Below are 144179 nucleotides of genomic sequence, written 5' to 3'. Positions count from 1 at the left end.
CAAGGAATTTGACCATCCAAGATGTTGAAGTTATCAGCCTAAAGTTTTTCCCAATAATAACCTTTTAATGTCTGTAGGATCTGTAATGATATTCTCTTTTAATTCTAATATTAATAAATGGGTAGCTCAGTCAGTTAAGTGTCTGCCTTCAGCTCAGGTCATGATCTCAGGGTCCTGGGATTGAATCCCGTGTCAGGCTCCCTGCTCAGCAGGGAGTCTGCCTCTTCCTCGGCCCCTTCCCCTGGGGGTTGATTTTAAACCTTTTCTACTAATATAGGCATTCAATGTTACACGTTTTTGTCTAATATATTATTTTCATTATCTCTCAACTGAAGTATTTTTAATTTTCCTTCTAATCTTTGATCTTTAGGTTATTAGATGTGATATTTAATTTCAAAACATTTAGAACAAAAAAAAAACATTTAGAAATTTTCTAGATAGTCTATTAACATCTAACTGAATCCATTGTTATCAGATAATATACTTTGTAAGATTTCAAACATTTTAATTTAATGAGCTATATTTCATCACTTAGAATATAATCTCTTGATGAAAATTCTATGAAGTTGTTTTCGGATGTTACTGAGTGTAGTATCCTGTAAATATCATTTAGGTCCTATTCTTTGATAGTGTTGTTCATATTTTTTTGTGTTTTTAGTAGTTTCTTTTCAACTTCAGTTACTGAGAAAGGTGTACAAAATCTCTAAACATTATTGTAGATTTCTCAATTTGTCTTTTCAGTTCTGTTTTTATTTCATGTATTTTGTGGGGTTCTTTTTAAGATTTATTTATTTTTTTTTTTTATTTTTATTATGTTAGTCACCGTACAGTACATCATTAGTTTTTGATGTAGTGTTCAATGATTCATTGTTTGTGTATAACACCCAGTGCTCCATGCAATATGTGCCCTCCTTAATACCCATCACTGGGTTAACCTGTTCCTACACCCCCCTCCCCTCTAAAACCCTCAGTTTGTTTCGCAGAGTCCATAGTCTCTCATGGCTCGTCTCCCCCTCTGATTCCCCCCCCTTCATTTTTCCCTTCCTTCTCCTAATGTTCTCCATGCTATTCCTTATGTTCCATGTATGAGTGAAACCATAGGATAATTGACTTTTTCTGCTTGACTTATTTCACTTAGCATAATCTCCAGCTCCATCCATGTTGATGCAAAACTGGGGTATTCATCCTTTCTGATGGCTGAGTAATATTCCATTGTATATATGGACCACATCTTCTTTATCCATTCGTGTGTTGAAGGGCATCTCAGCTCTTTCCACAGTTTGGCTATTGTGGACATTGCTGCTATGAACATTGGGGTGCATATGGCCCTTCTTTTCACTACATCTGTATCTTATTTTATAAAGAACATGCACACAAGTGGGGGGAGGGGCAGAGGGAGAGAATCTTCAAGCAGACTCCTCACTGAGTGCAGAGCCCAACATAGGCTCAATCTCAAGAGCCATGAGATCCTGAGCTGAAACCAATAGTCGGGTGCTTAACCAGCTAAGCCATCCAGCCATCCCTACTTCGTGTATTTTGTAAATCTGTTATCAGTATACATGTTCAGGATTATTTTTTTTTTTTTAAGATTTTTTTTATTTATTTGTGTGAGAGAGAATGAGAGACAAAGAGCATGAGAGGGAGGAGGGTCAGAGGGAGAAGCAGACTCCCCGCTGAGCAGGGACCCCGATGTGGGACTCGATCCCGGGACTCCAGGATCATGACCTGAGCCGAAGGCAGTCGCTTAACCAACTGAGCCACCCAGGCGCCCCCATGTTCAGGATTATTATGTATTTATCTTGAAGTGTTCTTTTTATCACTCGCAACATTCCTATTTATCTCTGGTGCTAATCTTTGTTTTATAATCTTCTTTGTCTGAATATGTAGGCACTTTTTTTTTTTTGCATTGTTTTATTTCAATCTATTTGTGGTCTTTATATTTAAATTGCAACACCTGCAGACAGTGTATATTTCAATCTCCTTTTTATCCAGTTTGAGAATAAACGACTCTTCTATGTATATTTAATGTATTTAATAATATGGCTCCTTTTGATTCTGTCATTTGCTGGTTGTGTTTTAGTTTCATGTGTTTTTATTCACCCATTCCTCTTTTCCTGCTTTCTTTGGGTTAATCAAATATTTCATGGAATTTAATGTTCTTTATTGTCTTTGTAATGGTCTGCGTGGACTATACCTCTATGTGTTAAGGTTGGAATTGTATGCTAATAGAGAGCCTAGAGTGAACATGGTGCTCATCTTCTCTGTTGCTGTTCTTTAAGTGTCGTGTGTTGCCTTCTGTCCAGTGCCTGAAAACAATAGCTTCATATAGTTCGTTCAGTTTTATAAGGGTTTACACTGGGAGGGCAAGTCTGGTACCACTTACGTCAACGTAGCTGGAAATGGAATTCTGATGTTTGCTTTTTAGATTCTCTTTCTTGGTTTTTTTTTTTTTTTTTAAGACTTTATCTATTTGAAAGACAACAACTAGAGGGGAGAGGCAGAGAAGCAGGGAGCCTGATGCAGGACTGGATACCAGGACCCTGAGATCATGAGCCGAAGCAGACACTTAACCAACTGAGCCACCTATGTGCCCCTCTTGGTTCTTTTTCTACCTACTGGCCCGTCCCCACCTTTCCCTACCCCTGCCCTCTCAGATATCCTGATTCTAGCATCTTACTCTCAAAAACTGTGAATTAATAACTTTGTTAAGGTTTTATCTGATAAAAGCTGAGGGTGCGATATTTTCCTGAGTCATTTTCACGATTGTTAGGATTTTAGGAGATTCCATAGTCTCTAGGATGCATAGGACTTCATCTCTGGTAGTGGAATGCACACAAGTAAGCAATACTTATTGGATATTATTGGATATCTACTGTATAGTAGCTATTTTCATAGTATCCATCACAATGCTAACCCATACGTTTCTGTCCACTTCCCCTACTTTTATAACCAAGACTGTAGGAAGGAGAAGGGGTTTTGATGGTCAAATGAACTGTCAGCACAAATCCTTTTGTGGTGTCGGCCAAAAGAGGAGTCCGGGGAAAATATAAAGTGAGAGTTGTAGGAGTTGGGGATTTCAGCATAAGAACTGCACTCAAGAAGAGACAAAGCAGATGGAGGCAAGGCATTTGGAAACATATCTCTCACATTCAGAGCTGACATTTTCCAGTCTTCTTGAGCTATTACTGGACTGATCAAAATTTTCCTGTTTTTATTTCTGACTGCCTCTTCTCTGTTCTGTTTTCTTAGAAGCTTTTCTGTTTTTAATGCATGTTGATGGGTACAGTATTCTTTTTTCTTAAATTGGCATTCCATAGATTTACCAGTCAGTGAATTTTGTCTACCAGAAAATGATTTGGGTATTATCTTAGGCTATTCCACCATACCAGGAATTTCACTTTACAAATAACTGATTTAATAAGTACACTATAAAACCTTTTTTTTTTTTTATAAACTCTTACTGAGGACTTGTGGTAGACCAGTAAGAACACTACATTGTGAATCAAAAAACTGGAATTGTTGTCCTGGGTCTATAATTAACTGTGTGGCCTTCAGGAAGTCACTTTATGTGGGAACTAAGCTAGATGGTCTTTAAGGCCTGTTTCAGCTGTAAGATTCCATTTGCAAGTAAGACTTCCTTTATTTCTTCTTCCTCCTCTCATTTTGGGGGATGAAGAATGTGTTGTTCTTGTATGACTCTTCGGTATTACTTGTACATAAGAACAGAATATGTCCCAGTGAACAAACTTGTAAGCCCAACACAAACTTGCTGCCTACACTCTGCCTTAATCATTTTGTTTCCCTTACCCCCAGTGGCTTGTAGCATCTTTCCAGATGATTCGGCTACAGTTGACCACATAAAAAAAGAAAGAAAAGTTTTATGTTAAACTGGAATGTTTGTTTTTTTCTGTTGTCTTTCTAAGTCAGAATTCAGCCTAATTTTTCTAAGAAAAACATTTTGTAGCTTTAAGAGTATCTTGCAAAGTCAGAACTTGAATTTTTGTATATCAATGATTCCAAGTAGCTTGGCTACCAAGAAAACAACTGCATCGATTTCCAGTCTTAAGAAAGCAACCCTCAGAGAGAGCAATTCTCTCAACTAAGATTGAATTGCCAGTGCAGTATGAAGAAAAAATTCATTACCCTCTCCCTAGAGCCAAAAGGACTCTGCTTCAGTCCTAAAACGGCAGACTTTGTCCCTAACTAAGCAGGAGGGAATAACAGAAGTCCGGCCTATAGGCAAGTGGGGTGTGCGTGCATGTTTCCCAAATAAAAGAAAGAAACTTTTGAAACCATGTTGATGTTGTCCCTTATATTGATGAGTGTGCCTTAAAAGATTTTGATAGAAGTACGTGGAATTAAGTCTGTCCAATGTCCTAGGTAAAATTATTATAATTACCTGATATTTAGGTAGTGTTAACCTCTCAGTAAACCCAATTCTACTTTAAGTTCTTAAAAAAAATATGGTAAGCTGGACAAATTAAAGCTCTATTCAGGACATGCCAAAAGATCCAGTCTGTTCTATCAAAAATTCAGCTCCTAATCTGGTTGGTTTGATTGCATGACTATAAATGTCCCTATTGGAATGAGTATTGGACTGATTATTCTGGCAAAGCCTCCATTGCAGCAGTGTAGAGAGAGGGAGAGGGAGATTTTTAGGTCAACTTGATAACACAGAAGCTTTAAACTGGCAGGGATTTTAGGCATCTGTTTGTACACCTTTACTAATAAAAAAATTTAGGCCCTCAAAAATGTTTAATATTCTAAATAATTAGGGTGAAGGAGGAGCTCTTTGGGTACAATTTAATTTTAATGTTAATAATTTTGAGCATTTAATCTGATACTTAATATTTGAGATTTAATCTGATATACTCTGTAATCAGTACTTTGTATATATTATTTAATCCTAAAATCCACCATTTGAGTTAGGTGCTACGATTGCCCCTGTTTAAGGGCACAGAAACTGAGGCATAGACAGGCTAACTGACTTGCTCAATGTTAAAGAGTTAATAAATGGTAGAGTTGGGATTCAAATCTGGATAGTCTGATTAGATTTAACTACTCTTTTCTATTGCCTCCCAATTAGCAAAGGCGATATTCTTGAATTTGTAGACAATAATCAAAATGTAAACTATTGTGGGTCTGTTCCCCAGAAAGGTATGCCTTCACTGTAAATGTTATCAACCATTGTCAGCAATGAACTATCACTTTAGAGCTCTTGTTTCTAGGGTAGAAAAACAGTACTTTAATTACCAGGATTTATCTTAGCATAAACTCTCAGTACTATCTAGTACTCTAATACAGAATCTAGCTTTATTCATGAGGTGTTTTCCATTGTGACTTGTAGTGTGGTAGTATAGCTCATTGACTACAAATGGGTTTTCGAGTCAGATAGACATAGGCTCAGATCCTAGCTCTGTTCTTTATTCTAGAACCTTGAATGAGTTACTTGGGTTTGCTTTGCCTAGTCCTCTCCTCTCAACTTAGTTTTCCCATCCTGGATATGGGGATGATGATAGTAATACCCACTGGGGGTAATGATGATCTTAGGTCCTTCCTAGGGTTGTTATGAGGATTAAATTAAAATTATAAAGTCCTTAGCACAGTGCCTGGCATATTGTAAGTGCTCAGAACTGTTACCTATTAGTAGAATATGTATATTATTATTAATTAATTTGCTATGCCCATTCATTATTGATTGAGGGCTTTCTTTACCAGGGCCTTAGCTAAACATGTCTTCACTTTCATCCATTTCTTTGGTGAATAGCATTTAGTTGAGGGGAGTGGATGGTTGGTTGGTTGGGTTGTAGTGCTTAAGATTCTCCAAGAATTTGCATTTCTTGCCAAGCTTTACTGTTTCTGACTCTAGGTCTAAACTGGATTTTGTCCTCATGAATCATAGGAAGCTGATGATTACTATGGTTAAGAGCACTGAACGCTAACATTGTAATAAATATTTGGCATATGTAATATTATTTAAAATCCTTTCTGGGTAGCTCAGTAAGGCTAGACCTGATCGGATACACGTTTTTGGAATTCGTACTAGCCTACCTGATTCTATTCTTATCCTGCTACAACCCATCTTTTCTCTGCAGAGTAAGTTTTCCAAAGTGAAACTCTGATCTTATCTAGCTCTGTTCTTTAAACGCTTCAGGGTTTTCTCATTGTCTTCAGACCATGGTTCTCAAATTAAAGTCAAGAAGACCCCTAGAGGTCTGTGAGATCTTTTGCTTTGCAAAGTCTAAACAATGTTCATAATCATATTGAGAGATTATTTGCCATTTTCACTTTCATTTGCTCATTAAGTCTACAGTAGAGTTTTCCATAGGTTAAGGGACATGTGACTTTGCAGTAAATAGACACAAGTCAGATGTGAGAATCAGCTTGTTTTCTATATAAGCCAGACATTGAAGAGATTTGCAAAAAACTCTTTAACATGTAATGGGTTTTTAATTATTTTAAATCTTTTAAAATTTCCCAGTTTTTCTAATATGGTAAGTATTGATACATGTAACACTGACACTAAAGCTCTTTGGGGCCCTACAGAATTTTAAAGAATAGAACAGTGTCTTGGGGCATCTGGGTGGCTCAGTGGGTGGCTCAGTCAGTTAAGTGTCCAGCTCTTGGTTTCAGCTCAGGTCATGATCTCAGGCAATTGGTATCATCTATCTATCTATCTATCTATCTATCTATCTATCCATCTATCTATCTATACATATGTAACAGGTTTTTGAGACCCAAAAGTTCGCAAACTGTTACCCGAAGTTAATGTCCAAACTCTGTTATATGCTTCACCAGCCATCATGTTTTGGGCCCTGCATGCTTTCCCGGCTTTCTCTCTCTGCCTCTTACCTATGTTCTAACCACCTTGAATTTTCTAATTCTTGCTCTTCACCCATAGAACACATTGTTCCTTCTGCCAGGGATCTTCTCTTCCCTCTACTTGACTAAATCATACCCATACTTTAAATTCAAAATTAGATATTACTTACATTGCAGTTGTCCCTCTCTTAGTAGTTATCATGCTATATTATAAATGCATGTCTATTTGTTTTACTTTCCCACCAGATCATAAACTGCATAAAAGCAGGCACTATGTGTTATTCATACTGCTTTTCCAGGTCCTAGGACAGTAATGCACTAAGTAAAAAGTTTTGAAATAAATTAGAACAAACTGAAAGTTTAGTGAGATCCATTTGACAGATGTAGAAAAAGAATCTGGAGAAAATGACTTCCTCGTTTCATATAACAGGTCCAAAAAGAGATCTGCAATAGTTGAGTTATTGGGTTCTACATTTACTACATTTACTAATCTCCAGGGTAGGCTCTTCATCAACACAAGATAAATTGCTGTGACAAATAGCAGTCAGCTAATAGAATTCCGAAACCTGTAGTTTCATGTAGATAAATCCTTTAGCCCTAAGACTCCTGTTAGACCAAGTAAATCAGCTAGACTATGTAGAGCAGATGTTCCTTTATACCTAGTAGTATCCAGCCATACAGTCTAAACAGGAAGCCAATAAAAATGGTTTAATAAGGCAGTAAGCTGAAAAACTTATTTTGTGAATAATTCCTATTTAGCAGAGCCAAGAAACAATTCATTTTTGCTCCATCTTATTTTCATATCCTCAAGTGTAATCATTAAGATCTTGTTATTTATAATACTGAGTGTGGTTAAAGAGGATTGGACTGAATTGATAAAATGATAATTACCTCTCTGTGTTGTGCCATTTGCATTTGATTAGGAATATATTTAATTTTCTTGCAAGAGTAGGAAATTATAAAGGAGTGAAATTTTAATTGGAAATAGATGTCTAGAAGTTTAAGTGGGAATTCCCCACAAAAGTCACAGGAGAGTCCATTTTAGAAAATTGAGGTTACAAATGAAGAATTTATAAAATAGAGGTTATAATGAAGAATTATGAGTCATTAAACTTTAAGGTTGAAAAAATCATCATAAAAGCACACCTAGTTGTTCATCCCTAATATCCATGATCACTCTAAGTTTTGGAATGATTGTATGATATATTCTTGTTACTCAGAGTGTGGACATGCTGGTGCATAATCAATAGTCACCTGGGATCCTATTAGAAATGCCTCACTCAGACCTACTATATTAGTTCTGTATTGCTGTGTACCAAATTGCCACAGATTTAGCAGCTCAAAATAACACATTATCATTTCAAAGTTTTCCTGGGTCAGGAATCTGGGGACAGCTTACCTGAATCCTCTGCTCAAGATCGCACAAGACTGCAATCGAGATTATCAGCTAGGGCTAGGGTCTGATCCAAGGCACTGAGTCCTCTTCCAGGCTCACATGGTTGTTGGCAGAATTTATTTCCTTGTAGCTGTAGAGCTGCTAGAAACTCACAACCTCAAGGACAGCAAGAGAGTCTCTGACCTCTAGGCCCTCTTTTAATGGGCTTGCTTGATTAGGTCAGGCTCACCCAGGGTAATCTCCCTTTCATTAACTTCAAATCAACTGGTTTAGGACCCTAATTACAAAATCCTTTCATCTTTGTCATATAACCTAATCCTGAGAGTGACCTACCCTATGCACAGGTACTATTCACACTCAAGGTGAGGGGATTTTATAGAGCATGTACACAAGGCGGGCAGGAACCTTAGAATCTATCTAAAAATTTGTTTACTATAGCTACTGAATCAGAGTCTGCAATTAAAAAATATATATATATATCCAGGCAATTCATATGCATATGTTGAAGCTTTGTGATCACCTTCTGAGCTATGAGAAAACCAAAGTAGCTACAAGTTAAGTAATAATATCGTAGTTGATTAGTAATGGAACCACTTAAACCTATGTCTTCAGTTACTGATGAACACAAAGCATGTCCTATGTTGGGTAGGTCCCAGACAGTTAGAAAAATAGTCTGATGATCTGGAGTTTATGGGAAGAGTATAAAAGATCATTATAAAGAGTATAAAATTGATCATTACAAGGTACAATATGGTATGCTTTGGCACTTCCACATATGGCATTACATGTAATTCTCATGATAACTCTACCATTATTATTGGGTGGTGGTAGTATTTTACTGATGAAGAAACTGATGAAGGTCATACATCTAGTATATGGACCTAGGATTCAAAGCAGTCATGCCAGACCTGATCCTTCCACCACATTGTCATGTCTCCAAAGTGGGAAGGAGGACACAGCTGAAGACACAGCTTATATCAGGGTCTTGAAGATCCCGTTCTTCTGCCTACCTTAAAGTGAGAACTCCTGAGTTCCCCAGAGGTCTCAAGAAACCAATAAGTGGAGATGTAACCAGTAGAGAACACAGCTCTCCCCCAGCAGCCCCTGCTCCATTCACTGGGATTTCCTGGAAGAAGATCATTACCTGAGTATGCTATCCATGTTCTGAGAACCTAGACTTAAGGGACCCTGCCTGATGATGAAGAGAGAAACTGTTTGGTGAGGACATTTAAATTTGTGAAAGCCAAACTGAAGACAGCATAGTTGCCAACTAATGATCGTAGTCTTCATATTAGAAAACATGCTCTTTTTCCTTTTCCTTGTTTCTTTCCCCCCTGGCAAAAGTTGACTACTTCAGGTATTTTTTTTTTTTCCAGGTAGCATTCAGGATGGGACTGATCTCTTCAAAACCAGAAAACATTTAAGATTTTATCCAATAGAAAGTTGCTTTATATAGAGAGAAAGTAGATTAAAAGTTGCCTAAGGCAGGGGTTACAGGGGCTTAGAGGGTGATGGTTAAGGGGTATGATGTTTCTTTCTTTTTAGGGTAATGTAAATGTTCTAAAATTGATTTTGGTGATGGATGCACAAGTTTATGAATATACTAAAAGCTATTGATTGCATGCTTTAAATGAGTCCGTTTGGGGAACATGGGCAAAACCGTGGAGTAAAAGGAGCCTGAGCTCCCCTCTTCCCATGGATATACTAAGGCAACAAATACATGTATGGCAACTAACTAAAAACAACCTAAAGAACGGCAGAACAGAACTTCCCCGGCTCTTCCTAGAGAGAAGGCCACAGAGAAAAGGGAGGGGCAGAGACGCAGTTGGGTACCAAATACCCTGTGCAAATAACCACAGATGGAAGGGACTTTACAACCATGGAAGAGCAAGGGGATCAGACCCCACATGGGTATCCCTGGCCCCCACTGGGAAGAAGACTCTCCATAATGTCTGGCTTTATAAATCAGCAGAGCTTAACTCTAGGAGCTTAAGTAATTAGCAGGGCTTAACTCCAGAAGAGCTGGAGGGCTATAGGAAACCGAGACTCTGCCCTTAAAGAGCCAGCACACTAGATCACTCAGTCCAACACCCAGCACAGAGACAGCGGTTTGAAAAGCAACTGGGGTATACATGAAGGAGATGTATTGACTAATTTTAGAATGTGTGCTGGAGGGGCAGGAATCTGCCGGAGATTTCTCGGGGAACAAAAGTGCTGGCAGGCCCCATTTTTCTCACCATTCCCCAGACTATATAGCTGGACATTGGCAGTAGCCAGTTTTAACACACTCCGTCTACCTTGCTAGCAGAGCATGGCTCACTCTGGCCTTCCCCTGCTTTCCTGCTCCACCCAACCCAGCCACCTCAGTAGGCACCCTTCCAAAGTGGCTCCTGCCCCAACACACCCAGCTGGGACAGGACCAGCGCCACTCCGAAGTGATTCCTGCCCTGGGTGGGGGTAGGGGGCAGGGAGTGAGAAATAACCCCACATACCCACAGTTCCTGTAGCTGAGCCTCCTAGCTGGCTGTGCAGGGAGTAGGCCATGTTCTTCAGAGAGACAGCAGGTGTTGCAGTGGCTAATTGTAGACAGCTGGGCTGAGTGCCAGCCCAGCCCATCAGCTTGCCCATGGTGCTCCTCAACAGCCTGGGGGAGCAAATTCTGTCCAGTATGCATATAGGAGGTGAAGCCGGTTATTGCAGCCAGCTGGGATGAGGGTCAGCCCCACCTACCAGCATGTTCAAAGGAATCACAGCTGAGCTACAACAGGGGTGTGCATACAGAGCACACAGGACAGCCTAATTCTGGTGACCAGAGGGGATCGTACTAAAGGGCATCACAGGACCTCTTTGACATAAGACCACCACTTTTAAGACCAGTAGACATAGCAGACCGACCTAATACATAGAAACAAACATAGAGTATTACACAAAATGAGGATACAGCAGAATATCTACCAAATGAAGGAACAAGACAAAATGAGAGCTAAATTAAATGGAGCTAAGCAATATGCTTGATAAAGTGTTAAAACTAATGGCCCCAAAGATTCTCACTGGACTTGAGAGAAGAGTAGATGAACTCTGTGAGAACTTCAACAAAGAAATAGAAAATGCGAAAAGAACCAGAGTTGAAGAATGCACTAACTGAAATGAAAAATACACTAGAAGGAATCAACAGATTAGTGGATGCAGGAGAATGGATCAGCCCCATCTCAAAGACCGGGTAACAGAAAGCAACCAAGCTGAACAGCCAAAAGGAGAAGAATAAAAAATAGGCTAAGGGAACTCTGCAACATGATTAAGGATGAGAACATTAGCATTATAGGGATCTCAGAAGGAGAAGAGAGGAGGCAGAAAATTTATTTGAAGAAATAATAACTGAAACTTCCCTAACCAGGGAAGGAAAAAAGACATCCAGGTCCAGGAATCAAAGAGAGCCCCAAGCAAGAAGGTCCACACCAAGACACATAATAACTACAATGGAAAAAACTAAAGGTAAAAAGAGAATTTTAAAAGCAGCAAGAGAAAAGCAAACAATTAAGGACCCACCCCCTCCACTGAAAGATACCACCTAATTTTTTAGCAGAAACATTTCAGGCCTAAACAGACTGGCAGGATACATTCAAAGTGCTGAAAGTAAAAAATTTACAACTCTGAATACTCTACCCGGAAATTTATCAGTCGCAAGTGAAGTAGAGGTAAAGAGTTTATCAGACAAACAAAAGTTAAAGTTGAGTTCATCACCACTACACCAGCCTTACAAGAAATGTTAAAGGCAAGTCTTTGAGTGGAAGGAAAAGAACGTAACTAGAATTAAGAATATTATGAAAGGAAAATATTTTACTGGCAAAACAAGCATATAGTCAGGGTAGTAGATTAATCACTTATAAAGCCAGTATGAAGGCTAAAACACAACAGTACTAAACTCAATTATATCTACAAAAATTAAAGATGGGATACACAAAATAAAAAGATGCAAGATATGTAGAGGTGTAAACTGTTTGATTTCACACATAAAACTTGGAGGGGGGAGGAACAATTTAGTGCTTTTAGAATGTGTTCCAACTTAAGCCACCATCAACTTTCTGTAGACTGTTAAACACATGTTATATATGAACTCCATGGTAATAAATCAAAAACCTGTAATAGATAGACAAACCCACAAAGGGATCTAAGCATAACACTAAAGAAAGCCGTCAAACCACAGGGGAAGAGAGCAAGAGAACAACAAAGAACTACAAAAACAACCAGAAAGCAATTAACAGCATGGTAGCAAAATCTTTGAGACCCAGCAAAAGCAGTTCTAAGAGGGAAGTTTACTTTTAATACAAGTGGACTAAATGCTCCAATGACATAGGATGGCTGGATAAAAAAGCAAAACCCATCTATCTGTATGCTGCCTACAAGAAACTCATTTCAGACCTAAAGACACATACAGACTGAAAGTGAAGGGATGGGAAAAAATTCCATGCAAATGGAAGGAAAAAAAAAAAAAAAACCGGGATAGAACTACTTCTATCAGACAAAATAGACGTTAAAATGAAGACTATAGCAAGAGACAAAGAAGGGCATCACATAATAAAGGGATTATTTCAACAAGAGGATATAGCAATTGTAAATATCTATGCACCCAACATAGGAGCACCTGAATATATTAAAAAAATTAACAGATATAAAGGGAGAAATTGACAGTAATACAAGAATAAAAGAGGCTATTCATCCTACTTATATCAATGGATAGTTCAGACAATCAATAAGGAAACAGTGGCTATGAATGGCACATTAGACCAGATGAACTTGACAGATATATGCAGAACTTTCCATCCAAAACCAGCATAATACACATTCTTTTCAAGTATACATAGAGCATTCTGCAGGATAGATCACATATTAGGCCATAAAACAAGTCTCCGTGGATTTAAGAATATTAAAATCCTATCAAGCATCTCTTCTCACCACAATGGTGTGAAACTAGAAATCAATTACAAGAAAAAAAACTGGGAAAAGCACAAACAAGTGGAGGCTAAACAACATGCTATTGAATAACCAATAGGTCAACAAAGAAAGAGGAAATAGAAATACATAGGGGGGCACCTGGGTGGCTCAGTCAGTTAAGTGACTGACTCTTGATTTCAGCTCAGGTCATGATCTCAGGGTCGTGGAATCAAGCCCCATGTTGGGCTCTGCACTCAATGGAGAGTCTGCTTGAGATTTTCTCTCTCCCTCTCCCTCTGCCCCTCCCCTTCACTCGCTCTCTGTCTCAAATAATAAATGAATCTTTAAAAAAATACATGGGAGACAAATGAAGTTATAAACACAATGATCCAAAATCATTGAGACCTAACAAAAGCAGTTCTAGGAGGGAAGTGTATAGCAATACAGGCCTATCTCAAGAAAGAAGAAAAATCTAAAACAAAATAACCTTATGCATAAAAGAACTAGAAAAAGAGCAAAACCCAAAGTTAGAAGAAAGGAAACAAAGATTAGAGCAAAAATAATTGAAATAGAGACTAAAAACAGTACAAAAGATCAATGGAATCAAGAGCTGGTTCTTTGAAAAGATAAACAGAATTGATAAACCTTTAGCCAGACACAGGGAAAAAAGAAGACTCAAAGTCAGAAATGAAAGGGAAGAAATAACCAACAGCACAAAAGTACAAATGATTATAAGAGAATACTAGGAAATATTGCACAAAATTGGACGACCTAGAAGAAATGGTTAAATTCCTGAAAATACACAGTCTTCCAAAATTGAATCAGGAAGAAGTAGAAAATTTGAATAGACTCAGTAGTGATAAAATCGAATTGGTAATCAAAAAAACTCCCAACAAAGAAAATTATAGGACCAGATGGCTTCACAAGTAAATTCCACCAAACATTTAAAAAAGAGATAATACCTATTTTTCTCAAACTGTTCCAAAAAATAGAACAGGAGGGAAAACTTCCAAGTTCATTCTATGTGGCCAGCATTACCTTCATGCTAGGAGGACAAAGATCCTACAACAATTTACAGGCCAATATCTCTGATAAACATGGATACAAAAATCCTCAACAGAATATTAGCAAGCCAAATACAATAATACATTGAAGAAATCATTCATCATGATCAAGTGAGATTTATTCCAGGGATGCAAGGATGGTTCAATATTTGTAAATCAGTGTGATACAACATGTTAACAGGAGGAAAAGTAGGGGCGCCTGGGTGGCTCAGTCGGTTAAGCAGCTGCCTTAGGCTCAGGTCATGATCCCGGGGTCCTGGGATTGAGCCCCACGTCTGGCTCCCTGCTCAGCGGAGAGCCTGCTTCTCCCTCTCCCTCTGCCTGCCACTCTGCCTACTTGTGCTCTCTCTCTATCTCTCTGTCAAATAAATAAAATCTTCAAAAAAAAAAAAAAGGAAAAATAAAAAAATATATGATCTTCTCAATAATTGCAGAAAAAGCATTTGACAAAATACAACATCTATTCATTATAAAAACTCTCAACAAGTGGGTTTTGAGGGAACATACCTCAAAATAATAAAGGGTGCATATGAAGAACCCATAGCTAACACCATACTCAATGGTGAAAGACTGGAAGCTTTTTCTTTAAGATATAGAACAAGACAAGGATGTCCACACTCACCACTTTGATTCAACATAGTACTGGAAGTACTATCCTGGGGCAAGAAAATAAGTAAAAGACATTCAAATTGATAAGAAGTAAAACAAAGTATTTGTAGATGGCATGATACTCTTTACAGAAAACCCTGAAGACTCCACCAAGAAACTATTAAAACTAGTCAGCGAATTCAGTAAAGTTGCAGAATACAAAATTAATACAAAGAAATCCGTTGCATTTCTATACACTAATAATGAAGTAGCAGAAACAGAAATTAAGAAAACAATTCCATTTCCAATTGCACCAAAAAGAATAAACTGCCTAGGAATAAATTTACCAAGGAGGTGAAAGATCTGTACTCTGAAAACTATCAAACATTGGTGAAAGAAATTGAAAATGGCACAAATGGATAGGTATTTCGTGCTTGTAGATTGGAAGAATTAATATTGTTACAAAAATACTGATTTGAAGGGATACATGCATCACGATGTTTATAGCAGCATTATCAACAATGACCAAATTATGGAAAGAGCCCAAATGTCCATCAACTGACAAGTGGATAAAGAAGGTAACAGTGGAATGTTATTCAGCCATAAAGAAGAATGAAATCTTGCCATTTGTGATGGCATGGATGGAACTAGAAAGTATTATGCTAAGCAAAATAAGTCAGAGAAGGACAAATACCATATGATTTCATGCATATGTAGAATTTAAGAAACAAAACAAATGAACGTGGTAGAGGGGAAGAGAAGCAAACCAAGAAACAGACTCTTAACTATAGAGAATGGACTGAGGGTTACTGGAGGGGAAGTGTTGGGGGGGGCAATGGGTTAAACAGATGATGGGTATTAAGGAGGGCACTTGTGATGAGAACTGGGCGTTGTATGTAAGTGATCAACCACTAAATTCTACACCTGAAACTAATATTACACTGTATGTTAATGAGCTGGAATTTAAATAAAAATTTGGAGAAAGAAAAATAAAATATCCATACTACCCAAAGCACTTTACTGCAATCCCTATCAAAATACTAATAGTATTTTTTTTCAAAACTAAAACAAGTAATCCTAAAATTGGTATGGAACCACAGAAGACCCTGATGAATACCCAAAGGGATCTTGAGAAAGCAGAACGAAGCTGGAGGTATCACAATCCCAGATTTCAAGATATAATACAAAGCTGTAGTAATCAAAACAGTATGGTACCGACACACAAAAAAAGACACATAGATCAATAGAACATCGTAAAGAGCCTGGAAATTAACCCACATTTATATGGTCAATTAGCTATGACAAAGACAAGAATATACAATGGGGAAAAGACCATCTGTTCAATAAATGGTGCTAGGACAGCTGGGCAGCTACATGCAAAAGAATGGAACTGGGCCACTTTCTTAAACCCGAAAATAAACTCAAAATGGATTAAAGACCTAAATGTGAGATCTGAGACCTTAAAACTACTAAAAGGAAACATAGGCAGCAATCTCTTGGACATCAGCCTTAGCAACATATATCTGTCTGTATGTCTCCACAAGCAAGGGAAACAAAACCAAAAATAATGTATTCAGATTACATTAAAATAAAAATCTTTTGCACAGTGAAGGAAACCAACAAAACAAAAGGCAAGCTACCGAATGGGAGATGATCTTTGCAAATGATTTATCTGATAAGGAATTAATATCTAAAAAATATGAAGAGCTGCTACAACTCAACAATGGTTCCAAATAAAGCAATAATCTGATTAAAAACTGGGCAGAGGACCTATTCAACATTTTTCCAAAGAAGACATGCAGATGGCCAACAGACACATGAAAAGATGCTCAACATCGCTAATCATCAGAGAAATGCAAATCAAAACCACAGTGAGATACCGCCTCACACCAGTCAGGATGGTTAGTATCAAAAAGACAAGTGTTGGCAAAGATGTAGAGAAAAGGGAATCCTCATGCACTGTCGGTGAGAATGTCAATTGGTGCAACCAATGTGGGAAACAGTATGGAGGGTTTTTTAAAAAAAATTTAAAGATACCGTATGTTCCAGTAGTTCCACCTAGAGGGTATTATGTTAAGTAAATCAAAGAAGGACAAATATCCTCTGTTTTCACCTACATGCATAATCTTAAAACAAATGAAAAACAAAAAGAAGCAGATTAGTTGAATACAGAGAACAAACTGGTAGTTACCAGAGCAGAGGGGGTTGTGAGGATGGTTTAAATAGGTGAAGGGTAGGGCGCCTGGGTGGCTCAGATGGTTGGGCGTCTGCCTTCGGCTCAGGTCGTGATCTCAGGGTCCTGGGATCGAGTCCCACATCGGGCTCCCTGCTCCTTGGGAGCCTGCTTCTCCCTCTGCCTCTCTCTCTCTCTCTCTCATGAATAAATAAATAAAATCTTTAAAAAAAATAATAAATAAATAAATAAATAAATAGGTGAAGGGTATTAAGAGGTACAATTGCCAGTTATAAAATAAGTCATGGGGATGCAAAGTACAGCATAGGGGATATAGTCAATAATAGTGTAATAATGTATGGTGACAAATTACCGTCAGTGTGGTGAGCATTGAGTAACGTATAGAATTGTCAAGTCACTGTTTTACACATGAAACTACTATAACATTGCATGTCAATAATAAAATTTTTAAAAATGCGTGAATTTGTTCGTATGTGAATTAAGATTTTTTCTGTTAAAGTTGCTTTTGTATCAAATTTTAGTAGATTATAACAGGTCTCAAATTGAGATCAAAACACCATACCAAATAACCAGATTTTCAGCCTACATTTTAAATTAATTTTCTAGCAAATGGCCAAGAACCTTATGTGTAGATTTTGTCTTTACTCATCTCCCTCTATGAGGAAGAAAAAAAGATAATTTGTTCCCCAAGAAATACCACTTTGACCCAACCCCTGAATGAGTGGAATTACTTTTGGCAGAGTTGCAAAAGCAATTGCCATAGAGTTTCATGTAAACTATCGTCGGATAGTCTCTTTGCCCTCGTGAGCCCTTCAGAAAAGTTTTATAAAGTGGAAGAGCCAGTTCTGTTTTGATCCACAGAATCAGAATTGAGTGTATTTAGTCACAATTAGTTGATAGATGAGTGGGTTTACTTGGCTCCTCCTTCCATGCTCTCCTCTCTATTTCTTCTAATCTCTAACTTCTGTTTCTTCATTGCTTCTGGAAAACAGGGCTCCCTTCTCTAAAACCTTGCTGATATGTCCATTGTTTTTATGAAGCAGCTAAGCATAGTGGAAAGAGCGTACTGGCTTGGGAATAAGAGCTGTGACTGCTGGCTCTCTCAGTTACGGTGACACTTGGGGAAAACTTGTTTAACTTCTCTAAACTTCACCTGTTTCATTCCAAAGCTGGGGACAAGGCACTCATAGAGTAGGCATGAGGTTTACCTGATGTTCAGTAATAAATGGTGGCCATTGCTATAGTTATGGCTTACTGAGGTTTGGGTTTTTGTTTTTTTTTTTTTATATTACATTAGTTTTCACTCACTGAATATTAATCTGGAATATTTAGAGTTTCACGTTTTGTTTTGTTTTTTAAATTTGTTAGAGCACGAGCAGGAGGGGCAGAGGGAGAGGGAGAGAGAATCTCAAGCAGACACCGCACTGAGCGAGGAGCCTGACTCGGGGCTCGATCTCACGACTCTGAGATCATGACCTAACCCGAAACCAAGAGTTGGGAGCTCAACCCAGGCGCTCCTAGAGTTTCATGGTTTTAAGCTCAGCTAAAAGTCACCTCTTTGTGACTTTTAGCCTCCTAAGTTCTGTGCCTGTACGTCAAGATGCTCTCACATTTTACACCTTGCAGCCAAATAATATATAAATTAGGTCCTCTAGTAGAAGATTATAAGGCATTTTCTAGAAATGCTGAATGCTCCTATCTGCTAGGAAGTTATAATTACAAATGTGATTATCTCTGGTTCTCTATCCTTTATCAGGGAAGGGAGGGGTGGGTGCAGTCCATGTGAAAATAGTCAGCAAAACAAGAAAATGTTTGGAATACTGAAGAATGTTTTGAATATTTAATTAAATGGCAGGTTTCATATATCCTGAATTTCACAGAGTCTATATGGTGGTGGCAGTTCATGTACGGTTTTTTCATTCCATTCAATTTTTCCCCAGGCTTTAATGATGTGGGGTTCTAACTCAGAAGTCGTGGGGGCACCACATTGCCAGCATTTCAATTATGTTCTTCAATCCTTCATAGTTTCTTGATTATTTAGAACCAAACAAAGCCCTGTCCTTTTGTGTCTGGCCATATGGTAGAAATTGTCAGTAAGTATGGGTGTCTTGTTCAGTTCACTTACTGGATGAGGAACTGGGGGCATTGGATCTTTGATGGGGGAGGATGGGACAAAAATAAGGCCTCATTGAGGTATGTGCTTCAGTTGTATTCTTGAAAAAACAAAACCAGGCCTTTACACTAGGAAGAATAGACTCCTTTTAGCATTATCTCCTACACTTTATTATGTTAAAAAAAAAAAACAAACCATCTTCAGCCTCAATTTATGTTACCTAGCTTTCATAATCTCCAGGAAGATAATCGTGAAGAGAAAATCTAGACTGCCATGAGAAAAATGTAGTAAATTTAGGAAGTGTGTTTCATATATACATTTAGTTGTATTTCTTTTAAATGTAATGTTCTGAACATTTTCATTGTAGATATATGTAATTTTTAATGTCTGCCTAGCATTTTATACATATTAAAATTTATATATCCGTTTTCTTCAGTTGTTTGGCGTTTGGGGCTTTGCCCTTAATATATGGTCCTAGATTCCTTCACCAAGTCCCTCTTCACAGGTGCAATAAAATAAAGACAAATGGAAAAAATTGAGTGTGGGACTCCCAGGGCCACATTTTACCTTCTAACACTCTTTATTTTATTGCAAATCCTTAGTCTGGCTATTTTTGTTTTCATCACAGCGATTCCTGGATTTTGATTATAAGAGGGTAAAATGGATCTAAAACCTTGATTGCTGACAAAAGCAATCATTAGCGGTGTACTTTCATCATCCAGCATGAGACCGAGGAACATGAAGCAAAATACATTGAGCAGTTTTTACCAGAAGTCAGCACATCTGTCCGTGCAGACCTAGCACTTTAAATGGATCTGTGTAGAGTGACTTAGCAAAGCAGTTTATGACTACATATTAGGTTGAAAGCCCAAATGAAAAGTTGTCACCTTGGTGACTTTTTGATGTGGATTTAATATAAAACACTGTGATCCAAGATCATGGGGGAGAAGGCAGAGGAAAACTGTAGCATAATCAAATTCTAGCTGTGATTCCTTATCTTAAAGTTGACATCTTTGTAAGATGAATTTGTTCTCAGAATATCTTTATGAAATTGCAAAAAGTAATACATCACTTTATCAAAATGCAGATACAATAGAAAAAGTCAAAAGAATCAGCTGGGCCTGGCTTGTGAAAATTGTCATGAACATTCATGTTAGTAGTGAACTATATAAGAGAGTTAAGAATCTCATCACTCATCACACGGATGCTCAGCCTATTTGGGCCCAAACAATTAACCCGTTTCCATCCAAATACACTCTGTGCGTAATGTCTGATAAACTTGTACTTCCCATGATTAACCCAAGCTAAAGCTTTCATTAGAGGTTTTTATAGTCCTGGTATTGAGTATTTAATTCAAATTAACCCAGATGTTTAGCTCTTAGTCCCTAAAAGTCCCAGTCCAACACTCTTCTCAGGGTGGACACAGAGGAGAATGTATCACTCAAGCATCTATCTTGCTTACTACTCAAGCATCTTCTAACCTACTTGGCAGTAGTGTGGAGAGAAAGAGGTGGTCGGGGCAGATATGACAAGACAAGGGCACAGTGAGGAAGATTATGATTAGCACCATAGAAAAGTCCATAGAGCCATTAAGTAATTTCAGAAGAGGAAAGAAGGAAGGGAAGATTTGGGAAGAGGATGGGAAATGCAGCAAATAGCAGTTCAACATCAGCCAAGTTTGAGACACCGTGAAAAGTAGTAGCCACAGTAGAAGGATGAGAGAAAACACAATATGTGGTTTGCAGAGTTCATAAACTAGTGGGAGAAGTAGACCCATGTGTGGCATATACTTGTGTGTGAGCACATCCGTGCCGTGATGGAAGTCACAATGTGGTAAGCAGAAACTCACATCTGCTCAAGGCCATCCTGTAGGCCAGGCACTGTACTTGACACCTGAAATATTTTCGCAACTACCCTGGGCCTTAGTTATTATTAGAGCTATTGTACATAGAAGGAAACTGAGTTTGGGGAAGATTAAGACACTTGATATGCGTTATGTTTGTTTTATAACAATTCTGCAAGGTATATGTTCTAACCACCTTTTTGTAGATCAAACTGAGTCTGAGAGAAATTTAACTTTCCAAGGTCTCGGTTGTTATTGGAACAATTAGGATTCAAATCTGTATCTAACTGATTCTAAGGAGTATGTCTTTTACAGTTTAACTGCTCATTGGAGGGACAGGAGAGGTTTATTATGGAGATCTTGTGGGGGTGCCTTTTGGACAGGGTACATTTGAGACAGGCTTTTAAAATGGCTAGAACTTCAACAGCTAGAATTGGAGTAGAAAGATATTTAAGGAGGCAGGAAACAGCGACATAGCAATGTAATGCAGGGCGTGGCTAAATTGTGGGGAACATCCAATGGAAAGAAGATAGAGCAAATGGTCAGGACACCAGATTAGCTACAGTATTATAAAGAAAAGTGGGTGTTTTCTTCTGCTTTTAAGGAGGAAATATGAGGGGGGCCTGGGTGGCTCAGTCGGTTAGGGGTCTGCCTTCAGCTCAGGTCATGGTCCCGGGGTCCTGGGATCGAGCCCCGCTTCAGGCTCCCTGCTCAGCGAGGAGCCTGCTTCTCCCTCTGCCTCTCTCCCTGCTTGTGTTCCCTCTCTCGCTGTGTCTCTCTCTGTCAAATAAATGAAATATTTAAAAAAAGGAGGAAATATGAAACAAGAATTGACATGATCAGATCTGTGCTTTTTGTTTATTTGTGCCTCTCATCACTAGACTGAGAACTCCAAGAGAGCAGGGATTTTTTTTTTTCTGTTTAGTTCACTACTATGCCCCTAGTGACCAAAGTAGTGCCTAGAACGTTATTAGGGCTTCTGTCTACAGCCACAAGGTTTATAACCTGCATGATTTTGCAGGTGGCATTCACATATACTTACAATACAAGTGGAGTGGTGCAGTTTTATGCACAGCAGTCGTAATATACAGTTGAGAAATAGTTTGAATAAATGAATGATTCACTAATTTGCTTTAGGACAATGTGTCAGAATGGAGTTTCTGGGATGTATTGCAAGGGGGAGAGAAGCAGGGAACAGGAAATGTTAGGACAAAGCATTAAGGAGTCTAAGCCAGAGATAATGATCTGAACTACCTAATTGGACCGGACAGGATAGAGGAAAGACATGCTTCTGTGGTAGGATTAATATTGTTTTTACTGATTGGATATAGAAACGGGAGGGTTATAGGCAGGGGAACGTTGAAGATAACCCAAGGATTTTTAGCATCAGTGCCTGGGAGCATGATCATGGCACTAACTTAGAAAAGGAAAATAAGGAAGATAAGCAACTTTGATGTATGGGGTAGGTGGATAGATAATGAATTCAAAGGTGTAGAGGTTGAATTTGAGGAACCTGTGCGATACATATATAGACCTGTCTATTTGCTGGCCTTTGAATAAACTGATCTGAACCTCAGCAGAGAGACCAGGGCTAAGAAGAGAGATTATGAAGATTTTGAAGCCACGGGAGGAGCCGAGATGTAGAATGAGAAGAGAAGACAGCCAAAGGGAGCACCTTAAGAAATGCTCAAAATACAAGAGCGACATTGAAGGTGAAAATACAAGGACGCTGAGCAGATATGGTCGGGATGCAGAAGAATAGGAGCATAGAGTGTCACTTAAGCAGGAGAGACAGAGGGGGCCATTTGTGCTGACTGCTGTCATGAGGTCAAGGAAAAGGAGAACAGAGAAGCCACTGGATTTATTAATTGATGATCATTTCTGTTGAGAGTAAACCCAACAAGGTGGGGAGATCAGAAGCTAGATTACAAGTTATTAAAGAGCGAGCGGGAGGGGAGAAGACAGAGCCAGCAGACGCAGATTATGAATGACCAGTCAAAGGAACTAGAAAGATGGGACTGGAACTTGAGAAAGATGGGACTGGAACTTGAGAAAGAAGCAGGGATAAGGAACAGTTTTCTAGGGTAGAGGAATGTTCACGGGTTTGTGTATTAAAGGGAAGGAATCAAACGGAGAGATCGAAGATAGAGATGACTGATGAGACAAGGTGCCCCAAAGACAAGAAGGGAACAACAGCCTAGCAAAATGGTCAGTCTTGCAATGTGTGAAGTACGTGTCTTTCAAGATAGGGCGGAAGAGGGGAAAGAGAGGTACAGATATAAAATCTAAAATGGAAGCAAGGCAATTTTCAGGAGTTCATGCTAGATGGCCTCAATCTCCTCTGTGAGGTGGGGGGCAATTCCATCTGCTAAACTATGGACTCTTCCTTAGATTAAGAGGCTTAAGGCATTAAAATACAAATACCCTTAGGGTCATTCGCATTTTGACAGCATGTGGTGAACTGTTTCTGTACTTATTCACAACCTTACTAAATTCTATTTCAATGTGTTTTGAAAAGTTTTGTTCTAGAAAGCTTAGCTTGGTAACTCTAAGCCCTTTATCAGAAAGCAGTCATATCAGAGAGCAGTTTTATATCTAATCCTGTGTGTGATGGTTGCTATGGAAACAATCGAATGCAAACTTTATTTTATATAACACCCAGCTAAGCTATTGATCAGGTGGGAGGGAGAGAGCTTCAAACCATTTCACTCAAGAAGAAGAAAAAAAGAAACATTACAGAGGTTGTTTGGTGGAGACCTTTTGGTTGGGAAAAACGCAATTATGGTTTCACATATACAAATGTAGGGCACAGATGGTTGGGGCTTCATCTTTCTGCTTTTAACAAACAAAGGTATCGGAATCGGGTGCCCAGGGAGTCAAGCAGGGAAGGTGACAGGAGTCCTTAGCAGACAGAGCGATAATATATAAAATCCAGTTCACACAACTGAAGGAAGGACGAGGACTGGGTCATTAAGTCCAAGTTGAATTAGAGCAGAACCAATGCCTGGGCTTCAAAATCAAATAGAGCAAGTAAGTAGAAAAGAGCCAGAGAAAATGGCAAAGCTGGAAAAAAAAAATCTTGTTTAACGGGAACACATCACACATCATTGAGCTTTTTTTACACTCTCATGTTACAAGAAGATATCAAGGAAAAATAAAGTTATTACTATTGGCTTTTATACCAGACCACAGTTCGGGTCTACACAGAGGCAGCAGAATCCCCTGTACTTTTCTATCTCTGGTCCCAGACAATGTTAGGGTGTTTATAGAACATATCGGTCATAGTTAGGGAATGGTACTTTCAGCTGTCCATAGCCTGAACATAGAATTTCGCCGAGACCAGAAAGAAGTGAATGTAAATACAATGCATTGGTAAAGCCCAAGAAAATAAAAATGTCCGTCGTATAGGGGGGTGATCAGCCATGTCAGCATAGAAACAAAACCGTCACAGAGAGAAATGGAAGGAAGTCACTAATACGAATTTCATGTGGGGGCGCCGGCTGGCTCAGTCAGTAAAGCATGTGACTCTTGATCTCAGGGTTGTAAGTTTGAGCCCCATGTTGGGTGTGGAGATTACTTAGAAAAATAAAATCAAATCTGAATCCCATGAATAACTCCCCTTGTTCACTTACCATGCAAACTTATTTGGTTAACATTCTATCCTTCACTTGTTTGCACATTATAAAGATCATATACAAAAAGTTTAAAAATTAAAATCAACTATGACCTACAAATGAATATTGGTAATATTTTGGCATATTCCCTTCTCATATTAGGCTTTTAGAGTTATATAACTTGATATGGAGATAGATTTGCCAAGATATAAAGAAATATCTGTTTAATACATGCAAACATTACAAAATTAGAACAATAATATGTAAATCTACACTGTGGCACTTCACATTCTATAAAGACCTTTTCCCAAAAATCCTTAAATATCTTTTGAGAACATAATTTTTAAAGGTTCCTTAGGAGCACTAATTTTGGGAATGTAATTTATTATGTAATGTAATCAATTCCTTATTGTTAGAAAACTGACTTCAAGTTTTAGACGTTCATAAATTTTTAACACCTTTGTCCATAAATCTCAGTGTATATTTATAGATGGAGAATTTTTAGGTCGACGTTTACATATATTGTTAAGGCTTTTGATAAATATTGCCAGACTGCCTTAAAAGATAACTTTTCAGAAGTAGAGGTTTTAGATTAGAGATTATGAAAATTTTAAGGCTTTTGATTAATAGTGGCAAATTTCCTTCCAGAAAGATTTTAACAGCTTATACTACTCCCAACCAGTATATGAAGTCTGTTTTGTTCTCACATCTACACAGGATACCAATATTTTTATACATGTTCGCAAGTTTCATAGGTTAAAAAATTGGTGTCTTGAATTAATCTGCGTTTTAGGTAAGGTTGGACATTGTTACATGCTTCTTTACCTTTTGTATTTTTGTGAATGTTCTATTCATGTCTTTTGTCTAAATTTCTTTTTCTTTTTAAAGATTTTATTTATTTATTTGAGAGAGCAAGCAAGCACGAGTGGGGGAGGGCAGAGGGAGAGGAAGAAGCAGGCTCCCCGCTGAGCAGGGAGCCCCAATGCAGCACTCAATCCCAGGTCCCCAAGATCATGACCCAAGCCGAAGGCAGACGCTTAACCCACTGAGCCACACAGGTGCCCCTCTAAATTTCTTTTGATGTCTTCATATTTGACATTGTTTGCCAGAAATCCTTTTATATATAAAGAAAGTTAACCCTGGGGTGCCTGGGTGGCTCAGTGGGTTAAATTATCTGCCTTCGGCTCAGGTCATGATCCCGGGGTCCTGGGATGGAGCCCGCATCAGGCTCCCTGCTCAGTGGGGATCTACTTCTCCCTCTCCCTCTGCCTCTCTCCCCAGCTTGTGTTCTCTCTCTCTCTCTCTCTCAAATAAATAAAATCTTTTAAAAAATAAAAAGAAAATTAACCCTTTATGTGTAATGTATGTAACAAGTATATTTCTCCTGGTTCTCATTTGCCTTTTAATTTATGGGGTTTTAATGTACAAGGGTTTATCATTTTAAATATAGACAGGTATATGAATCATTCTCTTTATGGCTTCTTTCAGTGCTTTTTCATTAAAAAAACATTTTAGGGCGCCTGGGTGGCTCAGTTGGTTAAGCGACTGCCTTCGGCTCAGGTCATGATCCTGGAGTCCCTGAATCGAGTCCCGCATCAGGCTCCCTGCTCGGCAGGGAGTCTGCTTCTCCCTCTGACCCTCCCCACTCTCATGTGCTCTCTCTCATTCTCTCTCTCTCAAATAAATAAATAAAATCTTAAAAAAAAAAAAAAAACATTTTACGCTGCATCAGATACATTTTTACCTATTCTACATTTTATGATTTATTTATAAAATTTTGATATATCTGGTGTACACAAGTGTATGTGTTTGTATACACACACACATATATTTGCAAGGACCTTTTAACTATACAAAAAAAATGAGTTTTAATTTTTATTCCCAAGCCTCATCCCCTAATCCCCTGCTGGTGTTAAATGTTAACTCAAAGACACTTCAGGTTCCATCTTACTAAAGAAAATGCAAGGGTTTGTTATTAATCCTATACAGTTTTTTGGTGATTGGGAAGCACTGTTTAAACCTTTTATTTCATAATAAGATAGTTTTATTATGTTGTAGTTTTATTTAGTGAATTGGTGGAGGGTTTTCAGTAAGGAATACTGCACTATAATTTTGTTCCCATTTAAATAGTAAGAAATAGTTCTTGGTTAGTGTTTTTACACAAAATATCTGTTTTTCAGGGATGGATTACTGATGTTAACTGGAAGGTACCTGGATCTCCTCAAGATTACATTCATATACACATCCAAATGTATCCAAATGTGGGAAACTCAGTTACTTTATATTCATTGTATGAATTGTGTGTCAGTACATTTTAATAATTGTTTCTTTTACAATACAGTTAAGTATACTTTTCTTCCAAACTTTTAAGTTTTGTAATTTATCCTTATAAATGAGCCACTGCTTCTTCAAAAAAACAACTTAGCCATAATTTTTATTGTAGTGGAATGAACTTATATGGTAAATTTCAGAAAATTTACTATCCTTACAACATTTATTCTTCCCATCAAGGAACATTTATTAAACATGTATTTGCTTTAGGAAAATTGTAAAGAAATTCTCATGTAGCCTTTGTGCTTTTCTTCTTTTCTTGTTAACTTTATGCATTGATTTTTAAAAAATATACATATGTGTGTATATATATGTATATATATAATACATTATCTACGTGTAGTGGGATTTCATATAGATGAACCATTAATATTCATATTACAAGAAATGGAATTTTCCTCACTCTGTCTTCTATTTCTAGCATCTAGGGTAGCTCTGGCTACATCACATATTTATTCAGTTGATTCTCTAGTTTCCTAACTAATCATTATCTATAAATAATGATAATTTATTTCTATTCCAAAAATTTTGTGTTTGCTTTTTTGCATATTATTATATTACTCAAAACTTTCAGAACATTTTTTGGATTATTTACCATTTTATTCACATCACACTGGTACAAAGTAAAATAAAAATTATGCATATGCAGTTTCAGAACTTCTTTTAAAGTTTGAGACGGATGTTGAATTTTATCACATGCCTTTTGAGCAGCTATAGAATGTTGCTTTTTCTGCTATGTCTTAGTGATGTTATGATTCATATTAATATATGCCTAATAATAAACCACACCTACGTTCATTGAAAAAATACAAGTCAGATATTATTCGCTTAGCCCTATAGAACATTTTTCGTATATTCATAAGTGTGATTATTTTGTAATTTATATTTTCTCTGGTATTTGTTAAGTTTTGGTATCAAGGTATCTAAATTTCATTAAATCTATTGAGAAACTTCCTTTTTTATCTGTGGTCTAAAATAATTTCCATTTTTAAATTTGATTTAATTTTTTTTTTTTTTTTTTAGCGAGAGAGAGGGATGGGGAAGGGCAGGGGGAGAGGGAGAGAGAGATTATTGAGCAGGCTCCACACCCAGCATGGAGCCCAATGTGGGGCTCGATCTCACAACCCTGAGATCATAACCTGAGCTGAAATCAAGAGTCAGACTTTTATAAGTCAATCAGAGAAAGACAATTATCATATAGTTTCACTCAGATGTGGAATATAAGAAATAGCACAGAGGATTATAGGGGAGGGGAGGGAAAACTGAATGGGAAGAAATCAGAGAGGAAGCCAAACCATGAGACACTCTAGACTCCAGGAAACAAACTGAGGGTTGTGGAAGGGGTGGGGGGGGGTGGGAGGATGGGGTAACTGGGTGATGGGCATTAAGGAGGGCACGTGATGTGATGAGCACTGGGTGTTATATGCAACTGATGAATCATTGAACACTACATCTGAAACTAATGATGTACTCTATGTTGGTTAACTGAATTTAAATTTAAAAAAATTGGGGTGCAAGATGAAAAAGAAAAAGAATCAGACCCTTAACCAACTGAGCCACCCAGGTGCCCCTAAAATAATTTCTATGCCATGGAAATTATATGCTGCTTAAAAGTTACAGAACTATCTGGGCACGGAAACATCTCTGACGATAGTTGTTTCACATTTCCATTTTTTGCCCTCATGGTTATTGACTCGTGAGCTATTTTGGTCTTCTAATTAACTATGGTGCTCCATTTTTTAAGAAAATTATTCACTTAATTGAATTTCTCACATTTATGTTTTTTAAATTTTTCTCAAAGACTATTATTTTAAGAAGTTTCAAGTTCACAGCAAAATGGAGGGGAAGGCACAGAGATTTCTCATCACATGCCCTGTCCCCATACACGTATAGCTCCCCCATTATCAACAACCCCTAACGCAGTGGTGTATTTGTTACAATTGATGAATCTACGTTGGCACATCTTAATCATCCAAAGTCTGTAGTTTATGTTAGGACTCACTCTTGGTGTTGGACATACGAGTTTGGATAAAGGTATAATGACATGTACCCACTATTGTAATATCATACACAGTATGTTCATTGCCCTAAAAATTTTCCGTGCTCTATCTATCCATTACTCCCTGCCCCCTAGCAAGCACTGATCATTTTAGTTTGCATAGTTTTGCCTATTCCAGAATGTCATATAATTGGAATCCTCCAGTATGTAGCCTTTTCAGTTTATCTTCTCTCTCCTAGTAATATGCATTTAAGTTTCCTATATAAGGTTTTTTTAAATGCCTTGGTGGCTCATTTCTTTTTAGCACTAAAAAATATCCCATTGTCTAGATGTGCCTCAGTTTATCCATTCAGCTACTGAGAGACATTGCTTCAAGTTTTGGCAGTTATGAGTAAAACTGTTATAAACATCCATTTGCAGATTTTTGAGTGGACGCAAGTTTTCAATTCCCTTGGTAGATATGAAGGAGTATATTGCTGGGTTGTATGGTAAGAGTATGTTTAGTGTTATAGGAAATTGCCAACAGTCTTCCAAAATGGTCATACCATTTTTTATTCCCAGCAGCAATGAATGAGAGTTCCCATTGTTCCACATTCTCTACACTCTAGCATTTGTTGTTCTCAGAGTTTGGGATTTTGGCCATTTTAGTAGGTGTATAGTGGTGCCTCAATTTTTATTTCCCTGACAACATATGATTTGCAGCATCTTTTCATATATTTGCCACCTGTGTGTTTTCTCTGGTGAGGTGGCTGTTAAGGTTTTTTCTCTCAGCTTTACTGAGCTATAATTAACATATGACAGTGTAAGTTTACGGTACATGACGTCATGTATAGATACACGTATGTATTGTGAAGTGATTTTCGCAATAAGGTTACATCAGTCACCTCCTATTCTCACCGTTTTTTTTAGGGGGGGAGAACATTTAAGACCTACTCTCTCAGAAATGTTCAAGTATATAACACAGTACTGTTACCTATAGTCACCATGCTGTACATTAGATCCCAAGAACTTATTCATCTTTTAAGTGAATGTTTGTATCCTTTGACCAACATCTCCCCATTTTTTCCCAGCCCTGCACAATTGCCACTCTGTCTCTACAAGTTCTGCTTATTGTGATTCCACATATAAGTGAGATCACCTAGTATTCCTTTCTCTGTCTGACTTATTTTACCTTAGCATAATACCCAAAGGGTCCATCTGTGTTGTTTCCAATGGCAAGATTTCACTCTCTTTATCATTGAATAATATTCCTTTGTAGAAATATACCACATCTTCCTTATCCATTCATCCACTGATGGACATTTAGGTTGGTTTTATGTCCTGGCTATTGTGAGTAAAGGTGCAGTGAGTATGGGAGGGCCTATATTCCTTTTAAAAAATTGATTACATTTTCTTTGGACATATATGCAGAAGTAAGATTGCTGGACTGTATGGTTGTTCTATTTTTAATTTTGGGGGCGTACCTCCATACTATCTTCAATATGGTTGTAATGATTTACATTTCCACAAGCAGTGCACAAGGGTTAAGGTTACTTTGAGTATTTGGGGTCTTTTGTGGCTTCATACAAATTTTGGGATTGTTTTTCTTTCACTGTGAAAAATGTCATTGGAATTTTGAAAGGACTGCATTGAATCTATAGATGACTTTGAGTAGTATGGACATTTTCACATTATGAAGTATTCCAGTCTATAAATATGAGGTAGGTTTCCATTTATTTTGTGTCCTCAATTTTTAAAATCAATGCTTTATAGGTTTCTGTGTACAGATCTTTCAGCTCCTTGGCTAAATTTATTCCTAAGAATTTTATTGTTTTTGATGTTATTGTAAATGGGATTATTTTCTTTCTTTTTATTGAGATATAATTTACATATGACATTGTATTAGTTTTAAGTGTACAGCATAATGATTTGGTATATTTATATATTGCAAAACAATTACCATAAGTTTAGTTAACATTCATCACTACACAGTTACAAATTTTTTTTCTTGTGATGAGAATTTTTAAGATCTACTTTCATAGCAACTTTCAAATATACAATATGGTATTAACTATTGTCACCATGCTGTACATTACATCCCAGGACTTATTTATCTTATAACTAGAAGTTATGATTAGTTTCAGTTGCATACATTTGTTTTTTCCTAGGTCAAGATCTTAAAGAAATATGTCTATTTCATCTTTTTCCTTTCATTTCTGCTTCATAAAAAATGTTTTGATACCCTAATGAAAATAAATAAAATAGTTTTCTCTATTAATTTTTAGAAGTGTGTTTCCTTTTTAAACTAACAATAAGGAAAAAAATACTAACCATAAGGTTCACTTTTTCTGGTACTATATGGTATTTTTTTTTTATAGTCCATATATTAGATTGGGGTATTTTTTTACTGGGGTTAGCTCTGCTGAAATTACTTATAATTAAATAGAACTCTCTTTAGAATCTTTTTGAGGGGGGCAATAAACACACACATGGCTTATCGTTTCCCCTTCCTGATTTCCATTTGGGTAACGCTGCCAAATCATTTCAAAAGAAATACTACATAGTAAGGGTCACACACCTGCTAACCACTTAGCAAATTGGCAAAATATCACATGGTAAAACCCTATAGGTGTGGAAAACAGTTGTGCACAGATCCCTTTGGCATACTTCCCTATTTGTAGAAAAGGAAAACTGAAATTCTAGACTCTCTTTGGTAAAAAACAAAAAACAAAAACAAAAAAACCCAGCCAGAATTAGGCAGCGGTACTTTGGGTGTCCATAGATCCTCTTCTCAGATTTGTCCTTGAGAACAGGTTATGCATAACATCTGTTCCAATTTGTCATTCTTGTTTTGTTTTCGTATGGTTCCACTCAACTGAGATTTAACTGTCTGCCTTCCGTAAGGGAATGGCTACCGCATGGTGCCCTGGCAGTCTTGCACGCGTCTACATGGGCCACATAGACAAAGGCTTATCCTAAAACTGAACGTCAGTGAACATCTTGTGTTCCTCCCGGAGTGTGAGAGGAATGGGAGGTTTGTGAGCCATCTCCCACTCCTCTACCTACCTTCCTGTGAAAGTCTGAAATCAGTTCCTCATCACCTCCCATATTCTGAGGAATTATGGGAATTTCAGACCTGTACCTTTCAAAATAGAGCTACAGACTATAAAAGTTCTTAACTGCAATCTAGAACTGTCTCCTCAACAACATTGTAGTCACCCACACCTTTTCCTTTTTGATGTGCAAACCAAAGATTATGGGGAGCTGGCCCCTTTGGGTACTCTTCCTTTGGCTCTCTATGCAGGTAATACGATGTCTGAATCTACAGGTGGATTTTTATATCTTTACTGGCTAAATCAGTCCTGCTTTGTCCTTAGCCATGGCCTGCTATCTTGGGTGGTTGATATCTCTAGTACCCCTTTCTTTGACACGCTGAGTTAAAGTATGCAACAAAACAGCTACTATTTCTGCAGTAGGAGAATGGTTCACAATTTTCTGTTGGTATAAACCTTGGGTCTCTAGTTAGGGTAGAGGCAGCAGAAAAAGGGCCATGTGTCTCCTTATTATCCACCAGGACATTGACTTTGCTGTCTTTCAAGTGACCGTGCTTAAGTCAGCATCTAGTGATGGTTAGGGTTTACATTTTTTAAAAATAGGTTTTATAATTAGTGAAAATATCTCCAAGGATGGATATAACAGTAGGTGGGATGTTGATTTAGGTTTCCAAAGCATTTACCAGCTTCCACTTTTGCCAAATCTTCACGGAGACCTGAGCCAGGGTCAGAGCATCAGATTTTACCTCAAATGAGAATCTTTTGCAACCAATGATTTTATTATAGTAATAACGACAGATAGGACTTAGTGGGTGCCAGGCATTGTGTTGAGAGCCTTGCATGCTTTCTTTCCTAGTACTCTTAACCTTGTGAGAGGGAGTACCATTATTGCCCCACTTCAAATATAAGGACACTGAGGTTTAAGTGAGGCTATGTGACTTGCTTGAAAGCACACATCTAGTTAGCCACGCTTTGCAGCAGTGGCCGTCAGGGCACAAATTCTGGTCTTTGCGACAGTTTGATTTTTTTTAATCCCATGTAGCGGAGGAAAATTTTTCCTTTGCCTTTCTGAGTTTTTGGCTGAAACCCGGGTAATAAAGGACACATTAACAAGAGAGAAACAAGCAGAAGTTTATTAACATGTACACCTCATAGATACATGAGGAATACCTAGAGAAAAATGAATAATGTAAAGGCATGCTTTATTTTTTTTTCTACTTACGATTGCCATTTTATTATAAAGAATACAACTCAGTGAATAAGTGGCTTATAATGCTGGCTTAAATACCATTGGCAGCTAATGACAAAAAAAGAAAGGGGCGTGTGTGTGTGCACGTGCACGTGTGTGTGCATGTGTGTGCGTCTGTGTGTGTGTGTGTAGGTAAGGAGGCCAGGTAGGCAAAGATAACCAGGAGAAGCATGATAAACAAGGGTAAGATTTGTCATGCAGATTTAAGTCAGCACCTTATCTCTTGATGTTTTTTTATGATTTAGTCATCCTTTTGAACTTCCTGAACAGAGTAAGAGATACCCTTACAAATGCAGATTTTCTTTAGAAATGTAACTTGCTCTTATAAAAGGGTAATTTCTACTCTGTGTTGAGAAGTTCTCCTGTGTCTACTGTTCCTCAAAATAATCAGTTCAAAATAATCCTTATAATAAAGGCATATTTTGAGGTGGCATATTCTGCCACCATTCAATAACAATTAATACTTTGATATTTTGATTATATAAATCAATTATCAGGCGCCTGGGTGGCTCAGTCGGTTGGGTGATTTCCGCTGAAGTCGTGATCTCAGGGTCATGAGATGGAGCCTCGCGTTGGGCTCTGCACTCAGCGGGAGTCTGCTTGAGATTCTCTTTCTCTGCCTCTACTCCGCCCTCAAATAAACAAATCTTTAAAAAAATAAATCAGTTATCTATGCTATAGGCTTCATATTCCAATCTTGAGAATTGTACTATTTAAAATTTAATAAAATCAATTTTCAAGCCAGGCATTGTGAAAATAAACCTTGGATGGTGATGAACTTAGAATGAGTAATGCTTCTTCACGATGACCCGTGTGGTAAACTAGATGGTGTTCTCTGGCACCATCCCAGTCTCTTTATTGAGTGGGCACCTTTTCAGGGGAACTTCAACAAACAGTGATCATCGATGTTTATAATAATTACATGGGTACCCTCTAATATCCTTTTTTCAGAACAGAAAGTTATATTTACAGTATCATTCTTAGCAAGTAAGTGCATGCATATTGTAGAATCAGTTCTATAATGAAGACTGAAGCCAAACAAGTTTTTTTCCCAAAGATTTATCTACCGATTTGAGATAGAGAACACACGTGCGCGAGAAAGAAAGAGTGCGCACGCATGCAGTGGTGGGGGGGGGGTTGCAGAGGGAGAGGGAGAGAAAATCCCAGACTCCCCACCGAGCACGAAGCCCAACATGGGGCTTTGTCTCACAACCCTGAGGTCATGACCTGAGCTGAAACCAAGTCAGACACTTAACTGACTGTACCACCCAGGCGCCCCCAAACGAGTTTTCTGATAAGCCTTCAATTAATGAAAAAAAAAATAAAACTCCATTGATGAGAACAACCTCATTCGATTTAAATGAAATTTTATTTTATGATACCTCTTGAAAATAGTGTAGCTGGAGGGACATCTGTGACACAGAGCTGGGAAGCCTGGAAACCTCTGTCCTTCAGTGGTCGACCCAAAGATTTCTGTTGGTAGTCCCCTGCCATGCAAGGTAGTGCAGGGGGCATCTCCAGGCCCATATCTGCTCTCTAGACAGGGCCCAGAAAGGACTTCTGTCCAAACTGGCCTTTTACTCTTCTCACTGCTGTTCAAGACACTAGAGTGTGTCTGATAGTCCGTCAGGCACCCACAACACATCCATTGCTTTGAAGTTGCAACTTTAATTTTGATGTAAACTTCAGACAAGTTGAATTAGCACATTTATTTCCTCCCTATCAAGTTTTGCCCTTCACTTGTTCACCCTGCCCAGACAAGCAGAAAAGACTCACTATTTACAAAAGATAATAACCCGGCAGGGCCAACTCGCTTGCTTATCCCGGGTCCCTGAGGAGGCAGTGATGCATTGTACTAATCTTCTCAGGGTTCATTGCCCTTTATATGAGGCTCTGGGAGAGGAATTGCTTATCCCACTGGAATGGATCTCCAAAGCTCTCTTGCAGCGTGGCTAAGAAGAAAGAATTTGATATCACAAAGATGTGTGTTCTAATCCTGCTATATCACTAACAAGTGTGTTCCTTGTCCAAGTCCTTAATTCCTCAGTTTCCTTATCTGTCAAATGGGGATAATGATACGTTCTGTCTCATGTAATACTAAGTAATTATCATAGTGTCTGGAAAGCAGTAAGTACTAAAAATTATTAGCTATTAGTACTGGAAATACCATTTGTCCTCTCCACCACAAGGAGAACTACATATGCTCATAAAGTAGTAGTGGCAATGATTCTCGATGAAGGGAAATGAGCCAGAGTCTTATTGCCTCTTTGGCAATTTGAAAAAGCCCCTAGAAAATCCAAAATGTTCCCCCAAAGGAAGTTTGCTGCCACAGAGGAAAAAAATCGTTCTGATGGTAAAAATTCAGACCTGAGATTGTTTAAATATTTTGAGACTGGGGATCTTAATGCAGCCCGGAGACTGTGGCTATGTCATTGTTTCTCAAAATTTGTCTGTGGACCACTTTCATCAGATTTGCCTAAGGAATTGGTTAAAAAAAAAAAATGCAGATTCCTAAGACCCTCCCACTCCAAACCTGCTGTAACAGAATCTGTGTAGGCAAAACCCAGGGTTATATATTTTCCAAAAGCTTTCCAGGTAGGTAGGCTGAGAACCATTGAATAGTTCAGCTGTAGAGTCAGCCTATAGGAAATGTCAGTCTAGAACCTTGTGGGGAGGTGATTGCCTTCAATTGTAATCAATATAGATTGGGGCAGGGGCTGTGGGGGGTGGTGAGAAAAATCCCAGGGGAAACTGCAATAGAATATTCTGTTCATTTTGTATCCAAGGGAGTCACAACCTTCTGTGAATAATTCCTTCTCAGCCGTGAGCTCAGTCTGACCCTTCGTTCCTTGTACTTGGCTTGTCTCCCTCCAAAAATTCCTCAGAGAATGTCCAGTCAATACCACCCTCTGCTTATTCTATTACCGTTTGGTCTATTTAGCTACATAATGCCTCTTTTTAAAAGTATTTTGACCTTCCCTTGTTGGGCCACAGCTTAGGCAAAATACAGACCCACCTGAGGCTTTATTTCTTCTTTCTCCTCCTCTGCTTTTCTTCATTACTGCCACCATAGACAACGTTCCTGGCTGCCACCACTCTTGATCTCTCTCCAAGAGGTGAGATTCAAAGCAACCACAAGAACAATAACCCACAACAGAAACAACCAAGTAGAGGCCTAAAATTCCTTTGTGGCATGCACCTGGGTCATCTCAATTCTCTCCCCACTTAGAAAGGTGAGAAAAAAAAAAGTTACTGCTTTTCCATCTTCAACGTGGGTTTGGAAGATCATCTTCTTAGGAAGGTGTTTGGGCTAAGACAACATTCTAATTAATGACATAGAATTACTAGATCGTACTCCTCACTTTTGGGATTCCTGATTGAAGCCAGTTTAAGACAATAATTCTGAAGATACTATACTACACCGCCTAGGATTCTTGCTACTACTACCTCTGTTACTAACAGCATCACGAGTACTACTACCGGTTTTGACATTCATTGAGCACTTACATTGTACCAGGCACCGTTCTAGGTGCTGTACCTATAGTACAACATTTAATCCTAAGAACAATGTAAGTTAGCTGTTACGATTATCACTCTTGTTTTTTAAAATGAGGACACTGAATTAGAGGAATTAAATTACGGGTCAAAATCACACAGCTGGTAAGTGGTTGAGTTGGCTTTAGAACCCAAGCAGCGTGCCTGGCTTTCTACTCTCAATTTAATCCAATCTTTCATCAAGAAAGAAATCTTTTTATCCCCCCTCTAAGTAAGCTGGGTCCATGTATATAGTCTTTCAGGGAATAGTCAAAGTGCCTGATACCTTTTGTCTATAGCCCTCAGGAGGTCAACACTTTTAGATCATTGATTTCATTGTTGATTTATGACATTGTTGGCTACTTTTTCATGGGAAGGGAAACAGTGCAGGTTTTTTGTTTTGTTTTTACTAACATTTTTGTATTTTGAAAACTGAGGCTTGGAGAGATTAACCTAAGGATAGTCTTGGCAGGGGCGCCTGGGTGGCTCAGTGGGTTAAGCGTCTGCCTTTGGCTCAGGTCATGATCTCAGGGTCCTGGGATCAAGCCTCGCATTGGGCTCCCTGCTCAGTGGGGAGGCTGCTTGTCCCTCTGCCCCTCCCCCTGCTCATGTTCCCTCTCCCCCACTCCTTCAAATAAATAAATAAAACCTTAAAAAAAAAGATAGTCTTGGCATAGCCATGACTGAAACCAGACTTTAAGCCTTCAATATTTTATTGTCAGACTGGAGTTTGGCAAAGAATGGAAGAAGTAAAAGGGTCTTGCTGTAGGAACTATGAGTTCCCAGCTATAGGAATATTTTCTATCTAGTCACTCAGAAGACAAAAATACTTCACAATCCAAATTTACGTTGCAATAGCAATTAACTTCCTGTCATCTATCTTGAACCATTAATTCTATTTATCAGTTCAAAAGAGTTAAAAAGTTATAAAACTTTTGAAGACGCAATTGTTAAGACATTGTGCCTTAACAGCTCAAACACATTGCTCTGTATTGAGCGTTGTTTTGTGCAGCCACATTGTGACTTATATTGTGTCTGAGTCAGCTAATCAAGATAAAAATTAATGGAAAGGAAGGATAAAAGGGTGAAGACCATAGCTGAAAATTCAAATCCATATACAGTTTTGAAACAAAATGAAAATAAAGGAAACAGCCATTTGGGGAACCTCAAAATAAGTTTTGAAAACTGTATTTTGTAGGAGTCAAAATTGAATTTAACCAGTAGAAGTAACTTCCTGATATGAAGATGCATAGTTCAAATCAATGTTTTAACTTGGACTATTATTTTGTCTGAGTGGTACTGGTATAAAGACATAAAATACATGAATTGAGAAGTCAAGAAAAGCACAGATTGTCTTATATTCTGAATTTGAGAACATGACTAGGAAGACCACAGAAATGCTCCTTGACTTTGGACTTGGGAAAGAAGGCATTCTGATGTTTTCATAACACACTGATACATATAGAAATGGAATGTAATTTCAAAAGTGGACTGGCAGAGGATAGAGCTGAAGAACCAAGAAGGTGTTGTATTTTTTGTTTGTTTTTGCCATTTGCGCTATGTATAATGAAGATATTTATATTTCAGTGTCCAGTGGAATTGGTCAACAGCCGAAGCCTCCAGGTAACTCAAGCTACATATGTTAAGAATATCAGGTACTAAATCGCAGTGGTTGAATTTATATAATAAAATCTTCAGAAACACTTAATCGGCCAAGAGAAGACACTGCTCTACTGATAATCACAGAAACCAAACGCTGGATCTGCCATGGTAATGGAAAGATAGCTGAGAAATGTAATCATGACCATGATTAAGTGGTATAATTAAGGATGAATATAGAACTATTGAATGGAAGGCATGGAGAAAGAATTTGACATCCTATTGATAATGTTAGAGTTCTTTTATGAATTACTGTAGGTTATTGAGTTGAATAGCATCCCCCTGAACCCCAAATTCATTTTCATTTGAACCTGTGAACATGACCTTATTTGGAGGTAGAGTCTTTGCAGATGTAATCAAGTGAAGATGAGGACATACTGGACTAGGGTGGTCCCTAATCTCATGACTGGGACCCTTATAAGAAATTTGGATACAGACACATACAGAGGAAAATGGTCATGTGATGATGGAGGCAGAGATTGGAACTATGCTGCCATAAGCCAAGGAATGCCAAGAATTTCTAGCAACCACTGTAAGCTAGAAGAAACAAGGGAGTATTCTTCCCTAGACATTTTGGAGGGAGCATGGCCATGTTCACACCATTATTTCAGGTTTCTAGCTTCCAGAAATGAAGGAATCAATTTCTGTCTCAGTTTGTGGTACTTCATTACGGTAGCCCTAGGGAATGAATAGAGTTATGTTCCTTGAATTCTGGATGCAGTCTGATGATGTCTGTTAAAGTTCTGGAAGAGGGGCAGCTGGCTGGCTCAATCAGAAGAGCATGTGACTCTTGATCTCAGGGTTGTAAGTTCGAGTCCCACGTTGGGTGGAGAGATTACTAAAAAAAATAAATAAATAAACTTTTAAAAAAAGTTCTAGAAGATTAATTTAGCTTTGCAAAATGGAGTTCCTGCAAGGCAAAATTGGTCAAAGTTTTGATCCCAATAATGATGAATGGAAGACCTAGATAAAGAAATGAGTGTCTTCCCTGAGATGCTGCATGAAGGGGATGATAAGGCCACACAGGAGAGAGAAGTACAAACCAATAAGAAGGTTCTGGGAGGTTAATGTGCCAACTTATCCGAGGCCTGCCACAAGTGGTAGGAACATAAATAAAGATTTTTAAAGCTAGGATGACCACCCATTCCAGTTTTCCTGGGACTGAGGGGTTTTTCAGGACATGAGACTTTCAGTGCTAAAACTGGAACCGTCTCAAGCAAACCAGGATGAGTTGGTCACCCTGTTAAAGCTACATACAGAACAATAAAATAGTCAAGAAAGAGGTTTTCTGCTGCTTGAGCTGTATTAGGTAATGCTAATAGACAACAAGAGAAATCACAATTCTTCAACTCTTACTTGATGCCTAAGTTCTCAGTCAGTGAGAATTATCTTCACATGGAAAAGGAGGAAACAAAAATAGTTGTGAGTAATTTGAACTTGGTGGAAAGATTGAGAACACATAACTGCATCACATTGGCTCACCTTCTATTCGTTCAGCATTTAATGCACCAGACATGATTTTTAAGTCCTGGGGATACACAGTGAACAATGTTTCTGTCTACTTGGCAGCCTATAACCAGTACAGTGGAAGGCTGGCCTTGCCTCTGCCTCTCCCCACCCAAACCAGCCTGCAGAACCTCGCAGCCCTGCTTCTCTGCAGTGCTTCTATCCTCCTGGGATTCAGGACTGTCAGGATTCACAGCTCTAGAAGTGCCCAATTCTTTCCTGTCTCCACCTTTCCAAATACAACCAGCTTCTTCCTCCTCTAGGTTTCACTCCCCTTCAGAGCCCCAACCTGCACTGTGATCTTTGAATCTGAGTCACTCGCTTCCTTGAACACCTGCTGAAAACTCGCCTGCTTTTGTATATGAGAAATTTGCTAAGAATAGATTTCAGGTGCTCTTACCACATACACAAAGCTGTAACTGTGTGAAGGGATGGCAATGTGAATTAGCTTGCCTGTAGTAATAACATGTCACTATGTATATCAAAACATCATGTTGTATAACTTAAATACAGTTTTTATTTAAAAAAAAAGACAAACTCACTTCCTCCAGAAAGTTTTTCTTGATCAAGTTCACTCTAATCACTCATATTATTTCATAGCTCTGTGTTCTTATATACTTTATTAGGTATATTAATTGTAACTGCTATGATTAAAATTGTAATTGTGGGCTTGGTCTACAATCCATGTGATGTTCACCAATTCGAGGATTATGTATTAGATAGGAATCAAGATGTGGGTTGCCAAAAGGTAGGGTGATTGTCTCTGCTCACTTGTGTTTTATCTTGTACGTGCTCCTAATTACTTCCTCCCGAGAGGAGAGATAGGATGCGTGATGTCTATCAGAGTGCAATAAGGATGGGAGCCCAGGATCCTGTCCCGTGTGCTAAATTGTTGATAACTGGCTAATTCTTGGGGCTGATCCTTTGAACTGATTAGAAGTTGCTTACTTGAGACTGCTCTGCCACACAGGAAGGATCCTAGAAACCCCTCACATGACTTACATTCCAGTCTCCAGGCTCAAATGAATGAACTCTTCAGGGCTGTGGCATCACTTAACACCTGTGATGGCTACCAAAACTGTGTACTTTTTATTAGCATTGCTATATTGAAGCCTGAAGCTCATATGTATGTAGTCAGAAGGTTTTGATGAACATGTAAATTTGGGGGATGGAAAATTAGAAATAAACCCAAAACATCTCAAATTTTAAGAGAAAAGGGTGAGACTGACATGATCTTTTGCCAAATTCTAGAATAATCCTTTTAAAGCAAAGTTAGTAACTAGATGTAACTAGATGCAGTGATCACTCGTGTGCACTCTGGGCTTACTAAAAATAAGTCATATGAGTATAACCTAATACCCTTTGATATCACAGAAATCCACTAAACAAATGAATCGGAACTTCAGTGAGATTTGATTTGATATTTGACTAAGTACGGAATGACATCTATGTGAAAAATATGGAGAACTGGGTCTAGTTGTCAGTATAATCCAGGGGAATTATTAGCTTCTTTAATGGCCAGACCTGAAGGGACTGATTAATAAACTGCCGTGCTAAAAAGAGATTTCCAGTGAAGAATCTGTCCTCGGCCTAATCTTTCTAACAATTTATTAAAGGCCCGCATGTTGTATAGAAGGCATACTTATAAGATCTGTGCATGTGAAATAATTGTGAAGGTTAGTAAATGCATTAAGTAATGGAATCAGGGTACATGATTTAAATATACTAGAGCAATGGCCAATTGTAACAAGATACCATTTAACCCTGATAAATCGCAGGTTATATACTTACATCCAGAAAACCAACTGAATGTGAATTCATTTGGGGAAATACTGCAGCCTCTAAGAATAAGAGACTTGAATGTTCTCACCGATCAGTATCACTCAGTACTGCTAGGAGAGCTAATGCAACCCTAAGGTATATCAATAGAAATGCAGTATCTGGATGGAGTGAGGTAATTGGTCCATATCTCCTAGTCTTTTGTGCTTAACAGACCATATCCGAAGTACTGTGTTAAATTCTGAGCCCTACCCTTTAAGTGAATCTTTCCTTCTCATTCTACACCTCAAGGCAGCATTTCCAATTCTACCTGGAAATCAATAATTTCCAAATCTATGTCTCCAGCTAGAAACTTCCTTTGGTTCCCACCACGGCATTTCTCTAACTGCTTACCAGGTACCTCTAGTTGGTCATGTTTTTGGCATCTCAAATTTAAGACATCAAAAATCAAAGTCGTCATCCCCACCTCATATGTCTATGTACTACCACACCAGTGCTCACACAATAAAACCTGTTTTTCCATGAGTATTTTTTAAAGATTTTATTTATTTTAGAGAGAGCGAGACAGAGAGAGAACATGCGTGAGCAGGGGGAGGGGCAGAACAAGAGGGAGAAAGAGTCTCAAGCAGATTCTTCCCTGAGCACGGAGCCCGAGATAGGGGCTCCATCCGAGGACCCTGGAATCATGACCTGAGCCAAAACCGAGTCAGCCGCTCAACCAACTGCGCCACCCAGGTGCCCCCACGAGTATTTTTAATCTCTGATAATGGTACCTACATGCTTTAACCTGAAACCTGGGAATCATCCTTGATTTCTTTTAACTCACTCCATATACCCGATGTTACCACTTGCTGCCATTTGTACTATTGCATTATCTCTTGACTCCCTGAATTTCAGAATTTAGTTCATTATTTCTCAGATTAGCTGCAGTTCCTTGAACCCCAAATTTCCCTAATATCTCTGCTTTTGCAATTTACTAATATTTATACCTATAGGAAATATGCGTGTCAGACACTGGGCTGTGTGATAGAGATGAAAACATGTATTTGCACTCAGTTTGCTCATGGTGTACTGGAAGAAAAAGCCATGTAAGTTACTGTAATATAACCAGTAAAGTGTAAAGATTGAGGTCTTATGGAGGTGCAGAGGAGAAACCCTGCATAAGTCAAGGCTGGGTGGGGAATTTTCTTGGAGGAGATGAGACCTGAATTCAGAGGGAAGAGGAATTCGCAAATTCTGGAATTCCTGGTGGAGGATATAGAACATGAGCAGTATGAAGGTAAGGAACGGATAGGTATATGTGGGAAAACTCATAATGTCTGGTAGCGCTATACGGTAGAGCTCACGAGAGAAAGCTGATAGTATTTGAGTCTGAAGAAGTAGAGAGGGTCCAGCTTATAATGACATGATAAGGAACTTGGGGCATTATTTTACAAGTAGCAGTGAGCCATAAAGTGATTTAATTAGGGAAAATAGTCAAATTATCTCATTAGTATCTGTAATTTTAGTGGTCTTTAATAACGCTGTTTCATGCTTTAGCATTAGCTATTTTTAACAGCCTATTGAGATATAATTCACCCATTTAAAATACGCAATGCAATGTTTTTCTGTATATTTACAGATATGTGCAACAAGATCACAGTCAATTTTAGAATATTGTCATCATTGCACAAATAAACCCCTTACCTCTAGCTATTACACATCCTCCCATCCTCCTCTCCCTGCCCTGAGGAAACACTTAATATAATTTCTATCTCTATAGTCGTTCCTGTTCTGGATATTTCATGTGAATGGGCTCATACATTTTGTGGTCTTCTGTGACAGGTTTCTTTCACTTAGTGTAATGTTTCCAAGGTTCACCTGTGTTGTAGCACGGATCAGTACTTCACTTCTCTATATAACAAAATAATATTTCATCATTGATATAGATTTTGTTCGTCCATTCATCAGTTGATGAGCATTTGGGTTATTTCAATCATTTGGCTAATTAGAATGTTATTTCTGTAAACATCTATGTACACATTTCTGTGGAAATATCTTTTCATTTCTCTTAGGTATGTCCCAGGAGTAGAATCTTGGGATCATATTGTACCTCTATGTTTAATGTTTTGGAGAAACTGCCAGAATGTTTCCAAAGTGGCTGCAGCATTTTACATTCCCTTCAGAGCATATGGAGGGGGGGGGTGGCGATGTTCCAATTTCTCCACAGGTTTGCTAACACTTATTAATGTCTATATTTTTTCATCCCAGCTATCCTAGTGAGTGTGAAATGCTACCTCATTATGGTTTTGATTTGCATTTCCCTAATGACTAATAATGTTGAGCATTTTATTTGTGTGCTTATTGGCTATGTGTAGAAATGCTTGTTCAGACCCTTTGCCTGTTTTAATCGGGTTTTTTTTTTTTTTTGGTTTTTATTACTGTCATTATGAGTTCTTTATATATTCTAGATACAGTCTTTTATCAGGTATATGATTGAAAATATTTTCTCCTATTATGTGGGTTGTCTTTTGACTTTCTCGATGATGTCCTCTGAAGCACAAAAATGTTTAATGTTTACAAAGTCCAATTTTTTCTTTAGTTGTTCATGCTTTTGGATTTATATCTAAAAATCCTTAACCATGTCTAAGGTCATCAGGTTTCTCCCCTATGTTTTCTTCTAAGAGGTTTATGGTTTTAGTTCTTATATTTATGCCACTGATCCACATTGTGTTAATTTTTATATATGGTGTGAGGTAATGGTCCAATTTCATTATTTTTCACATAGCTATCCAGTTATCCCAGCATCATTTGTTATAAAGATCTGTTGGATGGTCTTGCCGCTCTTCTTGAAAATAAGTTAATCAGAGATGTATGGGTTTCTTTCTGAATTCTCAGTTCTATAGGTCAATCCTTGTTCCAGTATCACACTTTCTTGATTACATTTAATTTATATAATAGTCCCCCCTTATCCACATTTTCAGTTACCCATTGCAGTCTAGAAGCAGATGATCCTCCTTTGAACGTATCATCTGAAGGTCAGTAGTAGCCTAATGCAACATCACAATGCCTACATCATTCATCTCACTTAATCTCATCACATAGGCATTTTATCATCTCACATTATCATAAGAAGCGTGACTACAGTACAATAAAGTATTTTGAGAGACAGACACCATATTCACATAAGTTTTATTATGGTAAATCATTATAATTATTCAATTTTATTATGTTTTTGTTGTTAACCTCTTCCTGAGCCTAATTTATAAATTAAACTTTATCATAAGTATGTATGTATAGGAAGGACATCATATATATATGGGGTTTGGCATGATCTGTGGTTTCAGTATCCACTGGGGGTTTTGCATCATGACCCTGATGGATAAGAAGGGGACTACTTTACTAAGTTTTGAAATTGAGAAGTGTGAGCCCGCCCACTTTGGTTTTCTTTTTCAAGATTGTTGGGCTATTTTGGATCCCTTGAAATTCTGTATGAACTTCAGAATCAGCTTGCAATTTCTACCAGGGCATAAGCTGGGATTCTGGTGGCTATTACCTTGACTTGGTAGGTAAGTTTGGGGAGAGTATTGCCATCTTAACAGTGTCAATCTTCCAATCTATGAACATGAGACATTTTCTCAATTATTTTGATGTTCCCTAATTTCTTTCAACAATTTCTTACTCTTGTTAAATTTATTCCTAAGGATTTTATTCTTTTTGATGCTATTACAAATGGAAGTGTTTTTCTTAATTTGATTTTTGGACTGTTCAATGCAAGTGTATAGAAATACAATTGATTTTTGTATATTGATCTTGTATCCCGCAAACTTACATAACTTGTTTACTGGTTCTAATGGTTTCTTAATTAGATTTCTTAGACTGTGTCATCTGTAAATAAAGATAGATTTACTTCTTCCTTTCTGGTCTGGATCCTTTCATTTATTTTTCCAGCCTTAATTGCTCTGAATAGGATCTCCAGTATAATATTGAATAGAAGTGGTAAGAGCATACATCCTTGTCTTATTTCTGATCTTAGGAGGAAAAGACCTAGTCTTTCACAATTAAGTATGAAGTTAGCCGTGTGGTTTTTGCTGATGCCCTTTATCAGGTCGAGGAAGTTCTGCTCTGTCATTTGCTTGAGTATTTTTATCATGCATGGGAGTTGGATTTTGTCAAATGCTTTTTCTGCATCTATTAAGATAATCAGGTGATTTTTGTTTTTAATTTTATTGATGGGATATATGAATTGATTTCCAGATGTCAAACCAGTTTTGCATTGCTATGATACATCACACTTGATTGTGGTATAGAATTCCTTTTTATATATTGCTGGATTTGCTTTTGTAACATTTTGTTAAGGACTTTTGCATCCACATACATAGAAAATATTGGTAGTTTTTTGTGATGAGTTGGGAAGTTCTTTTTCTTATGTTTTTTTGGAGAGTTTGTGAAGAATTGGTATCCTTTAAATGCTTGGTAGAATTCAGTGATGAAGGCATCTGAGTCTGGGTTTTTCTTTGTAGTTAGCTTTTGATTACTAATTTAATCTCTTCACACATTTTAAACTTAGATTTCCTATTCCTTTTATCGCTTTTAGAAGTTTTTGTCTGTCTAGGACTTATTTCCATTTCAACTGAGTTATATAATTTGTTGGTATACAGTTGTTCATAGTAATCAATTATGGTCCTTCTTATTTAATAGAGTTAGTAGTAATTTCCTCTCTTTCATTTCTGATTCTATTAATTTGAGTTCTCTCTTTTTCTCTTGGTCAGTCTAGCTAAAGGGTTGTCAATTTTGTTGATCTTTGCAAAAACTAGATTTTGATTTCATTTATTTTCTCTATTATTTTCTATCCTGTATTTCATTAGTTACTGCTCAATCCTTACTATTTCCTTCCTCCTACTTGCTTTAGCTTTAGTTTGGTCTTCCTTTTCCAGTGTCTTAAGGTGGAAAGTTAGTTTATTGATTTGAGATTTTCCTTATAGGCATTTGCAGATACAAATTTCTCTTTCAGCACTGTTTTAGCTGCATCCCATAAGTTTGGGTATGTTGAGTTTTTATTTTCACTTATCTCAAAGCATTTTCTGATATATCTTGAGGTCTTCTTTGACTCATTGACTACTTAGGAGGTTTTATTTAATTTTTACATATTTGTAATTTTTCCAATGTTATTCCTGCTATTTCTTTCTAATTTAACTCCATTGTATTTGGAGAACATAATTTGTATTATTTCTATGCTTTTAAATTTATTGAGGATTGTGTTATGGCCTAGAATGTGGTCTATCCTGGAGACTGTTTTATGTGAACTTGAAAAAAATATATACTCTATTGTTTCATGGAGTGTTCTACAGAGTTCTGTTAAGTCTAGTTGGTTTATAGTGTTATTCACATGTTCTAATTCCTTGTTATCTTCTTTCTAATTTTTCTATTTATTATTGAAAGTAGGGTATTGAAGTCTCAACTATTATTGTTGAATTGTTTATTTCTCCTTTCATTTCTGTCAGGTTTACTTCATGTATTTTGATGCTCTGTTATTAGGTCCATATATGTTTATAACATATTTTCCTGATAGATTGACCCTCTTATCATTATAAAACAAACTTTTTGGAGCACCTCAGTGGCACAGTTGGTTAAACATCCGACTCTTGGTTTCCGTTCAGGTCGTCGTTACCTCAGGGTGGTGAGATAGAATCCCAAGTCAGGCTCTGGCTCAGCGTAGAATCTGCTTGGGACTCTCTTTCCGTCTCCCTCTGCTACCAACCCCCTCCCCCCACACACACACCTGCCCTGCACAGGCACAAGCTCTCTCTCTCTCCCTCTCCCTAAAATAAAATAAATAAATATTTAAAAACACCCTTTTTTATCTCTAGTAATATTTTTTTGTTTTAAAGTGATTCATCTGGTATCATTATAGCCACTTTGGCTTTTTTTGTGCTTGCTGTTCATATAAAATATCTTTTTTGCATCCTTTTACTTTTAATCTATTTGTATCTTAGAATCCACAGTGTCTTCTAGACAGCATATAGTAGGATCACTTTTTTTATTCCAGTCTGATGATTTCTGTCTTTCGCTTTGATTATTGATTCCATTCACATTTAATATTATTATTCATATTGTTGGATTTATGTCTGTCATTTTATTTTGTTGTGTTCTATATGTTCTATATGTTCTTATGCTTTTATTTTCCTAGTATTGCTTTCTTTGGCATTAAGGAAATAATTTATGATATAGTATTTTAATTTTTAAAAGAAATTTTCACTGGTTTTTTTGAGTTGTTTTCTTAGTAATTACTCTAGGATTTACCATATACATCATAACTTGTCCAAATCAACTTCCAATTTGTTATATTAGCTTAATTCCAGTAATATGTAGAAATGTTATTCCTATATAGGTCTATTCCTATTTCCCTCTTTTTTGTGGTACCATCATTATACATATTCTATCTAATAATATTGCAAATAGCAATGCATTGTTATAATTCTACTTGCAGTCATTTCTTTAATCCAATAAAGCTTTGTTCCTATTCACTGCCTTTGTGCTGTTGGCAATTATATTACATATGTTACTTTTCTGTATGTTGTAAGTCCAACAGTATATCATATACATATTATTATATACAATTGTCTTTTAAAAACAAGAGGAGAAAATATGCATTTCTATTGTCTTCTATAATTACATAATTATCTTTACCATAATTTGCATTTACCCTTTGTTTTTATTTTTGTTTTTTAATGTAGATTCAAATTACCTCCTGGGCTCACTTGCTTTTGGCCTAAAGAATTTTCTTTTTCTTTAAGGTAGTTATTGCCGCAACAAATTCTCCCAGTTTCTGTTTATCTGGGAATGTCTTTATTTTGTTTTCATATTTTATTTTATTTTCTTTAAGCTTTATGGCCAACATGATGCTTGAACTCATGACCGTGAGAACAAGAGTTGTATCCTCTACCAAGTGAGCCAGCCAGGTACCCCTGCTTTCATATTTGAAAGGTTGCTTTGCTGGATATAGGATTCTTAGTTGATAATGTTTTTCCTTGGAGCAATTTGAATAAGTTATCCCACTCTCTTCTAAACTTTATTGTGTCTGCTTGATAATTCAGCTGTTAAATTTACTCGGACTCCCTTATAAGTAATGAGTCACTTTCTCTTGCTGCTTTAAAGACTTTCTTTTTGTCTTTGACTTTGAATATTTTTAGTAAGCTGCTTTCTGAGTGGCACCTCTAGTCAGTGGAGGGGTGGGCAGCAGCCTTATGTACCCTCAACTTGCCTTTCCTGGCATGAAACTACCACATCCCAAGCCAGGACAAGAGTGGTCAGGGCCCCAATATCTCTGTGTGCTGTACCCTAAGTCAAGTCTCTGTTTCATGAGTGCCTGTTAAGCAGAAGCTCCAACCTCCCCACCACACTATCCTGGGACTTAGCATCAGGTAATAGGGGGCAGGATGAAAAACACTCATATCTGCTCCTCCTTGGCGGGGGGGAAGACCCTCTGAGTATTGAGAGGAGAAAGGGAGTCTTGTGTTCTTGGTTGAAGCAATCTGTAGTGGAATCTCTGCCTTGCTGAGCTGGGATGAGGTGAGAAGGGGTATTCTTGGTTCAAATACCACAGTCTCCTACGTTTCTTACTGAAGTTTTAGAAATATGTTCTCCCATTAGACTCATTGTGTCCCAAGTGGTGGGAATTTTATACTGTTCATTACAGTGTCAGTTCACCTAGCACAGTGCCTGACACATGGAAGGTACAAAATCATTAGTTGCTAGTGTGTGAGAGACTAGGAACATTGTTCTACAAAGGACAGCTGAAGGAACTGAAAATATTTATGAAAGAGAAAAACTAATCTCAAGAGTGTTCACCTGTCTTCAGATATTTGAAGGATTGACTTATGGAAGAGGGATTTAACTTGTTTTCAGTGGCCTCTGATATCAGAATGAATAGAAGAAAGTGTGAAGAAAAGAGAATTTGCTGAATTTGAGAAATGGTTTACTGAATGATTTACTGCAAACATTAAATGAGTGGTTTTCTAGGTAGTGACAATTTCCTGCTACTGTAGTGTCCAGTTGCAAGATGAATGACTGCTTGTGGAGGACATTGTAGATAGCATTTACACATCAACTGTGTGACAGAATTTGATGATCTTTAAAAATTATTATTCAGGAGATTTTTATCACTATGCTTCAAAATTCCATATATTATCAATTGGGCACAAGCTTCAAACTCAACAAACCATAGATGTGGAGTCTTGGTTTCAGAAAAATATAAATATACAATCTGGGCTGCCAGATTTAGCAAAGAAAAATATAGGAGGCTTAGTTAAATTTGAATTTCAGATGAAATGAATAATGGTTTACTATGTTTATCCCCATGTAATATTTGAGATATGCTTATACTTTTAAAAAATCATGGTTTATTTGAAATTCAGATTGAACTGGTTACCCCGAATTTTATCTGGCAACACTCTCTGTAACGTCATGTACCAGGTACTCCACTACTATCACTGATGATGATATAAGGGGTGGGTTTTTAACATTGTGTCACAAGAAATATAATTTTCATGTCTCTGTGTAAATAAGGGATTCCATTCTCAGCTTAGTCTAAGGGAGAGTGACTTTCCTCACTAAAAGTGGTTTATAATGCATCACCATCAACATATTGACAGAAGACTATTCAGTCTGCAGAGACCAAAGACATGATGCATGTGGGTTAGAGATAGAACTGCAGCATCAAGCAGCGATTGGCAGCACCTCGTTGAGCCATATGTAGAGGCAAAGCTGCCCTTAAAGTAGATAAAAAACTCAATACTAAACATTTGTAGTTTGAACAAGTGTATACACGAAGGCAAACATTGGTAATAGAAAACTTGAAGTAAGAAATGGATAGGCCACGCACTCCAGACTAGACTGCATGAGATGATTCATGTACAAAGGGTTAATCACCCCAATATATAAAGAGCATCCCCAAATGAATAAGAAAAAGTAAGCTAATAGAAAAGTAGACAAAAGATATGAACAGAGAGTTTGCATAAAAACAAGTACATATGGCTTTGGTTTGTGTTTAATCTTATTGACTCATAAAAGATTTTCTCATTAAAGTTCTATCAACATGCCACTTATTGCCTTACATATTGAAATAAATCAAAGGCCAATGAGGCTGTGGCGTAGGGAAGTAGGCACTCTCACATGCTGACGATGGGAGTGTGAAATGGCACAATCTGTATGTGTTCCAACCTGCTGATATCTCCTAATATTCAAATGCATTTACTTCTAGGAATACATCTACAAATACATCTGAGATGTATTCTCACAATGAGCAAAAGAAAATATGTATGGATATATGTACCTATTGACCAATTGAGGCATTCTTTGTAATACCAAAAGCAGTGTAAATGCCTACCATCCGGGGGCTAGCTAAATAAACTGTGGTACATCCACACAATGGGCTATGATATAGCTGCAAAAAAATAAACGAGGAAGCTCCATATTTACTGATAAGGCAAGATCCCCAAGAATAAAGAGTTAAATGAGAAAAAAAAAAAGATGCAGAAAAGTATGTTTAGCATGCCACCATTTTTATAAAAAGAGAGCAAGAAGAACAATTATTGATATTTGTATTTGCCTAAAAAATCACCAGAGAGCTACGCAGGAAACTAAAAAGAGCGCTCACCTCTTTGAAAGTCAGTCTGAAAATTGAGAAAAGACAAAAAAGATATGAGAGGGAGGCTTTTCAATGAAGACACACATTTATACTTAACTTTTACATTATGTGAGTGAGCATTTTAAAAGATGTTGCAGAAAGAGTTCTGTGATCATTGTAATTATTTTTTTATAAGAAATGCTCTTTACGGGGCTCCTGGGTGGCTCAGTCGGTTAAGCGGCTGCCTTCGGCTCAGGTCATGATCCCCAGGGTCCTGGGATCGAGCCCTGCATCAGGCTCCCTGCTCGGCGGGGAGTCTGCTTCTCCCTCTCCCTCTGCTTGCCGCTCCCCCTCTGCTTGTGCTGTCTCTCTCTCTGTCAAGTAAATAAATAAAATTAAAAAAAAAAAGAAATGCTCTTTCCTATAACCCCATGGACCTATCTGTCTAGAAATAGGGACACTCTATCGGGCTAGATTGTTGCACTGCTGGTGGTATTTGTCAGCATTGGTTAGAATGCACCCTTTTAATCTAACTGTCTCAATATCCAAAACATCAGTGTAGTTGTGTGAAGTTGTATGTTGTGTGTGTGAAATTGTGAACTTGTTCTAATTCTTTTGCTCTATGACATTATCATTTCCCCTTAATGGGTCCCTGTTCACCTGATTTCATCACCTTTCTTTTTCAATAACCATCATTTAAAAAAAATTTCTCTTGTTAGTTCTACTTCATCTCACCTCTACCTGTCCCATCTCCCTGCTTTTTCTTTAAGATTTTATTTTTAAGTAATCTCTCCATCCAACTTGGGACTTGAAACCTGAGATCAAGGGTCAAGTGCTCCATGGACTGGACTGAGCCAGCCAGGCAGCCCCTCCCTGCCTTTTCATTTACACATACCATCTCTACTAATCTCTCACTTTCAGTGTGAGTATGTGCATACACTTGAGAGCATGCACATCTGCATGGAATTGTGTGTGCTTATTTCCTTGTTCTCTGAATCCTGGTTGGAGGTATCAGCCTACTTAAACTTCCATTTGTTCTTTTATTTTCTTATGCTCGGTGGGATCGGTGTAGTAGCAAGTAGATACTGATAATATGGTTGCCAGAGGGAAGAGGGTTGGGAGGGGTGAGCAAAATGGGTGAAGGCGGTGGGAGATACAGTCTTCCAGTTATAGAATGAAGAAGTCACAGGACTGAAAGGCACAGCATGGAGAATATCATCACCGCTATTGTAATAGCGTTGTGTGGTGACAGATGGGAGCTACACTCATGGTGAGCACAGCATAATGTATAAACTCATCAAATCACTATGTTGCACACCTGAAACCAATGTAACATTGTGTGTCAACTAGACTTCAATTAAAAAATATCAGTCTTGGCTATTGGGATTGCCTCAGGAAGTGGGGCAGATTTGAGTTTATAAGTGGCTCCATCAGATAGAGAACGAGAGTGTTGAGAGAGATCAAACAGGCTAACAGTATATGATGGACGGGAGATTGATGTTAGCTGTTCTGTGGGGTTTTTTGCTTGAGCCAAGGACAGTATTCTTAAATTAGGGACGCTTTTAGCTGTGGAATTTCTGGCATCAGTGTGTAGGTAGGGTATATAATTTTTGAGTTTAGGGGAAGAGCAGCGTCTATTTTTTTTTAATACCTATCATGTTCACCTAGGATGATTCCTCTCCGAAAGGTCAAGCCTTATTGACCTCATCTTTCTTTCATCTGTTGACTCAAGATAACAAAAAAAAGAAAATGAAATCCCCAGTGGTGGAGTGGGAGAGGGGGCTATTAATCTATCATTTATTGTCATTACTCAGGATTCCTAGAGGTAATATTAAATAGGTAATTAGAGGAAGGGTTTGGGATCTTGTTCTGGGGCACGTGCAAGTGTCCAATCAGGGTTGATGGAGCTAAGGGTGTAACTATATGCATAAAGGCATGCTATACCATATCACAGTGCAGACTAAAGATGGTTTCAAGGCCTTCATCAGGTGGATAGGATCAAAAACTGAACAGGATATATAGAAGATAGAAGGTAGGTGGGTGGAAGTCATCATCTGGGAGATCCATCATAAGGAGAGACTAGCATTACTTTCTTCCTCACAACTCTTTATGCAGCCACTGTGCTAGGTGTGCAGCTCAGAGAACGCTCCTGACCAGGGCATTAAGCAGGTCAGTTGAGTGATTAAGAGTAATAACAACAATAGGTAACATCTAGCATGTCCTTGCTATATGAAGACATCCCATTAAGTGCATTAAATGCGCCATCTTATTTAATCTTCCTAATGACCCTATGAGTCACGTTTGATTACTATTTTAATTTTCCAGTTTTGAAAATTGAAGTTCAAAGTAATTGAGTTATTTGTACAAAGTCTCAAAGCAAGTCAGTGATAATTAGGATATGAACCATGAAATAGGATTCTAGACCCCAAGCTCTTTCACTAAAAAAAAAAAAAAAGATTTATTTATTCATTTGAGAGAGAGAGAGAGAGCACACACAAGTGGGAGGGGTAGGGAGAGGGAGAAAGAATCCCAAGCAGACTCCTGCCAAGCACGGAGCCTGAAGCAGGGCTCAATCCCGTGACCCCAAGACCATGACTGGAGCGGAAACCAAGAGCCGGACACTTCACCAACTGCACCACCCAGGTGCGCCTAGACCCCAAGCTCGTAAACTTTAAGGACCAAAGCCAAAACTGGGGACTCAGTCCTAGGATGGCAGTGACAAGGGAAAGCTGCAATCCAGAGGCAAACTAGCACCTAGGTGTCTTTAGGCACAAAATCACGGGCATATCTGAAAGCCACGTAGAACCGGGAACAATTTTGAGGTCCCTTACTTGTGGCTGGAATTCAGTGTGAGGTATGTGGTGTACTTCTAAGTCCCACTGACTGTTGTGGTTGATATTACAGATAAATTGTCTCAGGCTGGAAGTGGGGCATACCTGGGCCTAATAAAAATAGCAATAAAACTCAGCTTTGAGGAACAGAGGGAAGCTGAAGCGGTATCACGGAGTAAAAAGCACTGCTCTCCCAGTCAATTGCAAGTTTGGTTTTTTTGGGTTGTTTTTTGTTGCTGTTGTTGTTGTTTTTTCTCATACAGGAAGGAGGCCTGAAGTAGTGTGAAGCATGGGAGAAGGGAAGGGTTTGCTGCATTTTGTTTTGTCTATTCTGTTATTTTGTATCTGTCATTCAGATTACATAATCTTCCTTTGGATCTCGACATGCCTGCTGGAGAGTGACTAGATCTTTCAGGCCATCATGACACCTTTAATAAGTGACTTAGAATTTGTTCAACTGGACCCTTAAAGACTTGACAGGTTCAACATTCGTTCTGAAAGTGAATACCACTCAGGGGCGCCTGGCTGGCTCAGTCGGTAGAGCACATGACTCTTAATCTCAGTGTCGTGTGTTCAAGCCCCGTGTTAAGCATAGAGCTTACTGGAAAAAAAGAAAAAGAAAGTATCGCTCAGAAGTTCACAGGGAAGCACAGAAGCCTCTATCTCGTGAAAGCACTCTTCCAAGGTAGATTTGTGGTCATCTAGCTCTCCCTAATCAGAAAGTGACTGAAAGGGGACTGGGGCTTTCTCTAACTGTGAATCACTAAAGGTCGCAGACATTTCAGGAAGAAATTGTGAATTATGTACTAGAACACTGATTGGTGTCCATCTAACTTTGAACCCTCTGTGCTTCCTCCTTAAGCATTAGCACCTCTTTGTAGATACTGATTGGCCTTTCCCACATTGGTAAACAAGCAGGAGGCATGAGTCTGCACAGTTGCTTTTTCTATGTTTGGATAAGCAGTGCATATAAAAATAAAAATTAATATATGACTCGAGTCATCATGTGCCTTTTTTAGGTTGAGTACAATAGCACATAGGCAGGCTGAAATCAGCACCGTTCCAAAACCCACAGGAGTTCTGTGTTGTCACTTGTTCAGCAATCAGCTAGTGGGCAGACCTTGCACAATAACTTGCTCACTAAGGACATTTGCATGTCTCACAGAACACCAGGTTCTGCAAGATGAGAGGCAAAAATGAGACAACCACTACAGCTAGGGACTTCAAGGATCTTTCTTCCTTGGGACCTTTTCTGAGTCCTCACACTTCATCTTATTTGATAGTTGCCAGGAGAAGTGACACTATTGATGGGTAATTTGGTCAGTTATCAAGGAAGAAACTGAGCCACTGTCTCACGCTTTTTGCGGAGCTCTCTTGATAGATTCAGAAATCCTGGGCATTGTGGAGGTTATCAGTCAGCTGGATGTTCTTAGGGAACAGGAAAAAAGAAGTCACATTGATGGATGAGTCAGGAAAGACCTCCACAAAGATCACTCACTGCCTGTGGGCAGCCAAGAAAAACCCCTGCATACAATGACCTAAAAATCTCTGTAATAGAAATTTGAAGGACCTTGTCAATTGTTTTTCCAAAAAAAAAAAAACAAAACACCCACTGCTTTATTAAAACACAAAAACTCCCGATGAAATTTTTTCCTGAAATAACCTGTTCCTTAAAGATAATATCCTGATCAGATCCCAGTGTCCACTTTCTAGAGTAGAGTGGTAGAGTCTCTGTTTGGAATGCAGGCTCGTGTGAGAGATAGTGGTGCTATATTTCTCAGTTTAGACTCAGACAGTCTATATTCAAATCCCAGCAAACAATTGACTAGTTTAGCATTGCAGTGCCCTTATCACTGCTTTCGCCTGCCCATAATTCCCATGAACCATTAATTGAAGCCAACCCAATAATCTAAGATAATGGTTTATCTTGCCAACAAAACTTCAAGACAAGTCCCTTTGCTCTTCCCATTGGGTACCCCTACTAAACCCCTCTTTTACAGACATTCTGGAGTTATTATTTGACCTTAGTCAAGGTACTTAAATTTTCATTTAGAGAAAGGTAATGACTAACCTATTCAATGTGAAGAGATTAAATCAAATGATATTATGTAAAGAACCTACCATAATTTTTGAACTTTATTCACCATTCAATGGCAGCTTGTTTATCAACTTTTAAAATGAACAGCACCAATATTTTTAATAATAAAAATAAGAATACTATTTGCTTTTATTACTGGTTCTGCTTAGCTTGACTCCAAGGATTCCCTTCTTCCTGACCCTATCTGACTTCTTGAATTTTTTTCTTTTATGGTTCCAGTGGTATTTTATACCACATAGGAGACATCCATTACTGAAACTGAGCAAGTAAGACTTACTGCATGTACATTTTGTAAGGCTTCATGTTAAGAATCACTATTTAGGGGCACCTGGGTGGCTCAGTCAGTTAAGCATCCGACACTTGGTTTTGGCTCAGGTCATGATCTCATGGGTTCTGGGATCGAGCCCCATGGAGGGCTCCAAGCTCAGTGGGGAATCTGCTTAGAAGAGTCTCTCCCTCTGCCCCTCCCCCACTCACATGCTCTCATGCTCATTTTCTCTCTCTCTAAAATAAGTAAATAGATCTTTTAAAAAAGAGTGCCTGTCTAAAAAATCACTATCTACTTAACCACTGCAAATATGTATTTGTCCCTACTGTGTGCCTGTCTCTGTGCCAAGCAGTGTCATATTTAGACCAGGCTTGATTTGTTTAATGGTATTAAGATGGAAGGGATCGAAAGGGTCAGGGCCAGGAAACCAGATGCCTCCCTTGGATTGGAGTAGATGTTGGTGAGACAAACAGAAATAAGGAAGTCCAGTCCAACAAACAAAACATGATAATCAGGAGACTATAGGCAAGTAGTTAACTACCACAGTCAACATCAGAGAATCCACCAAACAGCAATAAAGTAGGTGGGCCTACGACAGCAATAAGCAATCTCGGCTCAATAGAAAGTCAACAGTTGAGTCAGAAAATTGGAATAAGGGATGTCTGCTACATGACCACGTAACAGACCATGTTTAGTTACATCATCCCAGTCACCAACTTAGAATACACTATCAAAAGCTAGTCCCTGATGTTGAGCACACAGAATAGTAGAAGAGATATGGATTCTGAAGCCAGATGAATCTGGTTAAAGCACCAGGTCTGTCACTTATTTGTTAGATGACACTAGACACACTATGTAATCTCTCTGAGCTTTAATTTCCTTATCTCTAAAATAGAAGTAATATACATAATCAATGCTTTAACACTGTGCTGAGGATTAAAGGAGCTGGACTGTGTCTGGCATTTAAATGGGACTTCTCCCCTATTATTAATGTTTACTAAAGTTGTGAATTGGTAGTAGGAACTCCAATTTTGTACTCTGGCACAGGGAAAAAATATAAATAGGAATCAAGTACAAGAACTAAAGGTGGCCACTTTGTCATAAAAACAAGTTAGAAATCCAGTCATTAGAACTAAAGCACAAGAAAAGGGTAGGATTATGAACCAGAGTAAAGTAATACTGAGTTTGGTGGCCTAGTTAGAACTCCTAAAATCCCTCTTTATTTACAGGGTTATAATTTGTTCAAGAAATGGAACTGAGCTCATAGATGTGTGTGTGTGGTGGCAGTGGTTGGGAGTGGGAAGTGCCTTTAGATAAGGAATTAAAGGGGTTCAGGAACAGGGAACTAGGGAGGACCAAACATCCATATATAAGGTCCTGACCTTACATTCTGGGTCAGTGCTCTCCAATAGAACTTTTAGCAATTATTGACATTGTCTCTATCTGCAATGTCCAGTATGGTAGCCACTAAGCCACATGTGGCTATGGAGTACTTAAAATGTAGCTATTGCAACTGGGGACTTATTTTTACTTGTATTTAATTTATCTTACTTGGAGTTTGTTGAGCTTCTTAGATGTGTTGATTAGTGTTTTTTCATCAAATTTGGCCAATAGTTTTGGCCATTCTTCAGATATTCTTTCTGCCCATTTCTTTCTCTCTCCTCTCTCTCAAACTCTCACTGTGTGTATCTTAGTATGCTCGATGTTGTCCCACAGGGCTCCGAGGCTCAATTCATTGTTCTTCATTTTTTTCTTTTATTGTATAAACTTAATCGATTTTCAATTTCACAGAATCTGTCTTCTGATTGCTTAAATCTGCTGTTGAGCCTGTCTAGTGAATTTTTCACTTGAGTTACTATACTTCTCAACTTCAAAATTTCTACTTGGTTCTTCATTTTAATAATTTGTCTTCACTGAGATTCTCTACTTGGTAAGGCATTATTTTCATACTTTAGTTGCTTAGACATGATTTCCTTTTGTTCTTTGGCCATGTTCAAACTATGTGACTTAAAGTCTTTGTCTAGTAAGTCCAATATCTGGACTTCCTGTATACAATTTATTGATTCGATTTCTTATGCATGGGCAATCCTTTATTCTTTTTCTTTTTTTTATTTTATTATGTTAATCACCATACATTACATCATTAGTTTTTGATGTAGTGTTCCATGATTCATTGTTTGTGTATAACACCCAGTGCTCCATTCAGTACGTGCCCTCTTTAATACCCATCACCAAGCTAACCCATCCCCCCTCCCCTCTAGAACCCTCAGTTTGTTTCTCAGAGTCCATAGTCTCTCATGGTTCATCTCCCCCTCTGATGTACCCCCCTTCATTTTTCCCTTCCTGCTATCTTCTTCTTTTTTTTTAATATAATGTATTTATTGTTTTTCTACATGTCTCGCAATTTTTTGTTAAAAATTGGACACTTTAAATAACGTGGCAACTCTCAATCAGATTCTCCCTCTTCTCCAGGGTTTATTGTTGTTGCTCTTTGTTGTTATTTGTTTATCCCGGGAGGTGTTTTTTTGTTTGTTTTACTTTGTTTTGTTTTCGTTTTTGTTTTAACTTTCCAGTGTACCCACTGAACACTTTTTGAACTAAACTTGTAAAGCCTACATTCTTTGTTATGTGTGGCCACTGAAGTCTCTGTTTGGTTAGCTTAGTTATCAGCTAATAATTGTTTATTTTAAAATAAATTAATTGAAATTGAAATTGAAATCACTTTTGACTACCCTATTGAGCAATGCAGCTCTAGGTTCTTAAAATTGTATGTCTGGACAATTCATTATGAAAAGCTAACTAATAATTTATCAGTATACAATAGGAGTCAACTTAGCATTAATGAAAAGCTAGCTTTCAGGGTAAGCCAATGAAAGAGAAGTCTTTCCTAAAGAAGTAGAATTTGATTTGACCTTGAGAGTTTTTTTAAGGTTTGTAATGAGGAAAAGGAGTAGAGGTTTTTTTTTAAGATTTTGTTCATTTATTTGAGAGAGAGAGAGAGATAGCGAGAGAGAGCATGACCAGGGGGCAGGAAGAGGAAGAAGCAGGCTCCTCACTGAGCAGGGAGCCTAATGTGGGGCTTGATCCCAGGACCCCAGGATCATGACCTGAACCAAAGGCAGACGCTTAACAGACTGAGTCACCCAGGCACCCTGATGAGGAAAAGGAGTAGAGATTTTATGTGGTCAGGCAAATGGCATGAGAGAAGCCACAATGAAAGGCAAGTTGTTCCAGAGACCATGCTTGCGTTAATGTATTTAACAATAAGTTCAAAAAGGCGATTGATCAGTGACAACTTTGGAAATTTAGGTTGAGTATAGATAATGGAAAGCCTCAAATTACCAGACTGAGATATTTAAAAGTTGTACAGAGTGGACAGCAATTGGAATTAAAAAAAAAAAAAGTTTAGTATCTTTCTTTTTTTGGTTAGAGAAGTAAATACATGTTGATTTGCTATTGCTTTTCAAGTCACAGAGAATGCTACTTCTCTTTATGACATTTTTCTATTATAAAAACAATACAGATACTAATATAACACTGTATGTTAACTATACTGGAATTAAAATTAAAAACTTAATAAAAAATGTTTAAAAATACATGTATATTTTAGAACATTTGGAAAACACAGGAAAGTATGAAGAAGAAAAAAAATTGCACATAATTCCAGACCAATGTCCATTTTCCAATAAGACATTAACATAATTAAAGGTGTTTAGGGTACATTGATCTGGTCATGGTATGCAAGATAGATTGAAGGGGGTTGAAGTTATCTAGGTCTCTTCCAAAGCAGAGAGGTTGGTGAAACTTAGAACATCTTGGAACATTATGTCTAAGAAATCTAGATTAATAGTTGCCACTTTCGGCCTATGTATAGGTAGACAAATTACAAAGGGGGCAGAGTATTCTTCCAAATAGTCTGCTCAAATCAAAACTCTTTTTAGAATATCTCTTCTGTGCTGTGCATTCAAAACAGAAACAAAATCCTGTATTTGGCAATATATATTCAAAGTAAAAATGTGTATACATTTGGCCCAACAATTGCTCTGCTAAGAATTTATCCTAAAGATATTCTTCAACAATTACCCAAATGTTTATTAAACATTGTTTAATAGCAGAAAAATTAGAAATATTAATAACCATCAGAAAAGGAGTTTTTTAATTTAAATTCAGTTAGCATATAGTGTATTATTAGTTTCAGGGGTAGAATTTAGTGATTTATCAGTTGCATATCACAACCAGTGCCAATTCCATCATGCCCTCCTTAATGCCCATCACCCAATTACCCCATCCCTCCACCTACCATCCCTCCAGCAACCCTCAGTTTGTTTCCTACAGTTAAGAGGTTCTTATGGTTTGCCTCCCTCTTTGTTTTTATCTTATTTTATTTTTCCTTCCCTTCCCCTACATTCATCTGTTTTTTTTCTTAAATTCCACATATGATTGAAGTCATATGGTATTTGTCTTTCTCTGACTGACTTCTTTTGCTTAGCATAATATCCTCTAGTTCCATCCACATTGTTCCAAACGGCAAGATTTCATTCTTTTTGATGGCTGAGTATTCCACTGTGTGTGTGTGTGTGTGTGTGTGTGTGTGTGTGTGTACCACTTCTTTATCCATTCATCTGTCAATGGACATCAGGGCTCTTTCCGTGTTTAGGCAATTGTGGACATTGCTGCTATAAACATTGGGGTGCATGTACCCTTTTGAATCACTATGTTTGTATCCTTTGGATAAATACCTAGTAGAGCAATTGCTGGGTCATAGGGTAAGAAAAGGAGTTACTGAATGAACAATGGAATAATATAAAGCTGTTAGAAAGAATACAGTCACTATGTACTGATACAGGATGTTTCAGAGCAGCATGATTAACATGATTGGATTCATTTTTCTTTAATTTTCTTTTTAGATTTTATTTATTTATTTGAGAGAGACGGAGATAGTGAGAGAGAGCATAAGTGGGGAGGAGAGGGAGAAGCAGGCTCCCCGCAGAGCAAGGAACCTGATGCGGGACTCGATCCCAGGACTCCGGGACCATGATTCATTCATCCAGTAAACACTTATTGACCTTGGCCTTGTGTTAGGAACTGAAAATCCAACCATGATAGAAACAGTCATGGTCACTGACCCCATGAAGTTTACACTATACAAGGGGTATTGCAACATTTATATAAGAAAGTATTGTGGGGCGCCTGGGTGGCTCAGTCGATTAAGCATCCGACTCTTGATTTCAGCTCAGGTCATGATCTCAGAGTCGTGGGACTGAGTCCCGCATTGGGCTCCCTGCTCAGCGGAGAGTCAGCTTCTCCCTCTCCCTCTGCCTCTCCCTCTGCCCCTCCCCACTACTTGTGCTTGCACGCATGCTCTCTCTCTCAAATAATCTTTAAAAAAAATAATGATGCTATTTCCTAATATCACAGATAAACCTAAGGGCCCATCCAAATGTCATGTTGCTTATGGGCTCAGAATATGTTACTGTAAGCGTTTCAAGGGAACTTGGAAAAGTTGCTCCTTATGGTTTTTTATATTAGATTAGGATACCTGGCAGTGCAATCCACCGATAGCATGCACTTTTTGATGAAGCTGAGCGACTTCTTATTCTTTGAATGCCCGGCTTATAGTTGGGCTGGGGTTGTATCTTCAGGGGTATAATCAAACCTTTTTTTTCTAAATACCTCTTAACTCCCTAAGGAAACATATGTGAATTTGGAAAACGAGTTTCAGTGTTTTTTATTTTGCTTTCTTTGTGTTTTCCCCAAAGGGTGAGAGGATGATGGAGGATTTTGGAGACAGAACTTTGTACTTTAAATTATGTCTCCACACTGAAAGGAATCCTTGGGGCTGATTTTTTGCTTCATTCTCAGTCTGGTCCAGTTTGCAGTTGTTCCTACATGGTTGCTGTTCACAAGACAGGGAGTTAGACTGAGTTGTAAAGATCCCCAGCATGGCTTCACAAACATGTTTAGTGAATTTGATTGCTTGGTTTGGGAAGTAATACGAGACCTTGAACTGTCTCTTTGGGTTAGGATATAGCCTCCTTTGTGAGAAATTAACTAAGGTGTAAATGATTCCATTGTTTCTCCAAGTGACTTCAGGTTGCTGAGTGACTCCATTCCGTGTTCCTGTCCTGCTGAATCTTCCTAGTCTTTTGTTAAAGTCACGTTACCGTAGCAGTTTGGTCCATTGCTATAGCCAGGTTATTTATCAGCAGAGGACTGAGAAAGAGTGAGTAAAGAGAACAGCAATGGTGGAAAGTGATAACATCAATGAAATCAAGAAAGCCACTATCTGGTAACAGCTTGGCTGTTTCTAGACTTTTGGGACCCTTGCTAGTTCAGGCGTTACTCCACCTTAGAAATCATATGTGGGGGGGCGCCTGGGTGGCTCAGTTGGTTAAGCGACTGCCTTGGGCTCAGGTCATGATCCTGGAGTCCTGGGATCGAGTCCCGCATCGGGCTCCCTGCTCAGCAGGGAGTCTGCTTCTCCCTCTCCCGCTCCCCCCTCTTGTGCTCTCTCTCTCTCTCAAATAAATAAATAAAATCTTAAAAAAAAAAAAAAGAAATCATATGTGGGGATCACATTTCAAAATAAATGTCCCCGATTTACTTCTAAACAATGGTATGCTGGTAAATGTTTAACTGGCTGGAGGGGATGGAGTGAGGGAGGCTGGTGATAGCATTCACTGTTTTCTATGGTAGAAATACTCCTCGCCATGGCTGCATTTAAGCCAGCAACATAACATCCCTGAACAGAGTTAGGAAAAGAGGTCCACAGTCAGATTTTGAGATCCCTGTTGATTGTACTAAAACATGGTGGTGGGTGGCCCTGAAACTGGCATTCAGTTCCAAATAATCCCTCTCCCAGGCTCTGCTTTTAGGGAACCCAACATCATCATGCCCCCAACACTGCCGTCATCATTTAGGTAACTGCTAAAACTAATTGGTAATATTTATTAAGCTCTTACTATGAACCAAACATTGTGCTCTAAGTGCTATTTGTATTTATATGATCTCACGTAATCCTCACAGCAACCTATGGTAGATTGATTATTATCATTTTATACGTGAGAGGACTAAGGCTTAGAGAAATGAATTGGTTTGTCTAGAGTTACACAGCTTGTAGATGGTCTAGTTGGAATTCAGGAGCACAGTTCTGTCTGGTTTCAATGCCCCTGGATTCTGTGAAGTGTTCGCGAGGCTTGTGGGCCTGCATTTTCTAGGTTACTGCTTCAATTTTTGCCTTTCCTTAATCATTTTGCAGACACAGAATCAGCGCTGGGGCCTGTAAGTTGTCTCATTAGCTATCCATCTGAGCTTTCCCAGTTTTCTCTTCACACACAGTATGTTAGTCCTGCCCACATGCCTTGACCTGCCTGACTGTCCTGGCTCTCTCTCCATTAGAGAAGGCAAATACAATTAGACTTTTCATCACACAATTGCCATCTGCTCACAAATGCCTTTTTAGCTGTTTAGGATCCAAGGGCACTTTGCAAACCAGCATTCAGCTACCAGGGAGATGTCTGAGCACCAGGATGCTCTGTACTAATGCCATGTTGTCTGAATATGCAAATTAGGAAGGCTGGAGTCTATCATGCCCTCATTTAGGTGGCCATGAGAGACATTTCCTGCTTTATTGTCCAGAAGAAAAACAACTGTATATAGACACTGCTGTTCTCTTTAGTTCCCTAATAACCCTTTTGTTTTCTCTCCCTGCATTGCCCTCAGACCTATTTTAAGCTTATAAAAAAAAAAAAACTCTTAATTTTCTGACCAAGAGCTCAGCATTTCATCAGGAATGATCTTGTCGCTGGTGCTTTATCAAAGGGTGGCTGGTTTGACCTTCAAGCATGAGTGAAAATCATTTAATTTAAGAACACGTCAATAAGCAATACACCCAGACCTTGTACATTTAATAGCATCTATCAAACATTTTCCCTTAAGAATTTGCTGACCTTCCTGTTAGAAGGTGTTCTCTGAAACACACAGGTTCTATTCATCACATTGATCAAGAAGATTGACGTCTACTCATTTCACTACCTAATAAATTAGGTCAACAATTAGTACAAGCAGCAGTGAAGTTTCTAAGTCCACCCTTTGCATTGTGTTAAGCAGTGTCTCAAGTCTCCTTTTAAATCCCACAATATTATATTTACATGCCTTCCTTTGGTATCACCAAGGAGAAAAGTAAAGTGTTTGTGATACGGTCTTGATGTGATTTCTGTTTTATTATTGAGGATCAGTAAATAAAGAGATCGGTCAATTAGACAATACTAAACATTTAACAATAAAATGTTTTAATGAGTTAGTCATTAAATTATTTTGTACTTGTCCTAATATGAAAAATATGGGAATTTTACAACTTGCAATTCTTAATAAGATAGCTTGCAAGAATGGCTTTTCTTTAAAATCTAGTCTTTTCTGGTTCAGATTAATTTTAAACCTTTGGTGGAGAGAATTGTTAACTCCTGAAAAAAATGGGCTCTCCTTTTAATGAGGGAAAGAAGCGAAATTCCAAATACTGACATGAATTTAAAACTCAAACTATAAAAACTTCCTGAATATCAAATGAACTATTATATGTAATGATGAGATTCATACAAATAAATTCTACTGGCGTATAAAATTGAAAAAGAAACCTGCCCCAAATAGAAGCATGAAATCAACCCATCTTGGAGGTTTTTGGATTAGTAGTTTGATAAATTTGGATGAGATGCACGGTGCTGTCTGTAAGGTGAATCAATCTCAACAAGAATGTCCAATGAAGAAAAGTAACATCCATAATTTCTGAATCTTACAAGTAACATCAACAAAGCCTGCATTGGCTGCACACCTAGTTTATTGACAAAAATGCCCACAATTTAGGGACTAAGCATCATGAGACTTCCAGAGTAGTATACTTTTCAAATATTTCAATCTTTTAAAAATATTCTAAAGCTGTACAACTTTCTGATCTCTGTCACTGAGATAAAACTTGCAGATGCACTGAAAGACAACAGATGGTGTGCTGAAGGAGTTTGAATATTGAAGGGCCTTACAGAATAAAAAAAAAACATTTTTATGAGTCCACTATGAATTAGCTGAAAGGGCAATTAGTTTTCATTTATCTCAAATTCTATGTAAATATAGTGATTTTCTATTTAATGTCATTTTGCCAGAGGTTTCTCTGAAACAAATTGAGAAGAGGCAATGTAAATGTTCATACCCAGATTAAAGCCTGAACATTAAGTGACACTGAATCCTCTATTCAAAATTAGTCTTTCAAATGTTTTCACCAACCTATTATGCTGTTTTGAAAGACTATTCGTGTAACCTCCTTTTGAGTGGGGCCTTCCAAACTCCTTTATTTCCCAGTTGCATAGAAATTTGTCTTTCTTAAAAATGTCTTGAAAAAACAGGGAAAATATTAGAGCAGGCACCTTTTTCTTAGAAATGATGGGAGCCAATTGATGTGTTTCTACCATAACATAAAATCATGAGTTCTTATTGTCTGAGAGCATGCAAAATGTGATGACTTTGATTTTGAAGGCTAACTTTATTGAGTCTACACTATAGACTCACGAGGCACATCAGAATCACCTCTTTAAAATACAGATTCCTGCATTCCACTCCTAGGGGATTTTTTTTCATTAGGGCTAGGGTTGACCTCAGCAATTTTCATATTTAAAAACCACTACAGGGACACCTGGTTGGCTCAGTTGGTTAAGCATCTGAATCTTGATTTTGGCTCAGGTCGTCATCTCAGAGTTGTGAGATCGAGTCCCATGTTGGCCTCTGCGCTGGCCATGGAACCTGCTTGGGATTCTCTCTCTCCTTCTCCCTCTGCCCTTCCCACCCCACTCTCTCTGTCTCTCTCTCTAATAAAATAAAAGAAAAGGAAAAGAAATCACTACATTTGAAAAACATTAACATGGTGTTTATAACACACCTAGCAGTGGAATTTTCACCACATAACTATTTGTTCTTTTTTCTCATGTTGTTGCCTACTCATTTAGGACTCAGCTTAAGTGCACCTTCCTCTGTGGAGCCTTCCATGAATCCTGCTCCCAGGCACAAAGCTGTGATCTCTAGGGTGATGGAACAGAATAGGGGCCTGGGGATGGAGGGAGGGGAGAGGGTAGGAGTGGGGTTGTCATGAGTACACAGAGTGTTGGCTATCAAGATATGGGAGATGTTAGATGGATCTGGAATATTCTGAGATTTTTTACTTTAGATTGTGCAGTAGTGTAGAGGTTGTTCTAAGGGGTTAGAAGCTAGATCAACATATAACAAAAACTGCCTCTGAGTGATTGGAGCAGTGAAATTCAACCATGTAGTTTTGACGTCTGGGGAGGAGAGTTAGCAGAGATTTTATGGGAGTGTATGAAAGAAATAAAATGGTTACTGATTAGACAATTATACATGAGCAATGAGGAAGGGGCAGGTAGCACTTAGTGAGGTGGCTTAGATAGAATTACACCTAGGCAGAGAATAGGCAATTACTTATATTCCTAATCATATCTATATTATATGTATGCATGCATGCATGCATGCTTTCCAATCGGAAGAAAACTGCTTCTCACTGAGGAGCTGACTTCCCCACCATCTGAGGTTTATTTTTAATACATTTTTTTAAAAGACAAAAAAATCATGTTTTAAAAAATCCAGTTACGTAGTGGTTCCCCCCCCCCCCCACTGTTTGGTAATTTGCTGTGCATGAAAAAACTATCCATAATACTCCATGTGACTGAGACCAATGGGTGGTCAGAGGTCAAAACCCTTGAGAAAATCCTGAATTCCTCAAAGGCAGCAATGAATGAAAGGTTTCCTGGAATAACAACAATAGCCAACACTTACCATCTAATCTTTCTATTTTTTTTTCTAATAGAAAGAGCTAGTTCTACACATTGGCTATAAAGTGCATATTATTAAGACTACAGATTAGGGACTGTGTAATATGAGGGGGACCAGAATATGCCACCCCAAAAAATGCCACTTTGGCACGTGTGTTATTTTGAGCTGAAGACAATAAAGGCCCAACAGACTCAGGAAGAACTGTTTACCCCCACCCCCTGCCCCTTAACTTCCTGAAAGAATTTAGATAGAGGGACTGTACCAGGAAGAGAGCTAATACCAAAGATAACTTTATAAGGATAGACTTATCGGCAGGACGTGACAAACATTTGTTTACCAACCATCTGCTCTTCTCATCTTCCTGTGAACTGTGGTCTCCTTGGAAGCCCTAGACCCCTCCTCCCTTCTCCTAAGCCTCAATTTCCTGACTGTCTTTGGGTCTCTCTCATGTCTTTGGGGCTGCCATCCATACAAAATATGTTTTTCTCCTGTTAATCTGTTTTAGGTCAGTTTAATTATTAGACTAGTTGAAGAAGCTAGATGAGAAGAAAAAAGTTTTCTTCTACTACAAATGCTCTTCTCAATGTAGCCAATCCATTTAGGGATCTATTCACTGAAATATTTGTAGGAAACTTCCAAGTATAGATTATATTACAACATTTAAGAATGATGTACATCTTATAGCTGAAATACATAAATTTGAGTATCTTTCACTTTATTTACCAGTCAATGTTTGCCTAGAAGCCTTTTCCGGAATTACGAATCATCTTCATTGTAATCAATCTTCACAAGGATGTTGATGGCTTATTATTCTCCTGGTATCATCATAATAGTTTCCTTCAGATTGTTATTGAGTTGTAGTGTCAGTGTTTTTAGGGATTCCTAAATGTCTTCCTTGAGCCAAATTCTGTGGATGTGAGAATTTTGTAAAAGAACTTAAGAGTAACCTTCACAATATTAAAAGTTTTGTCAAGAGAGAAATAGAAAACAATAAATTCCCCATATATTTTTAATTCTAAACTGAACTCCATGCTTATCTTTTGCACCTAGATCTCATTTACAATTCTTGCAGCTTAAATGTGTTTGTCATATCAGTTTATTTTCTGTTTCCCCCGTTTAGACTGTTAGGGAATAAACACCGGTTCGAAGAAGAGTTTTACCCTGTGCTGCTCATTTGTTTGTCTGTAATTTAATCCCCTGAGGCTGATGTGTTTTTCCCTCCGCTGAACTGGATGCTTAGTCCTATTACTATCTGCACATCCTTCCTTAGGAGTAGCTGGTTATGCTTAAAGTCTAGCTGCATGTTTCTCTCCTCACATCATTTTGGCTAACTCAAGGAAGGAAAAATTAAAGAACACAATGATGATGTGCAAAATTAAAATGTGTTTAGTTCTCCTATCAGTTTCCTCTAACATCTTTTTGGAGATGCTTTTTTTTAATCCTGTCTTCCTTCCAGATGTCTATTCTGCATTCCATTTTTCCTCTTAATTGCCAACTAATCCCTTCCCATTCCATTGAACCCTTATCTATACATACACACATATCATATCTCTCTCCTAAGGTGATAAGATTGTTGAAAGTAGGGATCAGATCATATACTCGATTTTTATTTTATTTTTTCTTGAAGATTTCATTTATTTGAGAGAGAGCGCATGTGAAAGAGAGCACAAATGGTGGGGAGGGGCAGAGAGAGAGAGGGAGAAGCCGACTCCCTGCTGGCTCAATCCCAGGACCCTGAGATCATGACCTGAGCTGAAGGCAGACACTTAACTGACTGAGCCACCCAGGTGCCCCCATATACTCTATTTAAAAAAAAATTATTTCAATTTAATTAACATATACTGTATTATTAGTTTCAGAAGTAGAATGTAGTGATTCATCAGTTGCATACAACACCCAGTTCTCATTACTTCAGGTGCCTTCCTTAATGCCCATCGCCCCCACCTCCTATACTCCATTTTAAAAAATGTTTTGAGTAATGTTACATTATTTTTTGTCAAAGTATATCCCCCAAACCTCTAGAAATTTACAGTTATTTCAGAAAACTTCATATCCTAATGCATCTTTGAAAGAAATAATGATTTTTTTCTAAGCCCTGAGTCAGTATGAATGCATGAGGAGTATGTTCACTAAAATATGTTAGGTCTCTATTATACAATTTATCTCCACATTATCTAGTAATATTTCTTCATACTCTGAGTCAGTCATTTTTTTCAGCATATATGCACCGAGTGCCTATTTTCTATTTCAATTTATTGTCTAATTCCATTTCAGATCCCTGCCACACTTTCATCTTGTACCTTATTACCCCCATCTTTTTTTTTTAATATTTATTTATTTGAGAGAGCGAGAATGAGAGAGAGAGAGTACATGAGAGGGGGGAGGGTTAGAGGGAGAAGCAGGCTCCTCGCTGAGCAGGGAGCCCGATGCGGGACTCGATCCAGGGACTCCAAGATCATGACCTGAGCCGAAGGCAGTTGCTTAACCAACTGAGCCACCCAGGGGCCCCTACTCCCCATCTTTAAGGACGACCCTCAATTTGGGCATTAGACCATATTCATTTTTGAACCTTCTCAAAGTAACTTGTGGATAGTAGAATCTCAATATATTTGTTAAAAGAGTGAATCGATTAATGAATAAAAACTGTTTGAGGGTCTGTCCCTACACAAGAATATTGTTATCTTAATAAGGAACTCAGGCAGGCCAGAATCCTCAGGGCTAAAGGAACCAACTTTCGACTGCAGCCCAGTATGGTGCCTCTTAGGCACATGGTACAGGCAGGACCTACTCATTAGGCTGCCTCTAGTAATCACTGTATAGATTAGCACAATCAATACCTCAATTTCATAAATGGGTTCTTGCAGTGTTGCAGGGATTTACAATCTATGAAATCAAAGCAGCTTTGTCAAGTACTCATGTGTAATGACCAAACACATCAATTTCAAAGCTATTTCACATTCTCAGATGGAGGCATGATTTCTATGATTTCAAAGAGAGCAATATTGGCTTTTCCCCGGGGGACAGTCCTAAGTCTTTACATTTCTAGGAAATGTACAATTATATTTAAGACAGTCAACTCACTGGAATTTAAATGAACTGATGTTCTCAAGCCAAAGCATGAAAGATGTTTCTCGATCAAAGATCCATGAGAGGCATTTCCTCCCTCTGTTCCTCTTTAAAAAATGTCATCCCTGTACAACACCTGCATGCTTTATGGTGATGAATTATTATTTCTGAGGGTTGATCATTCTGTACACAAGCAAATCAGTCATCCTATAGCTCATTATCAATTCATTGCTTATTATATTCTAGATGCAGTGTGGGGGATGTGTTAAGCCAAACTCATTAGCATTTATCATTTCGTATAACTTGTTTGAGGAAATACAGTTGACTAGATACCTCTGCAGTATCTCAGTGTGGCCTAAACAGCTCCTTTTTTTTTTCTTTCTTTTTTTCTTTTTTCTGAACGTGTCCTGTAGGCAAAGCCTTAGAAAAAGTTTGTTTGCAAGAGATTTCCAGAGATAAAGAAAACCTGAGGTCTCGTGGTCATAGGAGATCAAAGAAACTTCACTTTGGAAACTTCTAAGTAAGATAGACTTTCAGATGGGCAGATCAAAGGAACTAAATTCAACAAGCTTCTGTGCTTGGCAGAGCAATAATCTAGCCCAATGTTTCTGGACTGAAGAGCTCACAGATTAAGTGTTTTTCTATGAGACATGATTATATTTAAGATATTTCCTCAAACTAACAACCACATGAAAAAGACCAGTTTGTTTTCTTTCCATTACCCTATGGAACCAGAAAGAAATCACATGGATCATATTTTTAAATAATGGGGGCCGAGGTAACAATTATTCATGCTTCCTTAATCTGTATGCTATAAGGGAATGCAAAAAAATCAATAAAAAAATGCCCAAATAAAATGTCGTATGGAGTTAATCTATCTGTCAAATATATCGTGTTACAAAGGAAATAGAAAACTGTATTCACGCAATAGAAAAATCTTGGTTTAGAATTTTGAATAGCTGCCTTGGCAGGAAAATTATGCACCCAAATATTTTCACATAAAAGACCAATGGAAATCTGTTAGAGATATGGTTTGTCAAACAGGTTTCTGCTGTTTTTTCCTTTCTGCCAACATCAATTTGAACTCTTACTTAGATTTTGTGCTGGTAGTTTCATTTTCTTTGTTTCTATTCTTCTCTAGTATCAGATATCCTTTCTCAACCACACTGACTGTTACATTACTGGCAAAGAGTTTTCTTTTATCCTTACCAATGAGATCTCATTATTTTCTTATGAAAAATGAAGACATACATTCCGTCCCCGATTCCTGCTCATCTATGAGAATTTTGTCCTTATGAAGGAATCAAGGTATATTGTGGCACTCATTTGCTTAGCAATCCCCGTCCCACTCCCAAAAAACTCCTCTTGGGTAGAATTAGTGCTCTGGTGGGTGGCCCTGTCCGCACAATGGTTGATTTAGTTGACTGGAACTCTGGAGACTGTCATCAACTTGCAGAAAGGGGCTGGCTAGCCAACCCATATGTGGAGAAGGGTGGATCCTTCCAGGCCTCCCTTTCCATACCAACCCTTCCAGGCTGGGCCTGGGAACCAGACAGATCTATCGATTAGGCCCAAACCACAAGCAGACAGCCTTAACAGAAACCTGAGCTACATGAAAAGAATGAAGTTGGTTGTCTCTGCCATATTGTGCTCTTGCTTAAATACTGCCCTCCCACGGAAATGAACTCTGTCCTTTCTTTTTCTCACATCTCCTTCCCCTCTCGGCTCTCCTCCTTCTCTTGTTCCCCTAAGCAATCACTTACACATAGGCACGATACCAGTAGAGTTAGTCGTGGAGAATGTTGACGTTGGTTTGAGAGTCTCACTGCCCACTGAATCAACATGGCCACAGGGTCTGGTGGTGGTTTTTGTTTCGCTTTTTAATAATCAGAATTTGCTGCTAAATAACTATAGCTTCCTTCTTTTTGGCTGCTTTAGTGAGAATTTAGTCAACATTTCAACAGACATTATTAATCCCTCTTTCATTTTTCTGATCATCTTTTTGTCAATATGTGGCCTTCTAACCGAAATAATATTTGCTGACAAAGAGGTTGCCAACAGTGCTTACGGATTGACAGATCACAGTGGATCCTAGCTGCATCTCTAATAGTTTGCCTAGGCTCTGGGTATCCAGGCAACATTATGCCCATTAGTACTGTACCACTGTAATTGTACTAGGTTGCCACAACCTCAGTCTTTCTCTCTCCGTCACCAAATATTTTGAGAACAATTTTCTCTGCCCTTTGGAAAAGGTAAAAACAACTACTTATACCGGCCTTGGTTTTGGTTCCATTTTGCTAAGCAGTCATGGAGCCGAAGAATGAAAAATGTAGTCAATGATCTAGATCATTCTAACCATCAAGGTATGTAGTATCATAGAGTCTGCCCTTCTCTATGTAAAAGATTTAGGGAAGGATTGAGTTAGGCTTTTGTGTCAATTGGGCTAAGATACACTTTAGTTGGTTCAGATCATTACAATAAAGGTACGGAACTTCTGGAATTATTTAAAAACCACCTCCCATCTCTTCACTTTGCATGTGTAGAGACAGCCTTTGCCAATAGCAGTCCCAGCTGCTAGAATGCTTACATATTTGGCTTTTTTCCCCTCTGTATTGAATTCAAGCTCTTTGATGCAAAATTTGTTTCCATTCGAGAACAGCAATTTTGACTTTCTAAAAATGGAATGTAATGCCTCTTTAAAGTTATAGATCTTTTAAACTATCTAGATTATGAAAAAGCCAGAACTTTTTGAAAGAAAAAAAGATTTGGCATTATAGGTAGCCCACATGGAAACGTTAGACACAGAAATAAATTTGGTCAACTCTGCTTTATGAGTAGTCGGTGGAAATGTCTCCCCTTGTGCCAAGCCTACCTTTTAAGCAAAGTACCCTTTTTCAAAAGCTCCCTGCAGGGTATTCTGGCAGACCAAGCTGGGCCTAATCCCCTGAAGTTCATCTCCCACAGGATTTCAGAGATTCATGATTGGATGAAATGAGGCTTTTGTTTGACTCCATGTGACATTAGGTGGGGTGCTCTTGTTCCCCAAGACACAAACTGAAGCTCTCCACCAAGCTTTCATGCGAAACACCTAACTACTCCCCAGTTTCCAGTTACTTTTTAATTAAATGTTACCCAGTGTGTCTTAAATGTCTTTGTCTATTTTTTATACAATTGTATTGACATCTCCCACGATAACCCGGGATATCAATCATTAAGTATTAATCTGACAGACTTTCGTGCATTAGGGGTCAACAGGCAAATATGGATTTGAGACAGAGGTAGGAATTGTTTATCAAGGAGTTACCTTCTATAATAAATCTCTTTTCCCTAAGAGTCATGATGGATTTGAGCCTGGTTCAAAATAGGGAACTTGGCCCAGAATTACAATGTAGAGCACTGATTCAGAGTTTCTCTACTATGATAATTGTTCACATGGCAAACCAAGCTTTGGAGATGTGGATGGGATTGTCTTGGATGAAAATAGGACCTCTGGGCATGAGCAATTTTGCTAAGAACACTTGGTAGTAAGGATCAGAATTAAAACATTGGGAAAATCACTATTAGTGGAGAGACTGGGGAGGAGTTCATTAAAATAATAAAAAGAAAGCATAAAGTCAGGCAAAAAGGGAAGGACATAAACAAAAGCAAATGGATTATGTTGGTAGGGATAAATTATTGATTTCTATTCATTCATTCAGCAAATATTTATTGTCTAGGTTGTGCCAGGCAGTATCATTAGTCTTGGGGGGCATGGTAGGAGTGGGACAGCTCAGGAAACTTCCATACTCAGCTCAGAGAAAACAGCTGGAAGTGGTTGTATACACAAAACCTTGAGAAAGGCCTGGTAGCATTGCTTTCAGAGTATAAGTCACAATTGATGGAGGACCAAAATAGGAAAGGGGGCTATGCGAGAACCTATTTGGGATTCAAATTCAGAACTGAATCAAAACAGAAGCTGTGCCAACTTCAGCACTGCAAGATCATGTGCTCCTTCATTATCTTTAACACACAATGTACTGACAAGGCCCGGAAATTAATGACATAATCAGTGGGTAAAAGTAATCTGACGAATTTGTAATTTCATCTCACATAGTTTGTACAATAACAGTTCAGCATGCCGCAACAGACATTATTTGGTCCCCTCGAAAGTACTGTGAACAAAATGGTAGGTGAGGGTTGCCACCAGTTAGGAGAAGGCTTGAAAAGGCCATGAATCAGAAGCATCATGATAAAAACCTACCCCTCACATACACAGAATACAGTTCTTATGCACTAGTCCCTACTCTAAGAACATTACCTGCATTGCCTCATTTGGTACTCAGAACAAAGGAGGGAGGTTCTAGCCCTATCTTACAGGGGTATAAATTGAGGTAAAGAGAAGCTGTACATGTGTCTTCTGGGTCATAGAGCTAACAGGTTGCAGATTTTGGAATGAAACCCAAGAATTCTGGCTCCAGAATCAAACTTCTTTTTTTTTTTTAAGTTAATTTAATTTTATTATGTTATGTTAGTCACCATACAATACATCATTAGTTTTTGATGTAGTGATCCACAATTCATTGTTTTTGTATAACACCCAGTGCTCCATGCAGTACGTGCCCTCCTTAATACCTATCACCAGGCTAATCCATCCCCCCACCCACATCCTGTCTAAAACCCTCAGTTTGTTTCTCTGAGTCCACAGTCTCTCATGGTTCATCTCCCCCTGATTCCCCCCCCCCTTCATTTTTCCCTTCCTTCTCCTAATGTCCTCCATGCTATTCCTTATGTTCCACAAAGAAGTGAAACCATATGATAATTGACTTTCTCTGCTTGACTTATTTCACTTAGCATAATCTCCTCCAGTCCCATCCATGTTGATGTAAAAGTTGGGTATTCATCCTTTCTGATGGCTGAGTAGTATTCCATTGTATATATGGACCACATCTTCTTTATCCATTCATCTGTTGAAGGGCATCTTGGCTCTTTCCAAGTTTAGCTATTGCGGACATTGCTGCTATGAACATTGGGGAGCATATGGCCCTTCTTTTCACTACATCTGTGTCTTTGGGGTAAATACCCAGTAGTGCAATTGCTGGGTCATAGGGTAGCTCTATTTTTAATTTTTTGAGGAACCTCCACACTGTTTTCCAAAGTGGCTGTACCAACTTGCATTCCCACCAACAGTTTAAGAGGGTTCCCCTTTCTCCACAACCTCTCCAACATTTGTTGTTTCTTGCCTTGTCAATTTTTGTCATTCTAACTGGTGTAAGGTGGTATCTCAGTGTGGTTTTGACTTGAATTTCCCTGATGGCTGATGATGATGAACATTTTTTCACGTGTCTGTTAGCCATTTGTATGTCTTCTTTGGAGAAGTGTCTGTTCATGCCTTCTGCCCATTCTTTGACTTGATTATTTGTTTTTAGGGTGTTGAGTTTGAGAAGTTCTTTGTAGATCTTGGATACCAGCCCTTTATCTGTAGTGTCATTTGAAAATATCTTCTCCCATTCTGTGGGTTGCCGCTTTGTTTTGTTGACCGTCCTTTGCTGTGCAGAAGCTTTTTATCTTGATGAAGTCCCAAAAGTTCATTTTTGCTTTTGCTTCACTAGCCTTTGGAGATGTATCTTGAAAGAAGTTGCTGTGGCCGATGTCAAAGAGGTTACTGCCTATGTTCTCCTCTAGGATTTTGATGGATTCCTGTCTCACATTGAGGTCTTTCATCCATTTTGAGTTTATCTTTGTGTATGGTGTTAGAGAATGGTTGAGTTTCATTCTTCTGGATATAGCTGTCTAATTTTCCCAGCACCATTTATTGAAGAGACTGTCTTTTTTCCATTGCATATTTTTTCCTGCTTTGTTGAAGATTATTTGACTGTAGAGTTGAGGGTCTTTATCTGGGCTCTCTATTCTCTTCCATTGGTCGATATGTCTGTTTTTGTGCCAGTACCATGCTGTCTTGGTGATCACTGCTTTGTAATATATGTTGAAATCAGGCAACGTGAAGCCCCCAGCTTTGATTTTCTTTTTCAACATTTCCTTGAGGATTCGGGGTCTTTTCTGATTCCATGAAAATTTTAGGATTGTTTGTTCCAGCACTTTGAAAAATGTGATTGGAATTTTGATTGGGATGGCATTGAAGGTATATATTGCTCTGGGTAGCATAGACATTTTAACAATGTTTATTCTTCCGATCCATGAGCATGGAATGTTTTTCTATCTTTTTGTGTCTTCTTCAATTTCTTTCATGAGTGTTCTGTAGTTCCTAGAGGATAGATCCTTTACCTCTTTGGTTAGGTTTATTCTGAGGTATCTTATGGGTTTTGGTGCTATTGTAAATGGAATCGATTCTCTAATTTCTCTTTCTACAGTTGCATTGTTAGTGTATAAGAAAGCAACTGATTTCTGTGCATTGATTTTGTATCCTGCCACATTACTGAATTGCTGGATGAGTTCTAGTAATTTGGGGGTGGAGTCTTTTGGGTTTTCCACATAAAGTATCATGTCCTCTGTGAAGAGAGAGAGTTTGACTTCTTCTTTGCTGATTTGAATACATTTTATTTCTTTTTGTTGTCTGATTGCTATTGCTAGAACTTCTAGTACTATGTTGAACAATAGTGGCGAGAGTGGGCATCCTTGACATGTCCCTGATCTTAAGGGAAAAGCTCTCATCTTTTCCCCATTGAGGATGATTTTCGCTGTGGGTTTTTCATAGATGGATTTTATGAACTTGAGGAATGTTCCCTCTACCCTTATACTCTGAAGAGTTTTAATCAGAAAACGATGCTGTATTTTGTCAAATGCTTTTTCTGCATCAATTGAGAGGACCATATGGTCCTTCTCTCTCCTCTTATTAATGTGTTCTATCACATTGATTGATTTGCAAATGTTGAACCACGCTTGCATCCTGGGGATAAATCCCACTTGGTCGTGGTGGATGATCCTTTTAATGTATTGTTGGATCCTATTAGCTAGGTTTTGCTGAGAATTTTGGAATCCATATTCATCAGGGATATCAGTCTGAAATTCTTCTTTTGATGGGGTCTTTGCCTGGTTTGGGGATTAAGAATGGCCTCATAGAATGAGTCTGGAAGCTTTCCTTCTGTTTCTATTCTTTGAAACAGCTTCAGGAGAATAGGTATTATTCTTTGAATGTTTGGTAGAATTCCCCAGGGAATCCATCAGGCCCTGGACTCTTGTTTTTTGGGAGGTTTTGGATCACTGCTTCAATCTCGTTACTGGTTATTGGCCTATTCAGGTTGTCAATTTCTTCCTGTTTCAGTCTTGGCAGTTTATAGGTTTCCAGGAAGGCATCCATTTCTTCCAGGTTGCTTAATTTATTGGCATATAGTTGTTGATAATAATTTATTTATTTATTTATTTATTTATTTATTTGAGAGAGAGAGAGCACGAGAGGGGGGAGGGTCAGAGGGAGAAGCAGACTCCCCGCTGAGCAGGGAGCCTTATGCAGGACTCGATCCCGGGACTCCAGGATCATGACCTGAGCCGAAGGCAGTCGCTTAACCAACTGAGCCACCCAGGCACCCGATAATAATTTCTAATAATTGTTTCTATTTCCTTGGTGTTAGTCGTGATCTCTCCCCTTTCATTCATAATTTTATTAATTTGGGTCCTTTCTCTTTTCTTTTGGGTAAGTCTGGCCAGTGGTTTATCGATCTTATGAACTCTTTTAAAGAACAAGCTTCTAGTTTCATTGATCTGATCTGTGTTTCTAATTCATTGATCTCTGCTCTAATCTTAATTATTTCTCTTCTAATGCGTGGCTTAGGCATCATTTGTTGCTTTTTCTCTAGTTCTTTAAGGTTAAAGTTAGTTGGCGAATTTGGGATTTTTCTATTTTTTTGAGTGAGGCTTGGATCGCCTTTGCAGTATCCCATAGGTTTTGGACCAATGTGTTTTCATTCTCATTGGTTTCTATGAAATGTTTAAGTTCTTCTTTGATTTCCTGGTTGACCCAAACATTCTTGAGCAGAGTGGTCTTTAGATTCCAAGTGTTTGAATTTCTGCCAAATTTTTTCTTATGATTGAGTTCCAGTTTTAAAGCATTATGATCTGAGAATATGCAGAGAATAATCTCAGTCTTTTGGTATCGGTTGAGACCTGATTTGTGACCCAGTATGTGGTCTATTCTGGAGAAAGTTCCGTATGCACTCGAGAAGAATGAGTATTCTGTTGTTTTAGGGTGGAATGTTCTGTATGTATCTATGAGGTCCATCTGGTCCAGTGTGTCATTCAAAGCTCTTGTTTCTTTGTTGATTTTTCTGCTTAGATGATCTGTCTATTGCTGAGAGTGGAGTATTGAGGTCTCCTACATTAATGTATTATTATCAATATGACTCTTTATTTTGGTTAACAGTTGGCTTATGTAGATGGCTGCTCCCATGTTGGGGGCATAGATATTTATAATTGTTAGATCTTCTTGTTTGATAGACCCTTTAAGAATGATATAGTGTCCTTCTGTGTCTCTAACTCAGTCTTTAGCTTAAAATCTAATTTGTCTGATGTAAGAATTGGTACCCCAGCTTTCTTTTGAGGCCCGTTGGCATGGAAGATGGATCTCCACCCCTTCACTTTCAGTCTGGATGTATCTTTAGGTTCAAACCACCGTGAATGTGCCCAATCTCGTCAGAATCAAACTTCTAACTATTATGCTAAATTCACTGCTTTCATTCCCACATAGTAAAAACAAAACTTACCCAAGAAATGCTGCCATTCCATTTTTTTAAATTTTTTTAAATTTTTTATTGTTATGTTAATACCCATACATTACATCATTAGTTTTAGATATAGTGTTCCATGATTCCTTGTTTGTGCATAACACCCAGTGCTCCATGCAGAACGTGCCCTCCTCAATACCCATCACCAGGCTAACCCATCCTCCCGCCCCCCTCCCCTCTAGAACCCTCAGTTTGTTTTTCAGAGTCCATCGTCTCTCATGGTTCTTCTCCCCCTCCGATTTCCCCTGCTTCATTCTTCCCCTCCTGCTACATTTTTCTTCTTCTTCTTTTCTTTCTTAACATATATTGCATTATTTGTTGCCATTCCGTTTTGTAAGAGATATCCGTTTTTTCTGACTAGGTGGAAATGGAGCCTTCTTAGGCTTAGCAAATCAAAGATACTATTAGAGTGCGGTAATGCCTTACAAAAACATTTTTTAGTTAAATAGCCAAGGATTAAGGTATTCCTTTCCCCGCCTCCTAGCCATCTCACTGTGTGCACATGTCCTTTTTCAAAATTTGCTCACACGAGCAATCAAACCATTTATGGTCAGGTCAATCAAAAGCTAGTCTGGGGAATGCCTGGATGGCTCAGTCAGTTAAGCGTCTGCCTTTGGCTCAGGTCATGGTCCCAGGGTCCCGGGATCCAGCCCCACATTGGGCTTCTGGCTCAGCGGGGAGTCTGCTTCTCCCTCTGACCCTCTCCTGCTCTCTCTCTCAAATAAATAAATTTTAAAAATCTTAAAAAAAAAAAAAAAAGCTAGTCTGGTCTCCTTGACTAACACCTTGTCTCGTGACCAACTAAAGTTGAACTAGCTGTGCTTCCTGTACCAACTTCCAGTGAAGGTGCTAAATGTTCCCTTGAGACACACACTCAAGGGGAAGTATTGAAATCCTAAATTGGGGGAAAAAAGGAATATTACAGAATATTAAATCCTCATTGGTGATGAACTTCGTGCAGGGCTTTAATGTAGTGTTCTGTGAACTTTCAGAGTTGCAGCTGAATAGCAGATTGAATTGGATTAAAATAATTAGCTTTCTCTTGTCAGAACACTGCTCCACACTGCCACTTCTCCATCCCAGTTTGTTCTATTACTGCCACGTCGAACATAGTCATTTCTTTTTATTAAATGGAACCTTTATTGTAGTTTTCTAGAAGGCTTTCATTCATATTTCAATACAATTGAGTTGAATTTTCTTCAAATTCACAACAATTAATGAAAACCTATTTAGCAGTAAATATGCATTAGAATTATTAATGGAGTAGTCCACAGTTGTTCTTTTGTGTGGTTAGAAGAGCAGTATTCAATTTTTAGCGTGGCTGTAAATGAATGATGGGTGAGGAAATTCTGACGTGATTTCTGATTTGTAGGAGAAAGACACAGTGTTTTTCAAAGAATGATCTTAAAACACCTGTATCAGAGAGGCCCCCCCTGGGTGGCTCAATTGGTTAAGTGTCTGCCTTCAGCTCAGGTCATGATCCCGGGGTCCTGGGACTGAGCCCCGAGTCGGGCTCCCTGCTCAATGGGGAGTCTGCTTCTCCCTCTCCTTCTGCCTGCAACTCTCCTTGCTTGTGCACATGTGCTCTCTCTGTGTCAAATAAATAAATCTTAAAAAAAAAAACCCACCTCTATCAGAATTACCTGGGTAATCTGTTAAAGGTGCAGATTCCCTGGTCTCACCCTAAAACTGGTGAATTAAAATTTCATAGGGTGTAGCGTGGGACTCAGCATTTTAAGAAGTTCCCCAAGTGAGGGGAGTGAAGTTTGAAACCACTGCCTCACAAGCCTATACTTACATGTGTTCTCCGTATGCACATAGCTTGCCAGGCTGACCCTGCAACAGAAATAGGGATGTTTCTCACTGGAAGAGCCCTGAGAATTTACCTATGTCAAGCACTTCTCAACTTTGCATTTTACTATAGGGTTGCTAGATTTAGCAAATAAAAATACAGGGCTTCCAAATAAATTTGAATTTCAGATAAACAAGTAGTTTCTTTAGCCTAGATATGTCCCATGCAACACTTGGAACATAATTATACTAAAAATATTTGTTGTTTGTTTCTCAGAGTCCATAGTCTCTCATGGTTGGGTTCTAGAGGGGAGGGGGTGGGGAGATGGGTTAGCCTGGTGATGGGTATTAAAGAGGGCACGTATTGAATGGAGCACTGGGTGTTATTCACAAACAATGAATCATGGAACACTACACCAAAAACTAATGATGTAATGTATGGTGATTAACGTAACATAATAAAATTAAAAAAAAATTAAACAAAACAAATTTAAAAAATAAAAATATTATTTGTTGGAAATTCAAATATAACTGGGAGTTCTGTATTTTATCTGGCAAACTATAATGAGGAAATTAAATTTCAGAGAGGTGGAATGACATTCTACAATGCTATGCAGTCCCTAGAATTTCTAGGGCTTTTTTAGTTTCTACCTTTAGTATAAATCATCAATTTCTGCTCTACTGAAGGCTTTCTTTTTTGACAATACTGTTGTAAAAACATAACTGAAATATCAGATGCATAAAGACTTATTTATTTCATAAGTGAGACACTGCTGTACATGAATGTGTCTTTTCATAAATCATTCAATACTACTTAGTCACAAGAAAAAAAGAACATGATTATACACAAAGTGATTTTTATATAGATTTTCTCTTCTTAGAATTTCCTGAAAGTCAGTCCATCATCTACCCACCTATCTATTTCAAATAGAGTCATTGGCTGACCAAAGGAGCTTGGGTAGAATTCTAAAACCTCAGTTCTGCTAATTAACTGAATTCTGAGGCTTCAGGAACTAAGGCAGGTCAGTCTGAAAACAGGATCTTAGAATCTAGGTGGTTTGAGCATAGAAAAGAAAATTTGACCTTATGCTTTCAAGAAAAAACAAAGTGTTAGGGACAGGTCCAAGGAGGTGGGGGGTGGTGAATGGGTCATGCCACCACACCCTTTCATCCTAAGCATAAAAGGGTCCAGACAACTTGTTAAAAATGTTTTCTTCCACGGTTGAATGCTTAAAGGTAATTGATTCAATTCATTCATGTGCTGTATCTTTGGGTGCTAAAAGTGTGGCAATTCATTTTTTAAAAAGTTTGATATATTTGATTACTAATTGAATTGATTCCCACAGCATTTGATCTAGTTTCTTACACTCATTCAAATTGTATCATCCCCAAAGAATTGAAACAGTTTTGGAAAAGGTCATTCATGTATACAAATAAGGGTGTGTATTTAATACAACAAGAACAAATTCTACTCTGCAACATGTTTCGTATATTATATAAGTCCATTTCAAATACAGTATTCTGTTTTACCCATAGAAAAATATTCTAAGGAGTGGGTAGATAACACCTGTCCTCTTCTCTAGGTGCAATCAGGTCCATATAAATGCTATGGAAGAGATTAAGAAGCAGCTTTATGTCAAGTAACACTTCCCTTTATTACCTATTTGCTTAACCAGAGGCTTCACAGACTTTTTGTAGTAATTATCTTTTAGGCTTCTATTGAATTCAGTAGGGATCAAAGTTCTTTCACATCCTTTATTTCACTTAATTCTCACTATAGTCCTGCAAGTATGCATAGCGATTATTACAATCAGATTCTAGATTTTACACATTTAGGAAATGGAAGTAGGATCAGACAGATAAACTAACTCATTTGAGGTAACACGAACACTGTGGCAGAAATCCATGTTCTTTGCCACCATTCCACCACCACCAAAACCATCATTGCCACTTCTTTATACCTCTACTTCTCTTCTTCCTCTTTTCTTTCCCTCCATATGTCCTTCTTCTTCCACCATCTTTTCCTCTACCTTCTCATCCACCAACAGATTAGTTGAGCTTTAGTGCCAGGAATGATGCTTAGTGCTTTAAATACATATTTTTATTTGATGTGTACAATAACCTTATGATTGTCCTCATTAAACAGATGGAGACAACCTTATGATTATCTCTATTAAACAGATGTGAAAACTGAGCCTAGAAAAGTGAAATGTCAGAGTTAATATGTGATGGGCCATAATTAGAACATAGGCCTACTAACAGCTCGTTCATTGTTAGCTGACATGAATATCTGATCCACGAAAGCATACTATATAAGTATAATAATGCATATTCTGGCATTGAAACCAGGAGGAAAAAATGTAGGAAAAAACTTGTCTCTGTAACTTGCATTTCCTCTGCATCATTTGACTCCTTTGATTTCTTCATTTTAGTTGAATGTACCTAGTGCTAAGATGATACCTTTTAAATGGTTGAGATAAGGCATTCAACTTAAGGGATAAAGGCAGTATCCTGGTACTTAACTGAAACTAGGAGGCAGGTCCTTGTGAACGGCAGTATCTTTGACTTGATATTGAACCTCAGAATTTTGGATCTGTGAGTGGAGTTCTTATACTTAAGTCACCTAAAAGGTAGGTTTTTCCTTAGAGCTGCAAACTAGACTGAACCTGTGGGCATGAGTTAAGTGACTTTTGCTGAGAATTGTCACAGTGGTGACAGTAAGCCAGGGTTGTCATTATAGCATATGGATGAAGTACTGTTTTCATGCTTTGAGGTGAGAAAACGCTAACCTGCCATAAACTCAGAGACTCTGCAAGTTATCTTCATTCCCCAATGTCTGGAAGATGTGTTTACAAAGCTTTAGTAGACTATAATAGCTGTCTGTAGTTTGCTTTGGATAAACTCTAGATGCTAAGCTTCCATATAAATACAAGTATTTCCTACATATTCTTGATTGCCCTCAGGTCGTACCTTCTGGAAAATTGAGCTCGAAAAAACAAAAAACCACTTCCAGGCAGGCACTTCTTTTCTGGGTGGGAGGATATTTATACATGTTGGAGCATAGGGATTTGAAAGCACATGTAATATTATTATTAATGAATGGTGGGGACACTTGTTTTTCATCATGGTCTAAGCAAGGGTTTCAAAATATCTTGGACTTCTCATTATTATGAAGGAAAAACTATCTCTCATTCATCTTTGTGAGCTATCAATATTTGAGCTTTTTTTTTTTAAGATTTTATTTATTTGACAGAGCACAAGCAGAGGGAGAGAGAGGGAGAAGCAGGCTCCCTGCTGAGCAAGGAGCCTGATGTGGGACTCGATCCCAGGGTCCTGGCATCATGACCTGGGCTGAAGGCAGCCGCTTAACCGACTGAGCCACCCAGCGTCCCAATATTTGAGCTTCTTGAACTTAAATTATATTCCACACATACCATCTTGTTCCATTTCCTCTAAATGCAGTTTCAGCCCTGTGGTTGAAATATTTATTTTGAAAGTCATTCTTGTTATCTTTTGTTATAGGGAAAAGATATGGGATGAGTAGGAAGAACACAAGAAGTAATTGCCTGCTGTGAACAGCATTTTCCTTGAGCACATTTGTTGAAAGCAACCAGAGACAATTGTTGAACATTGTGGCTGCCTGAGGGGTTGGATGATTGTTGGGATACAAATTAAGAAAATTTGTTGGTAGCATATCTGCCCTACGCGAAATACTAAAAAGAGTTCTTCAGGCTGAAATGTAGGGACATAGACAGTAACTTAAATCCTCATAAGTAAACAAACAAACAAAAAAAACACCCTGAACAGTAACATAATAGGAAATATGACATATAAAAACACATTTATCTATTTTTATACATTTTCCCTGACTTAAAAAACAGCTGCACAAAGCAATAATAAAAATCTTTTCTGATAGGTTTACAATGTATAAAATTACCTAATATCATTCCTCATTAGGGAAATACAAATCAAAATCACAATGAGACCATACTCCACACTCACTAAGATGGCTATAATTAAAAACAGAGATAATAATAATTATTGGAATGTATGGAGAGAAAATGACACTGTCACATTGATGGTGAAAATATAAGAATTGCAGCCAATTGGAAAAGAGTTTGAAAGTTACTAAAAAAAATGGATAGAGTTATCAACCCAGCATATTCCATTCCTAAGTGTATACCCAAGAGATTTTAAAATCTATATCCACATGAAAACTTGCACATGTCACTCATAATACCAAATCAAATGTTCATCAGCTGATGAATGTATTAAGAAAATGTGATATGTTAATACAATGGAATATTTTTCAGTCCTAAAAAGAAACAAAGTACTGATTCATGCTACAGCATGGATAAACCTAGAAAGCACTGTGCTAAGTGAAAGAAGCCAGACACAAAAGGCAACATATCATTATATTTACATGAAATGTTCTGACTACACAAAGCTTTAGGAGAAAGTAGATTCGAGGTTTCCAAGGACTGAATTAGAGAATAATGAGAGGATTGGTGGATGAAGTCGAAAAGGTATAGATGTTCATTTGGGGTGATGAAAAATTTCTGGAATTACTGGTTATAGCTGGACCCTTTGAGAATATAACCAAAACGACTCAACTGGACACTTTATAGGGGCTAATTTTATGTTAATTATATCTCAATAAGAAATTATATTTAAAAAGGAAACAATGTGTAACAAAAGTTTAAAGAAAATATATCAAAAATATTAACAGCAAACAAGTTTATCGAGAAAATGTGTCTCCCTCTCTAAGAATTCTCCCACATTGGTGGCATTCAGCAACTTAGTTATCAAATGGAGATAAAATATCTCTACAGAAACAGGTCATTAAGAGGAAGTTGTTTTGCACTTCACTCTGCTGTTTAATCTTTTGAGTGTGCCAAAAGGAAGTCCAGGGGCAGGGACAAGTATCCTTGCCAGCAGGCCACATGTGACTGATGATATTTTTACATGGTTCAATTAAAATGATTTTTTTTTCTTTTGTCAGAGACAGGAGATAGCTTTCAGAGTTGTGATATTGAGGGTGGAGGACAATTAACACTTAAACACTTGGATAGACATCCATGAATTAACTTTTCAACTTGCATAGAAGATTTATTCAGCATAACGAATATTTGTAGGTATTGCTTCAATAAAAAAAAGATTACAAGAGAAAAATAAAGCTTATCATGTCACATCCCTTTGATACATAAAATCCTCAAAAACTAATGATGATAAAAAAAAAAAAACCTAATGACAAATCGAAACAGTGAACCCTGGTGTACAGGGTACCCCTTGACCCAACTGCCTACTTTTCTATTACCTAGAACCCTTTTTCACAACTCTATAAACATGACTGCCATCTTCCTTTGATCACCAGACCCCATTTCCTTACTTTTGGTTTCTCTGCCCTAAGAATTCCTTCCTCAGTCTCATGTCTAGCTCCAATTATGACCAATTCAGGTCATAATCCCAACTGTTACCTCCTTAACTGATTTTTCTCAGACTTCACTCTCTATCAAATCATTCCATTTTAAATTTTTCCATGCTTTTTGTTGAGTAGTTGTTTTATTTGGTGACCATGGTGGTGTGCAGCCAAGGAAGAGGAGGCAATTCTTATTCTTCAGGTGTGCAGGATGACCTCTCATGATAAACCCCAAGTTCGTCAAACCTAACAATAGAAATGCCTGGGAAACATCTGGTTTCTTCAGTGCTGAAGCTGTCATCCATACCACTGTCATGGTCTCTGAAGTGAGGAAAAATGGCAAAAAAGAAAAAAAATGATTAAGAATTTTAGCCAGTCTATTCCTAGGTAGAAGCAAAATGGCTGTGACAGTTTCTCAAACTTCCCTTGCTTTTGGTCATCTTGACAATTTTGAGGAATGTGGATATTTTGTAGAATGTCCCTCAACTGGAATTTACTCAAGTTTTCATATTAGATTGGGGTTATAAACTGTGGGGAGGAAGACTCCCAGAGGTAAAATGTCATGCTCATCACAGCAAAGATACATGCTATCCAGATGGTTTATCACTGATGATGTTAACCTCGATCACCTGGCTGTGTTAGCATTAGTTTTCTCCATTGTATATTTACTACTGTTTCTGTTGTCCATACTCTGTGAAGCCCACACTTGAAGATTGAGAACTGTGGTCCACCATCTTGAGGGCATAGTTTCTACACAAATTATTTGAAATTCTTCTTCATGGGAGATTTGTGTCTTCTCCCACGTTTATCACATTTATTTACTTCTTCAGTCATTTATATCAATAGACTCATGGTTATACTTTTATACCTCTTTACTAGTACTTTGTCAAACTGATCTAGTTTTGGCCACTGAGAGCTCTTTCAGTTGTCTTCTGTGTCACTTTGACACACTCCCAACGTTCTGATTTTTGGAACATTTCCTTAATTTGTTCACTACAAGATGCTGCTGGCTCATCTTGTATATTACCTGTCTCGATCCTTGAATCAGCCTCTTCTGTGAGTAACCTTGGTTCCCTTTATCGGAGATGAATACTATAAACCAAATACCGGATGCAGGCTATTCTCATTGCTACTGGGGTATCATTGCTCCTAGGCATTGGTAGCTGATAGAGTAAAGAAATGTATTTAAGTATAAAAATCTGTGTTTGCATATAGCTATCAATCTTTCCACTATATCTCTATATAGTCTATTACATATATTATATGCATCTATCACATTTATCATGCAAACATGAGTTCAAAGTGATGTTTCCCACTCTAATCGGTTACCACATGGTCATTCTAGCCTTTCTCCCCTCGCTTGTCTGTAACCTCCCATTCCAATAGCAAGACTCCTGGCTCTCACCATTCGCCATCAATTAACTTCTATTGCTCAGTTCTAGTATACATGTTATACGGGCTTAGAACTGTTAACCAGTATTTCCACGGGAAATACTTTTGTCAACTAGACTACAGTGTTTATATGTACAGTTCCTTTTGCTTTTATAGTCTCCACTCATTTCCAGAATTACTCATGTCAGCATCTATTCTCCCTTTAGTGAGGTTGTTGGATATATTTGTAACCTAGTTAGAGACTTTTATCATGGTGTGCCTTCCATCCTGGGCTCTCCTGACCTCCTAAATTATTTACGTTAAATTTATAGACATTAAGTTTCCCCTTTCTGCTATAAAGTTCTATGGCTTTTGACAAATGCATAGTGTCGTGTATCTTTGGATACAGCTCTTTGAATTTGATCATGTTAACACAAATGAGATGAGAATATATTGTTTGTGAAAGAGATTTTTTAAAACTGTGGCTTTCAGTGAACACATGACTTTAAAACATTTTTGATAGAATTTAGTTTCTTATTATTTCAAATCCTTTATTACCTCTTACCAGATATTTTTCTCCTGAAAGGAAGGTGAATTATTTAATTCTTAATCTTTTAATAAAACGCTACCTTATGAGACTAAACATTTTATCTCTTTAATCTCCTCAGTGTTTGGTCTTTGCATTTTAATATCCCTATAAGCAACATCATATCTTATCAAGTCAGATTTTGTTTGCGTTGTCCTTGTTTTTATTTTCCTTTGATGCAGCTTTAGAAATACGTACTAGGAGGTTCAGAAAGGAACGGTAAGATAGCCTAATATGAGCAGCTATTGAATGGATTTAAAGTATTTTATAAAACCAATCGAGCTCTGGTTACTTTCCTTTTCCTTCCTGCCTTCTGCCTTCCTGTATTAGTGCCAGCCTGCCTGACTCTAGCCCAGCAAAGCATCTTTGACTAAGTTGTATATGAGAAAAATTAAAAGTCAGTTTGCACTCAGCCAAACATAATAATGACAAATATGCTGACACAGTGGTTTTTATAGTGTGGCCCCAGGAGGTACACCCAGCTGGCTCAGTTGGTAGAGCATGCAACTGTTGATCTTGGGGTCGTGAGTTTGAGCCCCATGGGGGGATGCAGAGTTTACATACATACATACAGATTAAAAAATAAATAAAGTGTGGCCCCAGGGAACTTATTGAAAATACAAATTCTCATGCCTCGCCCTTTACTTCTTAAACCAGAATCTCTGGGAGTAGAGCCTAGTAATCTCTGTTTTAACAACTCCTCCAGGTTATACTTAATTTTCAGAATCACTGGGATAGGGGAAATGATTAAAGAGCAATGCTTCTTCTTTTTCAGTAGGACACTGTCTTTCACTATGAAAATCCTTTTATCTTTTTCTTCATTTGAAATGCAATTGTCAGTGAAACACTCCAATACCTATCTCTTGATTACATTGTCATTTATTTAGAAGTGGATAAAAAAAAAGGCCTCTACCAAATAGGGTAGATAGGGACTCATTTTATGCCTCTGGAAGGAGGGAAATTGTAGAGGAAGAAAGTATGCATGTGGTCCCAGTACATGAGGGACTAGGTATGAAGGATCACTATCTTCTTTCCACAATTGGTTATTATGCTTTAAAAGCAAATCTGTGTGGTCAAATGTGATTTTAATCTTCTTAAGGAACATAAAAGACTTGAGAGTTGTGGGGTAGCCCTCTTGCAACATGTATAGAGATAAGCTGGTAAAGCCAGTCTGTAGAGAAAGGAAAATGAAAAGGCCAAATAGAAGCAACGATGAAAAACCATGAGTCGCAAAGAAAGGAAAAAGATGAACACAGGATGAATAGTTTTCAAATGGCTTTTCAATTCAGGTGTCCACTACCTCATGAGGCCTGACTGTATTTCTGCCCCTGGGGTCTGGGAAAAAGTAGTACTTTAAGATTGATTGATTGATTGTTTTGATAGACAGCACGGGAGTGCTAGTGCATGTGAGTGGGGGAAGGGGCAGAAGGGGAGGGAGAGAGAATCTCAAGCAGACTCTGCACAGAGTGCAGAGCCTAAAAGGGGCTCGATCTCACGACCCTGAGATCATGACCTGAGCCAAAACCAAGAGACGCTTAACTGACTGAGCCACCCAGGCGCCCCAAGAAGTACTTTATAGTAAGACCCTGCATTTGCTTATGTTAGTGTGAATTTCTGTTGCATACAAACTAACCACCCCTCAGCATTTGATTCTTTTTCTACCTAAATTTTTGTTCCACACCTTCTCAAACTCCTATGGCTTCTGCTTATTTTGAATATGCCATAACAACAGCTGGGAAACTCCTTTGAGTAAATGAGACTACTACATTACAATAAAAATTTGGGAAAGTAATTTCTTATAATTGGGACATGATGTATCAGAGCTAATAAAGAAGAAATGCATCTTCTCCCTTCGTTTGTTTTATATGAAACATTCCTCAGTAGAGTTTTGTGTCAATGTTTCATGAGATCTCCACTTACTTGGATAGCTGTTTTCCTCTGTAAAGTATAGAGCCTAAAACTGTTAAATGTTATTCTCTTTGTGGGGTAATAATTATCATCATAATAAGAGTTTACGTTTATTAAGTGCTTGTTGTATCTAGGAACTACTCCAAAACCTCCTGTGTATTATTTCACTTAATGCTTACAACAGCTTTATGAGGTAGGGACTGATATGGCCACCAGTTTACATTAGATGAAATAAATCTAAGGGAGGACAATATGCTTAATCTGAATTGCACCAAAACTACTGGCAGAGTTGAAATCAGCATTCAGGCACTCCCACTTGAGAGTCCTCATTCTTAACTATTCAAATTATACTATCTCACGGGGCATCTCTGGTTGATCACAAATGAATATCTACCCTTGTTAACATGCACATCTGTCATCTAAAATTTCTCTGCTTTGTAATCAGAGAGAACATGACACTATATATAAAGAATTCAGTCCCTGAATTTATCCGTGGTTTCTTAGGAGAGGGGACACACTGTTGTGTTTGAGAAGCTGGGTTCTGGCTTCTGAGTGCCTGAGTTTGAATCTTCTTGCTGTGTCACTCTGGGCAAGTTGTTTAACCTCTGTCATCCTCTGTGCCTCAGTTTCTTCATGTGTTAAATGGAAGTAAAAAAAAAAAACACTAATTTTTTGCATGAAGATTGAATGTGGTAATACACGTTAAACGCTTTGCTGAGTTCTTAACATCCAACAGCACTAGTCAAAGTTTATATAGTTGCCTGCATATTTCCATTTAGGACCCAGCCACCATATTTCAGGTTACTGTGTGTACCCTCAAGTATTTCGTATCTTAGGAATTCTTATTATAAGAAAAGTGAATACAGCAAAACCAATAATTGGGGCGATTACACTGTATTAAATTACCTTTTGTTTTCAGAAAAAAATAATACTTCTGAGTATTTTTCAAACAGGTAACACACTCTTCTTATATATGTAAAAAATTATTTATAAAACTTCAAACTAGGGGCGCCTGCCTGGCTCAGTGGAAGAGCATGTGACACTTGATCTCAGGGTTGTGAGTTTGAGCCCCGTGTCGGGTGTAGAGATTACTTAAAAATAAAATCTTAAAAAAAAAAAAAAAAAACCACTTCAAACTAAACACACTATTTCAGGAAAAAGTTGACTGATGTATTGTTTATATTTATTTAATGTAAGCTCTATACCCAACGTGGGGCTTGAACTCAAGCCCCTGATATCAAGAGTCGCATGTTCTACCAACTGAGCCAGCCGGGTGCCCCACAAAATTCAGTGGCTTAAGACAACAAGTATTTATTTTCTCACAGTTTCTATGGGTCAATAATCTGGGCCTGACTTACCTGGGTACCTCTGCTTGAGGATCTCTAACATAGCTCAAAAGAGGGAGGAATTGATTTCAAGCTCACTCATTTGACATTTGGCAGAGCTCAAAAGACTGACCATGAAGCTCCCTTGCATGGTGTTCAGAAAGTCTAAGTTCCTCTTAGGCCATTGCCCAGAGATCTCAGTTCCTTGCTACCTGGGCCTCTCCACAGAGCTCCTGAGAATATGGTAGCTGGTTTCCCCAGAGCAATGGTGCCAAGAGAGACAGAGTGAGAGAAAAGATGGAAACCAGAGTCATTTTGTTAACCTTGAGCAGTGATTTCTATGAAGTTTACCACTTGAACTGTATTTTCTTTGTTAGAAGCAAGTCACTGGTTCCACTCCACACTCAAGGAGAAAGAATTACACAAGGACATTAATCTTGGAAGGCAGGGGCCTTTGGGGCCGTTTTGGAGACTGTCTTCCATAACTGAAATGGAGTAAAGCAAAAGATAGCTACTAATCCATTTTGTCAAATCCAAATTATTAGTTAAGGGTCACTTTTTAAAATGTTATTGATTAGATATCTCTTACTAATAGCATTCCCTCTCCAGGCTTAAGTATAACTGCCATTACTATGCCTCCTTTAAATTCATTTTCCTTTCAATATTTAGTGTAACTTCCTCTGGATACCTATATTTTCCTTCCTTTTTATTAGCTTTCCACATGTTTTCCACCAAAAATGTTCAGGAAAAAGACAGACTGCGTTAAATCAAGAGTGTAATTATTTCGATTGCCTCACATGTGATACATATGTCTGAGGAACTGAGTCTTTTCTGTGAAGTGGATTTAATTAAGAGATCATGAAATCAATATTTAACATTAAATATTTAACATGAAATCAAGTTTTAACATTACTAGGAGACTCTAAAGTAGAACAAGAGAAACATATCCAGAAATGACTATGGATGTCAGCTGAATAGGTCTTCTAGGATGCTTTTTTTCAACTGCTTATATGCACTGAAAAAATTGTCAGAATGTGCCGGAATCATTTATACTTGCTTTCATTTTTGAACACTAACAGTAGTACAGTTAGAAACTGGCAGAGTTTGAACGTTAATATATACTTCTGTGAGTTTAAGAAGTTATTTATGATTTTTGCTCACCTTTCCACATGCCTCTGTGGGAAATAATTGCTATTCTATTATGAAAATGGGAAAGTTTAATGGCCTTATAATATGCTGCATTTGGTACATCTCTATTTCAGTCTTCAAATAGAGCTCTCATCAGTGGCATTTGGGAATGTCAAGAACATTCTGTGGCCTGTTATATATATGTACTTAATTAACCTGACTTTGTGTCTAACTCTGGCTCCATAGAAAAAGTTTAGAATAAACCCAGGGTTTACCTCATTCTTACCATGTGTATCAACCCAACAGGAATCTTTGATCACTGACCTACTCATTTATGCTACAGTGGCAGGAATACAAAGCGGAGGATTGGGTTGATGTAAAAACAAATACAGGCCAATTTGATTTTAATGCATCACATAGGCACATAGGCAACAAAGTAAAAAGTAAGTGTAGTCCCATTTCTCAGTCTGCTCTTTTTCCATATAAGTTTGTGCTTTAGCATATCTTTGTGTTTTCAAGACAAATCTATGCATCTACAAGCAACTATATACATTCATCTGTCTAACTCAGTGCATCTTACAGATCTTAAGTATGTGCCCATCTGGTATCATGACATGCATTCTTGTGTTACATCTGCTTAACAATGTATCTTCAATAACTTTTCACGGCAGTATAGATATAATGTCATAATCTAGTTTAATAGCTGTATGGTATTCTCTTGTATAGCTGGACCACGATTGATTTAACCAGTCTGATACTGATGAACTTCTATGCTGTTGCCAACTTTTCCTTACTAACACAATGCCACTGAAAGTTTTATCTTTGCCTGCTTATGAGATTTTGTATGACAGATTCCATTGGGTCAAACGATACATGAGTTATAAATCTTTATAGATTGCCAAATTGTCCTCTAAAATGTTTGCACTGACTTATGAAGGTGTGAATTAGTTTTGTAGACTTTTCACAGTTATATAAACTACTTACCGAGCTATATAAAGGAAAAACAAACATTTCTGATCATGGAACAGTAACATATCTAATACTGTGAAGAGGTCCTCATTGCTTACCTTGCTTGGCTTCATTCTGAATTTGAATTGCGACCCAAGTTTAGGTAATTTCACATCAGTTCTCATCTTACCCTGATTTTCAGCAGGCAAATTTTGTTCTTTCAATTAAGAAATTTTTATCTCACTACTAGTTGTTATTTTTATTTTTTTATTTTTTAATTTTTTTTTAAAGATTTTATTTATTTATTTGAGAGAGAGAATGAGATAGAGCATGAGACGGGGGAGGGTCAGAGGGAGAAGCAGACTCCCCGCCGAGCAGGGAGCCCGATGCGGGACTTGATCCCGGGACTCCAGGATCATGACCTGAGCCGAAGGCAGTCGCCTAACCAACTGAGCCACCCAGGCGCCCCTAGTTGTTATTTTTAAATTAAAACCTTAAATTGTGTACTTAGTGATAAGGATACCTTTCTTCATAAGATTTAATGTTCTATTATAGAAACCAGACTTAGCCTTAGAAATCATTAACAACAGAAGATTAGACCAACAGGGGACACAGGCAAGATGATAAACTACAGGGTCCCAGACCTCATACCCGACAGAAGCAACTATTTAACAACTACTCATGGATGGAAATAGTACTGGGAGAGCCCCAAGGTACAATGAAGTAGCTCCACCAACAAAGCGGATAAAAACCAAGAAGGACAGCATAGAAAAGAGTAGGAAGCATTTCCCCTGGGTGACCCCATCTCCCAGGCCAGGGCAGCTTGGTGGCAAAGGGAATCTCCTTGGCTGTGGCTCCCACCGTGGGGCAAAAGGAGCAGAGAAGCCTTCGCTATTAAGGACCCCAGCAGTTGAAGTCACCACCACAGAAACTCACAACCTTTAACCACTGATGAGCCTCAGATGCTGATGCACCTGCACAGAGTCTGTACCATAGCTAGAGCCACTCCTGCATCCTTCTGGAGCAGGGGCTGTCACTCTGTCCCCCTTTCTACCCTCCCTAGCCATGATGTCACTGTGGGCAAGGCTGTGCTCTGGTATCACCATTGTGTATGCACCTATAACCCTGTCTTGGTATTGGCGTGGTGTGTGGGCCTATAATTCAACCCTGCAGTCGTCCCACTTCTACCCCACTAAACCGGCATCTCCATGTGCATCTGTAACTGGCATCCCCATGTGTCCCTTTACCCAGCACTAGCCCCTGTGCCACCATGCACCCAAATCAAGCGGCAACTTTCTGCTCATCTGCAGGTTAGTCTTAGAAAGGCAGTAAAAGGTGACTGACTGTTCCTTCAAATGTGAAAATAACAACTCAAAACTATAAGGAATATGAAAAATCAAGGCAACATCATGCCACCAAAGGAACACAACAAACTTCCAGTAACTAACCCAAAGAAATGAACATCTATGAAGTGCCTGACAAATACAAAATAATGATTTTAAAGAAACTCAGTGAACTATAAGAGCACAAAGATAAAGACATCAACAGAAACACAGGAACAAAACAAATTCACCAGTGAGATAGGAAACATACAAAAAACCCAAACCAATTCTGATGGTGGAAAAGAAAATGGAAAAAATACAAAATTAAATACAAAACTTCAACAGCAGATTTGATCAAACAGAAAAAAGAATCATTGAATTTGAAAACAATTCATTTGAGCTCAGGGAGGACGAAGGACAACAAGGCTTCTGGCAGACACATAACAGCAAGGTCCATGAACTAAGCAAGTGCCACGAAGGCAACATCAGGACTTTGCATGAGGCAGGGCAGCCCGGGATTTGACCTCCCTCTGGTTCCTAGAAGGCTAGGCATGAGCCATCACTGTAGCACCATGGGCCCCAGCAGATCTTTCTCCTCCCCTTCAGCCTGAGTTGGGAGACAACTGGTCGACCAGATGGTTAGAGGGGGGTGAAATTTATGAACTATCTTCTATTAAGGATCACCAATAGCATATGCAGGCATGCCGTGCTCTCATTGCAAGGGATTGTGCTAAGGACTTGAATGGATGATTTTAACCCTGAAGATTAGATGAACTCTACTGTCCTCTCCCCATAAACTTTGTATAAACAAAGTGCTGGACTTTACCTGAAAGCTGCAAAAATTAATGGTTCAGATAGATTTATGATGAACTGATTTAAACTTCTTCTGTAAGAAGAAAAATGAAGACCAATTATTTCAAAATGAACATGAAGTCTCACCTTCTAATGTGCTTTCTCATTAGTTCCTTCCATAGTAAGGTGTTAAAGCTGTGATTGACGTTATTCTCATAATGAATCCACATTGCCTGTACAAAGGGAGAAGACATTTTCAAATTTAAGAACTTCATTATCAGTATAACCTTCCCTAGTTGAATGTTCTTTTCTTGTTCTATGAATCAAAAGACATACCAGAATCTAGGATTTTAAAATGTAGTGTTACTTATGGAAAGTCTTGCACAAAGTTGTTTATGTATTGTGTATATACCTCAAATTCAAATTTATGGCTTCGATTTATCTTCTAAAGAAAAGTGAATAACACAAATTAATACTTAGTCATAACCACAAAAAGATGAGTATAGGCATTAGTTTTAAGTGTCATTTTGTACCATTTCCCTATGTTCTCTATACTACACTACTCAACCCTGAAAATTATTGACCTGCTCTTTAAAAAAGTTAAAATAAAAAAAACTTGACATTGTGTACCCATTTCTCATTGATCAAATCACATACATGGAAGCATATAATCCAACTGAATGGAATAGCAAATTCCTGGTGTAGTGTTACTAAAAGGTAGAAATGCACACTGAACAGATATTAGATTGTTCCCTGTATTGAACTTTACACAATTTGAAACACTGAATAAAGTGTTAATACATTAATGAATTATTGTGATTAAAATTATCAAGTCTTTTTTTCAGTATTAATTAAAAACTTGTGTAAAACATTTACACAAAGAAGTATCACACTATATATATGTGATCAAATAATTTAGCTAGTGTAAACAAGTATTAAATTATATGTCAAGCTTTGAATTAAATTTGAGATTTAAAGTGAAGCATTTTGCAAGCAACAAAGATAACTCATTAATTTTTTTTAAAGATTTTATTTATTTATTTGTCAGAGAGAGAGGGAGGAAAAGCACAAGCAGGGGGAGCAGCAAGAGAGGGAGAAGCAGGCTCCCTGCTGAACAAGGAGCCCGATGTGGGACTCGATCCCAGTACCCTGGGATCATGACCTGAGCCGAAGGCAGACGCTTAACTGACTGAGCCACCCAGGTGTCCTGATAATTCATTAATTTGAAAATCTCTTAGGAGTTGGAATAGTTTGAGGTTTATTATTTCTATGTTTTATCTTCATATACAATGTGAATTCATTGGCAATTATAAAACAGAATTTGGTTGAAAAATTGATCAACATGATGTATGTTTTTCATAATTCAGAAGCTACATAATTCCATTATTTATAATCATCATTACTATTTTTTTAAAGTAATCTCTAACCCCAACATGGGGCTCAAACTCACAACCCCAACATTAAGAGTTGCATGTACCATTGACTAAGTCAGCCAGGTGCCCTGATCATCATTACTATTTAACAATTCTTGTAGATGCTGTGACATGGAACATTATCATTTACTTTTCTTATTGGAAACAAACACTTTTTTTGGTTTTTGTTTATACCTCAAATTAACACTGTATGTTAACTACACTGGAATTAAAATACTAGATTCAGGTGTACAATATAGTGATTCAACAGTTCCATATATTACTCAGTGTTCACCAAGCTAAGTGCATACTTAATCCCCTTCACCTATTTCACCCATCTCCCGCACACCTCCCCTCTAGTAACCCTCTGTTTTCTATGGTTAAAAGTCTGTTTCTTGGGTTTGTCTTCTTCTTTGCTCATTTTCCCCCTTTGTTACTTAAGTTCCACATATGAGTGAAATCATGGTATTTGTCTTTCTCTAACAGACTTGTTTTGCTTAGCATTATATTCTCTAGATCCATCCAAGTCATTGCAAATGGCAAGGTTTCATTCTTTTTAATGGTTGCATAATATTCCAGTGTGTATGTATGTGTGTGTGATACACACCACTTCTTTATCCATTCATCTATTGATGGACGCTTGGGCTTCTTCCATATGTTGACTATGGTAAATACTGATGCAATAAACATATAGGTGTGCACGTATATCTTTAGTGTTTTTGTATTCTTTGGATAAATACCTAGTACTGAAATGCCTGGATCATAAGGTAGCTCTGTTTTTAACTTTCTGGGGAACCTCCATACTCTTCCACAGTGGCTGAACCAGTTTGCTTTCCCACCAATAGTTCACAAGGGTTCCTTTTTCTCCATATCCTCGCCAGCACTTACTGTTTGAGTTTTTTATTTTAAGCATTCTAACAGGTTTAAGGTGTTATCTCATTGTGGTTTTGATTTACATTTCCCTAATGATGAGCGATGTTGAGCATCTTTTCATGGGTCTGTTGGCCATCTGGATGTCCTATTGTCTGTTCAGGACTTTTGCCCATTTTTTAATTGGGTTGTGTATTTGTATGTGTTGAAATGTATTAGTTCTTTATATATTTTGGATACTAACCTTTTATCAGATGTATCATTTGTAAATATCTTCTCCTATTCATTAGGTTGTCTTGTGGTTTTCTTGGTTGTTTCTTTTACTGTGCAGAAGCTTTTTATTTTTGATGTAGTCCCAACAGTTTATTTTTGCTTTTGTTTCCCTTGCTTCAGGAGACATAGCTAGAAAAATGTCACCATGGCAGATGTCAGAGAAATTACTACCTGTGTCCTCTTCTAGGATTTTTGTGTTTTCAGGTCTCACATTTAGGTCCTTAATCGATTTTGGGTTTGTTTTTTTGTATGGTGTAAGTGGTCCACTTTCATTCTTTTGCATGTTGCTGTCCAGGTTTCCCAACACCATTTGTTGAAGAGACTGTCTTTTTTTCATTTCCTCTTTTTGCCTCCTTTGTTGAAGCTTAATTGACCATATAATCATGGATTTATTTCTGGGCTACCTATTCTGTTTCATTGATCTGCCTGTTTTATTGCAAGCACCATACTGTGTTGATTACTATAGCTTTGTAATATAACTTGAAGTCTGGAATTGTAATACCTACAGTTCTGTTCTTCTTTATCAGGACTCCTTTGGCTTTTCAGGGTCTTTGTGATTTCATACAAATTTTATGATTTTTTGTTCTAATTCTGTAAAAACTGCTGTTGATACTTTGATAGGGATTGCATTAAATCTGTAGATTGCTTGGGTAATATAACATTTTAAAAATATTTGGTGTTGCAATGAATGAGTATGGAATGTGTTTCCATTTCTTTGTGTCATCTTCAGTTACTTTCATCAGTGTTTTAGAGTTTTCAGAGAACAGGTCTTTCACCTCTTTGGTTAGGTTTATTCCTAGATATCTTATTATCTTGGGTACAACTGAAAGGGGATGTTTTTTCTTAAATTCACTTTCTCCTAATACATTATTACTGTATAGAAATGCAATGAATTTCTGTACATTGATTTTCTATCCTGTGACTTTATTGAATTCACTTATCAGTTCTAGGAGTTTATCAGTGAACTCTTTAGGGTTCTCTATATGCAGATAATGAAGCTTTCACTTCTTCCTTACCAATTTGGATGCCTTTTCTTTCTTTTTGTTGTCTGATTGCTGTGGCTAGGCCTTCCAGTACTATGTTTATAAAAATGGTGAGAGTGGACATATCTTATTCCTGACCTTAGCAGAAAATCTCTTGTTTTTTTCCCCTTTGAGGATGATATTAGATGTGGGTCTTTGATACATTGCCCTTATGATGTTGTAGTATGTTTCCTCTAAGCCTACTTTGTTAAGGGTTTTTATCCTTTCTCTTGTTGATGTGATCTATCATATTGATTGATTTCTGAATATAGAACCACACTTGCATGCCTAGAATGAATCTGACTTGATCATGGTGAATGATTTTTTTAATGTATTGTTAGATTCATTTTGTTAGTATTTTTCTGAAGAGTTTTACATCTATGTTCATCAGAGATATTGGCCTGTAGTTCTCTTTTTTTGTGTGCGTGTGGTGTCTTTATCTGGTATTAAATTAATTTGGAAATTTTCTTTCCTCTTCTATTTCTTAGGAAGGTTTGAGAAAAATATGTATTAACTCTTCTTTAAATGTTTGGTAAAAATTCACCTGTGAAGCTGTCTGGTCCTGGACTTTATTTGTTGGGAGTTTTTGTGTGTTTTGTTTTGTTGGTTTTTTTACTGATTTAATTTCATAGCTGGTAATTGGTCTGTTCAAATTTTCTACTTCCCGCTTCAGTTTTGATAATTTATGTGTTTCTAGGAAATTATCCATTCAAGGGTGTCCAATTTGTGGCATATAATTTTTTATAGTATACTTTTACAATTGTTTATATTTCTGTGGTGTTGGTTGTTATTTTTCCTCTTTCATTTGTGATTTGAGTCCTCTCTCTTTTTTTTGATGAGTCTACCTAGAGATTTATCAATTTTCTTGATCTTTTCAGAGAACCAGCTCCTGGTTTGATTGATGTGTTCCAATATTTTTTTAGTTTCTCTCTCTCTCTCTCTTTTTTTAATTTAAGTAATCTCTACACCCAACATGGGGCTCGAACTTCCAACTCTGAGATAGAGTAACATGCTCTACCAACTGAGCCAGCCAGGAATCCCTGTTTTTTTAGTTTCTAGGTCATTTATTTCTGATCTAATCCTTATGGTTTCCTTCCTTCTAGTTTTGGATTTTGTTTGTTCTTTTTCTCTATTCCTTTAGGTGTAAGGTTAGGTTGTTCGAGATTTTTCTTGCTTCTTGAGGTAGGCCTGTATTGCTATAAAATTCCCTCTTAGAACCACTTTTGCTGCATCCCAAAGATTTTGGACAATTGTGTTTTCATTTTTTTTTTCCTCTGGGTATTTTTAATTTCTTCTTTGATTTCTTGGGTTGACACATTCATTGTTTAGTAGAATATTATTTAACCTCCATGTATTTGTGCTCTCTCCAGATTTTTTCTTGTGGTTGATTTTGACTTTCTTAGGGCTGTGGCCAAAAAACATGCATGGTAGGACTCTGATCTTTTCAAATTTCTTTATACTTGTTTTGTGGCCTAATATGTGATCTATTCTGGAGAATGTTCTGGAGAATATGCAGTTGAAAAGAATGTGTATTTTGCTGTGTTAGGATGGAATATCCTGAATGTATCTGTTAAATCCATCTGATCCACTGTGTCATTCAAAGCCACTGTTTCTTTATTAACTTTCAGTTTGGATGATCTACTCATTGATGTAAGTGGGGTGATAAAGTCCCCTACTCTTATTGTATTACTATTAATTAGTTCCTTTATGTTTGTTATGCACCATGTTGGGTAAACTACAGGACTTCTTTTCATAAGGCCATTACTTTCAAGTGCAGGAGATGGAGCTGACTTTTCTAACACACAAAACAGACACACAGTGTTAGAAAAAATGAGGCGGCATAGGAATATGTCCCAAATGAAAGAATAGGACAAAACCACAGCAAGAGACCTAAGCAAAACAGATATAATTAATATGCCTGATAAAGAATTTAAAGTAATGATCATAAAGATACTCACTGGACTTGAGAAAAGAGTGGAGGACATCGGTAAGCCCCTTAGCAAAGATACAAAAAAGACTCAGATGAAGAAACAATAAATGTAATTAAAAATACATTAGAATAAATAGCAGGCTAGAGAATGCAGAAGAACAAATTAGTGACCTGGAGGACAGAATAATGTAATCAAGCTGAACAGGTGAGGGAAAAATTTATGCAAAATGAGAATAGACTTAGGGAAATCAGGAACATCATCAAGCAAAATAACATTCAGATTATAGGGCTCTCGAAAGAGGAAGAGACAGAAAAGGGGCAGAAAATTTATTTGAAGAAATAATAGCTGAAAACTTCACTCACCAGGAGAAGGAAGCAGATATCCAGATCCAGGAGGCACAGAGATCTCTCAATAAAATCAAGCTATGGTGGTCCACATAGCAAAACACATAGTAATCAAAATGGCAAAAAGTAGTGATACAGAGAGAATTTTAAAAGCAGCAATAGAAAACAGTTACATACAAGGGAAACCCCATAAGGCTATCAGCTGATATTTCAGCAGAAACGTTGCAGGCCAGAAAAGACTGACATGATATATTTGAAATGCTGAAAGGAAAAAAATCTGGACCCAAGAATACTCCATCCAGAAAGGCTGTCATTCAGAATAGAAGGAGAAATAAACAAAAGGTAAAGGAGTTTATCACCACTAAGCCAGCCCTACAAAAAATGTTAAAGGGGACTCTGAGTGGACAGGAAAGGACATAAGTAATTGTAAGAAAAGTAGGAAGAACAAAAGCAGTAAAAATAAGTACATCTATAAAAATCAGTCAAGGGACTCACAAAATAAAAGGATATAAAGTAGGACATCATATACCTAAAACGTGGGGGAAAGGAGGTGTAAAGAATGGGTTCAAAAATGATCAACTATCAACTTAATATAGACTGTGATTGCAAAGGATGATGTATACAAATATAATGGCAAACACAAATCAAAACCCAGTAATGGATAAGCAAAAGATGAAGAAAATGAAATCCACATATATCACTAAAGAAAGCCAGCAACCTGTGAGAGAACAGAGGAAGAGAAGGATTAGAGAAGAACTACAAAAACAACCACAGAACAAGTAACAAAATAGCAATAAATACATACCTATCAATCAGTGCATTGCATGGAAATGCACTAATCACTCCAAAAGACATAGGGTGATGGAATGAAAAAAACAAGACCCAGCTATTTGCTGCCTATGAGAGACTCATTTCAGACCTAAAGACATCTGCAGATTGAAAGTGAGGGAATGTAAAAATATTTTTCATGCAAATGGGTATGAAAAGAAAACCAGGGTAGCAATACAGATTTATGGCTTAGGAGATTGGCTGGATGGAGCGCCAGGCAATATAAAGAAATGCAAGGAGAAGTAGTCTGGAGTACATAGAAGCATAATGAGTTTCAGAAAATTTGTGGGTTTTTTTAATCATTGTATTTTGTTGTTGTTGTTTATGGCTGCAATTTTTGCCCATACGGGGTTTATTTAATGTTAGTGAAAAGATTCCCTCCCACCACTTTTGTTGTTGTTGTTGTTCCATTATGGTAAGCATATCCCTTAGTCCCCATCCCCTATTACCCCATCCCACAACCAACCTCCCCTCTGGTAATGATCAGTTTGTTCTCTATAGTTAAGACTGTTTCTTGGTTTGTCTCTCTTTCTTCCCTTTCCTCATTGATTTTGTTTCTTAAATTCCACGTATGAGATCACATGGTATTTGTCTTTCTCTGACTGACTGACTTTGCTTAGCATTGTACTCTCTACCTCCATCCATGTTGTTGCAAATGGCAAGATTTCATTCTTTTTTTTATGGTGGAATAATATTCCATTGTATATATATACACCACCTCTTCCTTATCCATTCATCTGTGGATGGACACTTGGGCTACTTCCATACCTTGACTATTGTAAATAATGCTGCAGTAAACATAGGAGTGCATGCATCCCTTTGAATTAGTGTTTTTGTATTTTCTGGGTTAATAACCAGTAATGCAATTCTTGCATCATAGAGTAGTTCTATTTTTAATTTTTTAAGGAAACTCCATACTGTTTTCCACAGTGGGTGCACCAGTTTGCATTCCAACCAACAGTGCATGAGAGTTCCTTTTTCTTCACATCCCCATCAAACACTTGTTTCTTGTATTTTTTGATTTTGCCCATTCTGACAGGTGTGAGGTGATATCTCACTGTAGTTTTTATTTGCATGTCTCTGATAATGAGTGATGTTGATGCAAGTGATGTTGAGTCCCAACTATGAGGACTACATCAAGTAAGTTTCTGTACAGTGAATGAAACAATCAACAAAACTAAAAGGCAACCTTACTGAATGGGAGAAGATATTTGCAAGTGACATATGTGTTAAAGGGTTAGCAACCAAAATATAAAGAATTGATATAACTCAATACCCAAAAAACAAGTAACCCAATTAAAAAATGGGCAGAAGACAACAAACATTTTTCCAAAGAAGACAGACACATGAAAAGATGCTCACAAGTACAACATTTTAATATTGGTCAATGTATTTTTACAAAAATAAATCCTAAATTACTAAGCTTTGCAGAGAAGTGATTTGAAATTATACACTTGGAAGAAGAAAATGGAAAAAAGGAAAAAGAGTAGAAAAAGTACAACAGGATTTAGGAACGCTTTTTTAAAAATTCATTATTGGAATCTCAGCAGGAGAAGAGAAAAAAACTCAGAAAGCTTATTTAATGAAATAATGGCCATAAGTTTCCCAAAATGTAGAAGGGAAATGGATATTTAGATTCATGGAAATCTAAGAACTATAAAGAGGGATAATCCAAAGAAGACCATGCACAGACACACTACAATAATACAGTGAAACTTCAAGGACACAAAGAACTGTGAAAGCCACAATAGTAAAGTAGAATTGTGTCTAATTAAAAAGTTTCTGCTCGGGAAAAGAGTGAATAGAAAACTTACAGAATAGTAGAAAATGTTTGCATACCACATGTAAGTGATGAATACCCAAAATACATAAGGAACTTCTACAACTCATTAGCAAATAACTCCATTTAAAAGATAATGAGCAAAGGACACAAACAGACATTTCTCCAAAGAAGACTTAGAAATGGACAACAGGTATATGAAAAGGTGCCCAACATCACTCATCATTAGGAAAATGCAAAGCAAATCCACAATGCAATACTGCTTCACCCCTTTAGAATGGCTCTTTTAAAAAGTCAAAAAATAACAAGCATTGGCGAGAATGTGGAGGAAAGGTCACCCTTGTACATTTTTGGTGGGGGTGTAAATTGGTACACCCATTATGGAAGCAGAATGGAGATTCCTCAGAAAGTTATCGATGGAAGTACGACATGATCCAGCAATTCCATTTCTGGGTATGTATCCCAAGGATATATTTGCACTCTTGTGTTCATTGCAGCAATATTCACAGTAGCCAAGACATGGAAACCACCTGTCTACTAATGGGTGAATGGATAAAGAAAATGTGAAATATATATATAGCACATATATCTTTGTGTGTGAATGTGTATATGTATATATCCACATGTAAAAAAATGTATGATCGCACTGAAATGCAGAATCTAAAATAGTCAAATTTGTAAGAAAAAAGTAGAATGTGAGTTGTCTGAGGTTGGGTGAAGCAGGGAAACAGATGTTGGTCACAGGGTAAAAAGTTTAATTTATGTAAGGATAAATAAGTTCTGGAGATCTACTATATAGCAACGTGGCTAAAATTAACAATACTGTATTTTATACCTGAAATTTGGTAAGGGAATAGCTCTTGTGTTCTCACTACAAAATAAGAAAAATAAAAGAAAATGGTAATTATGTAAAGTGATGGATGTTAATTAGCATGATTACTTCACAATGTATATGTATATTAAATATCACCTTGTACACTTTAAATATATAATTTTTATTATTTGTACATCAATAAAGGTAGAAGAAAGAGACAGCGAGTGGGGAGTAGTGGTTAGGTGCATCAACAACTTTATGACTGACTTAATTGTTCAAATGCTAGCTCGTCTACTGATGAACTCTAAATTTGCATGTGAATAAATCTCCCTAAGATACTTTTTCTCTGCTTATGTAATGGCAGTAGTAATAATAATAAAAATTGCACGGGATTTTTTAAAAATTTAAAAGAATTAATGTATTTAAAATATTTAGCACACTGGGAAACATTAAGTATTTATTACTTTTATTACATGGTCCTAACTGAATGGCACATGAAACGAACGGCTTGAGTTTTGATCGTGGTCTGATAGGAGTCTACTTTATTGATCTAAGTTTGTAAATTCAATGTTTTCAGAACCTTACCCCAGCTATGTCCTTTACTACATTGATATCTTTCACAAATATATCTCCTATCTATATTCTGACTCTCGCCCCAGGTCCTCATTGTCTCATTTATGTCTCAAAGTGTAGTAATTCAACAACTATAGATGGATATTTTTTCTTGCTCCTCTGTTTATTATGGCTTTATTGAGTTATGAGTGTGATGGTAAATGTTTAATAACTGGCAGTCTGGAAAAACGTGTGTATGTATTTATGTGCTGAAATTATCATATATTTCACAAATAAAAAGTTTAGCACACAATTTACAAATAACAAAATACACACTTTACTGTAAATTACATGTAATTAATTAATTCTCAGTAAATGCTATCATTGTTTCTGGTCAACTTGTGGATTCCTAACCAATCCGTGATTGTAACTGACAAATGAGTGTAGTTCTGACATGAACAAGGACTGATATTTTTCTTTATGTTAATGAATAAGATGAAAGTAAAAAAATGAAAAAGTGTGTAAAACTATAGCATGTTTGTCAGTGATGTGATTTTCTTTCGTGAATCACATAATACTTTTTGAATGCTAGAAAAATATTTTCTCAATTTTTTTTGTACTTTTCACAGTGTAATGGTAACAGACACAATTTTTTGTTTAATAAGGATTAAAATTGTCTCTATCCTGTTCTTTCTAGACAATCAACAACAACAACAAAAATGAATAAATCAAGCCCTTATTTGTAGTATTTACCAATTTCTGTGGAGTAAAACTCCCTCCATGGCCAATTTCAGGCTACCAACATGGTGTTACTGACCATATAGTTGAGAACAGGTGTGCACTAGTAAAACATTATGCACATTATTCTCACCATACAGATAAAATTAACATAAAAAAACCTCAAGTGTAGGGCGCCTGGGTGGCTCAGTTGGTTAAGCGACTGCCTTCGGCTCAGGTCATGATCCTGGAGTCCCTGGATCGAGTCCCTGCTTCTCCCTCTGACCTTCCCCCCTCTCATGTGCTCTCTCTCTCATTCTGTCTCAAATAAATAAATAAAATCTTTAAAAAAAAAAAAAACCTCAAGTGTATATGTAATATAGTTACATAAGAAGTAATGACTTTTGAGTTTCTATGTCTTTGATTTTAATGTAATTAATTCGAAGTTTGCGTAACTTAGTTTTTTTTTAAATGGCTACGTTCAACAAGGGCTTGAAAATTTTGGAAAGTTAAACTGACTCTCATGAGTCAGGTCAAGCTCAACATTGTTATAAACGTAACATTTTTCTCAATTAAAAAAAAAAAACCTTCCATAATTTCTCTTCTCCCTTTGGCAACTTCCAGAACTTCCATATCTCTGTTTTTTGCTTTTATCAGCCAGAAATCTTTAAAAAATCTTTCTTTTATTAACTGTCTCCCTGTCTTTATTCTATTGACCCACTACTGTTTAGCTTTCTGCCCCCTGTCCTCCATAAAAACAGACGTGGCTGTTGTCACCAGTGCCTCTATACTAAATAGACTTTACTGTTCGCATTTTACTTCTCAGAAGTATTGTTTACTGTTGACGAGCTACTCAATCATTCTTGAAACGCTCTTCCCTTAGGTTCCACAATACCATACTTACCTATTTTATTTTTCTGGCTCTCTGTCCATTACATCTCTTCTCCTTTGGAAGCACAACTTTCTCTACCTGTTACATGCTGTAGTTAAAGAAAGGTGTTCTTAGACCTCACGGGCTTGCGACTCTATATATCTCTCCCATGACTTTAATTTCCACATATACTAAGATTAGTACATCTATATCCTCAATATTTATACATTTTTTAATATATATATACCATCACCACAATCAAGAGAATGAACATAGCTTTTTACCACTAAAAGTTTTCTGGTGCCCATTTGCAATCTCCCTCTTCCTAGACAACCCAGCGCCATTGTCCAAGCAACCTGTAATATTTGTTATCAGTATAGATTACTTTGCATTTTATCAAGATTTATTTATAAATGGGATTCTTCAGTAGGGACTCTTTATTTTCTGGTTTTTATTCACTCAGGATAGTTATTTAAAGATATGTCTAAGCTTTTGTCTGTATCAATAACTTATTGCTGAGTAACATTCTGTTATATAAATACACCGAAATTTTTTCATTCATTTACTTATATCAATAAGACATGTTTTCTTTCTAGTTTGAGATTATTACAAAGACAGCTGCTATACACATTCATGTACAAATCTTTGTGTAGACATATGCTTTCATTTCTGTTGGGTAAATACCTAGGAGTGGAATGGCTGGTGTATTTTCAACATTATAAGGAACTGCAAACTATTTTCAAAGTGATTGGATTATTTTGAATATCCACTAACACCGTATCTGTGTACTTACCAATGCTTGGTATTTTCAGTCTTTTCAATTTTAGCCATTTTAGTAGTATGCAGTCGTATAGTATTATGGTTTTATTTATTTTTTAAATATTTTATTTATTTGACAGAGAGAGACACAGTGAGAGAGGGAACACAAGCAGGGGGAGCGGGAGAGGGAGAAGCAGGCTCCCCGCCGAGCAGGGAGCCCGATGTGGGGCTCGATCCCAGGACCCTGGGATCATGACCTGAGCCGAAGGCAGACGCTTAACGACTGAGCCACCCAGGCGCCACTAGTATTATGGTTTTAGTTGACATTTTCTTAAGTGCTCATGATATTGAGCATAATTTAATGTGCATATTTGCTGAGTTCCTTCTTTTGTTAACTTATCAACTATTTTGCCCAGTTTTAATTCAGTGGTTTATTTTTTTTTTAATGTTTTATTTATTTATTCATGAGAGTCAGAGAGACAGAGAGAGAGAGAGAGAGGCAGAGGCAGAGGGAGAAGCAGGCTCCCTGCCTAGCAGGGAGCCTGATGCGGAACTCGATCCCAGGACCCTGGGATCATGACCTGAGCCGAAGGCAGATGCTTAACCATCGGAGCCACCCAGGCGCCCTTAATTCAGTGGTTTATATTCTAACATTCTAAAAGTTTTTTGTAAATATTGTAGGTATAAATTCTTTGTCAGTTATTTTCACTGTAAATATTTTCTCCCAGTCTATGGCTCATCTTTTTGTCATTGTATCTTTGCCATTTTAAGAGCAAAGGCTTATAATTTTGATGAACTGTAATTTATTACTTTCATTATTAATTTGTTCTATTTTATGTAATACATTTTTGTGAAATCCAAGGTTGCTAAGATTATCTCCCGCTTTATTCTTAGTTTTATAACTTTCATTCCTAAATTTGGGTCTGTGAGATACGTTTTCTGTTAATTTTTATATATTGTGTGAAGTCGAAGTTCAGTTTTTTTCTATTTTTGCATATGTCTATGTAATTTTCCCAGCACTATTTCCTCAAAAGATCACTCTTTCCCCATGAATTACCTTGGCAAATTTCTCAAAAATCATTTGACTATATATGAGTTAATCTATTTATGAAGCCTCTCCTGTTCCTTTGATCTATGTTCCTATACTTCCATAAACTCTACAGTGCCAATTATTGTATTTTTCCCAACTTTATTGAGATACAATTTACAGATAACATTGCATGAGCTTAAGGTTACACAACATGTTGATTTGATACACATATATTATAAAATGATCACCACCACAGAGTTAGCTAACACCTCCATTAGATCACATAATCACCATTTCCCTTTTGTGGTGAGAACATTTAGCACTTAGCTAAGTCATGAAATTGGTTAGTAAATCCTCCACCTGTATACTTTTTTTCAAATTGTATATAAACATTTGAGTAAAGGTGTATGCTAAGCACTTATCAAGTTATTCTGATGCTCCTCAGTATTCTGTTCCTAGAAATATCCATTGTTTATTGTCTTCACTGGATTTACTTTTACTCGATTTTTCTAAGGTCAATATGGAGGTGAAAGTTATATAAGTTAAAAAATGGTACCTGGAAGCCTCCTGGCTTGGGAACTCAATTCTAACTGTGCGAGGCCATCATTAATGAAGTTGAGCCGGGGAGTTCATCTGCCAAGAATATTACACCATAAATTAAGGGCTTAGAAGTGCTACCTACAGGAAATTCCTGAGAGTCGATATCACTATATGATTATATTTTATTAATTTCAACAGTTTTACTCAGATTTTTTGTAGTTTCTGACTGGTGAGATAAAATTGGCTACAAATGAATATATATGTTGCCTCTTTCTCTTAACTCTTCAATATGGAAGCAAATTTAATGTGATGTCTACAAAAGCATAAAAACAACAGCTACAATTTGAATAATTCATTCAATCAAGTAACTGGATTTTTTATAACATCAAATGACCGATTTGACTTTCACTAAATTGACTGATTGGTTGACACTTTGAAGAGCATTAACTTGTCATCATCATCATTACCATGAAATAGTATTTATTAAGCATCCACAGTCACAAGCGATATAAAGTTAGCCAAATAATCATAGACTCTGCCCTTTAGGAGTTTATGATCTGGAAATTCAACACATCCAGATGAGCTGGATGCCATTTAGCAAAGTACTGCTGCAGGACTCTGAGAAATGGTACTAAGTGGCTGTGAAAGATCAGTTTCCTCACAAAGAGCCAAACTATCAACCAGAAAGTAAAGCAACGTACATGTTGGGTGGATGTAAGTGATCTTCTCAGTTGAGGTGGTATTATTTCGGCTGAATTTGAACTAGAGATATCCTTTCCCCTGAAAAGATTGAAGCAGCACTTAGAGAAAATGACATGTCTGAGCTTATGAAAAGCAAATTAGTTCTTCAGGAGTCTAGGATCAGGTAATGATGGTGGGGGATGCAGTGGGGAAAATGGAATTTTTGGCATCAGAATAACTATGTTCTATTTCAACTTTGTTCCTCATGGGTGAGCATTGGGTATAATTCATCTAACTTTTCTGTATCTTAGTTTAGTCACCTGTAAATGGAGAAAGCTGTAATCATGTTAATGCCATCATATTTAAAAATTGTGCAGAGATCCTGCAATGAAAAGTGAACCCCGAATGAATTTATGCAACTGTTCTTGTCACAACAGTGAATGATTTTTTCTAACTAGACGGAGAAGTCTATGCTTTTGAAGATAAGCATTTGTATAAAATGCAGTTCTAATTCTTAGAAAGTTTGTATAGGTTGCAGTAGTTTGGATTAATCTTTAAGAGGTAAAAGTATTGTGTCACATAGCTCAATTTAGAGCTTAGTTTTAGCTGTTAAGAATTAACTATGTCTAATCAATAATTATTCTATTAGAACTCCCCCCCTGTTGGAATAATCATAGAACATAAGATTTGAGAAGCCTATTAGAAATAACGTGATCCCGGGGCGCCTGGATGGCACAGTCGGTTAAGCAGTTGACTCTTGGTCTTGGCTCAGGTCATGATCTCAGGGTTGTGGGATGGAGCCTCACTTTGGGCTCTGTGCTCAGCGGGGAGCCTGCCTCTCCCTCTCCCTCTCCCTCTGCTCGTGCTCTGTCTCTGTCAAATAAAATCTTAATGTGATCCTACTTTATCATGAAAAACATAATGAAACTTTGAGTGCCAACTACTTGCCCAAGATCCAGCAACAAGCTGAAAGGAAAGCCAGTACTAGAATCCAGGATTCCGGACTCCTTATTGCAGTACTTCTGTACACATTCCTGTCTCCTAATAGTGGGCTAGAATGGAAAACCACTATAGTACAGTAAGGCAAACCTTGTGAACATTGAAGGGACGGCTGATTTCTGGGTGGGTCCTAGCATGGGCAAGACGCAGTGTTCAAGGTGTGCATATGCTATTTTGGCATCTCACACAGTCCTGAGGAGGCATTCCTAACTCTTTAACAAATGAGGAAATTTAAAGTTGATATTGCTCAAGGTGGTAAAGGTAAACACTCCAGAATGTCTGACATAAAAGTCCATCTTTCCACGACACTGCGTGCTCTGTGGGGAAAGTGCCATCATATTGAAAATTCTTTCCATCCCGACCAGATGAGTCAACAGCACTGATCAGAGAGGACGTTGGGAAGTTCATCTTGAGCAACTCTATTTTCTCTTCCCAAGGTTTTCTTCCACATTTCAACGATCATGTCCATTCCTAGACCTCCAGCTCTACCGACACTATTCTCACTATCCTTTTTGGACCTGGTGACCTCGAACAATATATAAAATTACCTTTCTCCTGCTTTTTTTTCCACTGATCTATTGCATTATCTTATCACATACTTTTCCTCCTTTGCAATTCTTTATTGCCTGAGTAATTAACTTTAATTATTACTAGGAAGGAAAATAATGATTTTTATACTATGCAGACAGACAGGATAGAGGCTACCTATATATTTTTCTTTCATTGTTCCATTTTCACACTGACATTTAATGATTGATATGAACCCTTTTTCACACCCATGACATAAGAACAGGGCCCACCTAGCCCAGTCAGTTTTGGTGCTTCAAAAGCAGACTATGACTGAAAAAACACACAAGCTGAAGGAATTCAGAAACAGCCTGAGAGCAATCTATTCATTTGGTGTACATGAGGGAGAATTATGGATAGACATTAAATAGACTTTACAAACTCTTGGTAATGTTGTTTACATTAAATAAGGAGTATAAAGTGCTTAGCACATATATAAATGCTCAACAGGAGTTAGGAATTATCCTATATTGCTCTGGATATTATAGAAAGGTACAGAAACTAAAGACAATCTGATTGTTTGGAGTTTAAAATCCTAGGAAAGGTTCATTTAGGATTTAGATTTGTTTTTGAATCAATAGCTATTTAGAGATTCACGTGACTTGTGTGGGGGAGAATTAGCTAATTATGCAGATGAAATATACAAGTTCTAGATGGATTTATAAAATAAACTGGTATCATCTCATTTTTTCTTGATATTTGGGATAAGTTAATAAGAATTATCCTTATCTAATGATATAGTAAATAAATCCTAAGGACCTTAATTGTCAAAGATCCAATGTTTTCCCTCAGGAAGATACGTGAAAAAAAAAAAAATACCATTGCTTGTCTTCCAGTGAAACATGTTTAAATGTAAGGATGAAACCTGCACATTTGCATGCCCTGATTACTCATAATAGGAGAGGATACTGTATATTTTAATATATAATTACACTCAGCAAATAAAACAGCAAATAAAGAAAGGTTGCTTATTCTCATTCTGGTGAAACATAATTTCAAGAAATATCCACAACTGGATCCACCTTTAGACGGGTACTGGAAAGCTTTGTTTGGCTTTAGAATCACTGATAGGATCTGGTGCAGCCAGGCAGGTGTGTTACTGTGGGCTAGTTTTCTGCCCTGGGGAGTGTGTATTTTGCCTGAAGAGGCTCCCCTGGCTTCACAGCCTATTTACATACCAACAGAGCACAGGTTGGTCATATAGGCAGGGCAAACTTTCTTTTTTTTTTAATCTCAGTTATTGTGTTGCATATAAACCGGGGAGTCAGACACTTTTCCCATCACCTACTTTTAAAACAAACGTATAGAGAAATTTGTAAACTTTAACAAATATTCTATTTCTCTCTTGGAAGCTACTACCATTTTCTCTCATATTTAGTTGCATGAGTATATAATTGTTCCAACTCCTTCGGGAGTTTCACAACTTATAAAATGCTCAAATGATAACGAAGTGAGACTTCAGGTAAGATGTATTATAAAATGCTAGCTTGCTTTTCGTAAATGTTTGATTTATTAACTAGGTGAAGACTACAAAAAATGGGTCTTTGAGTAAATTTAGCATTGTGTATACTTTTTTTAACACACTGAAAAATAGGCATGTCTCACGCCTAGAGAAATTCTAGGTGCATATAACTAAACATAATGATCACACAAAATAGTAATTTGGACAAATTTGTTACTTAATTTTCAGGGAATTATGTTATTCAAGGATTCAAATTAGCACTGTACTTTGAAAATCTTTGGGGAGCAATAAAATTGCATATAACCTATTTTACCCTAATCAGACCCTTCAGCATGATTTTGAGACAAGTTTGATGATTTGTTAATCTATATGAAAATGATGAATTAGTACTTTGAAAGAGGGTCTGACCTGAGGACTGGAGAATCCATGTAATTCAAAACATGCCAATAAGCAGTTACTGATATGTTCTGGTTTTGGAAAGGACACTGGATAAGACACAGTGGGATACATACGGATGTGTCCGAAAATGTGATGTGTCAGGGGTTGATGGAAGAATCGATATTTTTATCAGTGTAAAAGAAACTAAAGACTCTCATTTCTATAGGAAATATCTCCCATTCAGCCTCTCCCTTTCCCTTACTTCCAGTATCATGCTGCTTTTAACACAACCAATAGAGAAGTACGAGACAGAGTGGCTAGTCATGGGTAAAAACGTTTCTATTGATGCTAATAAGTTAATGAAAAGACAAAAGGGCTTTCCGGGCCTTCCCCTTCATGCAAGGCACACAAAAAAGACATTATAAAAAGACAATGAAAAATAACCCGTGATTTCAATCACTTTTCTTTCTTCTGACTGGTCTTTTTGTCTCAAAGAACTGTGTCAAATCTGGCCTGGTTTTTCCCACAATGCTCCTACTGTGTGGAGTCCACATTGTGGAGCCAAAACACATGGACTTTAGAAATAGACAAATTTGAGCTCCACCAACTGTGTATGATTCTAGGCAAGTTCCTTAGCTTTTATCTGAGACTCACAGAAAATTATCTCTACATAGTTAATTTAGCATGTGTGAAATTCTAGTGCACATGGACTCACTTCTTTCAGAGCCATATCATTTTTGGATCAAGTATTTATCTGAACTTAAAGTCATACCTGATTAGGATAATTTTCAGTAGAGGGAACTACGGATTGGATATGAAAATGGAAAGCACAGACATGAAAGAGTAAGGAAAGAGGGATTTTGTACTGAAACTTTAGGAAAGTCATAGGATATATGGAAAATTAAACCAGTCTTAGGATTCGCTTCTTTTGTCAATTAGACATGGAGAAACTTAACTAGTGATAGTGTCAAGAAGGTTTAGCTCCTCTATAATCTTTACTAGCCCCTCGATACATTGTTAATCACAAATAAGAATACATTTAAGAACAAAACAATGTGCTCATTAAACAAATGCAACCTCAACACGAGTGTTCAAGAACATTATAATGTAAAATACCATTATACATGCAGAAAAATGAAATTGGACCCCTATATAATACACACAAAATTTACCTCAAAATGGATCAAAGACTTAAACTTGAGATGTAATACCAAAAAACTCCTTGAAAACAGAGGGAAGAAGGTACTCAACATTGGTCTTGGCAATGATTTTTTTGGATATTGCACCAAAAGCACAAACAACAAAAGCAAATGTCACCAAATAAGACTACATCAAACTTAAAAGCTTCTGCAGAGAAAAAGGAACAAAATGAAAGAGCAACCTACAGAATGGGAGAAAATTTTTATAAGATTATCAGGTAAATATCCAAAATAGATAAAGAACTCATATAAGTCAATAAAAAAACAATCTAATTATTTAGTTCCTCTGCACATCTTTTAGACATTTGTCCAAAGAAGACATCCAAACGACCAACAGATATGCAAAAAGATCATCACTAACCATCAGGAAAATATAAATCAAAATCAAAATTAGATAGTCATCTCACACCTGTTAGAATGGCTAGCATCAAGAAGACAAAAGGATTCTGGTTCAAGATGGCAACACAGGGGATGTCTGGCTGGCTCAGTTGGTTGGGCGTCTGCCTTCAGCTCGAGGCGTGGTATCAGGTCCTGGAATCATGCCCAGTGTTGGGCTCTCTGCTCAGCCGGGAGCCTGCTTCTCCCTCTCCCTCTGCTTGTGCTCTCTCTCTTTCACACACTCTCTCAAATAAATAAATAAAATCTTAAAAAAAAAAAAAAGATGGCAACACAGAAAGATCCTGTGCTCCCATCCTTCCACAGACATGCTGAACCTACAACTACCTATGGAACAACATCCTGAGGAAAATATCCTAAAAATTTGACTTTTTCTTTTAAGATTTTTATTTTTTAGAGCATGAGCAAGGAGAGGGGCAGAGGGAGAGAGACTCTCAAGCAGACTCCCCACTGAATGAGGAATCCAACATGGGGCTCAATCTCACGACTCTGAGATCATGACCTGAGCCAAAATCAAGAGTTGGACGCTCAACCGACTGAGCCACCCAGGTGCCCCCACCAAAACTGGTTAACTCTTAAACATTATAAAAGTGAGGGGGAAAAAATCATAAAAGTAGATAGGAGAGGTTAAGACATAACCTTTACATAAACCCTATTCCCAGCACGACAATCCATAATCAGGAAGGACCTCAAAACCTGCAGCTTCCCTGTGAAGAGCAAAGGTTGTGAACCCTACAGTTGGGCACCCCAACTTTTAAGACCTGCACCAGAGAGAGAAAACTCCAAAACATTCAGCTGTCACAACAAGTGGGGCTTATGTCCACAAAACCCACAAGGCTTTAGCAAACTAAGAAATGGCTAACAAAGGGCTGGTGCACTTGAACTCACTTGCCTGAGGACCCAGTGCAGAAGCAGCCAATCAAGATGCTCCAGGTGTTATGTTAAAACGTCTTTTGGTAATTTGAAAGCATAAGCCTGAGAGGCAGCCATCTAATGTACCACATATCTAGGAACCTGCTGGAATACTCTTATGGGACAGAGGTTGGTGGGTACCATCTTGTACTCTCTTTCTACCATGCTCTAGCTGTTGGGTATAATCTTTTTTCTAAAAAAGATTTTATTTATTTGAGAGAAAGAAAGAGAGAGAACAAGCAGGGGGAGGGGTATTGGGAGAGAGAGAGGCAGGCTCCCCACAGGGAGGCTGATGCCAGGACTGAGCGAAAGCAGAGGCTTAACTGACTGAGTCATCGAGGTGCCTCTGTTGGATACAATCTTTAAAAAAAAAAAAAAACCTCTTTGCTTTTTATTCCCTTCCCCACAACCAATCCTTATAGGGACCATCTTCAAACTTTACCTCTGATGTGTTGCAGAGCACAAGTATTTGTTGCTAGGGAACATTTACACTCATCCTGTGCCCCTATTATTGTGGCTGCTACCCAGAGATCACCCCCTCAATCACCTGACTTGGTTATCCAGGAGTGCTTGCATTCATGGATCCCATAAGATTGTAACATTGAAAAGTTGGTTCTTAGTAGGCTACTACCCCCAGGGCACTGCACGGAAAAGAGACTGAAACACACCAGCAGTCTTTCTGTGAAAGAGGCTTCTTTGGTTCTCCTGGAGTTTCAGGCTGGGGTGTAGGCTTCAAGTCTGGCACACATTTAGAGGACTGCAGAATTACTCTTTTTTTATTTTTTATTTTTAAGTAAGCTCTATGCCCAGTGTGGGGCTTGAACTCATGACCCTGAGATCAAGAGTCCCATGATCCACCAAATGAGCCAGCCAGAGACCCTGCAGAATTACTCATAAGGAATGTAGGCTGGTGGATACCACTTTTGTATTTTCCCCTCTTGCTACAGCTTGCTGCTTTCTCCACTCATTTGGAGCCCCAATTTTTGTAACTGTCCCCCAGGGGATACATACTGATTGCCAGTCTCTGGTGGCCAGTGGAACTGAAATTTGTGGACCCAGAAGTCTACATATATATCTTTATACCTCAGTTATGGCTGCTTGAGGGTCAGGTTTCCAATGAGTCTCAATCTTGGGGCTAAGACCCTCCCCTTTGGGATACTGAAAGGTCTTGACACATCCTCATCAACTGGGAGCTCTTAAAAATAAAATAGGTGGCTTGGACAATTACAAAGATTTCCTAGACAACCAAGAGCTAGGGCAGGTTGAATGATAGCGATCATCTCCTACATGAGGCCACTTTTTCAAGAAGGAAGAGGTCGCTGCTTCATCTAATGCACAGGAACCATCACACAGTCAAGCAAAATGAAGAAACAGAGTATTATGTTCCAAACAACAAAAAAAAAAACAGTATGGTCATAAAGATGCTCACCAAAATTGGGAGAAGAAAGGATGAATACAGTGAGAACGTCACGAAAGAGATAAAAGAAATTGGGCGCCTGGGTGGCTCAGTCGTTAAGCGTCTGCCTTCGGCTCAGGTCATGATCCCAGCGTCCTGGGATCGAGTCCCACATCGGGCTCCCTGCTCCGCGGGAAGCCTGCTTCTCCCTCTCCCACTCCCCCTGCTTGTGTTCCTGCTCTCACTATGTCTCTCTCTGTCAAATAAATAAATAAAATTAAAAAAAAAAAAAAAAAAGAAATATTTTAAAAATGACAAACGGAAGTCCCAGAGCCGAACAACACAATAAGTAAGCCGAATAATATATTAGAGGGCTTCAACAACAAAACTACATGAAACAAAAGAGTCAGTGAAGGGGCGCCTGGGTGGCTCAGTCGTTAAGCGTCTGCCTTCGGCTTGGGTCATGATCGCAGGGTCCTGGGATCGAGCCCCGCATCGGGCTCCCTGCTCCGCGGGAAGCCTGCTTCTCCCTCTCCCACTCCCCCTGCTTGTGTTCCTTCTCTCGCTGTGTCTCTCTCTGTCAAATAAATAAATAAAATCTTTAAAAAAAAAAAAAGAGTCAGTGAAATTGAAGACAGGATGTGGAACTCAAGTGCAATAAAAAGAGGAGAAAAATGAAGATGGTTTGTTAGTCTCTTATAAGCTAACATCCACATTATAGGGGTCTCAGAGGAAGAAGAGAGCAAGAAAGGGACAGAAATAAGGCCTGACAACATCATTGACCTAGAGAAGGAAACAGACATCCAAATCCAGGAAGACCAGAGAGTTCCAAATAAGAGAACACAAAGAAATGTACACAAAGATACATTATCTTTAAATGTTTACATTTTAATTATAAAGAGAATCGTTAAAGCAGCAAGAGAAAGACAACTTTTCATGAACAAGTGAATCCCCATAAGACTATAAGGAGGTTTTTTAATAGGAACTTTGTAGGCCAGAAGGAACTGGCATGATGTATTCACAGCACTGAAAGGAAAAAGAACTTCCAAGCAAGAATACTCAACCCAGAAAATTTATCATTCAAAATTGAAGGACACATAGTTTTCTAGACAAGCAAAAGGTACAGGAGTTTACACCACTGAAGTGGTATTATAAAAAATATTAAAGGGACTCCTTTAAGCACAAAAGAAAGGGCACTAATTAGAAAGAAGTATATATATGAAAGTAGAAATCTCACTTGTAAAGACAAATTGATATTAGTTAGTTGAAGAACTGCTCATAAAGCTAATATAAAGGTTAAAAGACAAACGAAGTTAAAATTCCTATAAATACAATAATTAGTATTAGGGATGCAGAAGATATAAAAGGTGACCTCAAAGAACAAAATGTGCAGGGGGGAAATAGAGTAAAAATGTAGAGTTTTAAACTGCATTCAAACTTCACTTGTTATATTTCTAACAATCTATTTAAACTGATAAATTGTTATATATAAGTGTCATGGTAACCACAAAACAAAAACATACAGTACATAAATAAAAGACACACAGATAAGAATCTAAGCATACCACAGAACAAAGTAACAAAACTTTATGAAACCATAACAGAAGAAAAAAGAACAACGTAACTTCAAAACACAATTAACAAAATTGCAAAAGTAACAATCAATAATTAATTTAACTGTAAATTGACTCAATTTCCCAATGAAAAGACATAGAGTGGCTGAATGGATCAAAAAACAAGACATACCTCTATATGCCGCCTACAGGAGACTCACTTCTGATGTAAGGACACATAGAGACTGAAACTGATGTGACAGAAAAATACATTCCGGGCAAACGAAAAGCAAAAGAAAGCTGGGGAACCCACACTTCTATCAGACAAAATAAGTCTTTATAACAAAGGCGGTAGGGGCACCTGGCTGGCTCAGTCAGAAGAGCATGTGACTCTTGATCTTGGGGTCAAACCCCACCTTGGGTGTGAAGATCGCTAAAAACAAATTTAAAAAATGTAATCACAGACAAAGGCATTACTTAATAATAAATAGGTCAATCCAACAAGAGGATATAACATTAGTAAATATGTATAAAGCAAATATTGACTGGCCAAAAAGCAAAAATTGACAACAAAACATTAATAATAGGGACTTTAATACTGCAATTACATCAAAGGAGAGATCATCCAGACAGAAAATCAATAACAAAACATTAGCCTTAAATGACAAACTGGACCAGATGGACTTAACAGATTTATATATATATTAATATTTCACCCAAGAACAACAAAATGCACATTTTTAACAAGTGCCCATGGTACATTCTCCAGGACATATCACTAAGGCCGCTAAACAGTCTCAGTATTTTTTAAAATTTATTTATTTTAGGTAGAGACAGAGAGAGTGCATGCATGCAATGGGGAGAGGCAGAGGGAGAGGGACAAGCAGACTCCCCGCTGAGCGCAGAGCCCAACATGAGGCTACATCCCAGGACCCAGAGATCAGGACCTGAGCCAAGACTAAGAGTCAGACTCTTAACTGACTGAGCCACCCAGGTGCCTCCAGTCTTGATATTTTTGAAGAAGACTGAAATCATAATCAACATGTTTTCTGACCACATTTCTAGTATGAAACTAGAAATCAATTACAAAAAAAAAAAAAGAAATAACACAAACACGTGCAGGCCAAACAACTTGCTACTAAACAGCCAATGGACCCATGAAGAAATCAAAGAGGAGATTAAAAAAAAATAACCTGAGGTAAATGAAAACAAATATATCAAAGCCTATAGGATGAAGCAAAAGCAGTTCTAAAAGGGACCTTCATAGCAGAAGTGAGAAAAATTTTAAAATAAACAACCTAACATTACACCTCAAGAAACTAGAAAAACAAAAACATATGAAGCCCAATGTTAGAAGAAAAGGAATGACAGAGATCAGAGTGGAAAGAAATGAAATAGACATGCAAAAGACAATAGAAAAGATCAATGAAACGAAGAGCTCATTGTTTGGAAAGATAAAATTGACACACATTTGGCTAAAGACACCAAAAAAAAAAAAAAAACCACAAAAAACAAAAACAAAAACAACCCCAAGAACTCAAACTCAGTAATGTAAGATGAGAGGTACAACAGATAGCACACAGATACAAAAGGCTCTAATCATACAACAAAATGGATGATCTAGATGAAATGGATAAATTCCAAAAATCATACAATCGACCAATCATGACAAAAATAGAAACATCTGAACAGAGTGATCAATAGTAAGTATACTGAATTAGTATAAACCATCTCCCAATAAATAAAAGGCTGGGACCACATGGCTTTCCTGGGGGGAATTCAACCAGACATTTAAAAAAGAATTACTAACAATCCTTCTCAGGGGCTTCCAAAAAACAAAAGAGGAAGAAACACTAAATTTATTTTATGGGGCTATCTTTACCTTGATACCAAAATGAAACAAGGATACCACAAGAGCAGAAAATAATACGACCATATTCCTGGTAAATATAGATTTAAAAAAAAAAATAAAGCATTAAAAGCCAAATTCAAAAATATATGAAAAGGATCAAGCACCATTATCATGTGAGATATATTCCAAGGAGGAAAGCAGGGTTTAACGTCCACAAATCAATATGATAAACCACATGAACAAAATCAATGACAAAAATTACATGGTAATCTTAAAAGATGCACAAAAAGCATTAAACAAAATTCTCCATCCATTTTTCGTAATAACTCTCAACAAAGTGTCTATGGAGGGAATGTACCTGAACATAATAAAGGCCATGATATATAAGAAACTCACAGCCAAAATCATAGTCAACAGTGAAAAGTTGAAAGGTTTTCCATTAAAATCAGGAACAATGCAAGAAAGCCCACTCTGTCCACTTTTACTCAACATAGTATGGCAAGCCATAAGTGAAGCAATTAGGCAAGAGAAAGAAAGAAAACACATCTAAATTGAAAAACAATGAGTAAAACTGTCACTATTTGTAGATGACATATTATATATGGGAAATCCTAAAGATTCCATCAAAAAACTGTGAGAACTAATAAATGAATTCAATAAAGCTGCAGGATACAAAAATCAATATACAAAACTCAGTTGCCATTCTAATCACTAATATTACACTTTCACAAAGAGAAATTATAATGATTCCAGTTATAATTCCATCAAAAAGAATATACTTAGGAACATGTTTAATCAAAGAGGTGAGCTACTTTCATGCTGAAAAATATTAAGATATGTACAAAAGAAAGTGAAGATACAAATGAATGGAAAAATACTCTGTCCTCATGAAAGAAAAATTTCAGGAATTATATACTCCCAAAGCAATCTACAGAATCACCATAGTCCTAATCAAAATTCCAATGGCATTTTTCACAGAAATGGAACAAACAAACTTTATGGAACCACAAAAAGATCCTGAATACCTGAAGCAATCTTGAGAAAGAACAAGTTGGAGGGATCATACTCCCTGATTTTAAAGTATAACAAGCTGTAGTAATGAAAACAGTACAAAATTCATAGAAAGACAGACACATGGGGTGCCTGGGTGGCGAAGTCAGTTAAGCATGCGACTCTTGACTTCGGCTCAGGTTGTGATCCCAAGGTCCTGAGATCGAGCCCCACCCGCATCGGGCTCCGTGCTCAGGGCGGAGTCCACTTGAGATTCTCTCTCTCCCTCTCCCACTCATGCTTTGATTTTTGTGCATGACAGATGTGCACAGACATGCTCTCAAATAAATAAAACTTAAAAAAAAGATACATAAATCAATGGAAAAGAATAGAGGGCCCAGAAATAATCGTACACATGTATAGCCAATTATTTTATGATCAAGGAGCCAAGAATATACAATGGAGAAAGGGACAGTACTGTCAGATGATGTTGGAAAAACTATACAGCCACATGCGAGAGTATAAAACAGAACCACTATTTATGCCATACACAAAAATATACTCAAAATGGATTAAAGACTTGAATGTAAGCCCTGAGACCATAAAACTTAAAGAAAACAGAAGTGGTAAGCTCCTTGCCATCTGTCTAGGCCATGAGGTTTCGGATTTGACACAAAAAGCAGAAGTAACAAGAGCAAAAATAAACAAGTGGGACTACCTCATATTAAAAGACTTCTGCATGGCAAAGGAAACCATCAACAAAATGACACAGTGATCTAATGAATGGGAGAAAACATTGCAAAAATTATATGTATGATAATGGGTTAATACCCCAAATTTATAAAAATCTTAAAAAAACTCAATAGCAAAATGAAAAATAACAATTAAAATGGGCAGAGGATATGAATAGAAATTACTCTAAAGACATACAGATGACCAACAGGTACATGAAAAGATGATGAACATCACTAATCAGGGAAGTGCAAATCAAAACCATAATATCACCTCTCATCTAACGGAATGGTTATTATCAAAAAAACAAGAGATAACAAGTGTTGGAGAGGATGTGGAGAAAAGGAAACCCTTGAGCATTGTTGGTGGGAATGTAAATTGGTGCAGTCATTTTGTAAAATGGTATGCAAGTTCCTCAAAAAGAATTAAAAGTGGGACTATCACATAATCTAGCAATTTACTTCACGGTATTTACTCAAAGAAAACAAAAGCACTAACACATTAAGTTATCTGCACCCATATATTCATTGAAGTACTATTTACAATAGATAAGATATGGAAAGAATTTGTGTCTTTTAACGGATGAATAGATAATGGGGTAATATTCAGCCATAAAAAAGAAGTAAATTTCCCTAATTGCAACACCATTAATGGAGTTGAGAGCATTATGTTTAGTGAGTAAGTCAGAGAAAGGCAAGCACTGTGCCATCACTTTTACATGTGGAAGCTAAAAACACAAAACTTAAAACCAAAACACCAAGCTTATATACACAGAGAACAGATCGGTAGTTGCACAGGGAGGGAGGGCGAGAGAGGGTGAAGTGGGTGAAGGTGGTCAAAAGGTGTACAAGCTTCCAGTTATAAAATAAATAAGTCCTAGGGATGTAATGTACAGCATGGTGCCTATATTAAATAATACTGTCCTGCATATTTAAAAGATGCTGAGAGTAAAACTTACAAGTTTTCACTGCACGAAAAAATTATAACTAGTATAACGATGGACAGTTATTGTGATGATTTTGCAATTTATACAAATTTTGAGTCATTATGTTGTACACCCAAAGTTAATATAAGTTCATTTATACTTGAATTTCAAAAAGTTAGAATGCATCACAATACAGGGTCAATATGAAATCAGGGCAAATAGGAAAATTAGGCATCAGCATTAGCCAAGTAAAATCATCCTACTTGTTCATGCAGTCAATATTTTTTAGGTGGTGTAAGTACTAGTTCATAAGAAGGGAAATTAGAGCAATTATTGTGAACAAATATTTGTATTCTTTTAGGTCAGTGACATGGGAAAAGGTCAAGGAGTTAAGAATTGCAAGATGAGCATTAGATTGTAAGATAAAATGCAGATTAGATCAATACATTTGACATTTGGTGAACAGATTTTTTAGGTTTAGTGGGGAAAAAAAAGCAACCAACCAAAAAATAAATTTGGAATGAGAAAGATGAATGTTTTCATAAATTATTCAAAGTAATATAATTAACTCATGTTTCCTTTCTGAACTTTAGTTTCCTCATGTAATACATTATGTGGCTAGACTACATTGTCTTTATATGGAATTATTTTGGAATAATTCTATATTTACCAAGAAATTACAGAGAATTCCAATAGACTTTTTTAAGATTTTATTTTTACACAATCTCTACACCCAACGTGGGGCTCGAACTCACAACCACAAGAGTGGCACGCTCTACCAACTGAGCCAGCCGGGCGCCCCCCAATAGACTTCTTAACCAGTTTCTGTTATTGTTAACATCTTAGAACACCATGATAGAGTTGTCTAAACTGAGAAACCAACATTGGAAAATTAGTATCAACTAAAGCCTAGATTATATTTCAATTTCAGGTTTTGGGGGTTTTTTTTGTTTTTTGTGTTTTACTACTATCCCTCTTCAGTTCCAGGATCCAATCCACATTTGCCTTTAGTCATCATGTCTTCTCAGTATTCTCTGCTATGTGACAATTTTTCAGTCTTCCTTGACTTTTCATGACCTTTAATGTTTGGAGTAGTAGTATGGTCAGATATTTTATAGAATGTAACTCAGTTGGGGTCTTAAATTCCTTTTATCATTAGCCTGAGGTTATGGGATTTGGGTAAGGAAACCAAAGAGGTGAAGCACCCTTCTCCTCATGTCACAACAGCGAGTACACGATATGCACATGACTGATCACTGGTGGTGGGGATATTGACAACTTGGTTAAAGTAGATCCATACTAGTTTTCTATGGCTGATAAAACAAATTGTCAAAACTCATTGGCTTGTAACAGTACAAATATACTAACTTAGAATCTGGAGTTCAAAAAGTCCAACATTGATCTCACAAGGCTGAAATGAAGGTGTTGGCAGGGCTGCATGTCTTTCTAAAGAGTCTAGGAAGAATACATTTCCTTGCCTTTTCAGCTCCTAGAAACCACTTGTGTCCCTTGGCTCATTGCCTCCTTCTTCTGTCTTCAAGGAAAGCACCTGAAAGCCAGCTCCTTCTCACATTTCATCACTCCGCTTCCCTCATATCTCCTTGTGACATTGTGATCTTCTCTTCCCTATTTAAAGATTCACAATATTATGTTGGACTTGGCCAGTTAATCCAGGACATTCTTCCTGTCTTAAGGTCATCTGATTAGCAAAATTTAATTCCATTTTCAACCTTAATTCCCATTTATCATATAAATATATAAATATATATTCCAAATATATTCACAGATTCCAGGGATCAGGACATAAACATCTCCAGGGAGGTGGGCATTATTATGCCTACCAAGGGTAGTAGTTGCCAATTGTCTCCCCTATAAAGCTCTCCGTCTTACCTTTTCATACTCTTACTTAGAAGTGAATCATTAAGGGGCACCTGGGTGGCTCAGTAGGTTAGGCACCTGCCTTTGGCTCCAGTTGTGATCCCAGGGTTCTGGGATCGAGCCCCACATCGGGCTCCCTGCTCAGTGGGAAGCCTGCTTCTCCTTCTCCCTCTGCCCCTCTCCCCAGCTCGTGTGCAATCTCTGTCTCTCAAATAAATAAAATCTTAAAAAAAGGGTGCCTGGGTGGCTCAGTCATTAAGCGTCTGCCTTCAGCTCAGGTCATGATCCCAGGGTCCTGGGATCGAGCCCCACGTCGGGCTCTCTGCTCAGCGGGAAGCCTGCTTCTCCCTCTCCCACTCCTCCTACTTGTGTTCCCTCTCTCGCTGTCTCTTTCTCTCTGTCAAAATAAATAAATAAAAATCTTAAAAAAAAAAAGGAGTCATTAAGTCCATTTCAAGGAGGGGATGGAGATTAAGCTCTACATACTGGGTGTGTGTGGAGCCTGGGGAAAAGACAAGGGTACACGGGCACACACATAATTTGGAATTCTTCTATAATGAAATTATTAAAACACTTGTTTCTGTCACTATTGACTGATAATTATTTTCTGCTTGAGTTATAATCCAAACCACAGTTGTTGTTTTTTATTTTGTTGATCATTTGGTAGTTTCTTTCCTTTATTTTTTACTGTTTAATTTTCCAAAATCATACACCATTCGTGGTTTTAAAAAATGATCAGTATAGAAATATGTACTGTAAAAGTTGTCTCTTTACACTTTTTCAATTTTATTCCTGAGAGAACCATTATTATCAGTTAATACATATATTTTAGACTTGTCTCTATAAATGTATAATTTTGGATATACTGTATACGACCTTTGTTCACCTTACACTGAATTATACTTCACATAATGACATGCAACTTTCTTTTATCATAACAATGTCATAACGATCACGTCAGTACATTTATATATGTTTACCTCATTCATTTTAATGCGACACAGTATTCTCCTAGTATGTATGCACCTTATTTACTTTATCTCCTCTTGTTGTTCTACTCAATATTGTTTCCATTTTTTTTTGCTATTGCAAGCCACGCTATAGTGAATGTTCTTACATATTTTGCAAAGTGCACTAGTATTTCTATGTGATTAAAAGTTTTCAGGTCCTTTCTAGCTCTTATTTTTTTTCCCTTCTTCAGTATTTCTAGAAAAATACTACCAAAACTGGTGTTAAACTGTAATTTTTAAAGATTTAAAACCTGAGTCTCATGTAAATAAATGAAGATGTGTCTAAGATTTTTTGTAATTCATTAATGAAGGAAGAAGTAAGATTGAGACTGGTTCATATATATATCAAATATCTATATATAAAATCAGGAATCCTTAAATAAATTTACTTGGAATTTTAATATTGGTCAATATCCTACAAGGCAATAATATGTAGTGTTTTGAGTTTCCCTTCTACAGGACAGAATTTCTACCAGACAAAATATATTTGCATATCCATGATCTGGAATAATTATTGTTGCCATCAGTTTTCTACAACTAACAGCTACCCCCACGATGTTGTAAATTAGCAAGTGAATTGAAGATGCCTATACCTATAGAATCCCATAAACCTCATAGGACTTACAAGATAACTCACAGCACTCTTCGGAAATGACACTCAGTAATCTCTTGCTCATTTTGCAGCCTCGGACATCACTTCTGACCCTGGAATTGGATTATTGAACCACAAAGACAACATGATTATACCTGGAAGCATAAACCATTGTTCATTCACTCTTACTGAAAGAAGAGAAATTTCCCTCTAAGTAGGCTCCATGAAAGTAGTAATGCCACCTTTGGCCTGTATACGGCTTTCATTTTATATATTTAAATTACAGGTATACAAGAGCAATCATTTTTTTCATAAGTACTTCACTTGTGATTAGGGCATGTTGCCAATATGCAGGAAATGGTGTCTTGTTCAGAGTCTGCTATTATATGGTTACCATAGTTAACCATAAAAGTGAGAAGCTACTTTTATTCTATCTTAACCATGGCTCATTGTCCGTTATTTATCTATCTATCTATCTATTTATTTATTTATTTATTTTTGGGCTCATCGTCATTTAAAGCTAACATTAACAGAATATTTGTATAAACTGGGATACATACAAAAAGAGATACAAACTTGCTTATAGCATTACACAACGTTGATAAATAACCTCAGCTATAACACACATAACATTTTAAAGCACATTTAAAAATAACTGAATGAAACTTTAAAACGGATATAAAGTACGAATCAGACCTAAAATAAGATCACAAATACATAAGCACTGAATCTGCATGATTTCATTTAATTCTCCAAATATTGTCAGTTGTCCATGGTCACACAATGAGAAAGTTTCAGAATTGGGATTAGAAGCTCAGTTTCCTGGGGCATCTGGGTGGCACAGTCGGTTAAGCGTCAGACTCTTGGTTTCACCTCAGGTCATGATCTCAGGGTCCTAAGATCGAGCTCTGGTCCAGCTCTGCACTCAGCACAGAGTCTTCTTAAGTTTCTTTCTCTCTCTCCCTCTGCCCCCTCCACACCCCCGTGCCTAGGCGCTCTCTCTCAAGTAAATACACCTTAAAAAAAAAAAAAAAAAGCTCTATTTCCTAATAGTTCATTGCTCTATTGCATAAAACTTGGAAGTTATTATTTCTTAAAATTATATCCAATAGAGGGGCACCTGGCTGGCTCAGTCAGAAGAGCATGTGACCCTTGATGTCAGGGTCATGAGTTTGAGCCCTGTATTGGATGTGGTGATTACTTAAAATCATAAAAAATTTATATCCAATAGATAATTCAGGATGCTTTAAGTAAAATAATGACTATGAGCATATCTTCACTATATCTAAATCTATCAGAAAACTATTTGAGTACCTAATATCAATAGGTGACTGTATTAATGCTGTGAGTGATACTGATCTAGAGAACGATTTTTCTCTTCAAAGAACTTGCAAATATAGTTTTGCATATAATACTCAGGAACTTAGCAAGTGCTTATTGATCCAACAATATGATATGCATTGTTCTAGGCACAGGAAGTATATTAAAGACCTTGTTTCATGGTATTAAAGCTGATACCACAAATTTTCGTGACTACAATTCCTAGCAGGTAACAGATGTAAGGAAATAGGTCTAACGGAAGTGTTGAGAAGAACATATGCACGGTCTAAATGGGAAAGAAGCTACTCAGCTTTAGCTGCTTTTTGTCATGTTGGAATGCAAACTCAGTTTCTACTTCTTCATATGTCTAGAAAAGAAGGAAATTGGGATTTTTTAATGTGATGCAATGGAAACGAAGTTTATTTTTTAAAAAATTCTGATTGGGCCAAATGAAACATGCCTGCATGCCAATCTGGGTCATTTCCTGACAACTTGTGACCGTGACATTAGAGGGTAACAGCCAGGTGAAGGAAAGACACAATCAGCACGAGCTGGGTACCCAGGGAAAGAAACTAACTTGAGTCTAGGGTAAGAGGACAGATTTCATAAAGGAAGGGGGCACTGACTAAGACATGGGAGAATGAGCAGAGAGTGTGAGACTCCTGACTACAAAGCACTATCTACACGTCCTTTTTTGGGAATGGAAATCACCATGAGTCCATGGCACCCTGTAACTCCAGGGACAGTACTGCAGTATCAGAACACAAGAAGTGATAATCCTGTTTCTTCTGCCAGGGACAGCGGCCAAAACTGTGGGGGGGGGGGGCAGGTTTACAAATTGGAGCCCTCCTGAATGCAGAACATTGGAAAAATGGAGCATACCCTACCTAATGCAGGTAAACCAGGATACTAAAAGAAATGGAAATTAGAAAGGACACATATGTGTACCCAGAATGAGCCAATAAATAGATGGCTCATACATATAGATCCTACTACCCCTTATAACGATGAGGATGGAACTAGAGGGTATTATGCTAAGTGAAATAAGTCAGTCAGAGAAAGACCAATACCATATGATTTCACTATATGGGGAATTTAAGAAACAAAACAGAGGAACATAGGGGAAGGGAAGGAAAAATAAGATAAAAACAGAGAGGGAGGCAAACCATAAGAGATTCTTAACTATAGGAAACAAACCTGGAGGGGAGGTGGGGGGATGGGGTAATTAGATGATGGGCATTGAGGGCACTTCAGCTAATGGGCACTGGGTGTTACATGCAACTGATGATTCACTGAATTCCCCCTGAAACTAATAATATGCTATATGTTAAGTAAATTGAATTTAAATAAACATTTTTTTTAATTAAAAAAAAATCTTTCCAGGAGATTTTTAGCACAGTGTACTTATAATAAAATTTACATTTCTTATGACCAACACGGCCCTGAAACTCTGGCTCCTACCTAGGTTTTTACATTCCTCCTCTACTACAACCTACCTTACCCACTCTACTCCAGCTCAAAGGGCTCTTTTTATGATCATCATAATTTCCAAACATTTCCATATACTGTTCCCTCTGCCTGGGACACTCTTGTTTCTTTTCTTCAATTTTATTTTAATTCCAGTGAAGTCAGTGTTATATTACTTTCAGGTGTACAATATAGTGTTTCAACAATTATATGCATTACTCAGTGTTCATGGTGATAAGTATACTCTTAATCCCCTTCATTATTTCACCCATCCCTCCCCCCACCACCTCCCCTCTGGTAACCATAGTTAAGACTGTTTTTTGGTTTGTCTCTTTTCTAAAAGTGTTCATTTGTTTTGTTTCTTAAATTCCACATATGAATGAAATCATATGGTATTTGTCTGTGACTGACCTATTTCACTTAGCATCATACTCTCCAGATCTATCCACATTTTTGCAAATGGCAAGATTTCAGTCTTTTTTTATGACTAATCCTCCATTGCATATATATACTACCATTTCCTTATCCATTCATCTATCAGTGGACTCTTGAGCTGCTTCCATATTTTATCTATTGTAAATAATGTTGAAATAAACATAGGAATGCATAGATCTTTTTGAATTATAGTATTCAAATTATTTGGGTAAATACCCAATAGTGGAATTACTGGATCATATGGTAGTTCTATTTTTAATTTTTTGAGGTACCTCCATACTGTTTTCCACAGTGGCTGTACCAGTTCGCGTTTCCTTCAACAGTGCATGAGGGTTCCATTTTCTCCACATCCTTGCCAACACTTGTTTTTAACTGAGCTTTGATTTTAGTCATTCTGATAGGTGTGAGGTGATATCACATTGTGGTTCTGGTTTGCATTTCCCTGGTGATGAGTGATGTTGAGCATCTTTTCATGTGTCTGTTGGACATCTGTATGTCTTCTTTGCAGAAATATCTATTTGTGTCTTCTGCTCATTTTTTAACTGGATTATTTATATTTTTGGTGTTGAGTTGTATAAGTTCTTTATAGATTTTGGATACTAACCCTTTATCAGATATGTCATTTGCAAATTTCTTCTCCCATTCAGTAGGTTGTCTTTTAGTTTTCTTGGTAGTCCCCTAGGCTGTGCAGAAGGTTTTTATTTTGATGTATTCTCAACAGGCTATTTTTCTTTTGTTTCCTTTGCCTGAGGAGAAGTATCTAGAAAAATGTTGCTTCGGTGGATGTCAGAGAAAGTACCACCTGTGCTCTCTTCTAGGATTTTTATAGTTTCAGGTCAAATTTTTAGGTCCTTAATCCATTTTAAGTTTAATTTTGTGTAAGATGTAAGAAAGTAGTCCAGTTTCATTGTTTTGCATGTGGCTGTCCAATATTCCAAACACCATTTGTTGAAGAGACTGTCTTTTTTCCCACTAAATATTCTTGCCTTTGTTGAAGATTAATTGACCTTTTAATTTTAGGTTTATTTCTGGGCTCTCCATTCTGCTCCACTGAGCTGTGTGTATCTTTTGGTTCCAATACCAAACTATTTTCATTAGTACAGGTTTGTAATATAACTTGAAATCTCTGATTGTGGTATCTCCAGTTATGTTCCTTTTTCAAGATTTCTTTGGCTACTCAGGGTCTTTCGTGTTTCCATACAAATTTTAAGGTTGGTTGCTCTACTTGAAAAAATGCTGTTGGTATTTTGATAGGGATTGCAATAAATCTGTAGATTGCATTGGGTAGTACGGACATTTTAACAGTATTTGTTCTTCCAAATAGGTTATCTTTCTATTTGTTTGTATCATCTTCAATTTCTTTATCATTGTTTTATAGTTTTCAGAGTATAGGTTTTTCACCAACTTGGTTAAGTTTCTTCCTGGGAATTTTATTATTTTTGATGCAGTTAATAGAATTGTTTTCTTAATTTCTCCTTCTGCTTCATTAATAGTGTATAGAACTCCAATGGATATCTGTATATTTTGTATCCTGAGAATTTACTGAATTTATCATTTCTAGTAGGCTTTTTCTTTTTGTTGGAGTCTTGTTGGATGTTATATATGTACTATTGTGTCATCTGCCAATAGTTTTACTTCTTCCTCACTAATTTTGATGCCTTTTATTTCTTTCTGTTATCTCATTTCTATGGCTGGGACTTCTGGTACTATGTTGAATACGGGTGGTGATAGTAGACACCCTTGTCTTGTTCCAGACCTTAGTGGAAAAGTTCTCAGTTTTTCCCCATTGAAGATGATGTTCTCTGTGGGTTTTTCATATATGGCCTTTATTGTGTTGAGTTATGTTCCCACAAAACCTACTTTGCTGAGGGTTTTTCTCATGAATGTCAAATGCTTTTTCTGCATCTATTGAAATGATCATATGGTTTTTATCCTTTCTCTTGTTGATGTGATAGGTCATATTGATTGAACTGCAAATAATGAAACACTTGCATGCTAAAAATAAATCCCATTTGATTGAGGTGAATGATTCTTTTATGTACCATTGGATTTGGTTTGCTAATATTTTGTTGAAGATTTTTTCATCTATGTTCATCAAAGATATTGGCCTATAGTTCTCTCTCTTTTGTTGTTGTTGTTGTTGTTGTTGTTGTTGTTGTTGTTTTGGTATCAGGGTAATGCTGGCCTCATAGAATTAATTTGGAAGGTTTCTTTCCTCCTCTGTTTTTTGGAATAGTTTGAGAAGAAGAGATATTAACTCTCCTTTAAATGTTTCGTAGAATGCACCTGTGAAGCCACCTGGTCCTGGACTTTTGTTTGTTGGGAGTTTTTGATTGCTAATTCAATTTCATTACTGGTAATCAGTCTGCTCAAATTTTCTATTTCTTCTTGATTCGGTTTTGGGAAGTTATGTGTTTCTAGGAATTTAACCATTTCTTCCAAGTTGTCCAATTGGTTGGCATATAATTTTTCAAAATTTTCTCTTATAATTCTTTGTATTTCTGTGGTATCATTTGTGATTTCTCCAATTCCATTTCTGATTTTATTTGATTCCTCGCCCTTTTTTTCTGACAACTGTGGCTAAAGTTTTATCAATTTTGTTGATCTTTTCAGAGAACCAGCTCTTGGTTTAATTGACCTGTTCTGTTTATTTCTGCTCTGAACTTCACTACTTCCTTCCTCCTACTGGTTTTGAGTTTTATTTCTTCTTTTTCTAGCTCCTTTGGTTGTAAATTTAGGTTATTTATTTGAGATTTTTCTTGCTTCGAGGTAGGCCTGTATTGCTATAAACTTCCCTCTTTTTTTTTGAAAGATTTTTATTTATTTATTTGAGAGAGAGAGCACGAACAGAGTGAGGGGCAGATAGAGAAGCAGACTCTCCACTGAGTGGGGAGCCCGATGCAGGGCTTGATCCCGGGACTCTGGGATCATGACCTGAGCCCACGGCAGACACTTAACCGACTGCGCCACCCAGGCACTCCTGATAAACTTACCTCTTAGAACAGTTTTTGCTGCATCTCAAAGTTTTTGGAACATTGTGTTTTCATTTCTCTACATGTATTTTTTTATTTCTTCCTTTTTTGTTGACCCTTTCATTGCTTAGTGAGTGTGTTATTTAAGCTACATGTATTTGTGCGCTTTCCAGATTTTTTTCTTGTGGTTGATGTCTAGTGTCATAGTGTTGTCCTTGGAAAAGATGCATGACATGACTTCAGTCTTTTTGCATTTGTTGTGACTAGTTTTGTGGTTTAACAGGTGATCTATTCTGGAGAATGTTCCATGTGCACTTGAAAAAAGTGTGTATTCCGATGTTTAAGGATGGAATATTCTGAGTATATCTGTTAGATCCATCTGGTTCAATGTGTCATTCAAAGCCACTGTTTCCTTGTTGATTTTCTTTTTGGATGATCTATCCACAAATTTAAGCAGGGAGTTAACATGTCCCGCCATTGTATTACTATTGATTACTTCCTTTATGTCTGTTATTAACTGCTTTATGTATTTGGGTGTTCCAATATTGGGTACATAAATATTTACAATTACTATAACTTCTTGAATTGTTCCCTTTATCATTATATGTTTTTCTTTGTATCTTGTCACAGCCTTTATTTTAAAGTCTATTTTATTCAATATTAGTACTGCTACCCTGGCTTTCTTCTCCCAATCCTTTTGCATTTTACTTTGCCCTTTCTTCACTTTTAATCTGCATGCATCTTTAGGTCTGAAATGAGTCTCTTGTAGGCAGCATATAGATAGAGTGATGGAATGGATAAAAATGTAATAACCATGTCTTCTGATTGGAGAATTTAGTCCATTTTATTCTATGTAATTATTGATAGGTATGTACTTATTGCCATTTAGTTACTCATTTATAGTTCTTTTGGTAGTTCTTCTATAATCCCTTTTCTTACTCTCTTCTCTCATGGTTTGCTGGCTTTCTTTATTGATATATTTGGATTCCTTCCTTTTTATTTATTGCACATCTATTACTGTTTTTTAGTCTGTGGTTATCATTCAGTTTGTATGTAACATCTTCTGTACATAGCATTCTATATTAATTTGATGGTTGCTGAAGTTTGAACCCATCTTTGACTTGTCTCACCCCATTTTAGGCATATGATATCATACTTTGCATCTCTCTTTTTTGTAAAATGAGTCCCTTGACTGATTTTTTAATAGATACACTTATTTTTACTGCTTTTGTGCTTCCTACTTTTCTTACTCTAATAGTCATTCCTTCCCACACAAAGATTGCCTTTTAACATTTCTTGTAGGGCTGGTTTAGTGGTGACGAACTACTTTACCTTTTGTTTGTCTGGGAAAATATCTCTCCTTCTATTCCGAATGACATCCTTTCTTTCTTTTTTTTTTTTTAAACTAACTGATTTTTTATTGTTAAACTAAATTAGAAGAGCTAACAAGTCTTATTAATCTATCTACTTGACTTTTTAAATTTTTATTTTATTATGTTATGTTAATCACCATACATTACATCATTAGTTTTTGATGTAGTGTTCCATGATTCATTATTTGCATATAACACCCAGTGCTCCATCCGAATGACTTCCTTTCTTGATAGAGTATTTTTGGCTGAAGATTTTTTCCTTTCAGCACTTTGAATAGATCATGCCACTGTATTCTGGCCTGCAAAGCTTCTGCTGATAGCCTTATGTGGTTTCCCTTGTACGTAAGGGTCTTCTTTATCTTGCTGCTTTTAGAATTCTTTATCACTACTTTTTGCCATTTTAATTACTATGTGTCTTGGTGTGGATCTCCTTGGGTTCATTTTGTTGGGGGATCTCTGTGCCTCCAGGATCTGGATGTCTGTTTTTTTTTTCCCAGATTCAGGAAGTTTTCAGGTATTATTTCCTCAAAGAAATTTTCTGCCCCCTTTTCTCACTCTTCTTTTGGGATCCTGATAATGTGAATGTGATTATGCTTCATGGTGTTGTTGAGTTCCCTGAGTCTATTTTCATTATATATTATTTTTCCCCCTCTCACCTACTCAGCTCGATTACTTTCCATTGCTCTGCCCTCCAGGTCACTGAGCCATTCTTCTACTTTCTCTAGTCTTCTGTTATTCCATCTAGTGTGTTTTTCATTTTACTTATTGAGTTCTTCGTCTCTGATTGGTTCTTTTTCATGCTTTCCATCTCTTTGTTAAGGGTTTCACTGAGGTTCGCCATGCCTTTCTCAATTCCCTTGAGCATCTTTATGACCATTACTTTAAATTCTTTATCAGGTAAATTACTTATCTCCCTTTTACTTAGGCCTCTCCTGATGTAAATTTGTCCTGTTCTTTCATTTGAGACCTATTCCTGTCTCCTCATTTTGTCTAACGCTCTGTGTCTGTTTCTATGTGTTAGGAAAGTCCATATGTTAGTAAAGTCAGCTGCTCTTGAAAGTAATGGCCTTATGAAGAAGAGGTCCTGAAGTGGCATGCAGTGCAACATCCCCTATGTGTGTCTCCTGTGCGTGTTGCATGCACCCTGCTGTTGTGGTTGTGGCTGAGCTGCTTATTCCTTCAGTCGTCTGCAATGGCTCTCTCTGCCTATTAGGGACACGATTTGTTCCCTGTGTTGTTAGTGGGCCAGTCTGGGGCCGCATGGGCCTTGAGTTGAGTGACCAGGTATTTGCCAGAAATTCAAATGCAGTAGCACCAAACTGCAGGGTGCTTTCCCTGTTTTGTCCCAAGATGTATTCGTTGATGGGTGGGGCCTGTAATCAGACAAGCTGTCTGCCCCAGGCCCACTGCTGAGGCTGCAGTCCTTTTATTGCATGTGGTTATCTGCCCCTCTTCCCTAGGCAGGAGTCACTTTGAAGTGGTGCTGGCCCTTATTGGGGCTGTTTATAAACTACCAGGCTTATGGTACTGCTTTGGATGGGCTCTGGCCAAGAGCGTATCGGAAGGGTCAGATCCACAGAAGTGAGTGGAGGCAGGACACACAGTATTATAGCAAGGTTTGTGCAGGTCGGCTGAGGGAGAGGACCTCGAGGGGAGGATGGGTTGGAGGGGGTGTGTCTGCAGGAGGGCCAGCGCTGTTAGCAAGTTAGGGATTGTGGTTTTAGCAGGTGGCCGTGTGTTTATGTTGGGGGGCAGGGGTGGGAAATGGTGCCTGCCAGCTCTGTGTTCTTGGAGAAGTCTCCCAATGATCTCTGACCCTCCAGCATGTGCTCTGAGATTAGTAAACAACTCTCCCTCGCATACACCCCAGGTGTTGTTCAAACTGCTGCTTCTATGTTGGATCTCCGTGGGCTCTCCATTGTGCTGTCTATTTAGGAGCGGGGACTCAGTTTCCTCTCACACTCCTGGCTCTCCCAGAGCTAAGCTTGCTGATTTTTAAAGTTCCAGGTTTTAAGGCCCACTGATAGTAAGAACTCAAGAAATTCAAGACCTCTGGTTTTTGAAGCTAAATGTTATAGGGATTCATCTTTCCCCTGGGGGATCCCCTACGTGAAATCTGTTTCTCTCCCCTCTTCTCACCCACAGCATCACACTTTGGACAATCTTGCAGGTCTATTAACTCCTAACCGTATCTCTGCCCTACCTATCCTCTTCATTGAGGCCCCTTTTCTATATTTGTTTGCATGGAGAGTTTGTTCTGTCAATCTTTGGGTCATTCTCTGGGTTATTTACACTGATGTGAATATGATTTGGTTGTATTCATTGAATGAGGTAATCTTAAGGTCCTCCCATCCCACCATATTCCCTGGAAGTCTGTTTGTTTTGTTTTAATAACTGGTTTGCCTTTAGGCTTTAGTGTTAGCTAAAATGTCATTTTTCTAGAGAGAGATCTTACCTGACTATTATAGCTCAAGTAGATTTCTCCTCATATTCTCTGGCATAGCACCCTCTTCTTTAACTTAGCTCCAGGAGGGCAAGTACTATGTAAACCTGTTGACTGTTAAATCACCAGCCTAGAATATAAAGCCTGGAATCGATGGAGTACTTAATAAATAGTTGTTGAATGAAGAGAAGACTATGAATAAATGAGGCATGAGCATTTCTTTGCACATCTAAAGGTATATTTTGAGGAAAGTCAAACACCTCATGAATATGGCTCCCTACTGGGTACATGGACGTTGCCCAAAAAGCAACATATGTAGAGAGCAAGAAGAAACAATTTACAGGGTAGAAAAAAGATGGCTGAAAACATTTGCTAGGCCCAGGATCCTGGTAATCACACACATTCATACAATAAACTTTCTCTCCTAAAGGTCAATAGATTTTTCCAAATGCACATATAAGGATAACTAGTTTGATCATCTTTCTCAGTCCCTGTGGGAAGAGCCTTTAAGTACACTATTACTGTAGGCATGTTTGCTAACAGCAGCATTTTATTAGTCATATCATAATTGGGTTCAGTTATGTCTGGCAAACACTTTACCAGTCCCTACTCTCAAGCAAATGCAAGGACAGCCTCCACCTGACAACTCCCGGTAATCTTCAGTTCTTTGTTCATCTGGCAGCCAGAGTGAGCTAGCCAGCTGAAATGCAAACCCTGCAGTGAGTCCAGGGAATAAAGACAATGGCACTACCTTTTCATACAAATGGCAAAAGAGAAAAAGAAAATTTCAGAAGGTCACATAGCAGGTTACTGTAGAAAGCGGAAAATGTCAGGGGAATGCAAAAATACAAGGAGAGTGTCAACTGTAAGTGGAAAATAGATGCATATTATTCTATGAGATCAGTGTCAGTGACTGAGAGTGAAAATTAAAATGTAGCATCGACATGGCCAGAATGAGTAACAATCAGCAAACAGAGAAATAGATTAAACTTGCGACTACAACTGCACGAGGATGAAAGAAAGCCTAAGAGGGCATGATAGATTGAGGAGGGCTTGAATAATTTAATGATCCTAATTTTGTCTTCAATGCCATCTCATTTGAGGTATTTCCCATGGCAGACAGCTAAATAAAGGATAGAAAGTTTGCAATATATAACCCAGATGCTAGGCCCTTTAATAAAATAGCTCACTTTCCCTATACATGTACTTCATATATTTTAGTAGAGCCACAGGCTTAATACATAGAGTAAGGTCTTAATTATCCTAATGAGGAAAAGGGTAAGGTACAGAAATTCTACAGACCCAATGTGGATTTGAGCTTTGAACTCCAACCCTCTCAAATACTAAATCTTTTTTCTTTTTTTAAAGATTTTATTTATTTATTTGACAGAGAGAGACCCAGCGAGAGAGGGAACACAAGCAGGGGGAATGGGAGAGGGAGAAGCAGGCTCCCTGCTTGGCAGGGAGCCCGATGCGAGGCTCGATCCCAGGACGCTGGGATCATGACCTGAGCCGAAGGCAGACGCTTAACGACTGAGCCACCCAGGCGCCCCTCAAATACTAAAGCTTGAGAAAACTACTGATATATATTATCCCCTCCTTACTATAGTATATTTCCTCACTTTGACTCTATGTGAAATGATGGCCCCACGGTTAGTAAGGAGAAAAGAGGAAAAATCAGATTGTCTGGGTTGCCTACAAAATCATTCAAGAATAAATGAGGGGATAAAGGACGTTTCCATATACATTGTCCACAAAGACACCCAGGGATGAAATGAAGTTCTGTTTCCCATTTCATATGGAAAACACTGGGTTCAATTATTTATGATGACTCTATGCTAAAATGGCATACGAGATTGGTTGGCTATAGAATTGTGCTCAAAAGGTTTAGATCATGGGCTTGATTTTTTATTCACCCATACAGCCCATTCATTCATACACAAAGCTTGGAATGAACATTGGAGTATAGCAAAAAGCATATTGAACCTAGAATTCGAGGCCTGGATTCCAGCTGAAGTTCTGACAGTTACTCATTTTAAGTGACTTGACATTAGGTCAGTGAACTAAATGGACACAGCTTTTTTGCCTGCCTTACAGGGCTGTTGGGAGATAGTGGATATGAAAAGGCTTTGTAAATTGTCAACTGCCACTCAGATGCTACCAGTACATATCAAATACCTTATAAGGAGGACAATCTGGTCCATTTTCATAGGATCTATCATACTATACATTAGACAAGGATACAATTTGGGGAGTGAGGGCGCCTGGGTGGCTCAGTTGGTTAAGCGACTGCCTTTGGCTCCGGTCATGATCCCGGAGTCCTGGGATCGAGTCCCGCATCGGGCTCCCAGCTCGGCGGGGAGCCTGCTTCTCCCTCTGACCCTCTCCCCTCTCATGCTGTTTCTCTCTCTCTCTCTCTCTCAAATAAATAAAATCTTAAAAAAAAAAAAAAACAACAATTTGGGGAGTGAGCTAAAAGGGTTAAGGCAAAGGCAGGAAACTGAAGAGAAGGAGGAAAGCAGGTCTTGTAGCCAAGCAGAATAAGAAAATTGATTTTTAATAGCTATTCACAGAAGCACAGAGTCCAGAAGACTGAGTACTTTCTACAAAGGCAACCCTTCCATCTGTGCTCTTGATTCCAATCCATTTCCATCTTTCTCAGTACATTCTATCATTCACTCCCTTCTCCCATATCCTCAATTATCTCTTTCTCTGCAAGATTTTTTCTTCAGCCTTATAAATATGCTTTCTCATCACTCTGTGATCCAAGCTCAAACTTTCTGACACAAGAAAGCCTTCTATCAGGGGCGCCTGGGTGACTCAGTTGGTTAAGCGTCTGCCTTCGGCTCAGGTCATGATCTCAGGGTCCTGGGATCGAGTCCCACATCAGGCTCCCTGCTCAGTGGGGAGTCTGCTTCTCCCTCACGCTCATGCTCTCTCTCAAGTAAATAAATGAAATCTTAAAAAAAAAAAAAAAAGAAGAAAGAAAGTAAAGAAAAGAAAGAGGGGCACCTGGGTGGCTCAGTCAGTTAAGCGTCTGCCTTCGGCTCAGGTCATGATCCCAGGGTCCGGGGATCGAGACCCACATTGGGCTCCCTGCTCCACGGGAAGCCTGCTTCTCCCTCTCCCACTCCCCCTGCTTGTGTTCCCTCTCTAGCTGTCTCTCTCTCTGTCAAATAAATAAATAAAATCTTAAAAAAAAAAAAAAAAGGAAAGCCTTCTATCCCCTGCCTCTGTCTTCCTGTTTTATGTTTCATTCTTTAACACTTTATTTATTTCTTAAGATTTTTTTTTTTTTTTTTTTGACAGAGACACAGCGAGAGAGGGAACACAAGCAGGGGGAGTGGAAGAGGGAGAAGCAAGCTTCCTGCAGAGCAGGGAGCCCGATACGGGGCTCGATCCCAGGACCCCGGGATCATGACCCGAGCCGAAGGCAGACGCTTAACGGCTGAGCCACCCAGTCGCCCAACACTTTATTTATTTCTAAATTGATTGTAGTTTTTGTCATACACAATGTTCTTTCTCAGCTCTGTTGCCTTATGGCTATCCGTTTTACATGATTGAATCCATCTCCTCAAATGCAGTTCACATCTTTTCTTTCAAGTCACTTTCCTTGACTCCTTAAGATCGAGTCAGGTACCCTTCCTCTATAACATCCTGTAGCTGTATCACTGCAAGTACCACATTGTATTATATTAACAATTTTATCTTTGTCTTTCTCACCCTCAAGAGTATAGGCTCCCTGAGAATTGGGATTTAACAGACCCATACCAAAGGGTCTGCACAAAAGAAAAACACTGACTGAATGGATGAGTTTACCTTAAGCCAGCAAAGCAATCCGTGAGGACAAGGAATTCTCAGCCACTGACAAATCAGGGTGAATGAATTCAAAATGATACCTTTCTCTTGATTCATAAGTAAAATAATCTGTCAAGGCAATGCCAATTTTGATTGGCACAGGGATTCATAAGTAGGTAATTTTAGGACTTAGGACATTTAGCATCTTCCAGAAAGCTTAGACAAAGTGCCACCATGAGAAGCACTAACCAGATCCAAAGGGAACAATCAAGGGCTGGTAACTCCGGTCCTTAGATATTCTCATATCCAATTTAGTCCCTGGGAGCACAAAAATTCAAAGTATCATAGCCAGGGAAGTAGTCTGTGGATCAGAAGCAGACATAGTACTCCATAAGATGCAACAGTGAAAACTCATTCTCCTCCTCTTGCTATAGAAATAGCTAGCTTAGCTCTGGAAGTGTCGGTGCTGTTGTGAACGTCCAAAAAATGAGAACAGGGCATTGATGGCTGTTAATAACCTAATCCTTCAATAAGAATCTTCTAGCAGCTCCCAGTGCATTCTATGGACATAGCGTTATATGGTCCTTTAAGAGGGTCAATGGTATCATTTTTATATGTTGAGCATATTTTATTTAACTTCAGCCTGACAAAAGGTAGAGAACAAATGTGTTTATTTGGCTTACGTAGCCAGATATTCAATTCTGCTGAGGCAGCCCCAGGACATGATCCCCAAGCAAAATACAGAGTATGTCATTCAGCACTGTCATTAATGAATGCAACAAAAATCATAATATGAGTGATAGCTTTCTAATGAAAGAATTGCTGGTAATTAGACTCTTCATTTGTTTATCTGAATGTCTCGCCACCACTCCAGATTGCTTGTAACATTATAGCCTGAAGGTTGAATCAACTCAAACCAACTCAATCATCGGTACACTCTTTCAAAGGTGATTAGCAGAAACAGAACTATTAAGTGCCCAGTGACTCTAAAAACCTACTAGAGTATGCATTCATTACAATGAATTTGTGAATTTCTGGATGAATGGTTATAGAGAATAATAAGTACCTAATATTCATCAAGTATTACTATATAGCAGGAGTTTAATGTACATTATTTCACCATTTCTGCACAACAACGCGGGGAGGTATGATTATAACCTCTGTTTCATAGATGGGGAAACTGAGAATCATAATGTTTAAAGATTCGGTTATGACCACATGGAGATAGTAATAAGCACATAGCAGATCCAGGATTTGAAAACTACGTCAGTACAAATTGCAAAGCCTTTGCTGTTAAACATGTACTGCACTGTGTAACCTATAGTTTTCCCAATTTTCCCAAATTTTCTAGGGTAGTTGTTATTTAGTAACAACATTTAAATATCATTTAAAATGTGTGAAATACTTAGGATTTCAATTTCAAAAAAATTTTGTTGAACCCCGGTTTTTTCCTAATTTTTAAAAAAATTTTATTTATTTAGGTACTCTCTACACCCAACGTGGGGCTTTAACTCACAATCCCAAGATCAAGAGTCATTCATATGCTCTTTCAACTGAGCCAATCAGGAGCCCAGAGCACTTTCGTCAATGTAAGGAACTGTACACGTTGCCGGGAAAACATGCCAGTTCCTACCCTCCAGGGTATACAACTGGTACAATTTGTATGAACATCCTTGTAATATACTAGAAAATGATTGAAATTCCAGTAGGAAAGTGCAAACAAAGGTTAAGAAAGTACTAAATAAGGACAGAGGACTTCTACATAGGGGAGAGAAAAAAGGCTTTATAAAGGACATAACTTATAAGCAGAATTGTAAAACATACTTGGGATTTTATTTTTCATCAATTTTCAAAGTAATAACCAGCACATTGTTGAAGATATAAAAGTTTAATGAAAAAGGGCAGGAAATGACTTGTAAAGAACCTCTGTTAACATGGTGGAGAATTTCCTTATAGATTTTATTCTTTGTCAGAGTTGATATCCTACTGTGGCCATTACACATTGTTTATTCAATAACATCATAACCTAAGCATTTTCATTTGCTTTTTTGACCACTGAAATATTTCTTCTATCCTTGCCGTCTCTGAAACACCAAAGTAACTCTCATTCTAGTAGGCTGTTGAAGAGTGATTATGGGGTCCCTGCGGATTCTAGAGTCCCTTTCAGGGGATCCACGAGGTCAAAACCATGCATGAAAGATACATTCAAAGTGAAAAGTAGACCAAATAATTTTAATGTAACAGACTACGAGAAGTTCATTGATAGTTTCACATTCTACGTTGGAACTAACCTGTGAGAAATTACCACTTGTTGAGTTTTGATGTAGTGTCAAAGAGGAATATCTACGATTATCTGACAAGGCTATTAAATTACTTCTCCATTTTACAACTATGTATCTGTACGAGGCTGGATTCTCTTTATATCCTTCAACCAAAATAACCTATCGCAAAAATTAAACTGACAGGCAGATAGGAAAATCGAGCAGTCTCCTATTAAGCTGGATAGTAAAGAAATTAGTAAAAATGTAATATGATGCTACCCTCCTCACTAAATTTTTTTGTGGTGTGGAAACTATATTTTTCATAAAATGTGTATTTTAACAAGTTTATTATTTCTAATTAGGAAGTATTTTTATTTTCTCAAATTTAATTCCTTTTTCAAATTTCAATTTTAATTTCTAGTTCATTTTAAATTATTGTTTAATACAATTATTTTTAGGAATGTAAAGGGGTCCTGAAACCAAAAAGTTTGAGAATCACTGTTTTTCCATGTGTCAGCTATGACTAAAACCTGGATACCTCCAAGAAGCTTCCTTTTACCTTTAAACTAGGTTAAATGTCTACTTCACCCCACAATGGCCGTTCACTCAGCACACCCGCTCTGAGATCCTCAATGCCTGTTTCAATCTACCATAAGCTTCATGATGGCATCAAGTGTGTCTGTTTTAGCATGTTGGAGTTTCTGGCATATATAAATGTTCTGTAAGACTACTTATATAAGTGAACCAATGAAATTTACAATCCTTTGTCAACCATCATGTTAACAGTCACAAAGTATTCCATTATGTGGATCCAGCATCATTTATTTAATCATTCAAAACTGAGAGGATTTGGGCTAAAAGAGGTAGGACTTGTTGACAGGGAAGAAGTATAATGAAATTGTGAGGTACTTAGGTACACCGGAGCACAGGGAATATAAAGAAAAGTGGTAGAATATAAGGACATATAATTAGGTGGAAACAGATTATCAAAGGTCTTGAATGCTGTATTTATGAATTTAGAGATTATTTAATAGATAATGTAGATCCGTGGGGTATGTTTGAGCATGACATGTTAGATTTGTACTTTAGGAAGATTAATCTAGAAGTGTACAGGATTGCTTAGATGAAGAGACCAGAGGATAGGAGATCAATAAGAGACACTCCCTTCTGACATCTTCCCCACCGAGTT

Source organism: Halichoerus grypus, chromosome X (assembly GCF_964656455.1).
Source record: "Halichoerus grypus chromosome X, mHalGry1.hap1.1, whole genome shotgun sequence".
Classification (NCBI taxonomy): domain Eukaryota; kingdom Metazoa; phylum Chordata; class Mammalia; order Carnivora; family Phocidae; genus Halichoerus; species Halichoerus grypus.
Note: the sequence above shows the minus strand (reverse complement) of the source record.